Source organism: Wyeomyia smithii, chromosome 3 (assembly GCF_029784165.1).
Source record: "Wyeomyia smithii strain HCP4-BCI-WySm-NY-G18 chromosome 3, ASM2978416v1, whole genome shotgun sequence".
NCBI lineage: Eukaryota > Metazoa > Arthropoda > Insecta > Diptera > Culicidae > Wyeomyia > Wyeomyia smithii.
In genome coordinates, this window is record NC_073696.1 from 103,488,342 (window position 1) to 103,632,520 (window position 144,179).

At 38.6% G+C, this 144,179-nt stretch overlaps 6 protein-coding genes and 1 long non-coding RNA gene across 7 annotated transcripts; 3 read left to right on the plus strand and 4 right to left on the minus strand.

The window, feature by feature from the left end:
• Positions 1-6,070: 6,070 nt before the first annotated feature.
• Positions 6,071-6,757, minus strand: LOC129728461 (uncharacterized). The gene has a single exon (XM_055686909.1). It carries the CDS (start codon positions 6,755-6,757, stop codon positions 6,071-6,073), a length of 687 nt encoding a protein of 228 aa, XP_055542884.1.
• Positions 6,758-7,496: 739 nt separating this feature from the next.
• On the minus strand, positions 7,497-14,282 carry LOC129728462 (uncharacterized). Its single transcript, XM_055686910.1, has 2 exons — positions 14,034-14,282; positions 7,497-11,255 (listed from the first exon to the last, which is right to left on the minus strand). The coding sequence occupies exons 1-2, from the start codon at positions 14,280-14,282 to the stop codon at positions 7,497-7,499; spliced, it is 4,008 nt and encodes a 1,335-aa protein (XP_055542885.1).
• Positions 14,283-18,116: 3,834 nt separating this feature from the next.
• LOC129730405 (eukaryotic translation initiation factor 4E-binding protein) lies at positions 18,117-26,785 on the plus strand. The gene is made up of 2 exons (XM_055689719.1): positions 18,117-19,078; positions 25,420-26,785. The coding sequence occupies exons 1-2, from the start codon at positions 18,934-18,936 to the stop codon at positions 25,635-25,637; spliced, it is 363 nt and encodes a 120-aa protein (XP_055545694.1). The 5' UTR covers positions 18,117-18,933; the 3' UTR covers positions 25,638-26,785.
• A 5,200-nt stretch (positions 26,786-31,985) lies between these two features.
• Positions 31,986-44,531, plus strand: LOC129730219 (NADH dehydrogenase [ubiquinone] 1 beta subcomplex subunit 10). The gene is made up of 5 exons (XM_055689371.1): positions 31,986-32,142; positions 32,202-32,298; positions 32,493-32,628; positions 44,100-44,239; positions 44,298-44,531. The coding sequence occupies exons 2-5, from the start codon at positions 32,211-32,213 to the stop codon at positions 44,429-44,431; spliced, it is 498 nt and encodes a 165-aa protein (XP_055545346.1). The 5' UTR covers positions 31,986-32,142; positions 32,202-32,210; the 3' UTR covers positions 44,432-44,531.
• Positions 32,354-36,165, minus strand: LOC129730220 (uncharacterized). The gene is made up of 3 exons (XR_008728809.1): positions 35,803-36,165; positions 34,963-35,709; positions 32,354-32,841 (listed from the first exon to the last, which is right to left on the minus strand). It is a non-coding gene; the product is annotated as an uncharacterized LOC129730220 (long non-coding RNA).
• Positions 40,235-47,282, minus strand: LOC129730218 (ATP-dependent DNA helicase PIF1). The gene is made up of 3 exons (XM_055689370.1): positions 46,924-47,282; positions 46,117-46,862; positions 40,235-46,056 (listed from the first exon to the last, which is right to left on the minus strand). Exons 1-3 carry the CDS (start codon positions 47,105-47,107, stop codon positions 44,992-44,994), a joined length of 1,995 nt encoding a protein of 664 aa, XP_055545345.1. The 5' UTR covers positions 47,108-47,282; the 3' UTR covers positions 40,235-44,991.
• A 14,582-nt stretch (positions 47,283-61,864) lies between these two features.
• On the plus strand, positions 61,865-107,464 carry LOC129728463 (ski oncogene-like). Its single transcript, XM_055686911.1, has 4 exons — positions 61,865-65,335; positions 105,777-105,994; positions 106,500-106,556; positions 107,221-107,464. The coding sequence occupies exons 1-4, from the start codon at positions 64,412-64,414 to the stop codon at positions 107,462-107,464; spliced, it is 1,443 nt and encodes a 480-aa protein (XP_055542886.1). The 5' UTR covers positions 61,865-64,411.
• Positions 107,465-144,179: the final 36,715 nt, after the last annotated feature.

Genomic DNA, 144,179 nt, shown 5'->3' on the forward strand with positions numbered 1-144,179 from the left:
GAGTATTGTTCACCTGCTTGTCGAGCCGAGCAGCACACATTGAAATGGCCGAAAAATTAGATACCGACAGTTTCCTAACATGTTTCAAAAACTTTCAAAACAGAAGAGGAAAGGTGTCCCATATGTACAGCGATAACGGCACGAACTTTATAGGTGCCTGGAATGAAATAAGAGAGCTACAAGCATGGGCGAATAAGATAAACACCACGATGGAGAAAGGACAATCGGCATACAATGGTCATTTAACCCACCCGCAGCACCACATTTCGGCGGTGCATGGGAACGTTTAATAAAAATCAAAAAGACTTCCTTGAAAAATATGTTTAAGAGTTGTAAAATGCCTACACCAGAACTACTAAGATCCGGCTTCAACCAGGCAGAGTTTCTGCTAAATTCCATACCGCTTACTCATATACCGCTCGAAACGTTCGACGATGAAGTTCTAACACCGTTTCATATATTGATCGGACGAGCAGGAGAACATGTATCCCCAATTGCACCAACAGTAGATGGATTTAATAAAGAACAATGGAAGCTAGCGCAACACTACGGACAACTCTTTTGGGATCGTTGGAAAACAGAATACCTCCCAACATTAATAAAAAGAAACAAATGGACCGAGGAGATCATTCCACTTAAAGAAAACGATACCGTCATCATCACAGACGACAACGTACCAGCTGGAAGATGGTTGAAGGGGCGTATAATAAAAACATACCCCGATAAAGATGGACAAGTCAGAAAGGCTGACATACAAACGGAAAAGGGCATTATAAAAAGAGCAGCGACGAAAATAGCGGTTCTCGACGTTACACAGAAGGAGAAACCAGAAGACGCTCAACATCTCCCATCAACAAGCATGCCGGAACAACACGTCATGATCATACACAACGACGTTAGCATCAAGGACAACGTAATCAACAACAGCAATAACAGCAACAACAACTCCAATCAAACCAACGACAAGGTCATCAATACGAAACGTAAACTAGCGGACGAAAATTTCTCTAACTGGGGAAAAAGAAATAAACTGGATATTGACAAAATTAAGGAACTGAAAAACCAACATCTAAAAAAACATCCACCCCGAACTATACCAGAACGAAATAAGCGGATCAAACCATGCAGTTGGATTAAGGCACTTCTACTCAGCACCACGTTGTTATCAATCATATCTCCAGCAACATCTCTAAGAATTCAGCCGATCAACAAGGACGGTCTTATATTTCACCATGAAGGAACGTGTATTGTACAAAGGGGACTATGGACCTCAGAAATAGAAACAAACATAAAACCTCTAGAAGATATAAAACACATTGAAGACATGCAAACAAATTTAGGAAATGCATTAAGTAAAATATCAAGAATAATCAAAGACGACACCATTATCGAATCAGCGATAGCAGTAGAGCATCAATGTGTAGTTGCCATCGAAGATATACAAACAATGTTTCAAGAAAAAATGAAAAGAATGAAACGCAGCAAAGGTATTTTTGGGTTTTTGAAAGATTTAGTATTCGGAGGTGACGATTTAGAAGACCAACTACAAATAATACATCATGAAGATAACCTAAAGTTACATCAGTTATCTAATCTCATTAATACATTAGACGAAAAAACAAACACTTTGAAAACACAACTCAGCAAAAAAATTTTTAGTATTCAGGGAAGGTTAGATCATTTAACAAACCAATATAACTCAAAAAGAGCTGATATTGCAGTAAAAAAGTTGTTGGAAACCATAGTGCTCGTTCGACAAATTACCGAAAGCACTATAAATAAGTATAAATTAGTTCAACGAGATCCTATTCCAGCAACAGAGAGGCTACAAATACTTGCCAAAATAGAAGAGAAAATCCCACATGATTGTATGGTTCCAAAAGAACAATTTGCAAGCCATTATGAAATCACCTTAAAAGAAGATGCACTTCACATAATAATGAAAACAATTATTATAAATAGAGAGAAATTCGAACTATTCAGAATTATTCCAATCCCTAGAGTTTACAATAGATCCATCATAACGATAAATAATTCATTTATAGCGATCAATCACCAAGAACAATACTTTTATATTTCTAAAAATGTAACTAAACTTAATGAAAGTTATTATATGACTCATCAAAATACTTTTCTTACGGAACCAGACTGCATTGTAGCTGCCATGCTGCATAAACTACCAAAAGAAATGTGTAAAATTGAACAACTTGAAATCGATTACTTTGAAATCATAACATTGTCTGATCCTAATGTAGTATTATATTATGCCCAGAATCCACGAGAAATAATTATACATTGTGGTCAAACAACCACAACACCACCACATTACGCAGCAATAATTTACATGGAACCTGAATGCGAAATTCGTTCAAAAAACAGTGTAACATACTCAAGCAATACTAGAGAATCAAAAAGTAGGAAGATTTTTTTCAAAGTTAAAAATGAAATTCCACACGAAATAGATGAAAAACAAATAGCCGCATATACAGACATAACTTATGACATTACAACCACATCAAGTGGCAAAATCCAACCAATAAGCAATCATCATTTGCTAACTCTAATTATCATTGTACTAACAACAATACTTTTAGCTATAATTGTTACTGTTCTATATTATATATTGCAACAACAGAAAACCAGGAGACAACAAATTACACAATATCCACTACCTCAACCCAGAAAAAGGAAACCATGGCCAAAACCAATTATAAGAATAAATGAAGATGCATTATAATATTTATCACGACAGATGTTAAGGTGGCGTAACTTTTCAGTTACGGGGGCCGGAATGTTACTGCCGTGATAAAATTAAATTCCATAACCCGCGCGAGCAGCGCCAATAAACTCAAACGTAAATAAACAGAAGATCAAATTTCAATCGAATGCTCCCGCAGGTAGCATGTAGTAGCCATGCACTCACAGGTAGAACGATTGGCAACAAAATAGTAATTACGTAGGGTCAGCGTTTTGAGGCAGGTGGCTCGCGCTGCCGTACTTTAAAGACTGTATTATACATTGATTTGTAAATATTGAATTGTAAGCGTAAATTTAGTATATAAGGAAATTTTGATTGAATAAAATCGAAGTTTATGGTTAGTCTGAATTTGGTCGTTTCACTGGACGGACCGAACCTTCCTATATTAATAAGTGATTACTCTTTGATTTCTCTTCAAGAAGCATAGACCTCCACATTAGCGAGGACACTAGCTAGAAGACTTAATCAGGCCAGAGTTATCCTTACTGGTATACAGAAAATCCTATAGAACGTAACCTATTTCCCCCTTCCAGACGCATAGGCCTTCGCTGTAGTAAGGCAACTAGCAGGAAACGGGAAAGGCCAGGTAGTCGTTGCTAACAGGAGTCTTGGTCCGCCTTGATTATCGGTTCCGCTCGCGTATTTAACTGTCGTTCGGTGACAAAGCCTTGTTAACCCGTACCTTCGCCCGGGGAGGCCGCGTAACGCGAATAACATATGAATCCGACATCCTAGTTTGGTTCTCATAGCCATAGGAGAATTCTCGTCTAACATTCTTCTGTCCATAGGCATTAGTAGATGCGCGTTGTCGAGACCAATTAGTATTGATGGTCGTGCTGATAACGCGAAGGTCGTGAGTTCGTTCCTCTCTGGAGCCACCATATGTTATTCGCGTTACGCGGCCTCCCCGGGCGAAGGTACGGGTTAACAAGGCTTTGTCACCGAACGACAGTTAAATACGCGAGCGGAACCGATAATCAAGGCGGACAAGACTCCTGTTAGCAACGACTACCTGGCCTTTCCCGTTTCCTGCTAGTTGCCTTACTACAGCGAAGGCCTATGCGTCTGGAAGGGGGAAATAGGTTACGTTCTAAAGGATTTTCTGTATACCAGTAAGGATCACTCTGGCCTGATTAAGTCTTCTAGCTAGTGTCCTCGCTAAAGTGGAGGTCTATGCTTCTTGAAGAGAAATCAAAGAGTAATCACTTATTAATATAGGAAGGTTCGGTCCGTCCAGTGAAACGACCAAATTCAGACTAACCATAAACTTCGATTTTATTCAATCAAAATTTCCTTATATACTAAATTTACGCTTACAATTCAATATTTACAAATCAATGTATAATACAGTCTTTAAAGTACGGCAGCGCGAGCCACCTGCCTCAAAACGCTGACCCTACGTAATTACTATTTTGTTGCCAATCGTTCTACCTGTGAGTGCATGGCTACTACATGCTACCTGCGGGAGCATTCGATTGAAATTTGATCTTCTGTTTATTTACGTTTGAGTTTATTGGCGCTGCTCGCGCGGGTTATGGAATTTAATTTTATCGCGGCAGTAACATTCCGGCCCCCGTAACTGAAAAGTTACGCCACCTTATCATCTGTCGTGATAAATATTATAATGCATCTTCATTTATTCTTATAATTGGTTTTGGCCATGGTTTATTTTTTCTGGGTTGAGGTAGTGGATATTGCGATAAGTTAATTTGTTGTCTCCTGGTTTTCTGTTGTTGCAATATATAATATAGAACAGTAACAATTATAGCTAAAAGAATTGTTGTTAGAACAATGATAATTAAAGTTAGCAAATGATGATTGCTTATCGGTTGGATTTTGCCGCTTGATGTGGCTGTAATGTCATCGGTTATGTCTGTATATGCGGCTGTTTGTTTTTCATATATTTCGTGTGGAATTTCATTTTTAACTTTGAAAAAAATCTTCCTACTTTTTGATTCTCTAGTATTGCTTGAGTATGTTACACTGTTTTTTGAACGAATTTCGCATTCGGGTTCCATATAAATTATTGCTGCGTAATGTGGTGGTGTTGTGGTTGTTTGACCACAATGTATAATTATTTCTCGTGGATTCTGGGCATAATATAATACTACATTAGGATCAGACAATGTTATAATTTCAAAGTAATCGATTTCAAGTTGTTTAATTTTACACATTTCTCGTGGTAGTTTATGCAGCATGGCAGCTACAATGCAATCTGGTTCCGTAAGGAAAGTATTTTGATGAGTCATATAATAACTTTCATTAAGTTTAGTTACATCTTTAGAAATATAAAAGTATTGTTTTTGGTGATTGATTGCTATAAATGAATTATTTATCGTTATGATGGATCTGTTGTAAATTATAGGGATTGGAATAATTCTGAATAGTTCGAATTTCTCTCTATTTATAATGATTGTTTTCATCATTATGTGAAGTGCATCTTTTTTCAAGGTGATTTCATAATGGCTTGCAAATTGTTCTTTTGGAACCATACAATCATGTGGGATTTTCTCTTCTATTTTGACAAGTATTTGTAGCCTCTCTGTTTCTGGAATAGGATTTCGTTGAACTAATTTATACTTATTTAAAGTGCTTTCGGTAATTTGTCGAACGAGCACTATGGTTTCCAATAACTTTTTTACTGCAATATCAGCTCTTTTTGAATTATATTGGTTTGTTAAATGATCTAACTCTCCCTGAATACTAAGAATTTTTTTGCTGAGTTGTGTTTTCAAAGTGTTTGTTTTTTCGTCTAATGTATTAATGAGATTAGATAACTGATGTAACTTTAGGTTATCTTCATGACGTATTATTTGTAGTTGGTCTTCTAAATCGTCACCTCCGAATACTAAATCTTTCAAAAACCCAAACATGCCTTTGCTGCGTTTCATTCTTTTCATTTTTTCTTGAAACATTGTTTGTATTTCTTCGATGGCAACTACACATTGTTGCTCTACTGTTATTGCTGATTCGATAATGATGTCGTCTTTAATTATTCTTGATATTTTACTTAATGCATTTCCTAAATTTGTTTGCATGGCTTTAATGTGTCTCATATCTTCTAGAGGTTTAATGTTTGTTTCTATTTCTGAGGTCCATAGTCCCCTTTGTACAATACACGCTCCTTCATGGTGAAATATGAGACCGTCCTTGTTGATCGGTTGAATTCTTAGGGGTGTTGCTGGAGATATGATTGATAACAACGTGGTGCTGAGTAGAAGAGCCTTAACCCAACTGCATGGTTTGATCCGCTTACTTCGTTTTGGTGTAGTTCGGGGTGGATGTTTCTTTAGATGTTGGTCTCTTAGTTCCTTAATTTCTTTTTCCCCAGTTAGAGAAATTTTCGTCCGCTAGTTTACGTTTCGTATTGATGACCTTGTCGTTGTTTGGGTTGGAGTCGTTGCTTTGGTTGTTGTTGATTACGTTGTCCTTGATGCTAACGTCGTTGTGTATGATCATAACGTGTTCCTCCGGCATGTTCTTTGATGTGAGATGTTGAGCGCCTTCTGGTTTCTCCTTCTGTGTAACGTCGAGAACCGCTATTTTCGTCGCTGCTCTTTTTATAATGCCCTTTTCCGTTTGTATGTCAGCCTTTGTGACTTGTCCATCTTTATCGGGGTATGTTTTTATTATACGCCCCTTCAACCATCTTCCAGCTGGTACGTTGTCGTCTGTGATGATGACGATATCGTTTTCTTCAAGTGGAATGATCTCCTCGGTCCATTTGTTTCTTTTTATTAATGTTGGGAGGTATTCTGTTTTCCAACGATCCCAAAAGAGTTGTCCGTAGTGTTGCGCTAGCTTCCATTGTTCTTTATTAAATCCATCTACTGTTGGTGCAATTGGGGATACATGTTCTCCTGCTCGTCCGATCAACATGTGAAACGGTGTTAGAACTTCATCGTCGAACGTTTCGAGCGGTATATGAGTAAGCGGTCTGGAATTTAGCAAAAACTCTGCCTGGATGAAGCCGGCTCTTAGTAGTTCTGGTGTAGGCATTTTACAACTCTTAAACATATTTTTCAAGGAAGTCTTTATGATTTTTATTAAACGTTCCCATGCACCGCCGAAATGTGGTGCTGCGGGTGGGTTAAATGACCATTGTATGCCGATTGTCCTTTCTCCATCGTGGTGTTTATCTTATTCGCCCATGCTTGTAGCTCTTTTATTTCATTCCAGGCACCTATAAAGTTTGTGCCGTTATCGCTGTACATATGGGACACCTTTCCTCTTCTGTTTTGAAAGTTTTTGAAACATGTTAGGAAACTGTCGGTATCTAATTTTTCGGCCATTTCAATGTGTGCTGCTCGGCTCGACAAGCAGGTGAACAATACTCCCCAGCGCTTTTTATGGATCTATGGACTCTTACTTCGAATGGGCCGAAGTAATCCACACCTGTATGCGTGAACGCATGTAAATATGGTTTTGCTCTAAAGTCGGGTAGCGCCGCCATCAGTGGTGGATTAGGTTTCGTTCTCCAGATGATGCATTGTTGGCAGTGTGTTTTAACATTTTTCAGCACGGCGCGTACTGCTAGAATCCAATATTTGGTTTGAAGTGCCCCGATTACTGTTTCATCTCCGTGGTGAAGGTATTTTTCATGGTATGATCTCACAAGGAGATGGGTAATGTGGTGTTTTTGAGGAAGGATTATTAACTGTCTGGCCGAGTTTCTCAATGCGGATAAGTTTTCTAACCGTCCTCTGCTACGCATGACGCCATTCTCGTCCAGCACTGGTCACAGGCTTGATAAAGGACCTTGCTTGGTTAATTGTTTATTTTTAGTTAGGTCCATCATTTCGACAGGAAATGCTTCCCATTGGGCCTTTTTGTAAAGCGTATTTTCGACGATGTCTCGATCATTTCTGTTTATAGCTTTTATGAAATGTTTCCTTTCTGCGATCCAATTGACAAATTTCTGTAGTATACATAGGTGTTGAACTAGTTTCCAGTAATTTGAGTAGCGGTTTTCTCGTATGAAATCATATTGCTGTATTTCTGTTGTTATATGTAGTGCTAATATATCCTTAGATTCTTCTGAGGTTTCTTCAATTGGTTTTTGCGTAGGCCAGTTGTTTTCCTGAAAATGCAGGAATCCAGGTCCATTTATCCAAATAGATTTTCTTTTCACTTCCTTCGTTGCTTCGTCAGCTGGGTTTTGCAGCGATGGGACCCAACGCCACTGTTGTACGGTTGTTGTATCTAGAATTTCTCCTATGCGGTGGTCCACGAAAGGCTTATATTTACGATGATCAGATCGAATCCATGCTAAGACTGTTTGCGAGTCAGACCAATATATTCTTTTTGATATTGTCGGACGTATTTCATTTACTATTGTTTCTGCTAGCCGGGAGCCTAGCACAGCTGCTTGCAACTCTAATCGTGGTATTGAAAGTGTTTTAATAGGTGCTACTCTCGATTTAGCTGCCACAAGGCTAACGGTATTTCCGCATTTTATGTAAATTACTGCGGCAAACGCATTTTCACTTGCATCTACGAACGTGTGGAGTTCTAGAGGTGCTCCGATTTTTATGTGAAGACTTCTTGGGATTTTTAGATTTCCCATCAGTTTTAACGTACTGATCCAATTTCGCCATCGGGGCAGAATGCGTGACGTGATTGTGTCGTCCCATTCCATCGATTCCTTATGTAATTCTTGGAGGATTATTTTTCCTTCTATAATTTTGTGCGATATTAATCCGAGCGGGTCATAGATACTCATCACGAATGAAAGTACTTCTCTTTTTGTCGGTGTGTTTAACGTTTTTAATGCTTCTGCATTTAGTTTATCCAACCTTAGTTGGTAACTAAAATAATCGTGTTGTGTATTCCAGTGTAGCCCTAGGACCCTTTCTACGTGAGACTCTTTGTCAGTTATATCTTTCTTGTTTGAATCCATTAACCGGTTTTCGGGGAGTGAGTGAAGTAACTCGCATTTGTTTGATATGAAGTTTCTTATGAAGAAACCTCCCTTTTCGTGGATTGTTATAACATCGTTGACTGTTTGAACTGCTTGTTCTTGAGTGTGGAAGCTGTCTAGGTAATCGTCGACGTAGTGTTGTTTTACAATAGCGGTTGCTGCGGCGGGGTGAGTTTTTTCGAATTTTTTCGCATTAAAGTTTTTTACTATTTGAGCGCAGGCCGGTGAACAGGTGGCGCCAAATATCATAATCATCATGACGTATACTTCCGGTGGTTTTGATGTATCGCAATCTCTCCATAAGAAGCGTAGTACGTGCTGATCCTCCGGACGAATTCTTACTTGATGAAACATTTCCTGGATGTCACCGCTTATCACTATGTTTCTTTCTCTAAAACGTAGTAATATTCCGAAGATCGATGTTGTGGCGTCCGGCCCCGGTAAAAGGGTTGAGTTTAATGAGACACCCTTAACTTCTGCTTTGGCGTCAAACACTAATCTTGGTTTGTTCTTGTTTTGATTTATGACGATAAAGTGTGGTAGATAGTAAACTTTGTTTGTAGGTGTAAGTAATTCTGCTGGTGTTAATTTTCTGGCATATCCTTTCGCAACGTACTCTTTAAAGTTAAGTATGGCCCATTGCTTGAGTTTCTCATTTTTCGCAAGCATTTTCTCTGACAGAGTTAATCGTCTTAAGGCGTTTTGGTAAGTGTCAGGGAATTTGACATCGTCCTGTCTGAACAGCATTCCAATTTCATATCTATTCCCTAGATATTTCAGTGTGTCGTTGATTATTTCTTCAACTCTTTTGTCCTCCTTACCCTTTGGCAGACTTTCGACTGTTTTGACTCCAAAATCTTCTGTGCTGAGATACCGCTTCATCATGTTTCGCATCTCGTCGTTTTCCTGTATTGCCATGACATAGTCTTGTGCGATATTCAACTTGAGGTTACCAAAGAGAAACCATCCTAGTTTGGTTCTCATAGCCATAGGAGAATTCTCGTCTAACATTCTTCTGTCCATAGGCATTAGTAGATGCGCGTTGTCGAGACCAATTAGTATTGATGGTCGTGCTACCGTATAGCTTTCAATGGGTAAGTCTTTCAGATGATCGTATCGTTTTTTCATAGCATCCATGTCTAGAGATTGAATTGGTAGCTGGAGGTTGTCAATTGTTCTTACGCCCTTCAGGATAAATGGTTTCTTTGAAGGTCCGACGAGTGTAACTTGTACCTGCCTGCTGTTCGATTGCTTGGTGACGTTTTGCGTCCAGGTGAGTTTGAGAAGATTCGAGCGTCCCTTTAGGCCGAGATCATCAGCAATTTGTTCCTCGATTAAAGTTAGTGATGAGCCGGCGTCTAAGAAAGCAAACGTATTTACTTCCTTTCCCTTGTTTCTAAGTGTTATGGGAATAATTTGGAAATAAATATTATTTCTGAATGTTTGATGGTGATTTGTAGTTCCAGAGTTAGAAGATGAAGCGTTTTCTGTGGTTACAAGCTTTTCTACGATTTCTTCTTTCGGCGTCGTCATCATTTTGTTGGCCTTGTCTACGTTTTTCTTATTTCTCGGATGTAGCCATCTACTATGTTTTTCCTGGCATTTATCGATGTCACATGTTCTAGCACGTTCGCAATCTTTCATTAGATGGTTTGCTCCTAGACACCCAAAGCAAAGTCGTTTTTGTGTAACAATTTTTCTCCTTGCTTCCGTGTTCATTTTTTTGAATGTATCACATTCATAGACTTTGTGGTCCTTTTCGCGAAATGGACATTTGTTGTAGAACTTTTTCCGGTTATCTTGGTGAATGTTTACTCTTGACTTCCTTTCAGAGCTCTCGATCGAAGGGTTAACCATCCTCTGAATTTTGGCGAGTGGTTTTATCCATTCACTCAGTGTTTTTAAATCTGGGCAATGAATGTTTTCTTTGCTCAATTCTTCAGCCCACTTTATTTGAATATTATAGGGCAATTTCTTTACTATAGTATCGACCAAACGAGGGTCGTTCAGATATTGAGCACAATTGATTACATTTATTGTACTCACGAGATTATCCAGTGCATCTGCTATTTCTAATAATGCACTTTTATTCTCCTTACGAATTTTTATTAGTTCGTGGAGAAGTTCGTTATAAATCGCCTCTGGTCGACCGTATGTTTCTTCTAGTCTTTCGATTATTTTCTTGACATTCTCCGGGTCGATCAGCAGTTGACTCACAGTTTTTGCGGCATTTCCACGCAGAACCTTCTGCAGCCGGTTTAAGTTTTCAAGATTAGTAAAAGCTCCTGCTTTTGTGGTTTCTTCGTATGTTTTCTTAAATTTTGGCCAATCTTTTGGCGCGCCATCAAACCTAGGCAAGTCAGCCAGAGCTTGCCTTTTCAGGTAGATTGTCCAATCTTCGTTTTGATTGGGTTGGGCCAGACTGATATCTGAAGTTGGTTCGGGTTTAACTTGGAGCTGCTTAACGAGAGCCTCCATAGTTTTCTGATGAATACGCAATATTTCTTCGGTTGTTGTCGTTCTTTCCGACGATGGTGTTCGTTTGCCTTTGGCTTGGGCCACAGAACGGAAGGTCAACTTCAGGTATATGATCGAACAGAAAGTGCACACAAAAAGGACTGAAAAATGACAATTGAATTTTCTGTGCTCTCGGGCAATATATATTTGTCGTGTACGTTTATGCCGCTCTGCCAGTGGTATAATGTGGCATAATTTATTCGATGTTTTGAATTGACGGTTATTTCAACAGTTTAACCCGTTTAATACAATCTATTACGTTCGATGCAAAAACGTATTGGGAAAAATTCGCAATTATTAACATTTGTGGAGTTTGTCATATTACAATAGTGTAACGAAGGTATTGTAATCGACAAGTGTTGATTTGAAACACGAGCAACAATCAATGTTATTGAAAAATCGTGCGTTTTAAACCGTTAATGTTGCAATTCTCCCATTTACAATTGTACCATGTGTTATAGATGGTTATTTTTGAAAATTGTTAAAATATAAAATGCAGCTCGTGAGTTTTTTTTTCAACTCGAGAAAGTACTTTGAGTTTTTAAAAATCATGGCACAGATGGATTTTTTAACGCAAATTTTCCGAATATTTATAATAAATGAATCACATCTTTATTCGGAAATAAAATTTATAAACTAGTTTCATCCTCTTATTAGATTATATTAAATATTTTGCCGATTGACTCTAGTCAATTCTGGAGAATATAGATTTTCTACTCATTGATGCGACATGCGACATGCCATTCAAATAAAAATAAGCAGAATAAGGTTCAGTAAAATCAGGTTAGCTTCTAGGGCAACGAATAATGCGATTGTAAGAGGTACTGGTTCCATTGTGCAGTCTTTTTTTTGAAATCTGATAAAAATCTAATCGTGATTCGAAAAAATGCGCTCGAGCAGGCAGAAGTCTGTAAAAATCTGCACACATTTTGAGAAAGTCATAGGGAAAAAAAATGTAGTTAACCATCCCGCATAATCAATAACCATAAAACGTGCCTAACAACTAGTTCGGGATATAGTTTCCACTGTATGGGGTATCGTTAAACCATATGGATTATCATCCGTTTATGGTTATTGATTATGCGGGATGGAGATTGAAAAAAAACCGCACATACCTGCGAATCAAAACAAATCAGCGTTTTGCTGACAAATCTGGTATCCCTGCTGACAACCGAAAGTGACAACCTTACAGAACACTGAAAAAGGATCTCAAGAGGTTCGTTTCAAGAGGTTTCGAAATGCGTCGTAACCTGAGATTACTCCGAAGTAATCAATGTCATTTTTTTCGAGTAATCCAAGGTAACCATCAACAATCAATGACAAATAAACTCAAGTACGAGTAGTCAAAATTTATTTTATTATTTATTCACTTTTCGGGTTTCTTGCATGCATTTGAATGACGTTCAATTTTGACATAAGAGCGCTTTTTAGATGGATGAGGGCCCAACTAACAAACCCCCGACTAATGAGCAACCGGAAAGCGAATCACCATTGTATATCAATAGTGCCTTACTCCTAGCGTTCGTTCATATATGGAAACATTCGTATAATAGATAACGCGCTCAGGGGAGAGGTGGAAGAAAGGTATCCAGCGAAGTGTTAAACTGCATAAGACCACCATGCAAATTTGCGTTACTTAGTTGATGAGGGTTTTGAAAATTTCCGAACTTCACGTTACGTAATATACGAATATTCTTTAAGAGGACTCTAAACGAGGTGGTAATTAGAGACTTGAAACAAAAGATGCGACTCTCACTTCATGTAACTCGTGTTAATAATCTGATTATTTTCACAGTTAAAAGGAGTAGATTACTAAAAAACAATAAAGGAACAGTTCTACAATTATCTATGCCGCTATCTGAGTCAGCTGTTTTGAAGGATGCTAGGGGCAAGACACTGCGTAACCCAATAGGTGATTAGTAATCCTAACAAAAAGAAACAACCGGTGTCATCTTGCAACCTGGATAGCTCAACCCAACGCGTGAAAGTCCTTCACTAGTTGGGCTACGAATTTAGTGCAACTAGCAAAATTCGATTGTATTCATTGTTACTAAGTGTTTATCGTTGCATTTTCAGACACACCTCTAGTTACATCAAAACTCTTTGAAGTCATATTATCGTCGTTGTGATGTTGGTGTATAGAAACATAGTAAAACGGTATGCCAAAAGTACAACCGGCTATATTGCAAAAAAAAAAAAGCCAAAGACTAAAGTTGTTTATTAAAACAACCAATGACCAAAATTCATCGCATCTTATAATATACTATTTCGATGCATTCAAATTATAAATCCGGTAAAGCTACATACCTTGCTACTGATATTCATTCATTTTAGAAGCAATTCACAACTTGAAACACATGAATTTGCGATTTTCATTTGCTTAGTTAGTAAGAATCTATTAACAAGTAGAAAAAGTTATTTACTGTCGCTTGGTGATGCTTCGTCTCCAACCGTACAAAACAAAAAAACGCTTCCCCGCTCGTGCCTACTTGTTAATCAAACCGTTTCAACATGTCGCTATGGTTGGGAAGTTAATGTAAATAAATAAATAAATTAATGATAGATATTAATAAATATATTAACCAATATCGTGTAATATTACCGAAATATTTTTCATGAAATAAAGTTGTCAAGCCCCTAGAAATAATGTGTTTTCCTTCCCACAGATGCTTAGCAGGGTTAACCTGTAGTGTTTTCGCCGACAGATTTATACCAGTGTGTTTGATAGATTTCGATAAAAGTAGTATAAATTCTGTTTATTTTCCGTGTAAAAAGCGTTCTTTCCACCCCTAGGGAGCGCTGCAAAATTCACTGAGCACTTAGCAGTTTTCGTATCACAGATGACCTTCCGTTCTGTGCTTGGGCTTCCAATTTCTTAAGTTTTTCTTCCATCTTTTGCTGATTTTCTGCAATCTTGTAGCATTTTTGGCATGTCCAGTAGTCCTCACTTCTCGGCGGGTCCTTCAGTCCCACGCATGCCAAGTGGAACCAACGGTCACATTCGCAGCATTCCACAAGTACACCTTTCTCGTCGGATTCGATGCACATCCGACAGTGCCCAATCGGGTTATCCACAAACTTAACCATTTTGTAAATGTTAGGTTTTATTTCGAGTGTCCGACACGCTACCGATACCGCGCACGATCGAGTTAATAGAGTTTGAGTTCACTTGCTCCTCTCTGGAGCCACCATATGTTATTCGCGTTACGCGGCCTCCCCGGGCGAAGGTACGGGTTAACAAGGCTTTGTCACCGAACGACAGTTAAATACGCGAGCGGAACCGATAATCAAGGCGGACCAAGACTCCTGTTAGCAACGACTACCTGGCCTTTCCCGTTTCCTGCTAGTTGCCTTACTACAGCGAAGGCCTATGCGTCTGGAAGGGGGAAATAGGTTACGTTCTATAGGATTTTCTGTATACCAGTAAGGATAACTCTGGCCTGATTAAGTCTTCTAGCTAGTGTCCTCGCTAATGTGGAGGTCTATGCTTCTTGAAGAGAAATCAAAGAGTAATCACTTATTAATATAGGAAGGTTCGGTCCGTCCAGTGAAACGACCAAATTCAGACTAACCATAAACTTCGATTTTATTCAATCAAAATTTCCTTATATACTAAATTTACGCTTACAATTCAATATTTACAAATCAATGTATAATACAGTCTTTAAAGTACGGCAGCGCGAGCCACCTGCCTCAAAACGCTGACCCTACGTAATTACTAGTTTGTTGCCAATCGTTCTACCTGTGAGTGCATGGCTACTACATGCTACCTGCGGGAGCATTCGATTGAAATTTGATCTTCTGTTTATTTACGTTTGAGTTTATTGGCGCTGCTCGCGCGGGTTATGGAATTTAATTTTATCACGGCAGTAACACTTTGCATTTCAGCCCAAGAAGGTATGGCTTCTTTGATGAAGTTCCTTACCTTCGTTAGTTCAGCAGACCATATCTCTTTAGGCGTAAGGACACCTTTTCCAAGAATACGCAGTCTTCGCTGCATTGGCATAGTAAGTGTTCCGAGGTTTCTACTTCAGAATTACAGAAACGACATATGTCATCTGTCAGTTTACCTATTTTTTTAAGGTGATACCTACTCGGACAGTGTCCAGTCAGTAAGCCAGTTTACGTACTCAGATCAGCTGATTTAATTTAGAATTTGGCCGCATACAATTTCCGATTTCTCCTTGAGAAAACAACGTACAAAATTGGTAATAATATGTTTTTGCCGGGTTTTCATTACACTTCAAGAAAAAACCACAAGAAAAATTGTTTGTTTGCTGTTCTGATGAATTTTCTGCACAGTGGCAACATCAACCGTATAGACCACTTTTCCATATCAGATGATGTTCTGATTGATTTGCCACACTTCTTCAATTTACGCTTGACTATTGCCCAATATCTTTCGATGGGACGAAACTGTGGGCAGTTTAGTGGATTGGTCCTTTTTTCGATAACATCACTTTTATTCTGCTTGTACCATTGCAATACATCCCGTGTGTGGTGGCAGCTAGCTAGATCGGGACTGGATGAACAGCAAAACTATCTCCTAGAGACACTTCTCCTTGTAAACTTGTCTATTCATGGTTCTTCTTTCCACAGCTACAGATGGCTTGCCAAATCGTCAACTTGCGGGCAAATTTATCCGCGAAACAAATTTGAACTTACCTGGAGCATGCCCCTTACGGTAGCAAGGTAAAATTTCCGACCCGGATTTGTCCAAAGTCTATTCTGACGTACGTTTCATCGCTCATAAAATACAGCCGTTGTACTCTGCCAGGACTTGCTCGGATTTTGGCAACCGGGTTCTGATTCAGCGTTCTTTTGGGTTGTTTACTGGCATGTTATGAAAACATGGCATGTTTACTGTACTATGTGCTGCATTGAACCATTTCGCCAAATCACTGAGGGAGACACCAGGATTATTCCGGAATGCCCTGATGATCTTCGCTTATAGTTTCCTGTCCAATGTTCCACTTCTACGTTTGGTTTGTTTAACGCGATTCACCGTCAAAGTGTTCCGGTAAAGGTTTTGCACAGTTGATTTCGCTAGTTTCTGAGCCTTGGCGATCATTCTTCCTGACCATGTTGGGTTTCCAACGTAGGTGTGCACAAATTTTCCTCGTCTCTCGCTTTCCATCTTGGATAACTTTTCAACGCGTGTACCAATCCTGACGAAATTTTCACCACTGAGTAAACAAACCCTCCAGATCAATCATCGGCTGTCATTAGTTTCTCGGTACGACAACTAGAGACGCTGTAGTAAATTAAAGGAAATGGCCAAGTACTAAGTGAATAAACCTTAGTTGCTAAATACTGATGTATTGGCGAGCATTGCGTTTCTATTACCCGTTTTAGAATCTGAGTTTTTGTAACCGAGCTTAGCAGTTTTCGTTTAGTTTTCTACAGATTAGCATAGTAAGTGTTCGCAAGTGTTCGAATAAAAGAATAAGAACAAAAAATACTGGTCAACAAAGGGGCCACACCCCCTGTGCTCAAACTAGAAAAAATAAAAGATTATAGCTATCCCTGTGAATTTTGGTGCCCCCAACCACCAGCATTTTTTAGTGACTCGAATGAGTTTTCTCTTAAAGATGACGTTGAAGCGACGAACCCGGCGAACAATTACTATGCGACACTCTCACGTAAGATGACGCGTTTTGGTAATGGCCAGGGGCACCAAAATTCACAGGAATGGTTAGAAAGCTATAATCTTTCTAGGGAAGTCATTTGGAGCTTTAGAGCAGATTTTTTTTTCGCTTTGATCGACCAGTTTAAACAAACAAAATGGTACTGAGATCAAAATTAACCTTTTATCAATGTTAAAGTTTAACTTAGATTGAGATTGTAAAAAATGAAGATAAATCAGAAAGGATTTGGAATGCCAATATTGTTACATCCCATAATTTTCAATCATATTTTAATCCAAGTAAAATAAATATATGAAATCTCAAATTCTGATAATATTATTGCATTTTTCACAGTCTGTTTTGAGGTTTAGCTAGGCATCAGTTGTAAATCTATTCAAAATCCGATAGTTTTTCGTTTTAATGTTGCGTCTCAATGCTAGATATCAGAATGTGGACCTAATAAAAGAAACATAAAATTGATGAAAATGAAAAAGTGTAATATTTATGAATACAAACATTACGTAATTGCAAACCGGTCTAAAACTATTTTCGAAGTAGATTTCATTCACCATTTTCATCCACTGCCAACCCTTACTTTTGGTGAACACAGTATAATTCCACTGGCAGCTCTCAATCTGCTGTTCAAACCTAAGCCTGCGAAATTCTTTCCTTTTACTCGCCTTTTCTATACACTCGCTTACCCCCTTTCGGCAGCCGCAACAACCCACCACCATCCTACACCACCCAACCCAGCCATGCTACGTGCAAAACTGGCAGCACCAGCGATCGGCTCAGTCACCCTCACGATACAGCCGCATGTTTACAGACGACGGACGGCTAAACACCCATACGCTCAAGCAAAACGAATGAAAAATTACGTCGTAGGAAATGCTGTAGAAAACAATAATGTTGTGAGCCTCCTGTTCCCGGCGAGAGTCATACGATCCACCCCGTTGTTGCTTGCCACCTCTGCGATTCAACCCATTTTATGCTGTATTACTTTACAGACACGCACACACACAAAGAAAGTCTACATCGGAAGCGAAGAACGGCTGTCCGCCACTCGAAAGAAAAAAAAACACATCCACAATACAGAGTGCATTGCGGCACGTTCTATCAGACCGTACTAAACTCAGATTGTCCTTTAGTCCGGTTCAAACTTAAACTTTGCATTACAGTTTCGAGTATTTCAACAAATCTCAACTTCCTGTTTGAAAAAGTTATGCGTAATTAAACTATTCCAGTTTATTTAAATCATGCGAAAATGAACCAGTCTACGAAATATACCTAGTTTAACCAGACTTGAAAAATAAATGCCTGTGGCCTCACGCTCGGACAGCCCGTGCTTTTCCAAACACCACCGCAAAGTCAGATTCGGTTATGTTGATGATCTTGGCGTAACTAAGAACCAGCTACCAGAGAGGTGTGACAAGAACCGGTTCAGCAAAACCGGTCGCCGGGTCGACAGTCAGCTTTCTCGAAGGACACACTCGTTTACTATCAATCGAGCCTTTCCCTGTGCAGACGGACGATTCGTTCGTTTATCTCGAATTTCTACACTCCCATGTTACGCCTCGAGATAAGCGGTCGTCACACATTCACTAATACTCACCACTGTTTGCTCGCTTGTGATGAGATCGGGAGACCTGATCCGGGCGAGGGGCAACCCACCCATCTCGGATACCCGCTCTGCCTCTTTCGATCCAACCGCTGCTGGCTGTCATACGTATGCGTACAACTGGCTGTATGTTTCTTACACCGCGGACGATGTTGTTGTTTTCGTGCGGCTTTAAATTGCGACGCGAACCACGCCGATTCTTTAGTCGGTGCCAGCATTTCAGATCGTTACGACAGTGTTCTCGGAGTCCCTCCGGAAAAGGCGAAAGGAAAAGCAAGCAAGCAAGTGGCTCTTTAAAGAAAGCGTGACCGAAGCCGAACAGTTGTATAATTTTCCAAAAGTCCTAATAGTTCTTTCGATACTGCCAAGTTGTCTAGCTGGTTCCGATTGCAAAACGCACGGTTTCAGTGTCTGTATTCAAGTGTTCGCCAAAAATTAGTACAAATTAACCGATAAGTACCTGAGAGTAACGCCTCGCATCATCGTCATCATCATGTCAGCATCACCGATTGCCCGTCAAGCCTGCAGCCAGATGCAGGCCATTCCATCGAAGAGAATCCTCATCCATGACGCCTCGGAACTACCGGATCTGTACTCATCGACACCCGGTGGCACGCTGTATTCTACCACACCAGGAGGTAAGTAAGCCCCGGTGCACACAGCCGGTGTTGGGTAATCTAGATACCTACTTGCTGTGAGTGTGCGTTTTCGAAGTCGAAGTATGGCACACCCAGCAATGTGAGAAAAATATACGCGCATCAAACCGCCGGACGACGATATTCACATCACACACATTCGTCCTTGTGGGACGGGTCTGAAAGTTACGGCGCAGTTTCGCAGAATCTGTATGGGCCTGTCGCCGCGCCGCCGTCCTTAGCATATGCGAGCGCGAAGTGCCGGCCGCATCGAAAGGCGATAACGAATTTAAATTTATGTGGATAAGCGACACACAACCAGCGAACCGCGTGTTTGCTGATTTTAGGGAAAAGTTGCTTCACTATTTTCATCAGGGCCGGATTTAGAAGCTGGGGGGCCCGGGGCAAATTTGTTTGTGAGGCCCTCTTTTCTTGAAACATTTTGAGGTAACGTTCTGGAAGGCGACGAGCAAAAAAAAAAGGTTGCCCTAGGTCTAGGGGGGCCCCTTCAATCGGGAGGCCCGGGGCATTTGCCCCCTTTGCCCCCCCTCAAATCCGGGCCTGATTTTCATTCTGTTTTGCTGAAATTATGTTACGTAGCTTAAGTTGCTACGATTATTTTTTTCGTTTTTTATTTATGTGAAGCGAAAAGTTATTTTTAGATTTCTTTTACACAACACTGTGAGTTTACTCATACTCGAGCTACACATAGAATTATCTACTGAAAAACACGTGCTCGAAGGGATTTGGAATTTTTCAATTTTAATAACGACACACGAACGATGCAAGCGATTTGTCGTTTGTGCGTAGGACAGGACAAAGACCTCGCATCGTCGCAAGAAGGTCGTCTGACTTGATAGGGGGAAACAATTTATTCAAATTGCTAGCAGAGCTTGTTGTCGCAAGTGCTAATTATCATTCATCACTGCTTCATCACTGCTGGAAGGAAGTCTGATTCGACAAATTGATGCAACCAACGAATGGTTCGATGTTCGAGAAAGAAGTCGGTTGGGGTTTCGTCATCTGGCCAGCACTTATCATTGTTTGGTAAACTATTATTGCCACGTGCTTCGCAAGAGATATTGAATGCTGATCAGATGAATTGTTTACTCATTGTACAACTTTGTTGTGATTGTAGAGAGACATTAGCTACTCAAGGCTAGCGAAAATCGAGGTGAATTGTGACAAAAAAAAATCAATCAAGTGATTTTCACCCAAACTTCAAACTTCGTGATCAACATTTTTAACAATCTTACATACTAAAGCAAAGCGCCATTGATCAAAACACATCCGTGAGTTTATCAAAACAAATATCTCGTACCATACTTAAAACATTCTTGATTTTCAAAGCAATTAGTTATTATTTGGCCTGACTGATATTATTTCAATGAAAACATTTCCAGTCTGCTGCCTGATTCGATAGTTCGTCTTCAATCAGATATGCCCGATGTTTTTGAAAGATGTCTGCAGCTGCTGAAAAAAACGGAAAAATCTGAAAAAAATCACACATTTTGAGAAATTCTAGCTTTTCCCTGAAGAAAGTGTTGGCCAATGCACCTACCGCTGATGGTGCCGCTATCGTACAAAGGCAACTTTTCACTAAGGAAAGGTAACTGCGCCTACCGCTGAGGCTGTTATCACCACTACTAATACTGGTCCCCGCTGCAGCAAACGCTACTGGTACCCGAAGATCACTCTTCAATTAAGTATTTATTCCGTCCTCAAAAGGACAATTTGTTGTTTATTTAGGATATAATGCTGTTCTAATCTCTTTGTGCTTCCCGACAGCGGGATAAAGCACTCTCTGAAAATTTGACGCAAGAATGAGAGAAATGCAATGAAAACTAACCGACCTATTAGCATTAGAAATTGGACATTTTTCTTATTATTTTCGTTTCCAGATTTTCATTCTACATATAGGGATAGCCGAGCTTTCTGAGAGACATAGTTCTACGTTAAAATATTTGACTCGATTGTTTCACCATTGACTCTTTAAAATCTTTAAAAAGTCATTTTTTTTTCCAACCATTGTAAAAATGTGTTAAAAGTGCTACAGAAATGTAAAACGTCAACGTTTTACTTCTAGCGAGGGGCACGACAGCTTTGCTTTTTTATTCTAGAGTTTACAATATACACAAATCACTATGTATTGAATTGTTTACCAGCTCAACACACCAGCTAGAAGAATACTAGTTAGATTATGTTACGAGGCAATCAAGCTTAACTCACATACACATTTTCACATTCTGTATTTTAATTACTTAACTTGGTGTATGTGACACAGCCACCAGGAAGCTCTATTAACTAACGGAAAGCCGGTGATCGAATAAAAATAAAATAAAGTTTAACTCCTGTAAAAGTGAAATGTATGTACATTTACGACTTATAAAGTGTGTGACATTTAAAAAGTGTGTGGGTACAGTGATACAACTTTAAAGCATTTTTGGTATTAAGTTTAAAACTAAACAATAAAAACTTTTTTTTCTTGTAAATTTCTTTAGACACAATTAACGAAATGAATGAAATGATTTAAGGTGAATGAAATATATGTGGATAACTGGATAGTTCCAGAGCTAGATTTTATATACATTCATGTTTAGTTCTGTAAGATATACAGGGTGTCACCGTGAAAGTGATACACTTTATTTATGCCATAAAATTGAAACAGATTAATATTTCTTTTCTGGTTCTTTTTCATTATCATGTTAGAGTAGTAGAGTTAAAGTTGAATCAGTTCAAATCAAATCTTCCGCCTTTGGATTTGAATTTTGCTCATGTCTAACTCAACAATCATGCTTTGAATAGTTGTTCACAACTTTAACTCAATTGATGTCTTCAGCAAAGAATATGGTTATCACCTGACCCGTCCCTCTCACCCAGAGATTTTTCCCTAGAGAAGGAGATTTATTTTAATTCTATTTAATTCATTCCAGATTGCACACGGGCAAACCCTTATCTTCCTAAAAAAAACAATCCAATTAACTTTCTTAAGCAACATTTTTTTCTAAAAAATTCGCCTGATTTTGCTATGTACCTATCTTTTTTATTCGACAAGGCTTCACGTAGTAACTGTGTTTGATGTGGATGCGATAAAATGCTTGAATAGATAATATTTTTGCAACAAGTCTAACGATCTCATTGATATAAGAAGCTGCAAAGATTTTATTCCATTTCAAATCTGTTCGCAGATCAAGTTGCTTGATTGGTTCAATAAGTGTCGATAGCGATGCTATTTCATCGTACAGAGCATCTCCGTCAAGTTTGAGTTTGAATGCTTTAGCCGCTTTTAGGAACTTTTCATAGTCTAACACGTCGTTTTTCGAACAGTTAAGTGTTGGAATGCACTATTTTCCAAACTGTCATATTTTTCAAGTTATGAAATGGCCCGCTCTTATACTTAAATTGCTTCCAATTCGATTTTTTTACGATGGTATGAATCTAAATGTGGCAAACTTTGAATAACTCCAATACCAAAAATTCTCCTTTTCCATCTTTCAACGATGACATGATTTAATGTGATTCTGTTATCACGATTGAATCATTTTCCAAAAATTTGATACTTTTTGTCAACTAAAACATAAAGTAATGAACGAAGTTGATATAATTCGTTCCGGTTACGTTAAACTGTTACTCATCATTATTTATTTCATCTTATTGATTTTTGATAAATTTCCAAATACCCTTGATTCAGAAAATATTGTTTCACTGCTAGCCAAATTTTGAAGATTCGGTCTGTAGCCGGAAAAAGCAAAAGCCATCTCCAAACGTGCCGTAAAACGTTTTGGTGCTCGAGACTAAAATCATCGAAACAGAGTTTCAACGCTTCTACAGACTTTGTGTTGTTTGTTTTTGTGAATTATTTTGTTTGTTTTCGAACGAGGAAGTTTGTTGAATGCAGTTTAAAGATTTATCCGCGTATTTACTTGAATAATAAGTATTAGATAGTGGAATCAATATCTTTGACACAGAAAAATGAGGTTAAAAGCTTGTTTGCCTCAAAATTCTTCAGAACTTTGCGACGATTCTCACTGTTAATATGGGTCTTTACAGCTTTTTCTCCACCATGGTTGACAATAATAATTGTTTTGCATTTGGTACACGATCCACTTAAACGATCATTTTTTTCTTAACCAAAGATTATATTCGGGTTTACTAAGCCATTTGTCCTGAAAATTACAGTGATATGTTTTCGGGCATTTTAAACGAGAATTCAAATTCATTGAAATTACTAAAATAGCGACACAACAAATTTCTGACAACAGACGCGTAAATGTTGTACACACTGCAACTGAATTAGGCGATACTGCAATAATACACGCTGCCTAAAAATTGGTTCAATGCAACTTCGAGAGAACGAGTGCGACAGTCAAATATCGTACATATTGATTGTTAGATTTCGTTTACGTTTTGGACTTATACTCTTTTCCAACAAACTTCAGAATAATTTCGCAGAGCCTGAGAAAATTAGTGCATACCCGGAGACCCAGAGATTACTCTCCAAACTCGGAATCTTCGGGTCAAACGCGAAGAGGTGGCAACCCTAGCTAAGAAGTTTGATTTAAAACGAGTGGTTTCATGTCGCAATATACTAGTAAAGTTATACTATTATACGGAAATTCATTTCAATATGTCAGAGAACTTCTGAGAACTTTTATTTACATTTTCAAGACAATAAAGGCATTTTTCTTCCGCATCAATCAATTAAAAAACACTATAACGTCAAGGACAAAACACACTATTTATTATTTGAACACGCAGCGAAGTCGAATATCAGCGATCGCCGTTTGCTAAGCAACTGTGTGAATGTAAATGTCAACAAAATATGGATTTACAAAAACATCACATCGCGTTTTATGCCAATGTGAATGTTTAGTTCAAGCAATTTGTGTTAGTGAACTATAAATTTACACAAATCGCTGCAAACAAAGTCTGTATACTGAGTTGCCTTGAATAATTTCGTGTTTCGCCAACTTCAAAAATTTGTCAAATTAGGAACTTTGGTACAATCATCAGCTTCAATGAAAAACATTTGTTAACAATCTTAACTCATCAGCTCAGCCAGAGAATTGAGCTTAATTTTCGATGGCAGTAACCGTAACTCGAACCGTACAATACATTCACAAATGTTCGTATTATTAACGCAAGTGTGCATGACTGTGCGACCGAAAATCAAAAACAATGACGTAAGTTGGGTAAACCAGCTTGCTTTGTTGTAATACGTGTTCTATTGTGATAGAACAACAATGAGGTTATTAATGCTTTCGCTCTTATCTACCCGTTCTTATAATAACGACGAGGTCAAATGACGTCAAAACTTTCTAAGCCCAATTAAAAGCATCCAGTAATCAAATCAAAACTAAAAAACGTGTTGGAATGCATATATTTTCACGTTGATAGTAATTACTCGCTTTGATATTGAACATTCGATTTGTTATAATTAAAAAAAAAATTTACGGATCACTTTTTTATTATTTTTCGGCACGACTGGCCGAGCTAAAGCATAATAATTGACTCAGTTGGCATCCAATCAATTGGTACTATTATTACCGCACAGATCATTTTAATCTTCCTGCCAAACATCCCTAACATAATGCAAAATAACGCTGTAAACAAACATGGCCACCGCACCATTTTGCATTTGCGGTGTAAACACTCACCGCAATCGCAAAATGGGGTATGGACGGTGTTACCCGATCTTTTTGATGGTGATGATGTAAATGTATACAGTGAATGTTTACAACAATATAAAAGTCTAAAAATACTTACAATAAGAGCGACGTTCAACAGACCAATTGTCGTCAATCTGTGTCTAGTACGAAATGATTGGCATGAAATGATCTGACTTAGAATTTCATCCTCTCGTAAACAGCACAGCGGGACGGTAGAAATGCAATACAAATATTATTACACTATTATTGCTTGGATTTTCGGCTCATCAGACTGATGAGCCGAAAATCCAAGCAATAATAGATACACGTCACAGTCGATAGCATTCACATTATATTATTACACTAATTTTTACGTAATTGATTAAAATATTTCCCTAGTGGGTCAATGACACGACACGGTGGTTATACTTTTGTCATCGTACATCATTCTAATGGCAAGAACCATATTTTTTCAGCCCAATCTAGCTAGTCCGCTTCAAGCTTCAGCCCGGCAAGCCAGATATCAGCTGCGACCTCATTTACTCTTACACTTCTTATTCCTACGCACGCGTATATTAGCGATAAGGTTTATCAAAAAGAACAAAAGTCCGACTTAATTTCGTTCCAAAAACTTTCATTCGCCTCGCCACCTAATCTAATCAATGTACCCGCCTTATTTTTCGTTCCATTTTTCAGGTACCCGCATCGTGTACGAGCGTGCCTTCCTGATGAATCTGAAAAACTCCCCGCTCGCCCGTACTCCGCCGTCCAACTTGAGCAACCTGCCGCACAATATCTTGCGGAACAGCCCGAACAAGCCGCTGAGCAACAAACCGAAGCCGTCGCACAACCAAAGCCAGAACTCGCCGCCGAAATTCGACGATCATCAGGAACAGTTCGACATGGACCTGTAGAAGAAGGTGGCATCTCGTGCCCCGGGCGAGGAATGCTTGGTACAGGGCGGGCTCTTTGTTATATTGGATTAAGAATAAGTCTACGTTAAGTTTATTCTCGATATAAACTTTATAAGTTTATGCTATTTTATCGTTGCTAAGATTAATGTAACAAAAAACTGCTCTGCTACAAACGTACACTAGCTGGGAGAACGTGCCTAAATCAACACGTATGTTCGAGGAAAATCCCGTACGAAGACTGCTAGATACAACATCAGAGCTAAATATCTGAAAAAAGTCGAAAAAAACCCTAAATCGAAGACAGTGTGTTCTTAGATACCGTTCGGATACGTTGTGGAAGTTTCGTTTCCACTGTCCACTGTCAATCAAAGTCACCTGTCCCTTCATGTTCCCAGCGGTATTTGTTCGCGAAACGATCGCGGGACGTTTGTGATAGCGGATGGCCGATCTATGGGATCGGAACATTCATTTCTAAGTTTAATTTGGATGTAAAGTTAATTGCTACTGTTCACAGGACACCTAAACTACTAAGTATTGAACATCTAAAAGGTTGCTCCAATTTGTTCCACCAGTGGAGTCTTGAACCATTTTTCATTGTTAGAATAAAATTTGTTATGCTAAACATTTATGATTCAGATATCGTATGTATAAATAAAGTCTGCAATTGCAAAGTCAATCCAAACATCAGACGTAGGCGACAAAAAAAAGGCTGGTCACGGCTTGATATTTCTCGCCAAACATGTGAAAAGGGCCCATGTGCCATATGTAAACAAGCCAAATTTTCTCGTTTTTTGATCAATACAAGCGAAATCTGCTCTTACCAATAAGATTTATTGATAAAAGAATTCACTCTTTATCAAAAAATCTTATTTGTAAGAGTAGAATAAGCTTGTATTCATTGAAAAACGTGAAATTGTGGCTTGTTTACATATGTCACATGGGCCCTTTTCACATGTTCAGCGAGATTTTGTAATTATAACTAATGTTCTTAAGTTAATAAAAATGTATCCAATACAAAATAACCTTCACTAGCAGAGATGATGCGGATCACAGTTTGAATCTAATTTCAATTACAGTTTTTTAGAACCATGATGCAATGATATTTTATTAATGACAAATATATTTCACCTAAAGATTTGAAATCGTAACTGAACTGAGTAATGATTTTTCCGAAATTTTATCGCCAATCAAGAATTAAATCTCTCATCTGCTGTTCTCTGTTCTTTTGCCAAAAGTTGCAGTTTTAAATCTGTATCGAGTTTATTTATTTGTGAATTATGTTACAAATGATAGGTCGTTCACATACCGAATCCTACAACACAAATAACTAACTAACAACGGCCAAAAATCAATAGATCATAGAACGATGACGTCAAAAAGCAGGAGAACATAGGAGATTTAACAGTACAGAAAGGTTTGTTTACATGGACTTATAATGTTTTTGAGTCGAAATTTCCCAGCATAAAGCTTTTTACTTTCCGGTGGTAAGCAATTCTTTCATATTCAAAATAATTCATTTCTTTTCATATGGTTTTTCCCTTTAAGTAGCACAAACTCACTAAATGAAACGGTTCTTTTGCAAGAGCGGATCTGAACCGCTCACTCACCGTTCCGAACCGACTCATATGAACGGCTCATGGTCCAAAACGATCCACGAGCGTTGACAGTTCTTGTTGTCTCGGTGAACTTTGGGTTCACGCGAACCTTCAATTCTGATGCGCTCGAAGAACCGTGGTTCCTTCTCGTGAGCCTTTCGTTATTTTCTAAGAACCGGTTCATATGAACGGCTCGTGAGCCGTTCGCCCATCCCTAGTTAGGATGGAACGGAGAACATGGGAATCTAGAGAGTTGGAGTTCAACTGGACAAACACTTTCGTTGGCAAGCAGTCGAACGGAATATCGCTAAATTTTCACAGTGACGGCTGCTTTCATCACAATTATTTTCTTGAACACTGGCTGATAAGTTCTTAACTAAGCTTTTTTCTTGCCCATGCAAGACCGGTATTATCCTATTTACGCCACATGTGTTCAAATTATCGACAACAGAAAACTCTAACTCTGTGCTCTAACCTTACCTAGGCGACGATCCATTGATTATTTTGAGTTCATTTTGTTCTTGGCATTTTTCAGCGATTTCAAGCTAGATTCAAGGAAAATCTCTCTTTCGACGTTCTTTATCCTGTAAACAGATTTAACGGCTAGACTAACTTAAATTCTGTCTGTCTGTCTGTCTGTCTGTCTGTCTGTCTGTCTGTCTGTCTGTCTGTCTGTCTGTCTGTCTGTCTGTCTGTCTGTCTGTCTGTCTGTCTGTCTGTCTGTCTGTCTGTCTGTCTGTCTGTCTGTCTGTCTGTCTGTCTGTCTGTCTGTCTGTCTGTCTGTCTGTCTGTCTGTCTGTCTGTCTGTCTGTCTGTCTGTCTGTCTGTCTGTCTGTCTGTCTGTCTGTCTGTCTGTCTGTCTGTCTGTCTGTCTGTCTGTCTGTCTGTCTGTCTGTCTGTCTGTCTGTCTGTCTGTCTGTCTGTCTGTCTGTCTGTCTGTCTGTCTGTCTGTCTGTCTGTCTGTCTGTCTGTCTGTCTGTCTGTCTGTCTGTCTGTCTGTCTGTCTGTCTGTCTGTCTGTCTGTCTGTCTGTCTGTCTGTCTGTCTGTCTGTCTGTCTGTCTGTCTGTCTGTCTGTCTGTCTGTCTGTCTGTCTGTCTGTCTGTCTGTCTGTCTGTCTGTCTGTCTGTCTGTCTGTCTGTCTGTCTGTCTGTCTGTCTGTCTGTCTGTCTGTCTGTCTGTCTGTCTGTCTGTCTGTCTGTCTGTCTGTCTGTCTGTCTGTCTGTCTGTCTGTCTGTCTGTCTGTCTGTCTGTCTGTCTGTCTGTCTGTCTGTCTGTCTGTCTGTCTGTCTGTCTGTCTGTCTGTCTGTCTGTCTGTCTGTCTGTCTGTCTGTCTGTCTGTCTGTCTGTCTGTCTGTCTGTCTGTCTGTCTGTCTGTCTGTCTGTCTGTCTGTCTGTCTGTCTGTCTGTCTGTCTGTCTGTCTGTCTGTCTGTCTGTCTGTCTGTCTGTCTGTCTGTCTGTCTGTCTGTCTGTCTGTCTGTCTGTCTGTCTGTCTGTCTGTCTGTCTGTCTGTCTGTCTGTCTGTCTGTCTGTCTGTCTGTCTGTCTGTCTGTCTGTCTGTCTGTCTGTCTGTCTGTCTGTCTGTCTGTCTGTCTGTCTGTCTGTCTGTCTGTCTGTCTGTCTGTCTGTCTGTCTGTCTGTCTGTCTGTCTGTCTGTCTGTCTGTCTGTCTGTCTGTCTGTCTGTCTGTCTGTCTGTCTGTCTGTCTGTCTGTCTGTCTGTCTGTCTGTCTGTCTGTCTGTCTGTCTGTCTGTCTGTCTGTCTGTCTGTCTGTCTGTCTGTCTGTCTGTCTGTCTGTCTGTCTGTCTGTCTGTCTGTCTGTCTGTCTGTCTGTCTGTCTGTCTGTCTGTCTGTCTGTCTGTCTGTCTGTCTGTCTGTCTGTCTGTCTGTCTGTCTGTCTGTCTGTCTGTCTGTCTGTCTGTCTGTCTGTCTGTCTGTCTGTCTGTCTGTCTGTCTGTCTGTCTGTCTGTCTGTCTGTCTGTCTGTCTGTCTGTCTGTCTGTCTGTCTGTCTGTCTGTCTGTCTGTCTGTCTGTCTGTCTGTCTGTCTGTCTGTCTGTCTGTCTGTCTGTCTGTCTGTCTGTCTGTCTGTCTGTCTGTCTGTCTGTCTGTCTGTCTGTCTGTCTGTCTGTCTGTCTGTCTGTCTGTCTGTCTGTCTGTCTGTCTGTCTGTCTGTCTGTCTGTCTGTCTGTCTGTCTGTCTGTCTGTCTGTCTGTCTGTCTGTCTGTCTGTCTGTCTGTCTGTCTGTCTGTCTGTCTGTCTGTCTGTCTGTCTGTCTGTCTGTCTGTCTGTCTGTCTGTCTGTCTGTCTGTCTGTCTGTCTGTCTGTCTGTCTGTCTGTCTGTCTGTCTGTCTGTCTGTCTGTCTGTCTGTCTGTCTGTCTGTCTGTCTGTCTGTCTGTCTGTCTGTCTGTCTGTCTGTCTGTCTGTCTGTCTGTCTGTCTGTCTGTCTGTCTGTCTGTCTGTCTGTCTGTCTGTCTGTCTGTCTGTCTGTCTGTCTGTCTGTCTGTCTGTCTGTCTGTCTGTCTGTCTGTCTGTCTGTCTGTCTGTCTGTCTGTCTGTCTGTCTGTCTGTCTGTCTGTCTGTCTGTCTGTCTGTCTGTCTGTCTGTCTGTCTGTCTGTCTGTCTGTCTGTCTGTCTGTCTGTCTGTCTGTCTGTCTGTCTGTCTGTCTGTCTGTCTGTCTGTCTGTCTGTCTGTCTGTCTGTCTGTCTGTCTGTCTGTCTGTCTGTCTGTCTGTCTGTCTGTCTGTCTGTCTTGCACTGTTTTTCACCATGCCTAAGCGAATATCAGTTTTTGATATTCTTCAAAAGGTACACAGTTTTGAAAGCTTACACCGGTGATGCTTTATCAAATTTAACTGAACCAGTGTACAGGTTTAATGTTGGATTTAAAATGTGTAGTTAAAACTTCGGAAGAACACATACTCTTTATCACGCTTAATTACAACATTTTTCTACCACTCCTAACATTATCATTTTGTTTATTTACATTGCTTGATTGGTACCCTCGTTTGACACTGATTTGGTTCCTTTGGTTTCATCATTGCGCGACTCTATATTATAAACATAGACTTTGGTCAAACCGATATGAGTCGACATGATAGAATGATTGGGTTCGTTTATTGGCATTCATACACTGTAAAAAATCGACACGTTACTGCCAAGTGGATTCCACTTACATCTGTGCTAATAGATGGAACATTTCATATCCACGTGGAATAAATTTGCGTTTCAGTTCACATCACAAAATCAAGTGTCTTACACTTCGGCTTGCCATGTCATTCATACCAAAATCAATCATTTTACACTCAGATTCCAATGCTTACACGCGTCAAATGCCAAAACACGTTAAAATACCATGGATTCCAATAAAAATCGATATGAGTCGACATAATAGAATGACTAGGCTCGTGTATTGACATTCATATGTAAAGAGCATTAGGGATTAGCGTGTGATTTATTTTCAGTGTAAGTAAAGAGCATTTGGTATAAGCGTGTGATTTTTTTCAATGTATCTCTCTCTATTTACTGATAATTTTGTTGTTTTTAAACTTCATTTTTCAATATGTGGTCTATGATATTTATTATCAAAACTGCCATTTCAATCACCTAACGTTAATTCTGAAACATGTACACAAAAATTTCAAGAGCAATATATTTCTAGAAGTTCTTTAGAATTTGTTAAACTAGATATTTTCGAAACTCTTCTGAAAACCGTGTAAAACTTTAGGACCCAATTAGAAAAGTTTGAAATTATTCAAAGGGAAAAAATGTGGGCTATGAAGTTTGCCGCGTCAGTTAGTTTTTAAATTAAATTGATAGAAATTTAGTTGCACAATTTCCGTGCATATAAAAACTAATCAATGTCAGATAAATTAATTTTGGTTTTACCACGCGATGGCATCCTGTTAAATTTAATAAAAAAACTCACATTAGGGATCATTCATTAATGATGTCACGCGTTTAGGGGGGAGAGGGGGTTTCAATTATTGTGACATATGGGGGAGGGGGGTTAGCTTGAGTATGACATCACATTTCAATCAAAAAATAAATAAATGAAAAAGTCACATACCTAACCACAGAGATCAACTCAGAACTATTTATAATATTTGCATCATTTATTTATAGTTCTACGATCCCCTTTTTTGCTTAAGATTTACTTTAGATAAAATAAATGACAATTTTTTTCTCCCTAAAAAGCATAATGTTCTTTAATTCCGTTTCACCGTGAATGTTCATTTTTGAATGACAGCGCAATTTCATTAATTTTTAGTGTCTCTCAATCCAATCAATACAAAAATTTTGACAAAACGTAAATAAAAATGCTTGGTTATTGTAACATGTGGAGAAGATTTGGATTGCGAGTTGATTGAAGAAGAGGAACTAAATATTGAAGGTTTTTCAAAAATCAGCAATGATCCTGCAGTTAATGTCTCGGTTCTCTATGTCGTCGAAATGCGACTCCATCAGCAGCATCCTTGAGCTAAAAACTAAACGCCTTTTCTAGTTCTCTTCTATTATCTTCTTCTCCTTTTAGTTTCAGTTTTTCTTTCAGTAAAATCGTTCTTATTAAGAAAAAATACATTCCTAACAAATTTCTCGATTTCAATCAATTATCACCAAAGAAGGGGGAGGGGGATATAAAAACGTGTCGTAATTAAGGGGGTGGGGGTCAAGAAAGTTGAGACAAGGGGGAGGGGGGGAGTCATTGATTCGTCCCTTATTAAACATAAAGTGAAGTACCAGATTTCGACAGTGTACACCCAGCTGATTAACTCCAACGTCAAAAAAAGAAATGTCAATATTTGGTTACAATTTCTTCATCAGTTGTTTCGTTTATCGTTCGTTCGTTTAAAAATCTCGATAAGAGTAATTGGAAATAGATTTACCAATTGTTTTTGCCGAAAAGTTCAAAAGTAATTGCCAAAACTGTGCAGGTTTCTTTTCTTCTACTCTATATTAAATGTATTTTCAGCAAACAACAATGCCCGAAGCGCCAGGTCGTAACCCTTTGGAACGATTCCTAAATTCTGTGGAAGCGGTTATCGATGGACCGGTGACTTGGTTCCGCGGTAAGTTTGAAAGTTTTTTAATATCCTTTTCGAAAGATCAATAGAACAAGCCGTATTTCATGTAGGTAATTTCATTTCAAATTTAATATTTAAAATAAAAGACCTGAGCATAGCTACCTAGTTTATCATTACATAATGTTGCCTTAACCTTTGATTGGAAGAAATTGTTACTAAAACTGTTTATCGTTTTGTAGAAACTGTTGTGGAACCGAATCGTAAAACTTACCCCTGGTATCACCAGCAATTCCGCCGTGTGCCAACCATCGATCAGTGCTACACCAACGATGAAGTTTGCTTCTTCGAGGCGAACCAACAGTTCAAACGGGACAAGTGAGTATAATCTATTTTATAATACATCTTTTGAGTGCATTAAAACCACCAGCACAAGATAACTATCAGCGCAATGAAGGAATAAACCATATCCCGTATGCAGGCCTCCTGTCTCCAGCGGGTGTAACCATTGTACCGCATTTCCTCCCAAGCGTTTTAGTGGGAAATCGTGAGAATTTACGACTTTCACACCCCATGGGACGGCCAGCTGGTCTGGAATTAAATACACGTTGTTAACACGATGGTTTAAGAAACCGGAACGTAAGCAACAATCACAGTGTGGTTTTATTTTCGAACGAAATTGAATTATCCGCCAAAAACATCCAATTGGTGAAACTGCAGTAAACGCGTTCTAATGTAAATACGGGATGTTTATTGGATAAATTTCTTTAATTCGCCTGGTGTTTATTTCGTGTACTGGTGATATTGGTTAATTTTTTACAAACAATGTGATCTAAATACGAAGTTGGTCAATGCTGTAAATGTCGTGGTTTCATTGTTACGTTTTGGAACTTTTATGAAATTACTCGAAATGCGTTCGCTATACATATCGATTCCTCGATTGATTTGTCCTTCACCCTTGATGGCAATATACTAGAAGCCGCAAGGAATATGAAAAGTTGGACATAACTTTTGACGGAGCTATACAGAAAAGAACTGATAAACTGAAACGTTATGTTATGAAATCGGTTTATTAGACTTATATAGAGTATACAGAAAATTTATAGAACAATGCTTGATACGTTTGAAGATAAAAAGAACTAGGGATATCGAAGGTAATAATATACTTTACTTTTCAAAAAGGGGATCCAGATTCATGTAATTTTCAACAATATATACTTATATCTTCACGGATTCTTTATTTATTTGTAAGCAGTTACAAATATTTAAGTAACTTTCTCACATTTACCAGAATCAATCAGAAATAATCATAGGTTTTGTACAATTTTTCGCTCTGGGCCTATCCCATGTTTGTCATGAAAAATTGCAGAAACATTGTTAGAATTATGTTTTTGTTTATTGCTATATATTTCTAACTTCGACATTCAAGTCCCAAAACGGTAAATATGTTGCGGGAATAAATCAAACCCTAAGTTAAGTTTGAATTTCAATTTCAAAATTGGGATGACTTTCATCTCAAATTGAGAAAGAATACAATGTTCAATTGTAATGCAAACCTGAGTTATATCAAATCTATGAAAAACGTAATAGGGATTATATTACAATTTGATATTAATAGTCCTAAAAGTCAATGTTTCAGTAAGCTTTGCAATGTGCTGTTGACTGCTAAAAAATTAAGCACAGAGCCATAAGAGTTGATTAACCGTGCTTGAACTAAAGTAGAAGATGTAAGTGGTTCATTTGGCTGGAAAGATTAATTCTGAATATTATGTACCCTGTTTTTCTTTAACCCTAGAAAGATAGTCTGTGTCAATTTGACATTACCTTCACTTTTTTAAATAATGCAAATCTTTTCCGGTTTTTCCAAAAAATATATCCTGTAATTGTTGAATTGTTGATGTGTTAACACCGTGATGATCACTCACTATCAAATTTTGAACAAAAACATGCATTCATGCATCAATTTTACATCAGAACAAGATTATCTTTCCAGCGTTAAGAATAGCTAAACCTGATAGCTGCTAAAAATTTGCTATATCACCTTTACAATTGGCACAATGCAAATTTCTATGGACAAATGTTCTTTTTGTGAGAAGAATATCCACAAATCAAACATTTTAAATCCATTTGACAAAATTTTGACCCATGACCATATCGGTGACAAATACGACATTAAGTGATTTGTACACATTGTACATACCGTGTGCTTTTTATAGAAATGTTCAATTAATTATCTCATTATTGTTGAAATAAACCAAATAATTTACCAGGGAAATTACAGTCAAAGGTTTTCGTGTTGCGATTTTTGTTTCATAAATATTATTTGGGTTTGGGCTGATTGATCATTGAAGTATTGTGTCACACCAAACTTGCACTCCCAGCCACAGTTGATTTGATTCGATTGGTTTGATTAGGACATTCGCTTTTACGACCAATTTGACAAGTAACTTTATTTATATTTTCGTTTATGGCAAGCAGGAGTGAAAAATTGAGAGAATGATTCAAACTCTTAAACTGAACACACTATGATGATCACAAATCCTTGTGCTTCAATCTTTTTAAAACATCATATACAAAAACAATGTTATACAACACAAGACAATGGTACAATATTCTTTTAATGAAAGTGATGACGTTGATTTTCCTCTAACTTTATTAAGTATATACGTCTTCTTCTGTCATAAATCACATAAGGTTGTGGTTTGAACTTACACTAATATAACAGATATAACAGTTCAAAAAATTTTGAGTTTCCAGCGCTCTGGCTGTAGAGCAGAACGTTATCCTATTATTTTTTATTACTCTACACGATATAAAGCACTTCCTTTACTGCACCCCGCGCATGCAACTGACAGTCAATGAATGCGTCGATAAATTTCCGATTAGCCGTTCGATGTTGGTTGATTGCCAACAGCTTTAGGTTTGAAACATGTCATCAAACTGTATCAGCGGCATCGTTGTAGCCGCTAGTCACTGTGTGATGTCACATCTAAACGATACACTGTGATCAACGAATCACTTTTTTAATTTGTGCTAATGGTTCACATGTTGTTCCATACATTCAACCGGATTCAAATTTGTTTCCAAGTAAAAATAACCACCGGAGAGTAATAATCCGTTTTACAACACCAATCGGAAGGAAGCCATAATTAAGGATTCTTTCTTCATCCACTATAGTATTTTGTTCACAATATTGTTCAAAATGGTGATGATTTTAATCAGGATGAGCTTGAATAGATTTCCTGTGCCCAGGCGGAACATACTGCGCTGGACCGGCACGCACTTTCGAACTTTGCAACCGGTGGTATTTTTACTGTACTTGGTATACTGCTTGGGATTACTGACGTTACCCATTTTGGGGTGGTCGTTAAAATTTCTTTCAAACTGCTCTCGAGTTGATGGCGGCGAACTTTATTGACCACGTGCGTTTCCAAAATTATCACAACGACGGCACACTAGCTGAGAAATGGAAAACCGCGAATTAATAATTTATTACTTTTCCACCCAAGCAATCATCAGCTTGGTTGTCTCTCCAGTTATATTTTGACTTACAGCTAATAGTAGGAAGTCTTCTCCATTCGTTTGCGGCGTCGTCGACTGACGTAGGATGCACGATCGGGGAAATTTTTCGAGCGAGCGATTTTTGCGCCAACCACGATCCGTGGCCATTGAATGTCTGCCAGCGACTAGCCCATTTGGCCGTGGTTTTGTCCGATTCTATTTCGCGGATGATTGGACTTACCGCGCCGCCGTTGCGAACAGTGGTTAGGTTCATTTCGTCTGCGGATAGTATTTGTGACTGTGGGTTTTCCAGCGATTCGATTGTCAAAATGTAAACACTTCGAGGACAGCAAAGCTAAACAATTTTCCACACCCTCTACAATTATGGGTCAGTCAACGTGTTGTCTGAATGTTCAAAAATGGATATAAAATCGGAAAAATTATCAACTACGAATGTTTTACTATCTATCTCTGCGTTCTGATGTGTACTTTCGATCAACAATAAGTTTCACTGCAGTTGATGCGTGTAAATCGGTTGGGAGCAATTTATGCAAGCATGTGGGTCACTGAACCAACTTCTGGAATGTTCGTCTAGTGCAAAACCCCTTATACTATAGTTTTAAAAATCGTTGCTCTGAGAGTGATAAATATGCACTAGTTGTTAAAGAAATATACATCACTGTGCGATAGTTTGAAATTCAATTTAATTTTGTTTCAACCTTAAAGCACACAATGAAACTAAACGAATTAATGTTCAACTTTTCATTATTTTAATTTTTATAAACGACTTCTAACTATGATTTTCATGCAAGAAGGGTTATCACAGTATTTTATAACATTTTATTGGTAAAATATAAATGATGCTTCAACAAAGGAATAAACTAAATTAAGTAAGGACACTTAAAATCGCTTTTTATGCGGAGAATACGTAGCCCGAGAATTCTGGAATACTCGCGCAAAAAAAAACTAAGAACATTCTTTGTGGAAAAAACAAATTCATATAATTGTTTATTTTCTGGATAAAAGCAAATTGAACTGGAAGATTTTTATTTTTGAACTTAAAAAGAATATTCTACAGAGTGTTCCATTAGTTCGAATATAACTTTTCATCGTTGTGTAGGTGCGCACCATGTGCCATTGGCACACCATTGGTGTCTTCTCAGCCTCACATATAGGCTAACCGACTTGCTGTCACTTGTTGTTTGTTCACCGCGCACAATGAAGAAGTACCACGATGTCGTAGTAAAGTTGTTTGCGAGAGGTGAGTAATCCGACGACCTATTCTAGCGGTTGAAATCCCACGGAGTGAAGATCTGGAAGATCGCTGCTGACCTGAATGTGCAATCGGAACTACCCACATCATTATGACGAAGGATCTGTACAAGAAACGCAAGGTTCATAAGGCAACGAAGACTACAACCAAAGATAGGCTGGACAGAGCCAAACTGATATATTCGTGTCACGCAGGTCGCGAGTTCGTGTTTTCTGATAAAAAAAAAAAACTTTATGTTGCAGCAAGCGCACAATGTCTAGAAGATCGGCTGTGGGCGCCGATGTTGGTCAGCATCCTCCCGTCCTAAGAAAGACGAGCTCCCAGAATACAAACAAATCAACGAGTTACTGAAATCCAGATGACAGATTCTGGAAAAATGTGCAGGCTTCTAAACAGCATCTCCAACTCCGTAGGGTAAGCAGCACCCAACGAAAGTTATGTCACAGAAGAGCCACACCGTCGCGACAAGCGCACCTCAAACTTGCGAGAATTGCGATGGTGATCATCGAAACTGCCAATACAACGGGCTGATTCACATGACCGCCTCCCAAAAGAATGAAAAGATACGAGCCGCTAGAGTTTGCTTTAACTGCCTACGGAAAGGGCATCGTTCTAAAGAATGTCCTTCCAACATGAAATGCCATAAGGTGTCGTACACAAATTATGTAACGCTCAAAATCTAGATTTCATACCCCCTCTCCCCCTATGTAACAATAAGTAAGATTTGATATGATCCCCCCCCCTAAAATTACGTAACGCTGAACAACCTGACCCTCTTCCAAATTTTTATTTTGAACAAGCATCCTAATTACATATCTGTCTCAACCTCCCCCCCCCCCTCCTATGTTACAATAGGTAACGCAGACTCAACCCTCCTCCCTCCCCCCCCCCCTCATGCGTTACGTAATTTGTCTACGACGCCTAAGTGTCAACGACGTCACCACACGTTACTCCATGATGATGGAGTACCAAATTTGCAGAACGTTTCTCTTCCCGCGAAAGCAGTGGAAAGTACACTACCGATTCCGGTTGCTTCGAGTCAACCATCCACATCGGAGCAGAAGATTCCAGCTATCAAAGCCACCTATGCCTACAACCTGTTCATCTAATTTAGCACAAGCGACTAACACTGTGCTGCTGCTTACATGTGTTTGTCAAAAAGAACCACCCTCATCCATGCCGTGTTCTGTTGGTTAGCGGATCCCAAGTAAACTTTGTGACAGAAGATATGGCCATCCGTTTTGGTTTCCTAAAGAATCCCGCTAGCGTTCTGATCGTTGGTATCATCGCGCTGCGGTCTCACGCTCAGAATAGAATTAACTAAAAGTTCAAATGTATAACTTCCAAGCAAGGCTCGAGTGCCTACTTACACCGAAAGTAACTGGCCCGATACAAGTGTCGAAGATCAACATCACACTCTGTGCACTCTGAAGGCCGACCCCGGCTTTCATACGCCACAAAAAGTTGACCTACTGATTGGTGCTGAGCTGTTCGTCGATATCGTGAAGCCGAGCCAATTAAGCCTAAAAGATAACCTGCCACATCTGCGAGACACTCATCTTGGATGTATTGTGTCTGGTGTCATCGTTGAGCCACAACTGCCCAGCATTTCCATCCAGCATGACAACTACACTTTCCTTGAAGATGTCGAGCGAATGATGCAGCAGTTCTGGCAAATCGAAGAACTGTCTGACGTTCCGAAGTTGTCAATTGAAGAAATAGCTTGCGAAGCACACTTTCCAGATCACCTGGAGGTGGTTTCCGACTTGAACACGGATGCTTTTATCGGCCGGAGAGGAATAGTCCAGCAGCTACACTCGGATAAGGCCAGTGATTTCCGAGGTGCCCGTCACGAACTGAATTGGTTGTTTCAACAATTTCGAAATCAGCGGTCTATGGATACCTCTTTGGAAAGCTGCAATTAAATCCGCAAAGGCACATCTGAAGCGCATCGTCAGAAACGTAAGGCTAACATTCAAGGGACTGACGACTGTTATGGTTGTGATTAGGACTGTGATGAACCTTCGACCACTTTTCTTTATCTCCAATGATGAAACAGATCCATCGGTGATCACACCTGCTCACTGTTTGATTGGACGCCTTCGGACTGCCATCCCGAAACCAGCAAATCACTCACTGCTATGTTATTACTGTCGTCAACACAATCTGCTTCGATATTCATTCTAACAGAAACAGAACAACCAATCAGCCACCAAACCTCCCCAGCGCGTTACTATAAAAGCAGCAGTTCAATTTTTCAGTTTTGTTTTAGCCATCGCTTTGTGAACATCAGCAGCACAAAGCAGAAAAAATAAAGAAGTAGCTAAGAAAAGTCAACAGTGTTCAAGCCTGCCGAATAACGGTACGATACTCTAGGTTTTGACGTGGGACTACGTCTTTGTTGTCAATACTGGAGTGCATTTTGTAAAATTGGAAATGGAACTGGTAAATGTTGCGTCAGATTTCAAACGATAACAACAGCATAACTACATGATGGATAACAATAACCAATATGTTGTTGGATAGATAAAATGTTGTACAATTTTGTAATACGTTAATTTTCATTATTTTTTCACTGCCAAGTATAAAATATTGATAAAAAGTTGCGAGGACAAATATACGCGAACAATGAACCAATCACATGCGAGCATTCCTAGCACTATAATTACTATCATTACATGCGAGCATTCCTAGCCAATCATTTCCTGTGATATTCTCTGTATCAATATCGGAAAAAATTGACAGAGTCTCCCCGTCCCAATAGGTCAATTTATGTTTGCTTTCATGAACTTAGACTAATTTGATGTCTCGAAGGTAAAAGTTTTTCGAATAGCTTGAAACAACCCTTTTTCTTGAACAATTTACAAACCTGCTGGTAGAGTGTAATAAAAACTGATGTCTAGAACGAAAACATGCAACATGGTAAAAGCAACAGTACCGTACAGTGTATGTAGACCAGAGCGCCGCAGGACTCTTTATGATTGCAGCGGTACACTTCTATTCGTACATTTTAGTGGTACACTTCTATTCGTACGTTTTAGTGGTACACTTCTATTCGTACTGCAGCGGTACACTTCTATTCGTTCATTTCTATTCGTGTGCAATCGAGGAAAACGGTGACTGATGGTGATTGAAAGTTTATCCCATGAATGTGATTACCATAAATTACTCAACAAGAATTGAATATTTTTGCAACAGTTATAAGTTATGAGATATTTTTATTCGATTTTATTTTCGTTATTCACTAAATTATCGTGATCGACCGTGATGGTATTTTTTTTTATTTTTAACCTAACAAATAGTATAGTAGGTATATGAGCTGTCTTCGTAGTTATGTGAATTCAATTTTCTTGGAATTGTTGATTGCTACAATTTTTTTGCTCGAACTTGTTGATAGTTTTCTTTAACATAGCTTCTTATGTTTGCCTACTCCGGCTTTGATATTATTTTCATTATATTTCATATAAGTTGAAACAGTTACGTAACTGTAGTTTTCCTTCAAAACCGTTTTTTTTATGGGTTAAGCGTTACGTAATTTTAGGGGGGAGTCATGTTGAATAGCAATACTCAGGGAGATATATGCGAAGAGAATGTTGTGAGCCAAACGAACATGTCAAAATCCAAGCCAAACGAACAAGAAAGGTAATACATTGAGAGATATTGCAATCAGGTACAATAAAGGATATTTTACGGCGGAGGGGCTGGGCGCATTGCCTCTCGAAGACGACTGGTGCAGCATTCGCACAGCTATCGTGGAGACCGCAACGGCGACATTATGACTGAGAAGAACCGGACCTGGGCGATATACCTGGGCAGGTCAACGAGAGAGAACAAGGCCAATTAATTCTCAGACGAAAGAAGCCAGTGAAACGCGGAAATTCTATGAGAAGGTAAACCAGTCCCGCAGAGGCTATGTGCCGCAAGCCGACATGTGCAATGACGTGGATGGGAACCTTCTCACGGATGCCAGCGAGGTAGTCGACAGGTGGAAGGAGTACTTCGATGGACACCTGAATGGCGGAACAGTAAACAGAAGCGGAGCAGGAACTGACCTAGGAGCACCAGCAGCGGATGACCGAGTACCAGCCCCCGATATTCACGAAGTTCTTTGTGAGATCGGGAGGCATTGACACGAGGGGCACTATTTTCACATGGTCTGTTCAGCTTCTGGGCTTCGCGGATGACTTCGACATCATATCACGTAACTTTGCGACGGCGAAGGAAACTTACGCCCGACTGAAAGCCGAAGCTGGACGGATCGGACTGCGGATAAATGCGTCGAAAACAAAATACATGCGAGCGAGAGGCTCCAAGGAGAACAACATCAGCCTCCCAACTCATGTCTGTAGACGGTGATAAGCTTGAGGTGGTCGATGAGTTCGTGTATTTGGGGTCACTGGTGACCGCCGACAATAACACCAGCAAAGAGATCCAGAGAGGCATCCAGGCAGGAAATCGTGCCTACTTTTCACTTCGGAAGACACTTCGATCAAATCGAGTGCGACGACGCACGAAGTTGACGCTGTACAAAACCCTGATAAGACCGGTAGTCCTCTACGGGATCGAGGCAACAACGCTTCGGAGGACCTTAACGCTCTTGGAGTTTTTGAACGGAAAGTGCTACGGACTATCTATGGTGGAGTACAGACGGACGACGGAGAATGGCGACGGCGCATGAATCACGAACTGCACGCGCTGCTTGGAGAGAATCCCATTGCACACCTGGCGAAAGTTAATAGGTTGCGGTGGGCCGGTCATGTCGTAAGGATGCCGGACGGCAACCCTGCGAAATCACTTCTCTTCAGCAACCCTGCCGGCACCAGAAATAGAGGGGCGCAGCGTGCACTATGGCTCGACCAGATCGAAGGAGACTTGTGGGTGATGAGACGCCTGGGGAACTGGCGAAACATAGCCCAAAACCGAGCAACATGGCGACAAATTCTTGATACAGCACGAGCCACCACGGCTCTCGTCTGATTTACCTTAGTAAAGGATATTTTTATTTTCACATGTTTTTCGTGTTCTATTACGAAACAATGAATTTAGAATGCTCCAAAATTGCTTTATCACAGTGATTTTTGACTGGTGGCTCACAAACCTTTTGTATGGTCAACAAAATAATGATCAATTATGGTGAAAGTATATAGAATTAAACCTAAACATAAAATTTAACACCTTCACGGTTTTTGTGATGCACTTTATCATTCCCTAGGACTTCCACCGTCAAAATCAGTTATAAGAGTCGAATGAAAAAGTTAGTCAACGTTGCGCTTTGAGAAGAAAACTGACACCTCTGACATGTGAAACCTAGTTGCCAAATTAGCGGTTTTTTCATCGCTTATCTCTCTCTCTCTGAGTATCTCTAATGTTGAACGTTACTTATCGTTACATAGGGGGGGAGGGGGTCTTAAATCCGGGTTTTTTGCGTTACGTAATTTGTGTACGACGCCAAAGCATAGTTTTTGTCTATATGTTTCAATATTTGGCTATACTATATTCTGTTTTGTTATATTTTGTCTAGCCTAGCTTATTTAGAGTTATTGTATTCCCCGTATTCTCTTTTTGCACGATCTTTTTTAAAAGGATTTTTTGCACGGTTTCTCAAAATAACACGGGTTTTTATGCATGCATGGGACGCATCTCCTGTAAAAAAGAAATCCATCATAACGATATTTTACCGACTTTTATCTATATTGGGTGTAAAAGTCCAAGACACACCGCACCAGGAGATGGATCGTAAAAGATTATTTTTATTTACACAGCATATAACACTCGAATATCGCTACACGCAACATAATCCAGCTACCCACGGCTCTGCACCGGGTATAAACATGCCAAGCCAGCTACCGGTCAAGACCTTGTTTACGGTCAGTCAGGTTGTTTTATTTAGATGCACATCCTCAGGCGTTTCGACGCACACAACATACGAACACGCGAGGACCGACAGCCGAATTTATTTATTCGCTGTTGATACAACTCCGATCGTTTCGAAATAATGGCAAAAGGGCAATCTGGCGTTAGTCGAGGGCGAAAGTTTAGCAGATGATTGCACCCTGCAATTATTGGCACTACTTGTTCGCAATAAATCTTTCAGTTACTGATTCTGACCATTAGTGCATCTCAGTTGTATTTCCAAACAGTAATAAAACCGATCACTTCCCTTAAATCTGCCGAAACTTTTTATGGGGAAAAATAATCTGCAATAATAAATATATATCGAATATTTGGAATGCTACTTTATACGTTCTAAATTAAACACCTAGTGTCTGTCAACAAAAAGATTTTATTCTCAGCAGATGATTGACTTGTTATTAAAAACATTCAATTCGCATATTAAAAATTGAAAATAACACGAATCTAACCAAAACATGAATAAAGAGTGATGATTTTCACTCAACAATTTTTGGTTAGTTGTATAAACAATGAGAAAAACCGCTACCTTTCGGAATAATGTTTCAGTTTCTCTGACATTCAAATGTGGGAAATAATCTGTTCTTGTTTGCCTCTGTGGCTTCTTAGCACATCCCAAACTGGCATTTAATATTGAATCGCCAGCATAACATTATTTTTTAACTTCGAAACGATATACCAAGACCACGAGAACGGTTTACGTTTGTTCATAGGATATGGTTTACTAATCGTCTGTCCATCGAAAACGCAACTCGCAAACAAACCGACTACGTATCGCACCAAAGTTCGACCACTTCAAGTAGAAGCATGCCAGCTGTCTTTTCATCAGAAAAGCATCTGACTTAAAAATACATCCGATTCGAATGCCTGATTGCTGTTGTATCAACTATCATTTCGCCATTACATGTTTATTGAAAATTGAAACGGGCCATTATCTGTGAATAATGCTCATGCAGATACACTGGAACAGCATGGCGATCTATCGTTAGCCAGAGTTGATTTTTGAAATGACTATGAGCTGAATCAATTACGCCTATCTCTAATGGTCGAATTCAATTTTCCAATTCATTCGAATGTAGTGCGCTGCGCTCTAGACTCCACTTATACATACAGTTTAGAAATCGGAAATCGATTAACAGATTCATTTTATTATTTCCACTCACAGAATGGTAGACAACGAGATTCTCAACATCCTGCGCCTACGCTTTGAAGATTGCGTTCTGTACGAACAGCCGGATCACGAGAGAAAATGTCGTCCACTGCTGAACCAGTACGAGAAGGCAGCTGAGAATTGGTTCATCAAATGTAAGTGAATAGCAACGACGATAGAGCAGTACGTTTATTCTTGATTTGCGGTTTCCAGATGGTGACCTCGGAGGCTACGCCAATGCCAAGACATGCTACATGAAGCAAAAGCACCGCATGGTCTGGGAGAGACGTCACGGCCCGGTCGGTTCTGGAATGAAGCAAACCGACGATATTAACGTTGAACACTGAGAAGCGAAAAACCGTCGAATACGGGGATGGCAGTGAATAGTCAAAGAAAATGTAACATCGCCTGCAGTTGTGTAAATATAAGATCACAGGAAACACGTAACTCACCCTGTGTCGGATAATTGTAAAAGAAATCCATTACCAAAAGCAATCCCTGTGAAAGCCGATTTTCCTGAATTAGGGCCAACACACAATGAGGATGCTTCCCAGAATCGGAAAATCTTATACCTATTTAACTGAGATTATATACTATCGAAGCGTAACAATTCATACTTTTAAAGAAATACGTCAAAATTTGATTTTTCTGTTCTTAACGTACTCAATAAGTTTTTCTTAGCGTGTTTGTAATGTAGTTTTCACAAATAATATGGAGATTCAAGAATAGGCTCTAATCTTAATAACGTCTGAAGAAAACTGTCTGATTATTGTATTATTGATTATTGTATTGTAGTATTTTCTAGTTATATAGGATTTTTTTACATTTATAAATTGTCTATTTCAGAAAAGAATATTGCATAAGAAATCGAGAAAAAAAGTAAATTAAGGTAGATCTATCAATTGAATTAGTTGATCGTCACCAATGGTTTGCTCATGAGCGACTTGGTCAGTCCCATAGCAGAGAGCGATTTTTTCAGTCCACCTTCCTTCTTCCGTTGGCCTCCCACTGCCACTGGAGCCATAAGCTCCCTATCGCGTATCTGCCGACGAAGATCACGGTAAAACTCCAACACTTTGGGATTAGCCCAAACTTGTTTGCCATCGAAGTCTAGGACCCGCAAACTGTCTAGGCTTTGAGCCCGGCTTAACGCCACATAGGCCTGGCCCGCTTCGAACACTTTCGACAGAGACATCTCAACGCAATCCAACGTTAATCCTTGAGATTTGTGTATCGAAAAAGCCCATGCAAGCTTTAGGGGGACTTGAGTTCTACTAACGATGACGGCTCCAGCGGTTTTGATGGACCACTTTTCCGGTTTGACTAGAAATTCCCGTTTCTTAAACTTGACCAGTGGGTAACCCTGCACGTAGTCCAACACAACTCCACGAGCACCGTTCACCAGACCTTCAGCTATGTTGAGATTTTTGAGCAGCATAACCTGAGCTCCTACCTTCAGAGTTAATTTTCCGGGAGCTTGAACTTGCTGATCCAGTTGCTTGCTCATGTACGCATCACTATCGGAGGCATGATATACCTTTTCTTCACCCGGCAAATTGTTCAGCTTAGATTGATTGATCAAATCGGCGTCATTTGTATGCGAGCAAAGTTGTGTTGCCAAAATACCTTCAACCTCAATCTTCTGCTTCGAAGTAGCAGCCAGTCGGTCCCTAATCTCAGTCGTCACTCGACCGATTCTAATACTGTTCAGTATGGACACAAATTCCGCATCCTTCTGTCGGTGAACCACGGTCAGTTCATAACAGTTTTGCACACATTCCTTCCATGCTTTCGTTTGGAAACAGAATCGTAAGGCTGATTGCGAATTGGTGTCCTGAGATAGAGCACCACGGGAGAATTTATCTTGCTTGACAACAGGAGGCAACTGAAAGAAATCCCCGCATAGAATTAATTGAATACCACCGAAAGGTTTATCATTTTTGCGAACATAACGTGCAACTGCTTCAATTTTCTGTAAAATATAGAGTTTTCTGTAAAACCATTAGTTAAAAACTCGCAATTCTGACGTTACCTCAAAGTAATCTCCATCTACCATAGAAACTTCATCAATAATTAATCGTTTGCATTTCCGCCAAATCTGACTGGAGTTAGACCGTGAAGCCATCTCGTAACAGCGCTGCAAAGCAGCTTCTCCGCTCCCGATACCAGCAAACGAATGCAAAGTGGTGCCACCAATCAAGCAAGCAGCCACTCCAGTGGAAGCCGTTGCAACTGTACCATCCGGTGGAAGCTTAGAAATAATTTTCCGCAGCAGAAAACTTTTCCCCGTTCCGGCAGAACCGGTAAAGAAAACGCTTCTTCCCGACGTGCAAGCATCCATTACCGCACGTTGTTGTTCGTTCAGTATATCTGGATCAAGGCTTCCGGTTAACGGTGATGGAGTATAAAGCTTCTTCGGTGCAGGCCTGTCAGTTTCCCCGGAAACACGTTTCCGTTTCTGCGGCGGAGAAGGTGTTGTTACCGATCCCTTTCCAGTTGCTAATTTTCTAGCTCGAGCCAATTCGGCATTCGTTACCGGACTAATATCGTCAAATTGGTTTGCTTTTCCAGAAAGTAGATGGGCACGAGTTTTTTTAAGCATATCTTCTTTGGAATCCCCGGTAGATGATTTACCAGAGGTGATTTTGATGAAGATTATCTTGAGGAACTGAACCAGCAGTCCTGGTGGGGCATTCGAAAGGAATAAAGTACATTTCTCTTCACCGAAGCGAATGGAAGCTTTTCCTTCGGCCATAAATTTAGAATGTACATTTATACCTATTGCGAAAAAAAAAGATTAAATAAAAAATGCGAAGAAACGGTTACAAAAACGACTCACCTCTCAGTCTCAATTTCATAGCCTCCGCTTTATCCGTGGAAATAGAAAGAAACATTTCTTTCAACGTATTTCGAACCAAACGCAATGTAGCTTGCTTGTAAGAAATTTTTTTCATTGAAACACCTTGCGCGTTAAGCCATTCGGCGTTCACAGCACACGTTAAGCTTGCATCGTCCGGATTCATTTTCTATTATAAATATTAATACTTTTTTCGAACACTAAAATGTTAAACTAATCGCTCAACGTGGCATTAGAAGCTTCTTCAAAATCACAACCTAAATGCGAACCGAGCAACGGAATCGACGGAATCAAACTGAACCGTCAAACAGCAACAGCAGATCAACAACAGCAACTATCAAACACAAAAACGTTGTTTATTTGAATTCGCGCCAACCAATGTTGCCAGAATTTTCGTTAGCATTCCATATTCCAAAATAAGTTTTTTCACTCACAATATTGTGGCGCCAGCACTAAATTAAAGTTCGGAAGTCGGACTTCCGACTTCCGAACTTTCTTCCGACTTTACAAACACATAGAGCAACTGCGTGTTCACACAACATGAACTGCGGGAATGATTTCAATGTATTTGTTTTTGTAAGTCGGACTGGCAGCGCAGTGGCGGCTGAGATGGTTGCAGTGTTGCGAGAACAACAAAACTAAGCATCGGAAGTGTGCCTGACTGCCAGTTTATCAGCGACGTTTTGATAAGTTTTATTTAAAAGCACAGTATATGAAGTGGAATTATTGAAACTTTACAGAAAAACCTAAAGAAAAATTTGTTTAGCTGTCTTAGTTCATAAAGTAACAAGTCATAAACACTGAAAGCATTTTCAAGGTCTTCAACGAATATATGCGAAAATTATACAACCGCACAATGAGGTTGGTAACTATCTTGAATAAACAATGTATCACAGCTCTATTCAGATTACACTGAAACAAATGCACATACGAAAGAACATCATCCCCGCATAATCAACAACCACGTGTGGAGAATTTTATGTATTTAATATCCATGAACGTTATCCTTTGTTGTAAACTGAACAATAAATGCACAATGACAAATATTATAACTACAATTGAAATATGGTAATCCATAAAAGTACCATATGAGGAAAAAGAGGTTAACCGTAGGTATCATATAATGTACACTCTTAGAAAATATTGCCAAGCGAATTCGTAAGGGGCCATTCACATACCACGTGGACAGCTTTGGGCGGGGGGTTGGCTAATGTCCATGGTCCATACAATTTTTTAGAATTTATATGGGCAGTTGTCCACGGAGGGGGAGGGTGGTGGTTTTCAAAATCGATAAAAATCTGTCCACGTGGTATGTGGATAACCACAATGCAAATAATAACCACATTTCCAGCAGTTGGCAACACGGCCAACAGACATTTGACGCAACCCTACAAATTTCGCAACTCGCGTTGCATGCGAAAAAAAAGAAGGAAATATTTTTTCTATTTTCATCCCGCACATTTTAAAAATTGCATATGAGTTCGCGTTGGTGGGAGCCAACTAGCCGACATCTCTATCCTAATCCCATTGCTCTTGTTGTCTTGTATTAGCTTTGACCTGTTTTTATTTTCTTCTCTTTTCAATTACCAAAGCAAATGTCAAATCATATCAGCTAACTGTAGTGTGAACGCTCGAAGTGATATCGGATATCATCGGGCGATATCAGGTGATATCCGGCGTAGTCTTAACAAGGCATAACATAGCGTAAACACCAACATTCGCGTAAAAATCACCTGAAGTTTTTAGATCGGCGTAAAAATTTTGCGGCATAAAAAGACTGAAAACAGAGTTAACATTATATTTAACGCAATCCAAAAAACTTTCACCTGCGAATCAAAATGAAAATGCGAAAAAATGCAACGTCAAGAAAAATCAGTAAATATCGTAGGACTTGGTTTCGGAAATCGATCTAGTTCTGAGACTTTAATGGCATGTTAGAAAATCAAGATAAAAATATGAAAAAAATGAAACAGTAAATGTTGAAGAATTTGGTTTTGGAAATTTATCTTAAGCTCTGACTTGTGAAAACAAACCACGTGAAAATTGACTTTTCCTAGTGAAAAACGAGTGAATTTCGAGTTACTAGAAACGTGATGCGCAATGGCACCCATCGTTTTATTATTTTTTACTGATTAAGAAAAAACGAGGAAAACCCAGCGCACTGTTAGCAAAAACATGGGCAATATTGCCGAAAGCAAGGAGTCAAATTGACGCAGACTTTTTTCCAGGGTTAAAGCGGCCTCTGTATAACTCTTATGCCTTGTTAGGACTACGCCGGATATCACCTGATATCGCCAGATGATATCGGATATCACTTCGAGCGTTCACATCAGAGTGAGCTGATATGATTTGACATTTGCTTTGGTAATTGAAAAGAGAAGAAAACAAAAACAGGTCAAAGCTTAAACAAGACAACAAGAGCAATGGGATTGGGATAGAGATGTCGGCTAGTTGGCTCGCACCAACGCGAACTCTCATGTGCAATTGTCAACATGTGCGGGATGCAAATAGCAAAAATATTTCCTTCCTTTTTTGTCGCATGCAACGCGAGTTGCGAAATTTGTAGGGTTGCGTCAAATGTCTGTTGGCCGTGTTGCCAACTGCTGGGAATGTGGTTATTATGTGCGATAGCATGTAGCCGAGGTGATGTCCGTTGACAGCTCGATTGTATGGGATATCATGTAATATGGATGGTGATATGGCCTCGACAGCACGAATCGCCTGATATCAGGTGATATGCGGTGTAGTGTGAACGGGGTATTAGGCTAAGACAGCAGTTGTTTCTGTTTATCCATTTTCATGGCAAATTTGCGAAAATCTTAAACTATCAAACAATTTACTACAACCAGGTATTTTTGCTATACACTACATTTACAAAAAAAATCCCAACAAAAGATTCTGCTGATTTACAACTTATGAAGTTACTATTAGGTAGATTTCGATTGAACTGAAGCTTAATAAGATGTTACACAACAAAATTGTTTGTTGTGTTCCTAAACTTGTTTTGTTTCAGAGAAACGATTAATGTTTGGTTTGATGTTTGTTATAAACAGGCACTTATTTGAACTAATATATATCAGTCGAAACTTAACATTCTGATTAATATACGCAGACTTCACAGTCAACCGTTAGTGTGGCTGGCGCTACGTTCCTACTAACACTAACAGTCTTTCCTTAGCTGGGATTCGAGATTCAACGACTAGCCTACTAGACCAGCTGAGAGGCTGCTACTTTTTACACAAATAACAAAAATAAAAGAATTTTTTAAGCATTAATATTAAAGCCTTTCCGCTCATGGTAACTCTGAAGCACTAAATACTAAATACACTAAATTGTAATGACCATATTTTGACAGAAAATAGTTTGTTTTACCACTGTTTTCTACAAAATGTTGCATTTAAATACACTTTCAATCGAATAACAGCTGGATTCAATGTTTGAATTGTTATCAAAAAAATTGTAGAAGAAAGTCTGGGTTTTACGAAGAAATAAGGGAGTGTTTTTTTTACAATTACAAAAACAAATACTTTAAATTTTGCTAAAGTCCCTGGTATGCTCAGAGGTGCTCTGGAGCACCATTTCAATTTTCTTTTTTCACTTCAAAATACAATATTCCCGAGTTATTTTGATCAGTATACGAAGTATTTTGCCTAAGTTAACCCTTTATATTTTCTTAGATCTTGATAAACCTCGTGACTGGGAAAGGGGTAGTTTATCATTGTATATCGCTTATCAACAACTTTAATTATAATCTAACACCCGAGTATTTATATAACTACTCGATCAGAAGGACAAAACCAAATTGTAACAGAAGCTGTAAGTGTGTTATGAGAAAAACCTTTCAGGTTGTGTTTTTAATTTGATCCCGTTAGGTGTTAAAATAACAGAAATTGTAACAAAAATGATTCCACTAGTATCAAACCCATATCAAGCTTTGTTACTAACGTATCAGCTTTCTAACAAAATAAGATAGCATACAGAACAAAATAATAACAACCATTGTTAGAAATAACAGGTTTTGATGGAGATGAAAAATCTGTTGGACTTGATACAGAACTACTTCATTTCAGAATTTGTTATCATAACTCATTTAGATTCAATTTCGTTATCAAAAGCATATGGGAAAATACAAAATCGTATCAAAATTTATTATTTGTATCTCGTGTTGATAGAATTCTGTAACTTTTTAGTTATGCTCTTCTGATCGGGTAATCATTTCATTTCGCTCCTAGCGTCACTTTCAAATGATGGTAGTGTTATAGCGTTGTAATCCCGATCAGAAAGGCAAAACAAAATTATAACAGAGGCTGTTTGTTTGTTATGAGAAAAAAAAACTATCAGGTGTTGTTACGAATATGGTCCCGTTAGGTGTTAAAATAACAGAAATCATAACAAAAAATGCTTCAACCCATATCAAATTTGTAACAAACCCAGTTATAAATGTCACAGATCTCTAACAAAATAAGATACCGCATAGAAAGGTTTATAACAAATGTATTTGTAACAACATAAAAACCATCGATATAGTCGAAACAAAATTCTTACAATCGGAGATATTGATATGATTATGTTTCAACTAATTTAATCCTTAAAATTAACCAGTTCAGTTTTGGGATACTGTAGTCAATAATAATGCAAAAAATTCTCAAATATTGATTTGTTTTATTAATTTTCGTTTTGCGTTGAACATTAAATTACAGTTTTATGAAATTAGTATAATACATCAATCAGAGCAGCAGTTAATTCCTTAATGTCATAAACAAAAAAACCTCGAAGCAGCAACAAGTTTTAAACAGCGCCATAGTATGGAACTACACGTCCCGATCACTCAAAAATATCAGGATTATAACCAATCTTGATATATTGTTACGCACCATCATATTGTTACAACCATCATCAGTGCTTATGTGGACTGTGGACAGTCATAACCTATCAAAAATACTTACTGATTATAACAAATTATAGCAAGTTTTGTAAGGTTTTATTTTGTCAATGGAATAACAAGTTCTGTTCTATACATGCATTAGAAAAACACACTTTTGAACATTCAAGTGTACACACTTAATTTATGTCGGCTAACTTCCCAACAGCTGATGAAGCTCGGCGAAATTTATAGCAAATGTCAGCAATATATTTCGACGAACATTCAGCTAATATATCGATCTACCGTAAACCAGCAGGTATTAAATTTCGTTTGCCGAAGTTCTTGAAAATCCTGCCGAAAACTTGTAGAACATTTGCTGTTGAGTTGTAGAACATCAGCTGTTGAGTTCTCGCAATAAAATCTAAGTGTGTATGATAACAGAATTTTAAATATAATTCTGTACTTTTCATTATTCTGGCATATCAAGAATATTGCAGGCTTTATTATTTCTATCCAGTTCAGATATATTTGTGATACCCGTTTGTTATAATCGTTTGATCGGGATGAAACGAAACTCTAGTTGCACACGAACAACTGAAGCGTTGTAACGTTTCTTCAATTTTCGGGTTGAATCTAAGATCATTCTAGAAGTAGTTTTAAATGGATACTTATAAAACCCAAAAACAAAAAATATTGGTTTTTAATTATAAATGATTAACACTAGGATTATTTTTCAAAAATGGAAGGTAAAATGATGGTCATCAACCCACATCACTAATATTTTACGCTAATGTCAAGAGTAAGGAAGGAGGGAGGAAGTCGCCGCCTTCTGATTATTTGGCTACGGCTATGAATGTACAAGACCGGGCCCAAGACCATGCCCAAAACCATAATAAAAACAGATTTCTGAATAATTCGACTATAACTGATCTCGAACCATCGTTCTACGACCACGCGAAACCCTGTAGGTGTTTCTTTATTAAGGTACCAGGAACCAATATTTCCAACCAAGCAATCATTTTGACTTTATGATGAGGAGAACAGCTCTTCTAAGCAATCATCTAAACAATATTCCGTAATAACATCTTCACTCTGCAATGTCGTATCACAACATTAAATAGACATAACGATAATATCAAGTAGTACTTTTTAATGTTAAAAACATTTTCTATTGAAAACAATCATCAATACAAAGCTAACTAAATTTTGTTTTACGAAATCAATTAAGTTTATTTTTGTTCACAAAATCATTGAAATGGCTTGCAAACCTTATTGGATCCGCAATCTTGTTTTTTTTTAACGTGAACTTTATTCGAGTCATCATTTTCTTTCCAAAGAATCCAAATCCTTCGTGATACTATGAAGTATCTATATTCATTTTTGGTTCTAAGGAGTAAATGTAACGATGAAGATAGAAAATTAAATCAACTGAAAAATATGATAGTAGACCCTGCAAAAAAAACAGTTCAGCAGGTAGGACCCAAACCCCTAACTTCTAGTCTTCGGTCAGATGCGTTCCCGTTACACCACCGCAGAGCGTTGAAGACTTAGTTCTAGAATCGAGCTTTGTATCGCTTATCCAACTCTCGCACTTCGTACATTTACTCAGAAGAGACTATTATTTTCTAGCTGACTATTGTTTCAACACCCTCAATCAAAGTTGGGATGATTTCTGTGCGAGATAGATAGACTCGCGTCACACTGGCACGTTTCTATCTCTGAAAATAAACATAATAAAAAAATGATAAAATAATAATAAACGATTCATTGTTGTGTGTATTTAGTGATGAACACTTAACAACAAATTAGTGAACAAGTGGAACAGCGTTCGTTTGAAGGGATCTCTGAAAAACATAAACAATATATTCAGTGGTGGGCACCACTAACCGAAAATTTAGCGACGCTAATCGCTAAGCCGCTAACCGGAAAATTTAGCTCGATAATCGCTAAACGCTAAACGCTAAACCCACATTAGCGGAACTTTCGCTAATCGCTAATCGCTAACTTTTTAATATGTAAATAGTCATTTCGCTATACTTATTGCTCGTGTTTTGTAAGATTTAAACCACTTTGATCTGTTTTGGTTAAACAAACGAAAACAATTACTTTTTAGAGCTATTTACAGTAAGAGGTTCACGAAACGGTATCCATATTTGATTTTGTAAAAACAAGAATAACAAAAGTTATTTAGCTTGCATTGAAAATAGATACTCTTAGGAATGTTTTCATAAAAATTTAATTATTATCTGAATCGAAAAAGTAGAACCAAAGTTGTCATAATTTCAAGCGCATTGCAATTTACCAAAGTTCTTGGTGTGCCGAAAATTCAATCTAGACCTTGTGCTTGTTCTTCAAAATGCTCCTGTGGCTTGTACGATAACTGGAACTCCATTCTAGGGTAAAAAAAAACTGACAAAAGTAACTTTCGCAGTAAAGTATGTTCATCTTTCGAAGCAATTTACGTACGCCATCAGCGATTCACAGTTTTTCTAAATATTTCTATTGTCGCTTCTCTACAAAATTTAGCGAATTAGCGATTAGCGTTTCGAAGGCCAAAATTTTGGCGACGCTAACTAGCTCAAAAATTAGCGAAATCGCTAAATCGCTAACTGAATTTTAGCGTCGCTAATTAGCGAATTAGCGGAATGGTGCCCACCACTGAGTATATTGAAAACGGAAGGACCGAAGTAACATATTCGCACTTGACCGAAGATACTTGTGGTTCGAGACCTCTCTAAATAATTAGCATGACTAGTATTACAACTGGTTGGCAAATGGCTGGACACGTGTAACTTGAGACCCTAATGTGGCCATTCACCTCTGTCCAGCAACTCCTATCCCAACCTCCACGTGGTGCCGACCGGAATACGAGTAACCTTAGCGGAGATCGGGTAACCAACCCTAGGAAACTATGGTCGTATGCTGACTGGGAAGGGGGTCGTACGCGGCTGTATCCCCTTAGGGGCGGCGTACAACAGCGTCTGACCCTGAGCGGGCGGCTGAATTATGGAATGCTGTACCCCGCCAGCTACACATAATATGGCAGCCCCATCAGCAGGATGTAGGTATCGCGACCCTGGTAAGGTAGCATACCGAAACCTTTCATCAACCACGATGTAGCGGGCCGGAAAGCCACACTCTCAAATCCGCGGTTCCGCTCCCCGTATCTTCAAGCAAGTGGCTTAAGCACCACCTCAAAGAGGACCACTTGCCTGTCTTGGCTTGCACGGCCAGAAACTCCGCCTCAGGGCGGGTCAGGGTGATAAACTGAGGGAAAACGAAAAGGCAGATGCACTTCACTAAGGTACTCAGTCTCATGCGTTTTAATACCGCAGAAATTCGCGAAAATAATCCCAAAACCTCAAACACCGGACTCGTGATTCTCCTCACTGGACCAATTCTGAGCAATCAGATTGCTGCCCAGTTCAGCGTAACCAGAGTGCGGGGACTGTTTTCCCAGGCAGTCCACCTGGAGTACCAAAACAAACAAACTAGAACGAACGCGAGACGTGAGACACCTTAGAATACCTAAATCATAAAAAACATCACTTCAACAACAGGGAAACGCACTATAATACTTTTACAATTATATTTACAAGCATGCTTCGTTTCACTACTAACTAAATTCTGGCCATCTATAACTAGCTCACTAACCTATAGTGTGCGTGGGTGGAGTGTCTAATGGCTACGCCATAAAGCTTCTCTCAAGGTGGGGGTCTTGGCTTAACTTGTTTATATCAACCTGCGCAGGGATTTTCATAGTTCGTACTCACTCGATCGGCGGCTACTACCTCTCCTTTCTACTTATTCAGCATCCGACAGCAATCGGTTCAATCTGCAATCACCGCACCATCCAGGTACGGTCGTGGTTTCTGCAATGGTGTCGATAACTGCTACAGCACGCGCCGATCAGTCCGATCAGCGAATCAGCATAGGCCGCCTAAGTGTGCGGCGGCTGGTGGAACGGGCCTTGTCCTGGCTGACGGTGCGTGTCCCAGAAGTGTGCGGTAGGAGGGTGGATGTACTTTGCTGGCGGTGGGTTTATGGCTTCGCCAAGCGCTTTAATATCTAACGTAAAAAGCCGTCGAACGGCTGTTCGACGCGGTTAGGTTACACAGTTACAGCCAAACCCAGACAAACTTTACCTTTTGTTTTCACCACACTTACTGGCAAAGTCTCCACTAAATTTATAGCTACTCCTAACATGCGCTAATCCTATCAAAGAAACAACACTTAAAACAACTAGCTAATCTAAGACAACCTCACGCTAACACAAACCTCGAACAAATTCGCGAACAACTTAAAAACACACACTCTGGCTTCTTTCGCCGTTCGATTATAAATGATCGAAGCGAGATTGGTTTGCCCCTCAGATCAAACGAGACATTTGGTTTGAAACCGGAAATTTTACAACGAACTTCCACGGCAAATTCAAACCCGAGTTTATATCTCCCTTTCCCATTAGATTCATGCATCTAACCATTTCATTTCCCGAGTTTAATGAACTGCGCTGGCTGGGATTTTACCAATAAGAACAAGCAAGTAAGTCGCAGATTCGTGCTTGAGATTTTGGGTTGCGTCACCGCGAATGAGAGGCTAAAGGAAGAGTAAATATTCAAACGGCTAACTCGTACGCAAGGTGTAATTCCGCCTGGTTAGCCAACTAACCATGATCTTTATAGTAGATCAGCTATAAATTCGAAAATTGACAAAGAATAATTATGCAAATTTAATTCACCAACATGATTGCTACAACGAACAACGAATTTAGAAATACGGAACGGATCAATCGGCAAAGACCTAGGCTACGAACACGGTAAAAGATTAAGGTGAACGATTGGAAATTGGGTCCGGCGCGGGCTGGCTTGCTTGCTCAAGAACTACAGCGGCAGGGAGTCGGAATCGCAGCGATTCAGGAGGTTCGGTGGCCAAATTCCGGAGAAAGGGAATTCCATGCAGTAGACCCTATTGCACGCACTTCTTTCAAGTACCACATCTACTACAGTGGCGGCAAAGCAGCGGAACGGGGCGTCGGTTTCGTAGTGCTGCGAAATCAGAAAACAAGAGTCATCCGGTGGAGGCCCGTAGATGACCGTATATGCGTGTTGAGGATTAAGGGCAAATTCTTCAACTACAGTTTAATCAACACCTACGCACCGACAATCGACAAATCCGATGAAGTCAAAGATGAGTTTTGTGACAAGCTTGAGCGAATCTATGACGAGTGCCAAAACACGACGTAAAAGTCGTCATCGGAGACGCAAACGCACAGGTTGGGAGGGAGGAATTCTTCCGTCCGGTCATTGGAAGGCATAGCCTCCACTCGTCAACCAATGAAAACGGCCTGAGGCTGATAAACTTTGCCGCGGCCAGAGGAATGGCCATATGTAGCTCCTATTTTCCACGTTTGAATATTCGGAAACACACCTGGAGGCATCCAAATGGAGAAGCCTGCTCCCAGATCGATCACGTACTGATTGACGGTCGGCACTTTTCGGATGTTACTGATGTTAGGTCTTTTTGGGGACCAAACATTGACTCTGACCATTATCTCGTCGTTTGTAAGATCCGCGCACGGTTGTTGAGCGTGCTGAAATCTCGCACAGAGAGGACGACGCGTTTCAACATTCTGCGGTTGAAAGCTGATGGCGTGGCAGCAGAATACGTTAGAGAGCTGGATCAACGGATCGCAGAACAGCAGGAGGAAGGAGTGGAAGACATAAATGGGCTGTGGAGCAGCATTCACGGCGCCATCGAAACGACTGCGAGAGAGGTGGTAGGTACGACGCGTGGAAGACAGGCTGGTTCGATGCCGAGTGCCAGAGAGCGACAGATGAGAAGAACCGTGCCAGGAGCCGCATGCTCACTGCGGCTACGCGTCAGAACAGAGAGAGGTACAGGGTGGCAAGAGCTGCCGAAATTAGAACCCACCGTCGGAAGAAGCGCGAGTACGAGGAGCAGGTGCTCGCCAGCGCAAAGGACAGCTATACTCAAAACGACGTGTGGAGATTCTATAGAACTGTCAACAGAGTCAGAAGCAGGAATTTCCCTGTGCCGGTTATGTGTAATGACAAGGACGGCAACCTGATTACTGATAAACCGACGGTTGCAGCCAGGTGGAAGGAGCATTTTCAGGCGCTATCGAACGGTGAGGAGCCGGATGAGTAGAGCAGGAATAGAATGACGATTATGAGTGATGAACAAGCTGTGGAGCCACCAACACAGGAGGAGGTGAAAAAGGCGATTAGTGAGCTGAAAAACGGCAAGGCCGCTGGAAAGGACGGTATCCCGGCCGAACTTCTAAAAGCGGGAAGCGAACGTATGTACTATGCGATCCACCAGATAATAATAAGAATCTGGGCGGACGAACAAATGCCGAACGACTGGTTGGAAGGCCTCGTATGCCCTATCTATAAGAAGGGCCATCGATTGGATTGTGGCAACTATCGAGGGATAACGTTGCTCAACTCCGCATATAAAGGGCTCTCCCGTATCCTGTTCTCCAGATTGAGACCGTTAACGGAATCCTTTGTTGACAAATACCAGGCTGGTTTTCGACAAGGGCGTTCCACGACGGATCAAATCTTCACCCTGCGACAGATCCTCGATAAGTTCCAGGAGTACAACTTACCGACTCACCATCTGTTTGTGGACTTCAGGGCAGCATACGACTCAGTGAAAAGAAACGAGCTGTGGCAGATCATGCTGGAACACGGTCCTTACGAAACTAATAAAGCTGAGTTGTATGACACTGGAGGGATCAAAATCGTGCGTGCGGATAGCTGGCGAGACATCAGCCGCGTTCGTAACGTTGGATGGACTGAAGCAGGGGGATGCGCTCTCCAACCTACTGTTTAACATCGCTCTTGAGGGTGCAGTACGAAGAGCAAACGTCGAAAGAAACGGTACGATCATCACGAAATCTCACGTGCTTCTTGGTTTTGCGGACGACATCGATATCATCGGTATCAACCGTAGGGCCGTGGAGGAAGCCGTACCTTTTAAGAGAGAAGCAGCGAGATTGGGACTTGTCATTAACTCTGCCAAAACGAAGTACATGGTAGCTGGCAGAGAGCGTGGGAGTCCCCGTGGTGTTGGTGCTGAGGTGGAGATAGATGGGGAACGATTTGAAGTGGTTGACGAATTCGTTTATCTTGGTACGCTTGTGACATGTGACAACGATATGAGCCGTGAAGTGTAACGACGAGTTGCAGCTGCAGTTGCAGGGCTTTCTACGGACTGCGTAACCAGCTAAGGTCCCGTATTTCCCGCTGATACTCCCGGTGGCCCTTTACGGACATGAAGCATGGACGCTGAAGGAAGCTGATCGACGAGTGCTCGGAGTTTTTTAGCGTAAAGTTCTGCGATCGATACTTGGCGGTAAACTGGAAGATGGAGTGTGGCGCAGACGCATGAATCACGAGTTGTACCAGGTATACAAACATGCTGATATAGTGAAGGTAATACAGCGGGGCAGGCTTCAGTGGGCTGGACATGTAGCCAGGATGCCTGACGAGAGAGCCGCCAAAACTATCTTCAGTAGAGAACCAGGAAGAGGCCGTCGACTCCGTGGTAGGCCTCGCACGCGGTGGATGTGCGCGGTGGAAGAAAATGCACGATCTGCTGGTGAACGGAGAGACTGGAGAACGGCTGCCCAAGACAGAAGAAGCTGGACATCTCTAATTCGTTCGGCCCTAGACCGGTGAACGGTCCGTTGGCCAAATAAGTAAGTAAGTAAGTATTACAACTATGATTTCTAACAGGTAGAACTAAATTATAGAACTTCGAGCCTTTTTAGTTTAGACTTGCAACAAAGATGACTAGAACAAGATACCTGACTCTTGCAGAATTCATCGAACATGATTGTCGCAGCGCGTGAGCAAAAGTCGAACTAATTTATACACTGTTAATATGATGTATACTTAACGTCAAAATCAACTGATGACAACGCCAAGACATGACTGCTGAAAGGTGAAACAATTTTTTCAATGTCTATGTGGACGACTGCACCGTGCTGCCATCCGTAAAATGATATTTAATAATGTGTACGAATGTTTAGTTCTCAAACAAGAAACTTCCGAAAGAATCAAGAATTATCGGCACATCATTTAAAATAAAGCGTACCATCAGAACTTTCTGATAACCGCTGTGAGCACGCTCTAGAGCCAAGTTTTCCACTCTTACCGAGGTTAATAAAGCAAAAATCGGGTGCCCCGGTGAACCTGACCATATGCACAATGGTTCTGAAATCTGGCTTGCGACATATCAAACTTTAAGTTTTGGTAGAATGGGACCTGAAAATAAATATAACCCCTCAATATAAACCCCCAATCTGACAGTCAATTTCACACTTTTCTTTCGTACTGTGAAGTGCAAATAATATGGCAATAGCATTAAGTGCAAAAAAATGACAATATCATTAATCTGCAAGTTATCTTCAAGCGTGGAGCTGACCAAACTGCTATACCTTTTTCATATACAATCTTGATCAGCTCAACGATCGATGACGGACTGTGCACGATAAATCGGTTTTGTTCATAGTGACAATTTTATGAGAATTTAAGTCATCAGATGGTAGCACTACCGTCGGAAATCGGTCGTGTTCAAAATGTATGAAAAATATGGAAGTTAGGTATCTTGTTCTAGTTATCTTTGCTTGCGAGCATGCCCCCGTAGTTAACGGTCAAATTTACCAAAAGGTTCGCGGCCCCATCAGATGAGCCTCGTGGCCTCCTGAACCACTGTTCTAGATGTTGTATGTAAATGAAAACCTTTCCCACATGAGAAATGATGGGTATCGTACCGCATCGTCTTATGTATAAGGCCGATGTTATGCTGTAAACAATGCGGCGTGAACTGCGTCTTTTTTCTAGGTGAGGAATAATATCCACAATGAAAACTGACGCGCGAAATAACACATCCCGAACTGTTTCAGCGTAATTCGCGTCTTATCGCCCGGTATAATAACGGCCTAACATCCGCCTGAGGCCTCTGTCATGCCGAGTGCGGCGCGGCGCGAACTGCGGCGGAACCGAGCCATTGGCATCCCTATGCCGAGTAACAGTGAATGACAATGAACTCATGTCATGGGCTCAAATTAAATTGTGCCCGCTGTCAGCAGTAAGATAAAGATGTGTGAAAAGAGGTGTTGATATGCTATCTCGTTTACACATATGTTGAGATGTTAGCCCTTGAAACATGTCGCGAAGCCATAGGGGTGGGCGAAACAGTTCGGGATCTGTTTTGACGCGCGTGAGTTTTCATTGCTGATATTATCGATTGCGGGAGAATTCATCTCGCAAGATGCATGAAAAAAGCCGTAGAAGTGCGCGGTTACAACCAATCATGTTGTTGTCTTCTACAAAAAGTGCGCAAATTCAATTTCCGCACTTTTTGTAGAAGATATTACCGCGATTGGACGTACCCGCGCACTTCTACAAGAATTTTTCGCGAGAAAATTTATACAACAATATTATTCCTCACCGTGAAAAAAGACGCAGTTCGCGTCGCGCCGCACTCGGCATGGCAAGGGCCTCTGCCATGGTGAACGCGAACGCGAGTGATGGGGCGAGAAACTTGCCGTAGGTAAATAAACAGCTCTCTTTACGGCTGTTAATTTACCTACGGAAAGCTTCCCGCCCCATCGCTCGCGTTCGCGTTCACCATGGCAGAGGCCTGAGGCTCTGGTTATAGTGCACGCGAATAGCGGCGCGAGGCGATTCGCCTTGCCACAGGATAATGTACAGGCGTTAGGAGACGTGTACATTGAAAGTGTTTCAATGCCTGTAATCGTCTCGCACCGTTATTCGCGTCCGTTTTAACCAGAGCCAAACGCGCAACGCTCCGCTTTGTTTTACGCTACAGCATACGATCTTATATGAAATACACTTTCCTCAATCAAACTTCGATACCTTCTTCAATATGTTATCTTGCCTTGTGAGCGAGATTCCGAGTGCATGAAAGGTGAAAAAGTGAGTGAACGGTACCGCACGTACGTTCATACGAAAGCAATCCGCGAGCTCACCGTGAGAAGTTTCCGGCCGTCGTCGCATCAGAGTTGAATGAAGTGCTCCGGCAGGACGTTTTTGGCAGTGGCAGCAAATTCGATTCGTGACTGACTGCTACATGGTAGGTGTACGGAACGAACTGTCTGTCGCCGGATGGTTGTTGAGCGATGTTATTCGAAAGTGGTAAGTGAAAAACATTCGGTGCAAGTGGGATTAGTGTTTTAGTGGAATACTAAGCCTAGAAAGTGGTCCTTTTTTCGTGAATTGATAGAATTGCGCAAAATTATCGATTTGCAAAGTGGTACGGCTGCTTTGTTTGTGCTCTCTCGAGAGTGATACCCATACCAAGAAGAAGCGCACACCACGGCTCGAATGAGAATGAACCGCCGTCTGCTGGTGGTGGTCTTTGCGGCTGCCGCCGTCATCACCATCATCGCCGTCGCCGTCGCTGCACCATTCAGCAGCGCTATCGATGTGTGATTGTTTTGTCTAGCCAGTTTTCGTGTACGTACAGGGCGCGATCGGAAGCCCACCCCGTCGCGTCGTTGATTAGTCGGCTGGTGTTGGTGAGCTTCTCGCAAACGCAATGCACTGTAGCCACTGCGGCGCTTTTGTGTGCAGAATCTAGCTGTGTGCGCGCGGCCGCCGCGGTATAAGCATAATATAGCGAAAAACTCTCTTTCAAAAAGGTTCATCCGACGGTTCGGTCAGACATGTTTTGCTAGACAAACGTGAAGGTTCTGTTTTGTGTCGCGCGCGAGGTAGTTCTCACTGTGGGAGACCTATGGTGTGTAGGCAAGAAGAAGTAGAAGAACAAGCAAAAACTGTTCGAAGAGGGGCGAAATCCGCGCGGGGGTACGTGTGTATGATTGGTGTCTAGTAAGTACGATGGAAAGAAGCGGTTGGCTGGCAGCAGTGAGAGGAATCACCGTCGTCGGAATAGGACTCGGAACCGATGATGACAAGAAGTGAATCTTGTTTGCAGCTTCGGTTTGCTAGTGATGCGAAAAGTAGAAATAAAATCGCGAACAAAAAATAGATTCAGTGCACTGATTTTCGGATTCGGTCTCGGTGACGGATTTCGCCGTAAATATCGTGGGTTAGATGTGTCGTCTGTGCGTTATTGATTAATGGAATTGGCTCATCGATTAATTGGAAAGAGTGGCCAACCGCAAGGTCAACGCCAGGAAAGACGACGTCGGGCAGAAGAAAGGAAATGCAATTTGCCATAGAGAATGGCCCTGGTCTGAGTGTGTTTAGTCGAAAATGTTATAAGTCGGTGAGCCTTTCCATCCGACTGGTTCGAGCAATACGCGTATTAAAGGTTTGATTGGCTTTGTCCACAAGCACGGTGGGCAGTTACAAATATAAATAAAACGTTGCGTAAGTGCAGCTCTATCTTAACTTTTACGCCGTGCGGCTGCCGTATTTTGTCGAATTTCGGACGACGGACGAACATCGTTTGCAATTTTTTCTTTCTGCGTTCCCTCTAATGTCCGTACTTTTCGGCGACCCGTCGTACCTGAAACGGACGTGAACAGAGCGCTCTGCGAGCTCGAAAAAACCGTCGAACGGTTGGATGGGGTTGGACGGTGGAAGCAGCGCGAGATAGAGAGCCGCCTTTGCATTTGCCGCCGCGTGTGTATTTGAGCGAGCGCACAGAAAAAGTGGAGAAAGCAAAAATTGAAGTAATTTTAGTGCCAATTAAAATTAAAAGTTTGCGAGCCAGCAGCCGGGAGAAGTGCGGCACAAGGAACCGTGTAGAGTCGTACCGAAAGACGGCAACATTCTTGGCACATGGTTTCCGTCGTTTCCGCTGCCGCTGGTTCACTTGCACCGACATAGCCTGTCTGGTCGGTGATGAATTTTTCGCGAATGTATTGCACAAACTAACGAACGTGTAAACCGGGAATCAACCGGGACCAATAGAAAAGTGGTTGATGACAGCTTAGTCGCACGACACTGCATCCTCTTAGAACGACTGTCCGCATCCGGTGACAATGTGCGTCATACGGCGGATCCTGTTCCGCCGAGCCCTTGGAATGCCCTACTTCTGCGCCCCATCCTGGGTACCAGGCGACACAAAAATGTGCTACGAGTCGTAAAGTGCGGCTGGGCCGTTTGTGTGGGTGGTTTATTTGCCAGTTCAAGGGAAAAACGAAGCCTTTTCCTATTGGAAATAAAGTGATCGTTTTGATTGAGAATAAAACAAAGGAAAAGAGGAGTGTTTTGTGTGAAAATCATTTCAATACCAAACCCACCCTCACAGTGTAAAGGTGAAAATTTGAAGTTCTTTTATCGAAAGGCAGTAAAAAAAAAAGAATCTTAACGACAAGTGTGTTCTCTATCGATGAGAAATGATTGGGTTCTAGAAGAGCCGTGCTAGTCGTGTTCTATCCCACAGGAATGTTACATGAAATATTGGTTATGGCAAGTCGATGAAAAAGTGTGAATGTGTGTGATAAAATAAGGGAGTGTTTCTAGTAGAATAAAATACATAAAGCAAGTTTCTCCGTGCCTGCGAATAATATCGATCGACGCTCCCCTCGGTCGAGAACGGAGATTTCCCTCGGAATCAATTTTGATCCTGTGTAGAAAAATGACCGAGTACGTTCCACCACAGTTGATCACGGTGCTGAAAACCTACCAGGACAATGCTCCGAAAGGTTTACATGGACCCGGTCTCTCGTTGGTTCATCCCAGTAAAAGCAGTGCTGCTAGCGGTGGTGTCGGCCCTAGCGGACGAACGGAGCGGCCAGAAACTCCAGAGCATCCAGATGAACCGAGTGGTAGCTTAATAGTACAGCCCATCACTGGACCGCTGCCGATGCCGTCGCATCCGATTATGACCACCCCGGATCCAGACTGTGGTGTAGTGCAGCTTACGATGCTCGAAGGAAAGAAAATTGGATGCTTTCTGCTGGGTGGCGAAATGAGGCTTTGTTTGCCGCAAATTTTCAACAACATCCTGATGGATTTTTCAGTCGAACAGATCAATCGTAGCATCCAGGAACTGATGATCTATCTGTACAATTGTACCGATCAACAGCTGCAGGAATTCAAGCGAGCCAATATTATACCTGATACGGCTAAAACGTGCGGCTTGATAACTCGGACCAACGCTGAACGACTCTGCAGTTACATGCTGCACCAAGCCGATAGTACCAGGAATCGAAAAGGAGCAACCACATCCTTTCGTGTGTACCATCGGTGTTTCGGCAAGGCTGAAGGCATTTTCACAGCTGAACTTTACTCGTACAAGGAACCGGCCTGTATCGAGTGCTGCGAGTGCCAGGGTATGTTTTCACCCCAGAAGTTCGTCTGCCATCAGCACAACCGGCACGAGAACCGCACCTGTCACTGGGGGTTCAACTCGAGCAACTGGCGGGCCTACATTCATGTTGCTCTGGATGAGGAAAACCGTGAAGCATATGTGAAAATTTTGGAGGAAATCTGGAACCAGGAGCGGGACACCGAGATGGAGTTAGAGCTGGAACGAGATTACTGGATCGCCAAACGAAAGGTGAGTTGTTTCCCGTCTTTGTTTTGATAAAGTTGTCTGGTGTGGCCGTCTACCAGTCGTCGGCAGACAGTTTTTAGCCGGGCCATAGTCGTATAGATAAAAAAAATGCCAACCACTGATAAGATATTGCGGAAACATTGCGAAACGAACAAACTCAGTGATGGAAAGCCCATTTGTTTTGTCAAAACGGGGGAGTTAATTCAGTGAATTCGGTGCTGTGAAGTGAAGGGAAATTCACTTTAGATCCATTGTCAGATAAGATTGGTCTACATGAATACGTGCTACATGAGAGATAATGCAAGTACAGAACTCAGCTGGAGGATTGTCTGGGAATCGTACCGTTGTTTAACGAACGTTTTTTTTTTTTGGATAATAAGACCTGACATAATGTTTAGTTATTTAGTAAGACAAACAAGATTGTAAGAAACCTTTCCTATACTGATTAGTCGCTCAAGTATCGTTCAAATTCTAACTGGAATTAACAATAACTTCTAATACGCATAAGCACTTTTCAATTAAAACCTGAATTAATCCACCTAGCAGTGCAGAAACCTTTGTTATACTAAATATTACTACACATAAACTTATTATGCCAGTAAACCATAAAACGTTCAAAATTAAATTTAAAAGAAAGTTTTCCAGAGAATGAACCAAATACGATCACTGAATCAAACCTCGACGTGGTTTTCACAAATATTGTGAGTGCTATGAATTACTGGAGTATGGGTTATATTTTTTCGATTTTTTTTTAAGCTGTCTAGGATAGAAACAACTTATGAATTTTTGGCATAATCGAACGTGCAGAAACATTGCAATACTATTGATATAATTCCTCATAATCCAAGCTTAAATACCACAACGGCTTCGTTTTCAAAATTCGCAAAATCTAGAAAAGAACATAATGATTGTAGATTATGAATTAGCATTGAATATTTCCTACGAATTGCAGCAAAGTTCTATAAACTTGCTCTCACGAAATTATAGTTCAGAATTATAAAGGAACGCGTTAAATGCTTTGTTACCATATAAAAGTTACTTGAATTATACGCGTGATTATTTCAAGAAATCAACAAAAATCTTGATAAAATCTGTGAGGATCAAATGCTAAAAGATTTCGCAAGACTTAAGGATTTTGGCTTTTTAAAGTGTTTTCGAGAACCTTACTCTTTCTCGAGGCCTAGGCTGTATGGTAAAATCCAGAATAATTTCAGAACTTGCTGCGACAACAAAAAGTGGGATAACATGGATACTTTGTTTGCACTGACTTTTAAATTAGAAAGCATTATTTATAGTACACAAAAGCGTAGTGTATCGGGTGAGAGAGAAGCGGACTTGAATAAGCATTCCGGTTCCCTCTGAAATATATTGAAAACTGTTACAAAAGGTTCATTAATTTACACCAGTTAGGACGCACTACACATAGTATGAAACACAGCACAGATGTGTTTTACTCTTAGTTCCACACACACATACACACATACACACGAACAGACATTGCTTAGTTCGTCGAGCTGAGTCGAATGGTATATACGGTTCGTCCCTTCGGGCCTTGGATCTATTTTGCGTTTTTCGACCGATTTTATAACCTTTGTTTAGTATAACAAAGGTAAAACCAAGTGTGCAAACTTATTTCAAAATCTAATAATTTTTTTTAATTTTTTTCACAAAAATTTTCAAATTAAAGCAGTATATTTCATGATTTTATATAATCTCCCGTTCAAAAGTTCGTGTTTGTTGGAATTAACCCATTCCAGGACCCGATATCTGAACTCTAAAAACAGTTTCAAAATTGTGCCTGAAATTGATCAGGAATAAGAGTTTGAAGATAATTTTTCGGAAAGTAGGAATAAATGCACTTCACAAAACACTGGCAACTTTGTTATCTACAGCTTAGCCTTTGTCGTCATTTTGATTTTGATTGAATTATCAGTTCTTTAAAAATTGATGATCCATTTTTCAATAGGCGCTGCGCATTGTTGTTTTTGCTTGCTCTTTGAAGCTAATCTTTACTTAAGAAAAGTTTAACAAACCCTAATCCATATGGTTTAAAGATAATCCAGACAGTTTAAACTGTACTTCGTATAGGCTGTTAAGCATGTTGTTATGGTTATTGATTAAGCGGGAAGTAATATCGAAAACAGTATTCCCAACCTAAAACAGTCGAAATAGTCATGTGACAAATTTCCCGACTTTATTGCCGAAAATCACTTTTACTACGCAAAATTTCATCAAACGCCATGTATTGTACAGAGTGAGTCAGGCTCATCGAAGCAATGAATATTTGGTTGTATGCTATGACTAGTAAAAATTTTCCAAAATCGATTTTCTCATTATACCGCTTTTGAATGCTTTTGCACCGTTTTCTTCTTGAGCTAATCTGGCCAACCAAGTTCTGCGGGGTTTTTTGAATAGCATTTTGTTGATACTAAATTTTTTCAACAAGTTTTCCACCATTTTTGATGAATAAAACATACACCCAAAGGAGGTTTTCAGGATTTAACCCTTGTTAGTTTTTTTGACTTAGCAGATCAACTGGTTCAAAAGTTATGGATTTTTGAAAATAAATCACATCGAATATAACCGTTCTTTATAGTCACCCTAACGACCCATTGAAAAATAAATGAGTTCGTTTATTGTCGAGAAAGATCTACTCCTGCAATTTTGAGTATAATAGAGGTACTTAGGGTGACCAGTTCCGAAAAGGGTGTCATAAAAACAGCTTTATTCGATGTAATTTATTTTTCAAAATTTATAACTTTTGAACCAGTTGATCGATTTTCGTTTTTTTTAAACAAATTAAAGGTTTGAGAGATGTTATGTTTACCCCAAAAATAACAACAAACAAATGAAAAAGCCATATTTTGTAATGAAAAATATGAATAACTTTTAGTAAAATTCAGAGATTCGCGATACAGTTGTTTCGCTTAAAAATCTATAGAGTCAATCAAAGTCATTTTAGCGTGTTAATTGAAATAAAAAAGTTAAAGCGAAAAATGGGTTTTTAATCTGAATTAGTTTCTTTTGAAGATAGAGAAAAAGCTGTTTTCTACAAATTCGCTTAAAATTAAGAGAGCAATAATAATGGCAGTCGTTTCTCTTAAAAAGCTCTGGAAGTCGTTCAAAGTCACTTTTGGTGTGTTAATCGGAATATATATAGTTTGCTTGTCTTTCAGTCACGCGCACTACAAACGAAAGTTACTCAAATTGCCTTTTTCCCAAGCAAACTCTGAAGCTGAGGTACACTGAAGTTTGTTATTTTTTTTGTGGGTATCAACGCAAACACTCCTGTTCTGACTACAAGTTACCTTTGCTTTTAGTCCTTCGCTCACCTCCTCTCGCCTGGTATGAAGCCAGTCGTAAGAAAATCAAGGCTAACTCCGTCTTAACTAATATTCGGCACACGTGTTAAATTACCACATGGATATAGGTTCTGATGCAGGTGCATCGACAAAAACCGCCAAAAACGTAATAAAGGGCGGTAGGCAATTTTAAGATGTAAGAAAGACATAGTATCAAAGATATCAAGCATGTAAATGAAATCTAAAGTTAGCCAAACCACTGTCGGTTGATTATGAACGTTATTTCATAGTTACATGTCCAATAAGTTCTGTAATATCATGGCATTACCATCAAAATTAGGTTTTCAAGTGGAATAAGGCAGTGCCTGTTGTAGTTCATTGAGGATAGACTATGAAAAAGTCAAGAAAATAATGGGGATTATAAGCCTTTTTGCTCGAGAAAATAAGCAGTTTGGTTTTTTTAAAGTGTGTAGTAATTTTTATATGCATTGAAATATGTAATTTTTCAATAGTACAGTTATTCGATAGCAAAAAGTTTTTGTTTATTGAAAATATCAATTACGACCGAAGACGTTAATAACGAACATTTATAAAAAATTGAAGAAAACCGGCTGTAACTCGCCAAAGCCATTTTATGCAACACATCATATCGAGTTTCAAGTTTAGCTTATGGCGCGTGACAGCCGCACTTGAAATCTATCCAACTTTCTCCCTATTACTCAAAGCTCTAACCAAATTTACCAAAATGTTGTACTCAAACCAAAAGAAGTTGTACTCAAAGAAAAAGCAATATATTTTTTTTTCGATATTTTAAAAATAGAAAAGATATTTAACCTACACAAGACATGCTGCACATATTGTACCCCAAATTAATTCTTTAAGTATACTACGACGTTCAAGATGTACGGAGAAAGGGATAATTATTTTGCTGATACGTGAAAATTCTAGCTGTTGCAAAAAAACTTAGAGTATAAGATAAACCCATTTCCGACGAGTGACATTCAAACTTTGATTCAAGTTCAACAATTATACTTGAAAATTTTCACGATGAAATCATTCAGTAAGGTACAGATTGATCTTTGATTTTGCAATACAGTTTGTGTTAATTATGTTTATAGTTGATGAGTAATAAGAGTTTGAAGTTCATTTTTTGAGGTAAAAACTAATTTCTCTGCGCCGGGATCGGGTTAAGCTATTGGCCATCATTTTTGAACATTATGTAAAATTTTATCAAGAGTTTTGATTCAAGAAATTTTGATATATCGACATAAAATTTAAAGTTTTAAAAATCAAACATAGGTTTATCTACTATCCTGCAAATGCGCTACAGTAAACCAACTTTTTTTATTTTTCATCAAATAATATTTGTTTGCTTATGTAGAAGAAGACGAAAACAAAGAAGTAGACAAAGGTGGTGGTAATGGGATGAGGATTCTTATGTTGTTATGCAACACTATAAAAGGTTTTTGTGATGGAACGCAGATGACAGATGTTTCATGCGCGTCATTTATCATGTGTGAAATTATATCGGAGTATTAGAGAGGAATTTAAGCTACCCATCAATGATTAAAAGAGGACAGTACTTCGTTGTTCCAAGTTTTGCTATTGTTAATAACAAATTGCAGAGACAAACTTTTGCATGTGTGAATATTTTTTTGAGCTATCCAGTATTTTTTCATGAGCAATGGTTTTTGCAAATTGTTTTTTTTTCAATCACATTCATTTTTAGTTATTTTGTAAGTTTAGTTTGAATATAACATATGTAACATCAATCCACGATCTACTGAACGAAGGCTTCATCGCAGTTTAGATAATTAACTAGGTTTTAAACCAGCGCTGGCCATCTGCTCGAATTGTCGACAGTTTCATAGTTACTTCTTTAACTTCAACTCGATATTTAAAAAAAAAATTTCATTTTAAATTAAATACCAACTTTTAATACTTCAAGACGCATTTGAAAGTGGCTAGCCACTACGGGCCAACTAGTTGAAATGGAAAAGTTAAAGCGAAAAATATGTTAATCTAAATTAAAAACTTTTGAAGATAGAGAAAAACTTTTTTCTACGAATTTGCTTAAAATTAAGAGAGCAATATTCTCCTCATATTGTAGAAAAATGTCTTCTATCCAAAAAAATATAAAAATCCTAGATACTTGATTTTATCGAAAATTTGGGTGGCTCTAATGTTTGATAATATTTCAATAAGCGCTTCATTATATGTAACAACTAACAACTATTGCTATCGAGCTCTGAATCCAAATTTCCCCCTAAATCCTGGACTATTGCGCATTGGTTTCCAAATCAGAAATGTACAGTTTAGGTATTGTTTTACGCAGGTTAGTTTACTCCATTACTTGAAAACGGTACAAGATATCGATCTCATTCCAATCACGTTTTTCGTTTTCGGCCAAAAGTAATCATATATCCGTTTTCCACAAAAAAAAAATCACGGTTTCTGGTATAAATACTGAAAATTTGAAATATTGTATTCAAACGAGGCTCAAACATTTGCACAATTTTCTTCGTTATATTTTCAACTTAAAAAAGTCTTCGCGGTTCCATACAAATTTACGTGTAAAAAAAACCTGTACTTTTAAGTACTGCTCGGTCTTTGGGCTAGTGCTCTAGTACTATTTAAAAAATATCTACAAATAATGCGTAAAATTTATTGAAACTGAGTTTATTGAATTGAGTTTATAGTTCTACGGAATTCTTTGAAGAGCATATTATTGATAATAATTTCTTTTTCAATGCGTTTCTTATCGTTTTTGGTGTATAAAACATGCACCAAGAGATTTTTTTTCGAATCTTGCTTTAGTTCTCATCTATGAACGACAACACAGATTCAGGGTTGTATGCAGCACTCTCACTACCACATGTGGACTAGAAGATTAAATAATCCAAATGATTAATAACCGAAAAAACGCCGAAGTGTTATTTCTTGACCTTAAAAATAGCGTCCGAAACATAAGTCAGGAGCTTCTACTTCTCGAACTCGAGAGCATGATTTCTCTTGAAAAACTATCAATGACAAAAGTGATCTTAAAAGTATATCGTATTGCATTCCACAAAGCAGCAATCTAGGACCACTGTTGTTCATAGTATTTATGAATGATGTATCGTACGCAGAACTACATGTACGGATTAACTGGATGACAAATCTGTCCTAATCTACAGTTCAATTGAGGCTGCAGTATCTAGTCTGTGTTTGAGAAAACCATTACATGTCTAGGTTACGGGTTCTTCGAAATCGTTGCTTGAAGACCATCCTGAATGAACCGCGTCTTTATCCTACAAAACTATACAACGACTTGCAAGACTCGATTTTACGGTTTTTTAAGACTACATTTGTTGTAGCTATTTACACACTACGTAATATCATAACAAATCCTGTCAGTCATCACAACATGAGAATTCCAAAAAAAATCTTCAATAGAACAACAGGAACTTCCGAAATAATTCATTTGATCAGACAGAATACAGAGTTTGGGAAAAAACGTTCTGACTTGAAACAGAGTGGCCTAAACGTGGCAAATCAGGGAACTCCAGAGAATTTATTTTTCGATCATCGAATATTAGGAAAAACTGAAAATCAATTAGGGCAAAATTTTTAACTGAGTCGCAATATTAAAATAAATAAAAGACTAATGCGGAACTTGTACGGATTGGTTTCATATCCGATCGAGTCCTTTTTTCACTGGAATATCAGAGTTGTGCTCATCTACGCTGCATTTTTTTTGACGTAGAACTACGTCTCTCAGGAGATTCGGCTACCTAGGGGTGTAAAATGAAAATCTAAAAACGGAAAAATGAGAAACATTTTGATGCAGCATATTTGATGGTTTGATTGCCAGTTTTCTGTTGTTGCAGTTTCTCCACCTGCATTGAAATGGTAATTTCTCGAAAACTAAAGCAGATAAAAAGTTGGTGTCAAAAAACGACCTGTAGAGCGGTTTAAAACGTTTAATTTGAGCTAAAGAAAAACAATGTTCACCACGTTTTTTGTGAAAAACACCAAAACACGTTTGAAATAACACTACTTTTTACATTTATTTGGACATGTAAAAGCTGCATTTATTATTATTATTAATTTATTTATTTATTTATTTATTTATCTAATCATTTGCTACACAAATAACCTAATGATGGTTTCCAAAGCTTGTGCACACAACATTGTGAGTAACCTCTGCAGATCAGCTTAATTTATTTTTATTTAATTTAATCCAATTGAGCAGAATACAATTTGCACGATCTTTTAAATGTTGAGTAATTTATAGCTCGTTTGCACACGTCTGGCAGGCGGTTCCATAAACAGACACTACGATGGCGGAAAGCTTTTTACCAATATCGGTAGCACATCTGATTAAAAGAAGGTTTCTTGATCGGGGCAATTGAGAAAAGGTGTAAAATCTCGAGAAATACGGAGGTCCGTCGAATAATATTTTGTAGGTCTGAGTTCATAGTCTAAAATCTAAGTAGTTTTTGAATGTACACCCAACTAATGATTTCTGGTAACTAGAAATATGATCGAATTTTCTCAGCTTTTAAATGGAACAAATAGAATTGCTTTAAGTAGCGTACATTTGAAGCTAGAGCCATTTTAAGGAAGGGTGTCCAAGAAACTTAGAAGTTGAATAACTCTAAGTAGATTGAAGTTAGGGCATACGCGTAGAAAAGTTTTTCTCATCAAATGTAGCCCTCTACCAGCCCCTGAAATATTACCAACAAGGAACCATCACCCTGTATACGTAGCAGACCGGGCATGCACTAGAGCCTGGCTCTGCTCAAATCAATCATTTTACTAGTGGGTGGTCCTGACTAAGTGGTAGTGGTAGCGGCAGCATCAGCAGTAGTTACATCGGTCAGCACTTCCTTTACTGAAAAGCTGTCGTATTTTGACAACAGAAAAACTTTTTTGGATGCTGGCAATCAACATCTGTGCTGCCGATAACCGCAAATCAGTCCCATCTGTAATTTTGTCAACTTTAAGTTTTCAGATGTACCGATAAACAAAAGTGGTTTGTTAAACAAAGGTGGAAACCAATACCAAGTCGAACTGTCCCGTTATGAAAAGTAACCGTAAGTCAGTCCCAGAGCAAAAATTACCGATAGTCAGTCCCAATTGAAAAAAACATGCCTAATACAAGTAAATGGATGGGGAGTGGAGAAGAGAAGTTTGATGAAAATAAGTTATCTAGTAACAATTATCAATCATTTAGATTATTTTTAGCTCGAATTGGTGATTAATTTATGTGCAGCAATGTCCTGCTAATACGAATTTAAGTCCATTTTTTCCTTGGTTTGCTTCTTCGTGGATCTATCCGGAAAATCTGCAGTATCGAAAACACTTCCACCAGAATTCAGGGAATCGTTCCAAGATATCTCCAAAGGTGATGCTCGACCCTCAAACGGATTTTGATCATCTTGACATTTGTTGTCGGATGAACCAACTGCAGTCCCGGCTCCAGTTTCTTCATCCGAATCCCCACCTGATTAGCTTTTATCGGTTCCGAACATCATGAGATTTTTCAACGCTGACATTTTTTAAACTGTTTTCATGGACATACACTTCCGGACTGCGAAGGATTGACGGCCATTCACGGCAACGAATAACAACACGTCAACACGCACTATAGATTAACATGGCAATGTGACTGACTTGCGGTTACTTTACTCTTCGGTGTAGAATGTAACGGCAAGTCAGTCACACTCAATGTTTTTATCATTGAATCAAAGATTTCAGTAGTTTTTACAACGTAATTCGTGCAGGCTAGTATACAAACTATATTTTAGCATGAATATTGTCAAAATATTTCATCTTCAATAAGTGATAACAGAGCGTGAATAAAATATCTTCCAAAGCTGTTTTCTCGATTTCATATTTTTACAGATGGGACTGACTTGCGGTTACCGGCAGTGTGGGCCGTCAAATTTCCAGTATGAAAACAACTTTCTACTGTAATATAAAAAAATGCCTTATTCTCACTATCGGGGATATCACATAGATGCGATCAGCATCATATCCAAATTAAGGAAGAGGGAAAATTGAATATTTAACTGAAGAGTTATAATTTTTTCGTTCGGTCGTTACACTTTATTCAAAATGTTGTAAATTCGACTGCACCTCCATATCTCAGCACGAACCAAATTTTCAGCAGCGTAAAAAGAGTTGCGTAACTGACTGCAGCATCTTCTGTTATCTGCTTACATAGGACACTAAGAAGCATAATCAAGCCTTGAAAATTATCAAGCTTTAATTCAGAGAATAACTGTACCTAAAAACCTTGTTGATTCGCAAATTTCGATTGATCTGATTCGTTGCATCATGGTTACTTTGCCTAACACGGTCAACAGGATTATATATCTAATAAACCGGGAGTGTACTATTTGAGCTATATAAGAGCCCGTTTCTGCCTAAACCAACCATTTTACTAGTGGATGGCCACTAGGACGATGCTAAGTAAGTAGCAGTGGGTACCATCAGCGGTAGTGGTAGCCAACTGCACTTCTTTCTCTAGTAAAAAGCTGCTTTTGTGCGGTAGCGGCAGCATCAGCCGTAGGTGCGTTGGCCATTACTTCCTCCAGTGGAAAGCTCTGCCTTATTTTGACAACACACAAACGGGGATGATGGTAATCATAATCGGCCGGCCGTGTTAAATTGTCACTGTGCAAACAGCTTTACACTGTGTTGTCAGTGTGCCTTAATCGCCATAGCCGGGGTAGCACATAGATGTGACGCATTATGTCCAGTATTAAATTGATCAATAATTGTTCTTATAGGACAACGAGTAAATGTTTAAAAATTTAATATTTTCTCGTAAATTTAGCCTATAATTTTTAGGACCACATTGCGACAAGTGTTTTTTTTATCTTTTGTGGCATTGTCTGGACGTTTCTGCTGTATGCACGTTTTTAGTTCTTATCTTTTTGCAATGTTTCTCATTGAGAAGTAACCTGCTCCGTGTTCTAGTACTTTTGTCTTCTCCTTCAGACTTAGTAACCTACTTCCTTCCTTATCGTCCTTATCATATCCTCCTGCAAGGTATCACTCTAATAGCATATAACGTGCTATAGTCTATGATATTATCGAAGCTTTAGACCAGTGGTTATTAAGTCTGGAGGGACGTTTTGTCATTAAATTAGCAAAAATAAAACTTTCCAAGCTAACGTTCAATTATTCTGGTTTCTTTCGAAACAGAAGACTTGGCTTTCTTTCAATCAAAGTCAGATAAGACTATTCGCTTGTCTACCAGACATTTTCATGTAATTCTACTGTGAAATAGCGGAATCACAGACAAAATGAGGTTAGAACGGTTGCGAGTGTCTAGTAAAACCGACATTACAAGGACGTTACAGACAAGACTACAACCGAAATAAAAAATCGGATTTCTAAGTAAGTGAATATGCATTGCAGTCATTTTACAAATCTTTGACTAAAATTATCAGTGCGAACGACGTTTTTTTTTGCAGTAGGAAGTGACACATCGCAGCGAACGATTTGGTTAATTTTCTAGCTGTAGTTCTTCTTCACTACTCTTTATAGTTAATTAAAAAAGGTCTACCGAATAAAGCGTTTATTACAAAGCAGTCAAGCTTAACCCTTTAAACTAAACTAAATACCCTGACATCATACATCACAAACTGCCGCGTGAGTTATTCCTCAAAATGGATTCATAGTTTACTTGCCATAAAAGTGACCAAGATACCCAATCACGCTGTCGGGCATCTGCAAACAGGTTTTATTTTTTGTTTTCTATGCTGTGCTGTCGTCACAGGATAATATTTAATTACCGGCAATGTTTCGGTTCCCCATGCAACGCCGCATCTATTTAATTACTAACCTTGGAGCCCATTATCATGTTTCTGTTAGTTCTCATTTTCCGAACTCCTCCTCGATAAACATCTCGATTCACTTGTAATATCTGACATTACAGCTGGTGTGGCGTGTCGTAACGTATACACAACCGATCCTTAAAACAAAAAAGAAAAAAAACAACAAACCCTTTTTCTTCCGTTGCTTGCTGCTGTTTCGTTAGCGATAAAGTCACGGCAATTGGAGTTTGAACGTTTTGATAGTGTGCAGTCCCGATCGGACACACATCTGACAGACAGGCGCTTCGCATGATGACGGTTACCAACGCGAAGTGACGCATCACGATACAGGTATAAAATCAAGACTGCAGTCACCAGCTAGGGACGTTGCGATACCATTAAACATCGATACTTAGAATCGATACCTGTATCGAGAGCATGTATCGATATTCCGATAGTATAGAGGCTAACGTATCGATACCTAAATGTATCGTTGTGCGATACCAGTTCATACAAAAAATAAGTCATAATTTTTTTTTATTATTTATTCCTCAAGATAAAACGTTTAATTCAATTAAACCATTTATAAAGACCATTTTACGAGACGTTTCTGAACTCAATCTATGAATGAAATTTTGACAGAAAGCTCTGAACCGCTGACATAACGCACGTAGAAGCAACATCATCAACAGCAGAATACGTGACACCTGTCAGTTCGTAAAATGGTCTATAAATTTACTGAATCTAGAAACACCAGCTTCTGCAGAAACTTAGTCAAAAGTCGATTACGCTTTTCCTTAATAATTGATCCTGTTTTCGAAAAGAGCCGCTTGCATGGCTCTGTAGATTTTACCTTTGGATCTGCATGACCGTTGAAAAGGATCGTTCCCGTAGGTTAATCTACAGAAATTCCCGTTAAACTGGCATTGCCGATGAGATAGCATGCATGCATACGATGCATCAATATTGCACAGGAAACAGCAAGTTTTCTGCTTCGTTCGTTCTTCTTTACAGGGTTGTTTTGAGTCTTTTCGATACTGAGAGGTGTGTATCGATATTGATGAAGTATCGCTGGTAAAACATCGATACCGAATATCCGAGTATCGGAAGCAGAAGGATCGATTCTGTATTAGTATCGGTGGTATCGCAACGTCCCTACACCAGCAGAGTGATACAGCTGGCATAGAGCCCAAATTTGTTACACCCAAAGATCGCCTTCTTTCGTGACCTTCTAGACCCTCGATTGCAGTTGATCTCAGCGTTTGAAGTCGCCCCCGAAATAAACTGGTTGTGAGTCAATATTTTCACCGTGTATTTCAACCTCCCATTTTGACGTAGGTCTACGTATAACCGCAAGGATGCAAATAAAAACTTCTCGCTTTTAACGTTTCACGTAGAAGTTTTTGCTGCGCTAACTATACCCGAAACCTTTTCGATCAATTGAATTGAATTTAGATTTTTTTTATGGTTAATAAGAATACATCATGTATATTATTGAACTTTATGCGTCTAGTTTAGAAAACCTATTTCTAGAAACTTTAAACATGATGAACAATGAACTTAAGAGGCGTTCGATATAGTTAGAAAAAAATCATGTGGTCAAGATGCGTAATCGAGAGCAAGGAAATGAAGTGTACTAAACCGACCCGATGTCGGAAGCGGCGGCCTCATGCTGGCAAACGGTTACTCAAAATAACGAAAATAAAGTCAATAGGTTAGAAAAATCATGACATGACTTAAAACTGTATGGCATAATGTGTTTACATAAGTATGTTATTATGCACTTGCATGATAAGCGAAATAGCCTTAACTCTAATGTGGTTTGAATTACCATTTGCCAAACTTATTTTGAGTTAAACAGTACAAAAATCAACCCCGCGTTATTTTGACTGAAATGCTAAAAATATTTAATTTGCTGGCAAATAGGAAGATCGACTTGTTTGACATAGCTAATGCTCTCTCTAACTAAACCTTTTTCCTCAACGACGACTTTCAGTTGGTTTTAATATCAACTGCTGTTATTATTTTTTCATATGCTAAGTAGTAACCTAGATGTGATTGTCACAAATGCAATGCTAAATATCAGGCCAAAAAAGGCAGGATAATTCGCGCTAGTATACACAAAGCCATGCTTTCAATTAGTTGCCCGAACCCAACCCGTCGGAATTCCCCTTTCAATTCCGCCTGATAACAAACGAACAAATTATTTACCAGCACGTTTCCCGCGTGCTTTCTTTCTCCGCCGTTCTCCCTTCAGTCTAAGCCTGCCTGACTACCGCTGCTGCTGTCGTTGCTGCCAGGAGGTCTGTGCACGGAGCAGCAAATAAAAATGCATAATTTATGTGCCATGCCATATTGCGTTTGCGACGGACCCGCCGCTGCACTGTACCAACGGAGTGTCGTGTCGTGTACATGCTGCCACCGCACGCTCGCTCGCTCGCTCGCTTGCTTGCTCCTATGTTGACCGGCCAAAAGCAAGCCGAAAAGCGCGCCGTCCGAGTCCAAGTTCAACTAATTCAACCGTGTGCACGTCTCGCGGACGGTTTTGCTTCTGTGAGTATAGGTTAGACCGGTCGCAGCCGCAGCCATCGCCGGCATCATACATAATTGGCGAGCGGAGTAGTGTGATGTGGTGTGAACCTTTCTTGTCCACTTGCTATGCTGCACGCTGCCCAGCCATCCTCGATCACCGCAGTTCGCAGACTCGGTCCTCGGTCAGCCAGCAGGGTACAACACCGAGGGAAGAAACCGTTCGTTCGCCTAGAGAGTTGTTATAATATGCGATAATGGCGTTCGCACTGTTTACTATTTCATCGTCATTCTGCTGTTCCCTTACAATTGTTATACTTGAGCTGCACCGCACAGGCGAATGCAAAACCCCGTCAAACCGACCGATCACACATTTAGTGGGGTTGTTTGAGAAGATGCGCCTCTGTAGAAGTGTGTAATGTTGCATACGATGCGCGCGATATGTGCTGCGATAGTTAGGCTAATGACATACTGAGGCGTCAAATGAAGCGAAGCAAAAAGCGTCGCAAAAGCGTCAGTGCTACTTCTTCGAACGTCTATATGAAACGCTCAAACCGGTCATACTGAAGCGGCAAAGACGCGTCGATAGAGGCGGCGAAACAGAACGAGTAGTGTTTTGACGCGCGTATATGTACGCGGTAATACCATATTCAGACTAAATCTTTATCGCCAGGTGCTTTATATTTGCTTTGTTTTGGTTTGGTAATTGAAAAAAGCAAATAAAATACATTTTCGTTTAGAAAATGTTAAAATGTTTAGAAGAGGGTTGTGCAGTAAATCCATGTTCAGACTAAACCTGATAACGCCAGGTACTAAATATTTGCTTTATTTTGGTCTTAAATCTTAAAAAAGAAAAAAAGTAGGATATAAAATGCTATCGGGAAAAATTTTCAGGTTGTCGGGAAAATAGCACTGATATTATTGATTGATATTGTTGAGTTTTGATTCGAATGGTCAGAAATCTAGCATGCTGAACTTCTTTGGTCGCGAAAATGCAAGCCGCTGAGTAACTAGCTGTGCTCACATGGGTTATTCAAATCCTAACAGATATTATAAACTAGTTGAACTTTGCTCGGGGTCAACGGGTTTAAAATTAAGAATAATTTCTTATACTTTTTACTACGTCTGTAGCGCAACTCACTTTAGTAACATTATTTTATTTCATAAAAAAATAAATGTTTACTAACAACGTAATTTACCGTGCTTGAAGAAGCAAAAAAATCTTCATTGGACGAATTCATATTTCCTTCAAACAAAACCGCTACTGGAATCTAGGAATATGACAACACAACGCATTTGCGACGCTCGCTCCAGTATGTCATAGGAAGCTTCACCCAACGCTTTTGTTTATTCCGGTTCTAATACGCTCAACGCTTCGCTTCATTTGACGCCTCAGTAGCCTTAGGCTACTGACATACTGAGGCGTCAAATGAAGCGAAGCGTTGAGCGTATTAGAAGCGGAATAAACAAAAGCGTTGGGTGAAGCTTCCTATGACATACTGGAGCGAACGTCGCAAATGCGTTGTGTTGTCATATTCCTAGATTCCAGCAGCGGCTTCGTTTAAAGAAAATATGAATTCGTCCAATGAAGACTTGTTTGCTTATTCAAGCACGGTAAATCACGTTTTTAGTAAACATAGAGATTTTTTTATGAAGTAAAATAATATTTCTGAAGTCAGTTGCACTACAGACGTAGTAAAAAATATAAGAAATTATTCTAAATTTTAAACCCGCTAACCCCGAGTAACGTTTAACTAGTTTATGATATCTGTTGGACTTTGAATAACCCCTGTGAGCACAGCTAGTTACTCAGCGACTGGCGTTTCGCGACTAAAGAAGTGTCGCATGTGAGGTATGCAATATCAATCAAAAATACCAGTGTTATTTTCCTGACTACCTGAAAATTTTTCCCGATATTTTCTATATTTAAGACCAAAATAAAGCGAATATAAAGCTCCTGGCGATATCAGGATTAGTCTGAACTGCACTAACATTTTTTAAACATTTAACATTTTGTAAACGAAAATGTTTTCTATTTGCTTTTTTTTCAATTACCAAACCAAAACAAAGCAGAAATAAAGCACCTTGCGATGAAAGATTTAGTCTGAACAAGGTATTACCGCGTAAGTATACGCGCGTCAAAACACTACTCGTTCTGTTTCGCCGCCTCTACCGACGCGTCGTTGCCACTCGAGTATGACCGGTTTGAGCGTTTCATATAGACGTTCGAAAAAGTAACTCGGACGCTTTTGCGACGCTTCTTGCTTCGCTTCATTTGACGCCTCAGTATGTCAGTAGCCTTACGGGGTTCGCAATTCATTCTCATTTAGCTGAATTTGTCCTTCGGTTTTGACACTGCCTTTGCCTTCACATACGCGGGACTCCGTCAATAGCGTGCAGGAGCAATCTAAGACGATGGTTTCAGGTTAGCTGCTTGCACACTGGCAGCCTGCGATATGGAATGACGAAACCGGCAATTTCTACGGAATTTGGAGGTCATCATCGGAGAAGGGTTTCTGAAATAGGAGCAAAAGGAAGCCATGCATGAGTGCGGGTTTTTATTGTGAGGTGTTTTGGAATGGTTTTAGGTTTATACTGAAAGTAAAATATGTAGGGTACACACTCATACTATTCCTTCCATCATTGCACTTATTTCCATCATTTTCTCACGAAATTTATTTTATGTTAGATGAATAAAAGCAGTAGAACAATGAGTTCATGGTATAAAGATTGATGCTCCAATGATGCTCGTTATATGACAAAACACCGAATTAACTGCTCTGTTCCACATTACTTCGCAAACCAGTTCACCAAGTTAGCACAGTTGTTTTGTTTTGGTAGAGCTGTCCTTTTATGGCATTTGTATTTAAAAATTTAAAACGATTGGTTTTGAACAAAGTTTGTAAATGGTTGCGCATTAGAGTAAATCCATGTCAAATGGTCTGAAAATCCGCAAAAATTCAATCGACTTTTAAGTTGAATGAAACTTAACATTTTTCACAGGTGGAAGTGTTTTTAACTTCAAAAGTAATTCTCTAAAAGGGCGTATGCATTTTACAATAGACTGAATAAAGGCATTGTAGCTCAGCTCAGGTTGTACAGAAAAACTGTCTGAGAATGATTCAAAGAAAGCTGATGATGCCTTGTAAAAATATACACCAGAATTTTTTTTTGGTAAATTTTATATAATTCAAAGGAAGGAGATAACTTTTCAACTATTCAACCAAACTTTTTGCTGTCAAAGAATGAAAATAACACATTTGCAGGTTTGCTGCTAAAAAACAACGAACGACTTGCTCATTTCAAGATGGCTTGACAAAGTATTTTTTTTTATTTCTTTTAGCACCAATATTTAGTGGTTAATTTGTGGTTTCGAAATCCAATTTGTGGTAATTGTGGTTGAATAATTTCTGAGAAATTTTCAGAAAACTTAGTCAAGCCATCTCTGAAAATGATTTCGCTTCAAATGTATCGGACAACGATGATATATACATCAATCGAAAGCTCTTAATTTGTGGTTCACGAAAATGTAGTTTTTGTAGGCATACTTCGTAATAAAATAATTAAAAAACTATTATTTAAATTTTTGAACATTGTTTACCTCTTGTTGTCAACACCGACCGTACGCGGCGCTGGTAGACCATCAAGATGATTTTTTCTCAGAAAGCTTTCGTGTAGCGATGAGTATGGTGAAACTAGAGATACTCAGAGGGAGAGATATGCGGTGAGCCAAACGAACAAGAAAGGTAACACCACATTGAGAGGTATTGCAATCAGGTACAAAAAAGAACGTGTTCATTTCTATACGATTTTTTGTTCTATTGCCAATGAATGAGTGATTTTTACCCGGAGTTCAACAAACCTTGTGTACAGGTAACAAAATAAGTGAAGGTGTATAAAATTAAACATAAGCATAAAATATATCACCTTTACAGTTTTTGCGAAGCACTTCACTATTCTTAAGGACTTTCACCGTCACCACCGATTATACAAGTCGAATGTTAGTCAACATTGCGCTTTGAGAAGAGATCTGGCACCTCTGACATATGAAACCCAGTTGCCGAATTGGCGATTTTTTTTCACCGCGAATCTCTTCCTCTAAGTATTTCTAGGTGAGACAGTATGTAAACAGCAGGGATACTATATGTGCAGATTTGCTGCGCAATGCAAATGTTGATCAATTAGCAGATATTTGTAGTTGACAAGCCTCCGTGTGTTTTACGTAAATTTCCTCAAAATAAGTGAAGTTTTACGTAGACATGCGAGCGTAATATTCTCGATCTTCGGTCAAATCATTTCCGGAAATGTAGTTTTGCCGTTTACCGATTGTTTGAAAAAAAAAACCTAAATTAATACACCCAGGGGTGTGATCTGGTCTTTCTCATACAAAATCTATTATATTTTAAAATTTATTAGCACATACGTTTTAACTCTTGGAATAAATTACAGCCTGATAATAATAAAGAACAATTTTTTTGTTTCGATAAATATAATAATATTTTGGTAACCAACTACGCAACTGTATTCGACTGTTGGGTATTTTAGAAACCGGAATGATGCCTGAAGATCGGGAATGGGCCTTAATCAGGTATTAGACGACGCAAATATTTGCTTTTTTTGGTACGATTTTTATTTGCACAAAATAAAATCTGTATTGAAAAATAGCAAATATTTGCTTCGTCTAATACCTGCTTCAGAACTGTAGGGAACGGTTGAAACGCATGGTAAATGCCCAAAGGTGTGAGTCCTGACTAGAATTAAAATTCGATATTTTCTCGTCTCAGGAATATGCTACTACAACTACCCCCTGAATAATAAAACAAAAAAGCTTTCAACGGCAGCGACAACTGTATGTCGTATACAGTAAGGTCGCTTTTTACGCGGTTTTTTTTACGCGGTTTGCTTTCCTCCATTTTTCAAAAACGGTACAAGATATCGACCTCATTTCAATCACGTTTTCCGTTTTAGGCCACGGGTGATCATATATCAGTTTTTAAAAAAAATCACAATTTTTGGTGTAAATACTCAAAATTTAAAATACTGAATTTTGGTCTCTAGATTGGCCACTATCATATTCAAACGAGGTTTTAACATTTTAGGACGGTTTTCTTTGTTATATTTGCAACTCAAAAAAGTCGTTTTTTACGCGGACCCATACAAATTTGGAACGCATCCCCCGCGTAAAAAACAACCTTAGTGTATATAAACGACTGTCGATATGTTCTAGATAACCCACTAGCACTAACATCGGCAGGTGCCAGTACTTTGCTCATCCAACGCCGCGTACGGTCGGTGTAGACAACAAAGGTAAACAATATTCAAAAATTTAAATAATAGTTTTTTACTTATTTTAATATGAACTATGCCTACAAAAACTACATTTTCGTGAAACACAAATTAAGAGCTTTTGATTGATGTATATATCATCGTTGTCCGATTCATTTAATGCGAAATCATTTTCAGAGATGGCTTGACTCAGTTTTCTGAAAATTTCTCAGAAATTACTCAACCACAAATTACCACAAATTGGATTTCGAAACCACAAATTAACCACTAAATATTGGTGCTAAAAGAATTAAAAAAAAATACTTTGTCAAGCCATCTTGAAATGAGCGAACGACTTAATAAAAAGGTTAATTTTTTATAGAAAATTAAATTTCCCAATCTTGATTATGAAATATCTCTATGTAGTTCTATGACTTGAAATTATTGTTTGAATCATATTACATCTTTGGAATATGATACACTAATCAACACTGCTGCACTTCGAAAGCTCGAACCGGGAAACATGAAAGATCATAGCTATTCAACCATTCCTGTGAATTTTGGCGTTCCTTGCCATTAACTTTTTTCAGAGACTTAAATGAATTTTCTCGTAAACATAACGTTGAAGCGACGAACGCGGCGAGCAATAACTATGCGGACTCTCACGTAAGTTGACGCGTTTTGTTGATGTTTAGGGGCACCAACATTCATAGGAATGGTTGAATAGCTATAATCTTTCATTTTTTCGGTTTGAGCTTTTAGAGTGCATTTTTTTTTTCATTTTGGCGATCAGTGTTGTTCTTAATGTTGAATCGACACACTAAATAGTAACAATACCTTTTAGTTTAGTCAGATTCCAAAAGTTAATTTATTCCATATAATCTGGTATCTTATATCTAAATATGGTCCGTTAGCGATTGCTAATGTGAAACACAATATCATTGTTCCGATTCCTACCACGCATCTCTGTACATGCATATACAGCGCGCAAATCGGCTATACAATTTGTCATTCTATTGTCGAGTCCTGCCAGCTTCATTAGGGTGGCTCTCAAATATTAGGGTGGTTCAAAAAGTAATAATTATCCTAAAAGAAATTGATAATTCAACACTTAAAAATGTGTAAATTCAAAAATTTATTATATCAAGTAAAAAATTGTCTCACATTTCTCCATCCTGAAATTTTTGTCAAAAGTTTCAAAATAATGATGTGTTCTGATAGAAAACCAATTTCAACAGAATATTAAACTCTTTTTTGTTTTAGCTAAAAGTTGGTGTTTATTTTCGATTTTTTTGAAACTTAAATTCAATAAAACTTGAAAATTGATGCATTTAGAAAGGTTACGATCATGAGAATTTTGATCCCTGCGTATCATTGCATCACTGCTTATCATTGAGCTTCACTAAAATACAGGTATTTTTTGAAACGGTAAAAAATACTCGGAAATTCAACTTTTTTGTTTGTTTTAGATTTCTCCATTCCACCAAAAGTTTTGTTAAAACCTCAAGTTTTTTTAAAAAAAATAAAAAAACATTCTATTTTTCTTAAATTAAAATTTAGTGTTTATTTAGATTTTCTTAGCAAAAATGTTTTTTTCGATGTATATTTTTCTACGAGGCATTTTTAGTCACATAATATTCGTTCTCAGACAGTTTTTGTGTACAACCAAAAGGAATACACTAAGGTCGCTTTTTACGCGGGGGATACATGCCGCGTAAAAAAACCGCGTAAATTCCGGAATCCGCGTAAAAAAAACCGCGTAAATTCTGGAATCCGCGTAAAAAAACCGCGTAAATTCCGGATTCCGTGTAAAAAAAGCCGCGTAGAAAAAAACCGCGTAAAAAAACGCGTAAAAAGCGACCTTAGCGTATTTAGAAAAAAAAAAACCTATGCCAAAATGCACACACCCTTTCAAAAAAACACTTTTGAGTCTGAAAATATTTCTATCCTCAGAAGTTGCAAAAAAACAGTGGTGAAATTTACAATATCTTTCCCGAGAGATAATAGATTGAGGTGAGCTTTCTCGCACGAAAGGACATTACACACAATAACTACACAACAGAGCTCACTGCAGTGATTTTATGAAAAGTCTCTTGAGCATATATCAAATGAGGGGAGCATTTGGGTAGGAAAGTAGATTGCGTTTGCTTTGCATCTCGAAACTGGAAAAAATAAATTCAGGCGCCACTCCACATTACATTATTCTTTTACGAAAAAACTCAAATTGTCTCTGTTGTTTTATCTCTGCAGTGCGCACTGCGGTGTATTTCTGTGTACACTAAGGTCGCTTTTTTAAGAGAGCTTCGTAGCCGCAAGGTTACAGAGTCCGCTTTGATAAACGAGTGGTCGTGGGTTCGAATCTTAATAGAATCAGGCCATCTGGTTGTCAAAGGACTTGAACATGGGTTCATTCTCAGGCTCTCTACTACATACCCTTCCTTCAAGCTGAATTCTATAGTACCCTTGCTGATTTTCATTTTAACAAAAAAGTCCCTCTTATAATAAAACTGTTCTGAGTAACGTATAATAGTTCTCTTCAGAGAATTGTAATTATGACGCAGTCTTGGCTGGAGGAACGAGGTTTCGATAAGACTCCTTTCTCTTGACAAAAATATAAGTCCTACTTATAATAAACCTGACCACAGGTGTAGCATTGAGTGCCTCTTCAGGGAATTGTGATTGTGACGCGATGTTGGTAGGAGGAACGAGGTTCGATAAGACTCCTTCCTCTTGACAAAAAAAGTCCTTATAATAAAACTGATTTCAGAATTATTTGCCCTCTACAGGGAATTGTAATTGGCGATATTGGCACAAGGAACGAGGTTTCGATAAGACTCCTTCCTCTTGACATAATTAGTCCCTCTTAGAATAAACCTGGCCAGAGAGGAACGTTAGGTGTAGCCTCAGCTCAGGGAGTTGTAATTTGGCGATATTGGTAGGATAGAAAAGAAGCTCGACGGTATAGTAGAGCAGTAAGCTTGAAATGAAAGGGTAAACTCTCACACACTCTCACACACTCTCACAGGTGTTCCTTGGGGAACACCTATTTTTTTGGGTGAATTTCTATGATGTGCTTAAACCAAGGTTTACGCGTAACGCCAAGGTAAGCTATTCAAAGAATGTATGGGAGGCACCTAGTCGCGAGCTTTCACCCAGGACCGGGGAAAGGTCCAAACAATCAAAAGCTGCTTTACGATCCAACTACTGAATATCCACTGATTTGGCCTAATCTTTGTATATTTTTCTTAAATTTCAGCTCGATTCTTAGGTGGAAATAAAACTATTGATAATGAGTATTTAGTAGAAATGATTAAAACCTTTAACGAAAGAAGCTTCGCATTTTAGAATTCACGCGTTATTTTTACGCGGATTTCGGAATGTACGCGTATTTTTCGTGGAGAACTAAATGAAAATAGTATATTACGAAACTTATTTTTCACGATACAAATGCTAAGTGATTATCATGTGAGGTAGCGAAACTATTGAATTTTCGCATGACGATATTCAACTATGATTTCAAATATATTGTCTCACGGTGGCCGGATGCGCAGAGATGCTTACTCGTATAATAAAGATCGCACCACCAATATCGGTAAATCCAGATCAATATCTTTTTACTAACACTAACTTCTTCATGTGTCTTGCGAATGATGTAGAGGATTTCTCGGGTTCTAGTAGTAGCAATAATCAAAATAAGATTCCTTTACTCCCTTGTTCTGCATTGTGTGTGACCAGGCACATTGTTGATGAATAAAAAATAAAATCATCAGGAGTTACACTCTGAGAAAGATTTGCTACAACCAGGTATCATTTTGACGATTTGTTGTGCAATTTTAGCTAATAAGGAACAATATTCGAGCGATTATATATTTACATAAATTTATCATTACCTCAGAAGGTTTCGCATTGGACTGTTGTACAAAGTCCTATATATATTTTTTTTCACGAATCACCGAAAATTTAGATTCAGAGCGAAATTAATAAATTCCGAAATTCGCCTAAAACGCGTTACTGGTTATCTTAAAGCTTCTTTGTAGAAAACTATAAAATCTAGTTTTTGTTTGCAGAATGCATTGTCTGGCTTTGTCAAGACGCGAGAAACATATTCCAACTTACAGTGGTGTCTCGTTTAACTTTATTCTCACTTTCGAAAAGCAATGACGCGATCAAACTCGGCGTTGTCGAATGTGCAAAACATTTCAATCATTGGCATATAATTAAAGTGGTGCTCTATTTAAATGTTCGAGAAAATTTCTCGTATTTAACATTCAGTGTCCAAGTAAGAACCTTACGGTGTATTAACATTATTTTATTTTTTATCTCTGACGCCATCATTTATTTACCAATTATTTTACCAGAATTAGATTTTTAGAACATCTCTGGACATTTGCCTTCGATTTGTAAATCATTTTTATTCTGAGAATTAATGGGGGAGGAGATCGGTCGACATGAAATGTCGGTGGCCCTTTACGGTGTGACTTACAACACGCCAGCTGTTGTGACGTTCCCAGGTAGAAGAGACTGCTAAATATTGCATAAGTAAAATTGTTTTCGACATGGAATATGGTAAACCTCGCTTCTAGATATGATAAATATCGAATTTTCCACTTGGGCCTACTACAAAAACACTTAACATCACGTAAATTGACTAATTCACATACGCCAAACCAAACCAGTATTTTGTTTTCTCTCAACTAAATGATGTTCTACACTTTACACAATACGCAGATAGCATCAAAACAACGACGCACTGGGTGTTGCACATAAACTACCAAGTTAGACAACACACTGCAGCAAAACAACAGCAAACACAGTAAACACAATATATTGGACTGCCTAAACAGCCTGCTGCATTTTGGACGTCAAAGGGAAGCTTTGCTCGGTAGCGCACTGCCCATAACCGCATAATTGTAACATTTGCAAAATTGGTTGTTCGAACAAATGACACTTTTATATATCGACCTTAAATGCATTATTCCCAATATATTTTTGCAAAAAGACAGTTCAACTAAACTTAGTATCACGAAGAAAGCACTATTTTACACTATGTAAACGTTGAACACTACTTTTGAAGTCAAATTGGTGGAAATTTTTGCAATGATACTTTTATGCCGTTACTTTCAAGCTACTTTTGGGATTTATCACAGTGGAAATGAAGTTTTTCTTGTATTCAACAAGCATGAGCTAAACATCAGAAACGGATCACCGGTGGTTGGTTACCGGACCAGAATAACTTCCGAGTTCCAAAGGATGCAGATGTGGATTTGGATGGAAGCTCTTATGAAAAATAAGTTGAAAAGGTTAAGTAGTGTGACAATTATGCGGTTATTTACGCTATGTGACAAAACAACTTGGTATTTTTTACAATTTTTTTCAAACAAACATAAGCATATTTTTTCAGATTTGAAAAGTACATACTATTTTAAGCATTTCCCAATAAAAAGCGCAAAATCCATTAAATGTCGAATGTTACAATTATGCGATCACAGGCAGCGCAGGTCAGAACCAGAACGCGAAAGCATTAGGAAATCATCGTCTGGCACGATTGTCCCGCACCAGAGCCAGAGCCAGCCGCACGTTTAAGTTCCGCCCGAGTGGAACAACAAACATATTTAAACATGACCTTCGCGTCGTGCACATTCTGCCGCGGACCAGACCACACTAGTGTTCCGCGTCCCACTCCTGTCATCAGCGGTTAGACGGCGCTTACCGGTGATCTTCTTGCGTCTATCTTGCCACCGGCTGGGTGGCAGCAACGTAGGAATAACGTGTTTTGCCGTAACAGTCTGCTCAATTGATGAGAAGCGAAGAAGAGTAAAAAAATAATAACAAGTCCCATTGAAAAGTTATCAGTAATATGGAATTCACTGAACCTATACCGTGATGACGCAGCCGGAAAATTTAACCCTTTGTCAGTTGCTTGTGATAATTTAAATTATTTCGTGTTCACAAAACTTTTTCCCTTTTACCCGAGCGGAATATAGGTATTTTAGAATCATCCAACGAAAATGTTATCTTTGTTTGGATAACTGCAGTCTACAATGGGTTAGACAAACTAAAACACTATACGCTATCAGCTAGACTATTTAGCTTCGCCACATCAAAACAAAAACAACACGGTACTCTAGTACGACTTACGTAGCTCTTCTTATTCAGCGCAAACAAAACTCGAACGTATTGTTCGGTGCGACTGATAATATTTATTTAGCCGTGATATATATTTTCCAATACTCGACTGCTGTTTACAAGTCCATTCAAATCCCAACGACAATAAAAACGCGCGACTCTGTGAGATTCTCCGCCGTCGCCGCCGCCGTCGTCGTCATGATTTGACGTTCGCTAAGTGCAGCTGATAAGCTAATGCTAACCGGCTGGCTATTGGATGACAGTGTAAACGCATACACAGGAGTGTATGAGTGTGTTGTGCCTCCCCGCTCGGGAATGCATTCGAATTTCAGCTGCTCCCGGGGCGTTTTGTCTACGCGCCTGAATCGACCGCATCCGACACGGCAGCAGCAGTCAACAGGGCGAACGACAAACGAATCGCAAGTGCTCGTACAGATTTCCTACACATTAACTGAGGGGAAAGAAGTGACACTAGGGTGGCTTACGGGCGGCGAGCGAATTACTGGCATTAGTAGGGAGGGTCGGGGAACCAGTTGTTGTTGTTGTTGTTATTGTTTTTGCTGCTATTGTATGCTTTGTTACTGCGACCGGTTTTTTTTTCGAAACGATTTTTTCCTACAGATAAACATAAGGTACGCAGTAGCTACCTATGTGTTAGCGGTAACGATGGTTTGGCCCGTTAAGTAATATCTTCAGCATGATTTGTTTGCAGATGACATCTTTGTAAAAGTTGTTGGTGTTTTGTCGAAATTGTAAAATTAAAACGTCGAATTGACTGCAAGTTTAAATTTGTTTACTGTATAAATGTTGTTGTATGTTGTTATTTTGGAAATAAGAGTTTTTAAATTTTCAAGTGATGCTTTGTGTGAACCTGAATGGTTTTTAACCAAGTCGGGATAAACTAAATAGATTTACAAATTGAAGTCAAATGTCCGAGATGTTTCAAAATTCTCATATTTTTATCCTTTAACCTTGTTCAATAGTCAACTTAAGAAACTAAAGCGATCACTAACAATTCAACTGTAAATGCTAAATGCTGCTCACCAACAGCAAATTAGAAGAAAAATTCCCAATTCAACTTGCAAGATTTGAAAGGCCGAGAAAAAATATCTTTGGATAATCCTGAATAAAATTACTCTAAATTTTCTAGAAAGGAAACTCAAACTTTTTAAATGCACTCAAAATATACGAAATAATAAAATAAAATAAAATCCAGATTGAATTGAAATTGCTACAAATCACTCTTAAATACCAAATAGCCAAATCGTGAGTTCAGCTTCAAATAGTCGAAAATTACACTCAAAGGCCGGAAAAGGACAACCAGAATGATTAATAATGAAATGTTAAAATTGTACCGAAAACCAGAACAGACAAAAAAAGACTCAATAAATAATTACAAATTAGGTCAAAATGTTTGAGAACAACACTAGAAGGCAGGAGTTGAAAAAAGAATAATTTCAAATTTATAAAATACGAAAGATTAACAGAAACAATTCCACATTCAGCCAAAAGCCACCTTAAACAGGAAAAGTGATAAATGAAAAAAACCTTATCAAAATTTTGCCTGAAAGGGCTAAGAAACGTACCCAAAGTACACTAAAGGGCAAAGTAAAATTTGATAACAAGTTTTACTGTAAATGGTTCCAAGGTTGGAAGAGACTATAATAAATAATAATTTCAAATGTTACTGGAAATTCATATTATATAGTTACTAATATAGTTGTACACCGCTCGAAGAAGCTAAGAAAGAAACCAAAAACAAAAAGGAGTAAGCTTCGGGAAAGGTTGAAAATTTTCAGGCAAACAGGAAAATCCGAAAAATTGAACTTAAATTTACCTTACATCAGAAAAGGCTAAAAGCTACTGATAAAGACACTAAACTTCTTAACATCTCTAAAAGGTAGAAAGAAAGCATACAAAAGTTTATGCTGAAAAACATCTCTAAAATCTAGAAGCAATCAAAAAGAAAACAATGCTGAATATATTATATAATAACGCGCTTAGGGAAGTTGGGGGAGGGGAGGGGGGTTGGTTTATTTAGCGAGGTGTTATACTGCGTGAGGCCACCGTGCAATATAACCTTACGTATACCAAAGTAGAAATGGACTAAATCTAACTGAATGCGGTTTCAAAAACAGAAATAAAAGAAAAAATGGTAGACATTGCTTAAAAGTGCTCAAGAGTAGAATGGAAATTGATTCTCAAAAAATGTTACAACACTTATATAAACCAGAAAAGACATTTAGAAAGCTAGAAAACCCAGAAGCAAAATAATCAAAAATGCACTCTAAATAACTGGAAGCACTTTGAAAGCTTACAAGAACTAACCAAAAGAGAATATGATTCCTATCGTGACTTAAAAAGCATGACAAAAAAAAACAATCGAAGGAGTAGAGAAACGCCTCTATAACCAGAAAAACAGTTGAAAAATTGATCTCTGATTAGTATCTAATAATTTAAAGAAGCTACTATATATGTTAAACTCAAGAAAAAACTATATGATATATAATTTTAAATGCATAAACCAATTTCGTATGTAAATGTAAATTGTAATATCTGAAGATACTTTGAAAGACTTGAAAGAATAAAAAAGGTCAAATGCAGCTTAAAATGACCTAGAAATAGTTTACAATGAAAATAACAGTACAAATGCTTTATTTGGATATTGGATACGATCAAAAATAAATCCTTCGAAATGATTGGTTTTATCGGAATTAGAACATCCACGCCTTTCGGCTTCTGTACATGACCTCGATTCTGGAAATACTCATATTGGGTGGCACTCAGTCATTTTCAGCTGTTTTTCAGAAACCAGAAGTCGTCATTTTGGATTTCAAGGTGGCATGTGGAGTCAATTTAGATGTGGAGTCGATTGCCTTGGAGCTTCAATCTGATAACAGAAATACTCATACTAGGTGGAATTCAATCATTTTTGGCTGTTTTCCAGAAACCGGAAGTCATCATCTTTGAATTCAAGATAGCGTCCAGGGTCAATTCTTGGCTTCTACGCATCATCTCGATTACAGAAACATCTATATTGAGTGGACTTCGGTCATTTTCAGCTGTTTCCCAGAAACCAGAAGTCACCATCTTGAATTCCAAAATGGTATCTGGGGCCGATTTTTGGTTTCTGTGCATCATCACGATCCGTTACGTATTTCTAAAATCATTCGTTCGTGGTTCGTGGTTGAAGAAAGGTTTTGGTATGCTACCTTACCAGGGTCGCGATACCTACATCCTGCTGATGGGGCTGCCAGCTTAGGTGTAGCTGGCGGGATACAGCATTCCATAATTCAGCCGCCGCCCGCTCCGGCTCAGACGCTGTTGTACGCCGCTCCTATGGGGATACGGCCGCATACGACCCCCTTCCCAGTCAGCATACGACCATAGTTTCCACCGGGGGTTGGTTACCCGATCTCCGCTAAGGTTACTCGTATTCCGGTCGGCACCACGTGGAGGTTGGGATAGGAGTTACTGGACAGAGGTTAATGGCCGCATTAGGGTCTCAAGTTACACGTGTCCAGCCATTTGCCAACCACTAGCAAAGGCAGAGAGCGTGGGAGTCCCCGTGGTGTTGGTGCTGAGGTGAAGATAGATGGGGAACGATTTGAAGTGGTTGACGAATTCGTTTATCTTGGTACACTTGTGACATGTGACAACGATATGAGCCGTGAAGTGAAACGACGAGTTGCAGCTGCGAACAGGGCTTTCTACGGACTACGTAACCAGCGAAGGTCTCGTAGTTTGCAAACTCGCACAAAACTAGCGCTGTATAAGACGCTGATACTCCCGGTGGCCCTTTACGGACATGAAGCATGGTCGCTGAAGGAAGCTGATCGACGAGTGCTCGGAGTTTTTGAGCGTAAAGTTCTGCGATCGATACTTGGCGGTAAACTGGAAGATAGGCCTCGCACGCGGTGGATGTGCGCGGTGGAAGAAGATGCACGATCTGCTGGTGTACGAGGAGACTGGAGAACGGCTGCCCAAGACAAAAGAAGCTGGACATCTCTAATTCGTTCGGCCCTAGACCGGTGAACGGTCCGTTAGCCAACAAAGTATAGTAAGTAAGCATCATCACGATTAAGGAAATACTCATATGGTATTTGGCAACTTTCGGCTGTTTTCCAGAAACCGGAAGTCGTCATCTTGTATTTCAAAGTGGCTTGTGAAGTCAATTTCTGGCTCTGGGCGTCATTCTGGTTTCGGCATGATTCATATTGGATGATATTTGGTAATTTTTGGCTGTTTTACAGAAACTGAAAGTCGCCATCTTGGATTTGAACATGGGATGTAGGGTCAATTTCTGGCCTCTGAGCGGCGCTCTAGCTCCGAAAATACCCATATTGGGTGGTATTCGGTCATGTTCGGCTGTTTAACAGGACCTCTTAAATTTAAAAAATGGCGTCTGGAGTCAATTGTTTGCTCCTATTCCAAAGCATGGAGGAGTGTCAAATAACCACTGAAACATTCCTCACCCCTAAAAACTTCCACATGCCAAATTTGATTAAATTTGCTTGATTAGTTCTCGAGTCATGAGGAAATTTTGTGTTTGATTTGTATAAAAATCATTCTAGGGAGGGAAGAGTATCGATCTACCATGAAACTTTTTCTTGTTCCTTGAAACTTTCACATACACACTTAAAATAAAACACCGAATTCGGTGTTTCCGAAAACTACCGAACAGTTTGTGAAACCACCAACCGAGTGGTCGGTAATTTTTGCAGATTTTTGGTAATGTTCCAAACCGAGCAGCCAGTAAAATTTACCGAAAGAAACTGTAAGAATGAACAAAAATACCGCACCTGGTGGCAGAAAAAGTCGGTCATAAATGAGCCTGCCGGTAACGTCTAAAATCTAACTAAATTAACCAGATTACTTACGAAAAATGTTATCGACTCGTGAATCCTGTTTCAGTAATCCACCATAAACACTTTCCAAATTATAAATATCCTATGTTTACACACAACAACAATTGAAACGAATCAGCAGCACCAGTAGAAAATATTCGCGTCTTGCATGGTTGCACGTATAAGAAAAATGGCCACCACATTCACAATTTGGCTTTTTTTTAGATTGTTCGGTAAAAAATTATACAGATTTCGGTTTTTTAGGTTTAAATTAGTTTATTTGACACGGCACGATACATTTTCTGTTTTACTGAGCCAAGTACAATTCGTATTAATTCTACGTTAGCAGGGAAAAGAGGGAGGCCTTTTCTTTATTCTCGCGGCCGACTACGAGCTAGTGGGGATTTAAGGTGAGAGGAGGGGAGATACAATTTTGACTTAAAACTATTTTGGAACTTTGTTTTTCAACTGGTAGAGCAATTGTATTCTTGTTTGTTGTGGGTTCAAAATATTTGTGTAAGCATAGATGCGGGCTCTTCGTTTCCGTGTCTTCAGCATAGCATATTTGTATCCTTAATCTGACAAATAGACAAAGAAAATTTTAAATTTTAATGTCAGCGTTTTTCAGAAAGCAGTATAGCTGTGTCATGTACTGGAGATCACCGCTTCCCAGAATGTCTCTAACGGGTACGTTCGGTTGTTTTCCTCGGGCCCGAAGGGAATCTATAAGCTCGGACCTAACACCACAGTATTCGGTACACGACCAAACAACATGCTCGATGTCATGGTAGCCATCGCCACAAACGCAGTGATTACTGTCTACAAGCCCTATACGAAAGAGATGCGTGTTTAACGTGTAGTGATTGGACATAAGTCTGGACATCACGCGAATGAAGTCCCGACCTACATCCAACCCCTTGAACCATGCTTTCGTCGATACCTTAGGAAAAATGGAATGTAGCCACCGTCCCAGTTCATCTGAGTTCCATGATGATTGCCAACTGTTGAGTGTTCTTTGACGCAAAATGCTATAAAATTCATCATAAGCAATTGGTCTTTCATAAATATCGCCATCAATAGCACCCACCTTAGCAAAAGAGTCAGCCTTTTCATTACCCGGAATCGAGCAATGAGAAGGGACCCACGCTAAGGTAACCCGGTAATTTTTATCTGTTAATGCTCTTAAAAACCGCCGTATTTTCCCCAGGAAATACGGGGTGTGCTTCACAGGCTTCATCGATCGCAGAGCCTCAATGGCACTGAGACTATCTGTGAAGATGAAGTAGTGGTCTGTGGGTAGGGTTTCGATGATTCCAAGAGAGTACTGAATAGCAGCAAGTTCTGCGACGTACACGGAAGCAGGAGCATCGAGTTTGTAGGAGGCGGTAAAATTTTCGTGGAAAACACCGAAGCCAGTGGACTCATCTAGATTAGATCCGTCAGTGTAAAACCTTTTATCATAACTAACATGTTTAAACTTATTCGAAAAAATCTTAGGGATCTCTTGGGGTCGCAATTGATCCGGGATACCAGAAATGTCTTGTTTCATGGTGGTGTCGAAGAATATAGCATTATTAGAAGTATCTAAAAGTGCGACATTGGAGGAATCGTATGAAGAAGGATTAATATCTTGAGCCATATAGTCAAAATATAAAGTCATAAATCTGGATTGAGATTGAAGGTCGACCAACCTCTCGAAATTTTCAATTACTAATGGGTTCATAACTGTGCATCGAATTAGCAACCGGTAAGAGAGATTCCAAAAACGATGTTTCAACGAAAGAATACCCGCTAACACTTCAAGACTCATCGTATGGGTCGACTGCATGCAACCCAAGGCAATACGCAAACAACGATATTGTATTCTCTCTAATTTTATAATGTGCGTGTTCGCGGCGGAGCGAAAGCAGAAACAGCCGTACTCAAGAACTGACAATATCGTTGTTTGGTAAAGCCTTAGAAGGTCTCCTGGGTGGGCTCCCCACCAGGTTCCGGTAATCGTACGAAGAAAATTAATCCTCTGTTGGCATTTTCGTGTCAGATACCTAATATAACAAGCCCAGGTGCATTTAGAGTCGAACCAGACCCCGAGATATTTAGCGACTAAAACCTGAGAGATCGTTTTACCCGTTAGTAGGAGCTGCAGCTGAGCTGGGTTATGCTTCCTAGAAAAAACGAACAACTCAGTTTTCTCCGGAGAGAATTCGATACCCAGCTTAAGAGCCCATTCAGACAAATTGTCTAAGGTATCTTGCAATGGTCCTTGCAGATCGCTAGCCTCGCTACCAGTAATGGATACAACGCTATCGTCTGCAAGTTGCCTTAGCGTGCATGAATTTGCAAGACATTCATCGATGTCATTGACGTAAAAATTATATAAGAGAGGACTTAAACATGAGCCCTGGGGAAGGCCCATGTAACTAATTCGGGAAGTTGTCGAATCGCCATGTGAGAAATACATATGCTTTTCTGACAACAAATTGAGCAAAAAGTTATTCAGATTTAGTGAAAGTCCCTGCGAATGAAGTTTCGCGCTTAAAACTTCTACAGAGACAGAGTCAAAAGCCCCCTTAATATCCAAGAACGCAGAAGCCATTTGCTCTTTTCGAGCAAATGCGAGTTGAATTTCAGTAGAAAGCAACGCTAGGCAATCGTTCGTCCCTTTGCCCCGGTGAAAGCCAAATTGAGTATCTGAAAGTAAACCGTTTGTTTCGACCCATTTGTCTAACCGTAAGAGGATCATTTTCTCCATTAATTTCCGGAGGCAAGAGAGCATCGCAATCGGCCTATATGAATTGTGATCAGAGGCAGGTTTCCCGGGTTTCCGAATAGCAATGACTTTTACCTCCCTCCAGTCATGCGGAACAATATTTAGCTCAAGAAACTTGTTGAACAAGTCCAACAAGCGTCTTTTTGCAGAGTCGGGTAGATTCTTCAACAGGTTGAATTTTATTCTATCTAACCCTGGAGCCTTATTGTTGCACGACAGGAGAGCCATTGGAAATTCCAACATCGAAAATGGAGGCTCTTCCGTAGTTACTATAAACGCGTCGCGAAAGGTTTTCTGTTCCGGTACAGAATCCGGACAGACCTTTTTGGCAAAATCGAGTATCCAGCGATCTGAATACTCCTCACTCTCATTCGAAACGTCACGGTTCCGCATGCGCCTGGCGGTATCCCAAAGAGTGCTCATCGCTGTTTCCCTCGACAACGCGTTTACGAACCGCCGCCAGTACCCGCGTTTTTTCGCCTTTACTAAGCTCTTCATCTGCCTGCCCAGTGCCTCGTACTTTCGTAGTAGGTTGACAGTGCCGTACTCCCGGTAGTCCTTATACGCCGCGGACCTTCGCGCGTACAGCTCAGAGCACTCTTTGTCCCACCATTTGTTGGGAGGGCGTTGTCTAATCGTTACCCCGGGTATCGGTTTCGTCTGAGCTTGCGTCGCGGCGTCGATTATCAAGCCAGCTAAGAACGCGTATTCTTCCTCCGGAGGAAGTTCCTCGTGAGTCTCGATAGATTCCGCTGTAATAGACTCATAACGCTTCCAATCAATATTACGTGTAAGGTCGTAGGAAATATTGATTGGGTTCGGGGGAGTTGAACCATTAGCAATTGATATAACGATTGGAAGATGATCACTACCGTGGGGATCGTTGATTACTTTCCACTGGCAATCTAACGCAAGTGATGTCGAGCAGAGGGATAGGTCAAGCACGCTTTCACGTGCTGGAGGATTAGGTACACGTGTCGCTTCCCCAGTATTCAAAAGTGTCATATTGAAGTCGTCGATCAAGTTACAAATTAAAGAAGATCGGTTGTCGTCGTACAGCGACCCCCATAGCGAACAGTGAGAGTTAAAATCTCCCAAAATCAAAAAGGTGCGGGAAGCAATTCTGCTATATCAAGGAGTTGCTTCTGTTCAATCCGCGCGGATGGGGGAATATATAACGAAACAAGGCAAAGGTCTTTTCCATTCATATTCGTTTGAATGGCAACAACTTCAATATTCGAGATCGAGGGGAGGTCGATTCTGAAAAAAGAATAGCACTTTTTGATCCCTAAAAGTACCCCTCCACCGTGTGAGTCTCGATCTCGACGAATGATGTTAAAATCGTGGAAATTAAGTTGGTCATTTGAATTGAGAAAAGTTTCACAAAGCGCGAACGCATCACAATTGTATGTGTTTATCAAATGTGAAAATAAATCAAATTTGGGGATGATACTTCTGCAGTTCCACTGTAACACAGTGACAAAATTCCTAACCTCTTTCAACGTATTAGTCATCGAAAGATACGATAGCTGAAATGAGGGGCCAAGTTGCTGTGAGTTGCTTCAAAAAGGTTTTCACTGTTGGGAGAAGGGCAAGAAGAATGTTTTGAAGGGGATCTGGTATGTTGAATGTTTTAAATATCCAGTCCACAATATCAGAGAATTTTATGAACCCTGTTTCTTTTATGTCTTCTGATCGAGAAATGGGTGCACGAGGGGTTTTTGGTGCCCCAGGAAGCGGTGGGTACTCCTGGTTTGATTTGAAATTAAAACCGGGGGGTACTTGCTTCGGTTTTTCTTCACCGCTTCCTTTTTGTGTTGTCTTATTGGTCATTCCGCTAGGGGTTATCTTACGACCTTTACGAGAAAGATTAGGAGAGTTGAGCATTCTCCTCTTCCTAGATCCCTCTGGCAAGGCATAGGAACACCCTTCGACGGGATCGTCAGATGTACCCTCATCGGTTGGCAAAAAGGAAAAGATGTTTCCTGTCGAGGGTGGCTCAGCCCTCTTAAGCATTTCTGCAAAAGAGCGCTTTGATCGTTCCTTAAGGGAACGCTTAATTTTTTCCTCGCGCTGTTTGTACGCGGGACATGCCGGAAGGTCATGCCGAGTTCCCTCGCAATAAAGACACTTTTCAGTATCCCCACTGCAAGCGTTCTCAGCATGATTGCCTCCGCACTTGCTACAGCGTGCCTTGTTGCAGCAGTAGGTGGCTGTGTGACCTAACTGCTTACAGTTTTGGCAATGCATGACCCGCGGTACGAACAGGCGTACAGGTAGACGAACCCTGTCCAAGCGGACGTAGTTCGGCAGCGCGGATCCGGCGAATGTTACTCGGAAGGAATCCGAAGGGAGGAATTTCTTCGATGAATACTGAATGCAATTGCTTGCAATCCAGTATCTTTACACTTTGCATCAAGGGGTTTTTAAAACAGCCAACTCCATGACGCAAAATGTCATCGACAGTGAGATTCCCCTCGGTAACCACACCGTCGATTTCTACATCCTTGGCAGGGATGTACACGCGATACTCTCTCGTGAAGAGCTCGTAGCCAGCAATTTCGTTTGCTTGCTTCAAGCTTCTCACGACAACTCGCAGTTTGTTCGGCCTCACCTTCGTAATCTCGGTTACGGCCGAAAAATGTTTTGCCAGGTCTTTGCCAATTTGAATAATATTCAATGGCTTCTTTATGGGCCGGAAAAAAACAACGTAGGGACCGCCAGCGGCATCTGGGTAAGCTTTTACCCGTACTTCCGGTACTCTTGGTACAGGACTTGGCAAAGGGGAGGGCACAGGGGAAGGTAGGGGTGAGCTGATGGGAAAAATTTCAATTTCTTCCCCGTTTGTTTCCACCTCCAACCTCCAGGAAAAGTTGCACCTGCATGTCGTCCATTTTGCGGGAGCGTTACGCTCTACCGCACACAAACGATAAATATTCGAATATGGGGGGGGGGGTTCAAGTAGTTGATGTTAAATTTTAAAAACAATTTTTCAATCTACAATGGATCAAATAAAAAAAAGACAGTAATACTAATTCTAATAACAATAGTAATAATGATAATAATAATAATTATAGTAATAATATTAATAATAACAATAATAATATCAATAATAATATTAATAATAATATCAAAACATAGTAATAATATTGATAATAATAGTAAAAATTCTAAAGGTAATACGTCACCGAACGTCTAAGTCACGACCTCACGGCTGATAGTAGAATTAATCGAGCGTCTCCGCAGAACAAACAATGACGATCCAGCTTCGTGTTGAGACGCAGTGGCCGTGTCCTACACGCGACCTTGTAGATGCCACTTGTAGTTGACTTCCACTCGCTCGATCGTATGATGGTCCGTGCTGCTAGCGGGGTAACAGCGGTGCGGGAGAATTATTCTTGCTGATATATCAACTGCGTATCGAATCACTGGCGGGGTAGCCTGCCCCTACCAGTGTGCAGATGTTTCTGCCGATATATAACAGGCTATTGTTATCGCGCAGCACAAGAACTAATCGACAAAAAAACACCCGTACGATAACTCGTGTATTGTTATTTTGCGAACTCAAACGGAAATAAACAATTTGCGTCTAATCGAGACGAAAGCAAAACAACGAATGATACAGATTTCGGTGAATGTAAAATTAAGCAAATATTTCGGTAAAAATTAACAAAAATATGGTAAAACTTACAGATCTTACAGAACAGTCGTCAATTTGATGCTTTTTTGCAGGAATACCGGTATAGGGAACGAGCGGAAGCAGCAGAGAAAGCAGTAGTAGCAGAAAACCCTTGTCTGGAGAAAGACGCTATAGCCGGAAAACGGCCAAGAAGAAAAATACCTTTGTTTTTGTACCTACAACCGAAGAGCAAATATAATGAACTAGTTGAAACGTGTTCGTGTGTGATTTTTCGTTCCCAGCAAGAAGATTCCCTCGTTCGGTCACATTTTTATCGAAGAGATCACAATCGGTCCTTATTAGGGCCTGAAGAGTTTATTGAATTTTTGAATTGAATTTTATTGGTTGGTGCTACAGAGTTCGTGAGCGGATTGCCCACCTCTACTGGCATCACGGCTAACTAATAATACGTGCCCCGAAAGCTATCCGTTTAATTTATTAATTTATAAGTGAATTAAGTGGCCAAACTTGTTAAAAAGTGTCAAGTTGTGATCTGTGATGCTTTGTCTAAGTGAGAAAAGTGAAGGTTTTGTGAAAAACACAGTGTTCCTTGCGTGAAAGTGATAATTTTTCCTCGAATTGCAATTGAAAATTGTAAGGCCAGCTAAGTTGCGTGAGTGTGAGTGCCTACTTTGTGCGTCGCGCTAACTAGCGGTTCGTTATTAACATGCGAAAATGGAATGCATGGCGGTGTGAGCGAAGAGAACGATAATATCTGGAGAGAGAGCGAAGAGAGTAGTGTTGCGCTGTGCTTGTCGGTGTTTGTTTCGCTGGCATAGGCATAACCAAAATAAAACAGATGAGTATAAGTTTTTGTATCAAATATTTTAAGAATGCATAGGCTCTGTGTGTAGTGGTTTTTAGCGGGTTTTGGACTTTTTCAGAAGTGTAAATGTGTCATCTGTTGGGTGCACAAAGTGTGGTAGCTTTTCGGTTGCGGGTAGAGTTTTTTTTTATATTTACAAACCAGATTGTGCGATGCACTCTCACAGGTCAAAATTGACAGTTTTACAATATAGTTTCAAAATTTATCATTCGAGCATGACAATGCGGCATGCGGTTGATGCATCGTCTACAATTGTGAGTCCTGGCAGGTCGGTGACATTTTATTCAGTTCTATGTTCATGTTTTATGATTTTCCTAGCTTTTGGACATATGTTGATATACATAAGTAACTTTTATTTAATTATGTTGAAATCGTTTTGGGCGTGAAAATAGTTCACGACAACTGAATAGTTCACGACAACTGAACTTTGATTGCAATTATTTTGGCATTTTAATAATAAACTTGGAACTCTGTTTTGTTTAATATGTTTATTTGCATTTTTTTGAGTTTTTGGGCTATGAATGCATGGAACTTTGTCAGTTTTCATACTCAGTAGGTCTTTGGTGCATAACGTCGTGTCGCGTATGCGTCGGTAGGAGAAAATGGAGCGGTCGTGCATTATGCCCCGGTGAAACGCATCATCGGCCCGGGTGAGTTTTGTTTATCTAAGGGTTTCCGGAGTGTAGTGGGCACGCTATTGTTTGCTTCGGGGAGGTCAGCTCAGTTTCGCGCACGTTATTTTGACAGCGCTCAGTGTAACTATCTTAATACAGCGGTTTCGGAGTTCAATGACCATTACATCGTATAATGCTCGGGTGTGCCTTGTGGGTTTTTTTTTACTCGCTCTAACGGTTCTTTGAGCTGGTACCAGTAGTTTGTGTTCGGCGTGCGGTGCGTTTTACGAAATTCATTCGTTTCGAGGTAAATTTTAATAGTTCACGGGATGAAACGCGAAGTTTGGTGTGATACAGACTGTTAACGATTGGTTGCCGGTGATACCTAGAAACTTCGATTCTCCTATATGCCGATACAGCGATCGTGATGCGGTTCTATTTATATCGTCTTCTGATGGCCGGTTGCGCAGAGACCGAGAAATATCCATATCGGGCGCGAATTTGTGTAGAAAAGATCGCACCATCAACCTCGATGGATCCAGATCAATTCCTTTCCACTAACACTAATACCTTCCTTTGATACTTGTGGATGATGCAGAGGATTCTTCGGTCTCTAGTAGCAACAAGTATTAAACTAACACTCCCGATATCCCTTCCTCTATTGATCTGCATTGGGCGTGGCCAGCTACGTTATTGACCAGTGAAAAGAAAAATCACCAGGAATTGTACACTGAAAATGGCTTGCTACTCCTAGGCACCATTTTGACGGTTCTTTGTGCAATTTCAGCTGATTCTGGTCAATCGCGGGCAACACACGGGCGATCAAATATGCTATGCTTTTTGCAGGAATATCGGTATAATTACACTTTACCGAAGGATTATTGTAAAAAAATTACCGACTTTTTTTTTGATTAAGTGTGTACCAAATTTTGCGCTATTCGCTTGATTAGCTCTCAAATTGTGCGAAAATTTGTGTTTCATTTGTATGGGACCCCTTCTTTTCAGAAATGGGAGGGGTTTCGAACCACCTTGGAAATATTTTTTGCCTTCAAAAACCTTCACGAGCCAAATTTGGTTCCATTACCTTGATTAGTTCTCTAGAGGTGCATACATTTGAGTTTCATTTCTATGGAGCCCCTCTTTCCTAGAATAGGGAAGGGTTTCGAACTATTTTGATCACTTTTCCCAGCCTTTGAAACTCCTACATACAAAATTTTATCATAATCGGTTTCATGTTAGTTAACTATAATGGATCAGACAGACAAACAAACAAAAAAACAGAGCTGCACTTTTATATTTTTAGATTTTACCTGAAATTCTTGAAAGGTTTTCAACATGTGCTAAACATGTCTAAAAAACCTTTCCAAAAACCGAAGAGACCACAAAAGAAACGACTTCAAACCAAAAGACTTGTAGTATATTTTCTTTGTTTTGAGAAAAAGTCGTGTCCACGTAGGTACTATCATTAGGCTTTGTACACAAATTACGTAATGCATGACGGGAGGAGAGGGGGGTTGAGTCCGCGTAACTTATTGTTACATAAAGGGGAGGAGGGTAGTTGAAACGCTTACGTAACTGTGATGTTTACTCAAAAATGTTAATTTGGAGGGGGGAGTCATATCGAACGTTGCTCATTGTTATTTGGGGGAGGGGAGTCTGAAATCTAGATTTTTAGCGTTACGTATTTTATGTAGACGAAGTGTGCAGTGTACAGTACTTTATTTAGAATTCAGAAAAATCGTCAGTTTTGAAGCAGTGTTCTTAGTGATAGGATTTGAGGTGTTTTGACAACTACCCAATTGCCCCGAATTCGGCCCAATCGTAAAGTACGTGTAAGTGGGCAATAATCACGAGGAAAATTGAGAAGACTGGAGAGGTAATGCGGAATGAGCGGGGGCCTAGCGTGGTTGGTAACGTCTCCGCTAACCACGCTCGACGCCTGGGTTCGAATCCCACCGCCGACATAGGTGTCGATGGTTGTGAGGAGGCGTGATTCACTCACAACCAACCCAACTGGTCTAGATTTAATCCTAGCCGACACCGGGAGATTTTCTGAGGCGAAAAATCTCTGGGATCACGCCTTCCATCGCATGAGGAAGTAAAGCCGTTGGCGCCGGTCCGTTAATCAACGGGTCGTAAGTTAGGGTGATTGGCACAACAACAGTGGCGGAACTAGCCCGACGGAAAATAAGCGAGAATAAAAAAAAAAGGTAATGCGGAATGCTGCACAAATGAAACAAATTTCAAAGCATGTTCGCAATCTCATCCGACGACCGGCAGAATAATTTTCTTATATTTTTCTTTGAAAGTACAATAAAATACCTTTATAGTTTAGTTGAACCTAACATGTTTCCTGAGTCAAACCAAATCCGAGATAGGGGAAATTCATTTGTTTTGGATTCTTAATGAAACAAGCTCTTGAATTTCTGTTAATGACGGATATAATATATTAATTAAGAGCACTTATTTACTTTCAGCGTTCTCTTCGAAAATACTTATCTTGAATTAGTCTCAGGGTCTTACTCAGACCAACTTAAAACAACCCCATTCGTCTAGATTGTTTTGTTTGATGAAAGAATCTCGAGACTTATGACAAAATATGATCAATTTTGTTTTGAACAATTGAACATTATAATTCTATAACATTCATATAAACATACATTCTTATTTACAAGAAAAAAAATCAAACAGTTCCCGGACGAGCATACCTTCTAGTAATGGCCGTCTGCTGCGCCCGAATCTGTCGAAAAGGTAATCTATCGAACGCGCAATTCAAGTGCACCATTGACGAGCACGACCACGACGACAACGATGACGATCAGAGCTCCTGCTCCAACGTTGATCATCACCACCACCGACAGCAGCTTCTACGGCTCCATCCATCCACTGCTGCGTACGTCTATGTTCTTCCTCAGCTATACGTTCAGGTCTTGCGGATTTTTTTTTCGTCGCTACTCTTCTATTTTTTTCCACCGAAGCGTGACTTTGGCGTCGATGAAATCGCTTTTTTTTGTCTTCTATAATTTTGCACGTCTGCTCCATCTTCGATGTGCTCTCCACATACACCCAGCCCCTGGCCCCACCTGTCCTGCTTCCGTACCCAGCTTTATCACGGTCACTCAGCACCTGAAACTATCACAGCCAAACGCGGTCGACCGAATGGTGGAAGCCGAAAAACACACATTACCTCGAAAGGTTTCGCAATACTTACCAGCACAGACCGCGATCTTTAAAACGCCTTCGCCCGCTGAAGTTGTGTGTTATCATTTCTCCGTAGCAACCATGTTTTGCGGTTCGCAGAGAAGCATTGTATGAAAAAAAAATTAACCGCAGACGAAGGTAGTTGCGGAACCAGAAATTCCTTGAAACCATTACACACAACATTAAAACATCATCAGCACTAGTAGCAGCAGCAGCAACAACAGCAGCACCAACAATACATCTTCACAGTGCCGGTGTGTGCGCTTTCCGAGTTGCTGCACACAGCCGATGCGAAAGTTTGCAAAACCTGCAGCATAACAACACACTCTTCGGCGTAACCTGTCGAGTGCCGCATTGGGGTTGGCCGCTGCTGGGGTATCCTGAGTGCCGAGAGGAGAGGAAGTTTTTTTTGTGCTCGACCCTGTTCGACCGCGTTCAAATTTCATGGTTTCCAATTCTCTTGCACGGTGGTTGGACCTGCTGCGCCGCTGTTGGCCAATGATGATAATGATGAACTGGTTCCAGAAATACGCACACGACGAACGCCACCACCGTTGAAATTTGTGTACCTGGTCAGTTCCGAACGAGTTTGGGGCTGGAAAGAACGATGTGTTTTTTTTTGTATTATACTCAACCTGCATTAGTTCTGCTCCGAATTTGGTCCGGTTTTGCTAACACATGTTTGTCCTCGAAAATCAGGCAATTTAAATCCTCTTGTGTTTGATTCGACTAGAACGAGATTATCCTGAGTTTGAATGTCGCCTCCAATAACACTTCTTTTCGTAAATTTGCATTTTAATTCGATGCGTTACATGTTAGTTCGGTTTCATCTCACTGTACCCATTGCTTCATACTATTCTCGTGAAACGGATACCAATTAAAATGGACTTTTCATTAACGATATACTCGCCGCTGCAGAGGACCAGTTATTTCCAATGTTCCGGTCCAATTGCTCCGCCAAATCGATTGCACGAGCACAAGAAACATATCCTTCATTTCGATGTTCTACGTCTACTGCATGCTGCAGACATCGCCGTTCGTTCTCCCATCGTCCTACCTGTGCAATGCAACACCCAAAGCGGCGGGGACATTTTTCCGCTGTCCCGACATCATCATTCGCATGCTAAAATTAGAAACTTTCCGCCGGCAGTTGCACAGTTAGCCAGCCAGTCAGTCAGTCAACGCCGCTGCAGAAATTCACTTCATGATTTATATTTATACCTATATATTGCACACTGCACTTGTAACCCCTGCCGACTACCGCACATCTGTGTTGTGCTGTAGCGCGCGTTACTTGTCCAGTTGACTTTCGCTACGATTAGATGTGATCCATCCTTGCGTCAGAAAACTGCAAACGCATATCCGAATGTACGGTTTCAGTTCGAACTGAGAATCCACCGCCACCGCTGTTGCTGTCACCGTCGTTCATCCGTCAGTCAGTCATCGTGCCAAACGGACTCGATTCCCCTTCGTTGTTCTCGAGAAGGGCGAATAACTCTTGTATGGCGGCATCCGCCAATGTGCGCCTGGATGTGCATTCGTTATGGCCTATGTTTATTATCATTTTCGAAATGCGGTTGCAGAAATAACTGCCTTCTGGTTCGAATTTCTCCATTAGCACACGGTTTATTTGTTACTCATGTTGCTTTCCTATTATTTGACGCACTTATTGTTGGTTTATTTTTTTCTGTTTTTTTTTTTTTTTTTTGGCTGGTCTCATCAGTTGGGATGCGCTGAGACAATGTGTCTATTAATCTCGCTGTCGAGGTGATTTATTGCTTCGCTACCGTTTTACCTCGTCTGATGACAGTAGGACGAAAACAACAACCCTAACAGAACCGACGCTACGGCGCCGCATCGGGCCTTCGTCGCCGTGAAAGGTCCTACCGAGACAGGACGGGATCATTGACATTACCGCATGAAGTATGTCGAGAAAGTACAGTCGAATTACCTCCTGGATGACGTGTGGGGAAAATATTCTAGACACTGTAATTGTTGCTTTTACTTCCACCTGTTTTAAATTTCGTATGTTTCTGTGTGCTGTTATTCTGATGCAGAAAATAGAAAAGGGTAATTTGCCAAGAACTTGTAGAATATAGTTCAAGTGCAAGCTAGTTACGATTCTTCGAGATTGTTTTGCGTTACGCTAGCTCTTATGGAGGAAAGGACTGTTTTTTTCTTAATGTGTAGGTCAGGGCATTGTTTCTAAAAAAATAGTAGGTGAAGTTTATGGTTCTACACTCACATTGTGCGAGATAAACGCAACTTTGAATTGAACTCTCCTGTTCTTAACCCTAGAGAGATAGTCTGCGTCATTTTTATTCATTATTATTGGCCTTTTCTATTTCAAACGAAATAACCGATCGCATTCACCCGAGGCCTTCAGTGATATCTTGGCTCAGCGCACATACCATATGGCCACTTGAACACTAGCGAACAACAAAAACGAACCATAACCAGCAACTAGACCCCGCAGAATACCTCCAGGACCCGAGGATACAAGCCCCTGCCCCAGCTCATGACATCGGCCATTCGAAGAGCACCAGACGACCATTCAACAACAAAACACTGATTGAAAAATTCATGCTAGTTTTAAGTTAGACTTAATTTCAGCTCGTAGTCGGCAGCGAGGATAAAAAATTTGCTTTTAGTTTTTAAGTCACCAGATATAATTGGCGCCGTTAAACATTAAATTGTATTTGTGCCGTGTCAAATAAATGATATATGAGGAAAAAAAACCGATCGCATAATTTAAAAATTTAGAACGAGTAGTTTGAAAAATAAATTCTCTTTTGAAAACAGTATGGATGTTGGGGTACAACACGAAAATCATGTAACGTACGTAAAATTAAATAAAAAGATATGAAATGTTTTCATGGGAAGAACGACTCAAGGATGTGTTTACTAAGGGCATTTTTATTCAAGTTTCGAAAATCGGAAATCTTTAATTGTAATCAAAACGTATAGTGTACACATTTTGAAACTACAAAAGTCTAATGTTTCAGCGCAAAACGAAATAATATTCAATCTTCAATTCATTTATTTGACTGTCCTAAAAAGGACAGTTTTTTTGTTCAATTTATTCAAGTTTAAAAAGGTTTACGCTACCATATTAATAAACAAACAAACAATTTAAAATTAAATATGATGCTGTGGTGCACCTTAGTGTTCCACCGACAGCGGGAATTGTGGTGAATTTGCGTATGACGATGCCATCATCTGTTCAATAGGATTAGTAATGGTAGAAGTATTTCAAAATCTTGTAAACATTTCACTCAAATAATATAAAATCACAATGAGGCACTCTGGTAACAAAGTGAAAGGCTATTTTCACACTGAAAACTAGACACGACCGGTAGATTTTGATAACCAGCATCCTCAAACCGTTTGCGTGTTCCTAAAATACGGCAGAGATTTTTACTGAAGGAAGTGCCGCTGCACCAACCGCTGATGCTGCTGCCACAACTACCGCTACTGGTACCCGCTGCAACTACCTGAAAATATTAGTAACAACTAATTAATTTGTTCTCAAAAAGGCAATTTGTTGTTCATTTCACTATCAGATGTGATGCTGATCGAATCTCTGTGTTATCCTTCTGATAACACGTTGTTCACGTTGAATTGGCAACTTTTCATTGGAGGAAGTACCGGTAGAAGCTGTCGCTACCGCACAAAGGCAGCTTTTCACTAGAGGAAATGCCGCTGCACCTACCAATGACGATGTTGCCACTACCACTGCTATCCGCTGGTAGGACGACCGTCCTAGTCGCCATCTACTAGTGAAATGATTTGTTTGAGCAAAGCCAGACTGTTATATAACCTAAAAAATTCATATCCGGTTTACTAGGTACATAACTTTGTTGACCATGCTAGGAAAACAAGTATTGCAATCAAAGATAGAAATCTGCGATACAACTAATGGACGCATTTCCCGATTGTTTCCCTGATTTTTTTCAGCTTCCCGGGATTCGGGAAATAAAAATTTGGTTTCCCAAGAAATAAAAAAAATGCAAAAGGTGGCGATTTATTCAATGTGGATTTATTTGTCATATAAACATGATTCATGTCCCTTAAGCTGGAAGTACAAAGTCAGCAGAACAAAGAGGTAATAGCATGAAAATTGAGTGCTCATTTAATGCCATATCGCCGAATTTAATGCTCCATCGTTTCTTTGAAAATTGCATTTGTTTACTAGCTTAAGGAAATAGCTAGCAGACAATATACGAAAATAGCATTTTTGGTCACAAAACGGTTCTATAACGGTCAAAAACATTTAATGCTCATTTAATGCTCTTGAAAAAACCTGATTTTCATGATAATTCTATTGATTTTTTATAAATTTTTCAATAATATTATAATATGATAATACATAAATAGCTTCAATTTTTTCAAACATTTTCCTCTGAAAACAATCTGAATCCTTTTGATACGATTAGATACCAATTAAATGCTCCCATATGCGAGCAGTTTCAATAACTTAGGTGCATCTTTCATTAAATATTTTTTTATCAAAAATATTGTTCTGCTAGCTTAAGAAAAAAGTTAGCAGAACATTGGCCAGAAACAGCATTTTTAAGCAATAAACTGTTGTAGAATGGTCAAAATAATTTAATGCTCATTTAATGCTCTTGAAAAAACATGATTTTCATGATAATTTTATTGATTTTGTATAAATTTTTCAAAAATATGATAATATATGAATAGCTACTTTTTCTAACATTTCCCTCTGAAAACAATCAGAGTCCTTTTGATACGATTAGATACCAATTAAATGCTCCCATACGCGAGCAGTTTCAATAACTTATGTGCATTTTTCATTAAATATATTTTTTTAAAATATTGTTCTGCTAGCTTAAGAAAAAAGTTAGCAGAACATTGGCCAGAAACAGCATTTTCAAGCAATAAACTGTTGTAGAATGGTCAAAATAGTTTAATGCTCATTAAATGCTCTTGAAAAAACCTGATTTTCATGATAATTTTATTGATGTTGCATAAATTTTTCAATAATATTATAATAATATGATAATACATGAATAGCTTCAATTTTTTCGAACATTTTCCTCTGAAAACAATCAGAATCCCTTTGATACGATTAGATACCAATTAAATGCTCCCATATGCGAGCAGTTTCAATAACTTAGGTGCATTTTTCATTAAATATATTTTATTTTAAATATTGTTCTGCTAGTCTCAGAAAAAAGTTAGCAGAACATTGGCCAGAAACAGCATTTTCAAGCAATAAACTGTTGTAGAATGGTCAAAATAGTTTAATGCTCATTAAATGCTCTTGAAAAAACCTGATTTTTATGATAATCTCATTGATGTTGCATAAATTTTTCAATAATATTACAATAATATGATAATACATGAATAGCTTCAATTTTTTCGAACATTTTCCTCTGAAAACAATCAGAATCCTTTTGATACGATTAGATACCAATTAAATGCTCCCATATGCGTGCAGTTTCAATAACTTAGGTGCATTTTTCATTAAATATATTTTTTTCAAAAATATTGTTCTGCTAGCTTAAGAAAAAAGTTAGCAGAACATTGGCCAGAAACAGCATTTTCAAGCAATAAACTGTTGTAGAATGGTCATAATAATTTAATGCTCATTAAATTCTCTTGAAAAAACTATTTATGATAATTTCATTGATGTTGCATAAACTTTTCAACAATATTATAATAATATGATAATACATGAATAGCTTCAATTTTTCCAAACATTTCCCTCTGAAAACAATCAGAAACCTTTTGATACGATTAGATACCAATTGAATGCTTCCATATGCGAGCAGTTTCAATAACTTAGGTGCATTTTTCATTAAATGATAATTTTATTGATTTTTTTCTAAATTTTCGATAATAAGATAAAAATATGATTTCCATCCTGTTTTTTGATTTTCAGATCAATTCTGTTGACCTGAAAAAGTTAGAAAGATCGTTTATTTTTTGGTTTTTTTTCGATCTTTTAAAAAAATTATTTTTCAGCGTGTAGAACTTTTTTTTATGCAATTTTGAGTGATTGTCAGGTATCGTGTACCATTTCTAATATTGTCTTAGCGGCTTTTGAATGGTTACGTGCGATTATGACATCATCATGCCTCCATATAGTTCATTTCATTCCTGCCCGTAATGCAACTGGTGATGGACTAGCAATAATGAAATGATCGGAGTACAACCAGATCGAACCAATCTCCAAAAACATGATTTCGAGTCATCGGTGTTCAATGTTCTGGGGATTATTTGTAATTGGGGCTTATTACAGAAAACGAGGCGAGCGGCGAGTTACTCGCCTGACCAATTTTGATATTGCAGATGGCTGGATTTGGACAAGCTGGTCTGCGAAACTGTTCGACTCAGCTGTCACCAAACATGTTTCACTCGTATTCTCTAATACAACATTTTGCTCGTCCGTCAGTGACTGGAGGTGAGGCCATATCATTATGAACTATTTAAATGATTTCTGTTCTTCATGTATGATAGATTATTCATTCTCACGTAGGGGTACTGGGGGTAAGCCCGGCACTGAGGGTAAGACCGTCACCCCTAGGATTTTACTAGAAAACGCTAATTAACTGTGTTTTGGAATATGTGAAGTGTTGGTATTTAATATTTTAGATATTTTAAGACCCATCGAAGCCACCGTGAAACGTCAAACGTCAAAATAATAGACAAAACATACGCTACTGCAGCTGATGCGTAAACGGATGTAATTTTTTGTAAGTGGAACTTAAGCTTTTATTCATTTGAAAAGACTAAAATAGTTTTTTGTTGCTCTGCAATTTATTGTCTGTATTGTTAGCAATCACAGGAATTCGATCTGAGGTAAATTGAAGCGATAAATTTGTAGAAATACTCTTTTTTAAAAAAATGTGTGCTGTCGGGGTAACACCGTCACCCAGTGAGTGGGGTAAGCCCGACATGGTCTGAGGCTAGTTGGATGTTACTGACACATATTTCTCATCTATTACCGATATCTCGCTGATAAATAAATTAATTAATCGACTTAGAACCATGCACTCAAGCTCTTCTGTGATTTATGAATGATTCCAAGGGTTATTAGAGGTGCCAAATGTACTGAATCAAGTCACAAAACTGACGGCTTTTCCGGTGGTATTTGAAATATGCTCCGGTGTGGTCAATGTGATCCTGGTTTCAATAAAACTAGTTAATAATATGATTTAGAGTGCCACATGATAGGCTTGCCGAGTATCAAAATCCTTTCATTGTTTATACATAACGTTCACCGGAACTTGTTCCGGTAATCTGCCCAGAACCAGTTAACCGACAACAACCAAATTCAACAGTAACATACAGAAATGTAAGATCTCTCATTCGGGGGTTTCCGAATTAAAATTGGTTCAGTTAATTCGAGTTAATTCATGAACAAACTTAGGTGCCGGTGTTACCCCCAAGGGGTGCCAAAAAAAAATGCTTTGAAAGATCGTTTCAACAGAGATCGATCCTGCAGCTCCGATTTTTTAGATGGATCGATCTGGGACCGCTCAGCTGAATCGATCCTGAAGATTGATCTTTCCCTGTAGATCGCCCAATCCCTTATTCCGTATCCTTTTCAATAGCCATAACTTCTCTGGCTATTTTCTAACAACTGTTGGTCCCTTTTTTCGATTTGTTGGGTACTATTTGATCACTTGTTTGATCAACTGCTTATACTTATTAGCGGCGAATGCTTATTAGCTGAGTCAATTAAAGGCCATAATCGTCTTGTTCAGTATTAAACTGATAAGATATAAATATTTTTAACCTATGACATCAAGAACGCCAAGCCGGTCGAGGTTGTCTTAAAAGGTCTCACCAGCGATCAAACCGTTGATGAGATCATCATCACCGCTCAACCACCGATCATCAAACTTACCCCAACAGAATTAATTGGCATATCTAATGAAACGAAAATCATGAGGCGAGAAAAGTCAGAGAGCTGGAATTTCCCTTGTTAATTATTTAATTCATTTTAACCGGATTTATCTCCCAGATGGTCTCGTCGTACGATGAAAGCCTAACAAGCCAGTCGTCGTAAGTTTGAGTCTCGGTTTGGGAGAGACTGTTAGTGTCTGTAGGATCGTAGCGCTAGCCCCGCACCACTAAAACACTCGGCTGCGAAGTCTTTGTATAGTAAACAGAATGTCAGTTTCCGAATCGGAATGTAGCACCCAGGCTTTGCTTTACTAACCGCACTGAGGTTAAAAATTTGAATTTTTTTGACAAACCACATGCCATCAATAATGTTCAGGTAAAGTGGGAGTTATATAGAAAGTTTGGGGGAGGAGAAAAGCCCAATTGCGAATTTTCCAACGTTATGGCCATGGTTCAAAAATCTGTAACTTGGACCAAAAATGCCTCATTTGTGGAGACTCTTCTCACAAAAAGGCTATATGTCCTGTGAAAGAGAGTAAAACTTTTCGCTGTGCGAATTGTAACGGCAACCATATGTCAAATTTTTATTAATGCCCAGTCCGTCTAGCAATTGTTAAGGCACGGCAAGGTAAACAAAGTTCAATTTCACAATCAAAACAAAATTCTCCAAGCTGTACCGCTGTACCGCCCATTTTTTTACTCTTTTGCACAGATAACAGGTTCGGAATAAAATTCTGAAAATGATTTTGAAGCGTCTTGGTTTGGTACACTCGAATAACATAGACTTACTGGTGTTCGTTGCAATCCTCAATTGCTACGATGAGCTCTCTTTTTAGTCAATAAGTTTTGAATTGAGTTAGTTGTCAGTTTATATTATTTTTTTTTTTTGATAAGTAGGTTTAACTCCCTACGAATGATAAGTCCTAATTGAAACAAATCTCAATAAATTAAATTACATTTTTTAAATTTAATTTTAATTTTATTTTAATTTGATTTTTTAAGTTATTGGAACTGCTTGTAAATGGGAGCATTTTATTGGTATCTAATCGTATCAAAAGGATTCTGATTGTTTTCAGAGGAAAATGTTCGAAAAAATTGAAGCTATTCATGTATAATCATATTATTATAATATTGTTGAAAAATTTATACAAAATCAATAAAATTATCATAAAAATCAGGTTTTTTCAAAAGCATTTAATGAGCATTAAATTATTATGACCATTCTACAACAGTTTATTGCTTAAAAATGCTGTTTCTGGCCAATGTTCTGCTAACTTTTTTCTTAAGCTAGCAGAACAATATTTTTGAAAAAAATATATTTGATGAAAAATGCACCTAAGTTATTGAAACTGCTCGCATATGGGAGCATTTAATTGGTATCTAATCGTATCAAAAGGATTCTGATTGTTTTCAGAGGAAAATGTTCGAAAAAATTGAAGCTATTCATATATTAGGAAGATTGATCGTGGTTCGCGTTTGTCTCATTGTTTTTTATGGCACCCTAGGAATGAATGAAAAATTTTCCTAAAATTGCAATACTTTTCAACTAAAATTTTGATTGAATAGAAAGAGCAACTATAGACGATTAAATTAGTTGCCTTTAAAAACACCTGATGTCTAGTAAATATCATTGGTATGAGTTTTAATGCAAGCGAAATTTTGATCCTGGTTTGTGCCATGTTGATCGTGGTTCGCGTCATTTATGATCTTGGTTCGTTCTTATAAAAAATAGAAGTTCTGCATTGGAAATTGACGGAATACACGTAATATAAACGTACTTTTGTGTCAAATACAGTTATATTCTCAATATATCTACTTATCAGTGTGGAAGAAACTTGAACATAATTAGTATTCAGATTATTTCGAACAATATGAATTCAGAAATTTTTTTCAAACGGAAATTTACTTTGAGAGTTTCACACTTTTTTCTATACGGACTTCCTCACTGCGCCGAATCCTTGATCTATCGTGAGATATGCCCGGGTGTCTGCTTTACCCGCGTTTCTATTATTAGCAATACCGCTATTAAGAAGTGGGATGCTTTTAATTATTTTATTCATGGTGGTGTTTAATATGATTTTATTCTTCCTTTTTCACATTTAGTTTTGTTCCCCCTGCCAAATATCCCCACCAATAATTTTCTGGAGAAGTTTCGTAGGACGACTTTCTGGCCAGTTTCATTATTAGAAGGACTTATTTATTTTAATGGCCAGAAAATCAATGTTAACTTGCCTTGTTAGTTAAATTATTTTTTTTTATCCAATTCCTGTGTTTTATAGAAAAGTCCGTCTGTTTGTTTAGATTTTTCGCGATGTTTTTCCAGAGCAGTTGACTGAAACTCTCAGGTTAAAAATAAATAATACGCATTGCCCCTAGCGGTGATTTGGTGAAACTATTAGGACGAACCACGAACATTTGCAGCGCGAATCAGGATCAAAAAACTAATATTGTATTATTAAAGAAAACACACAATCGGAGACTTTTTTCTATAATAAAAGTTTCAGTACTGGTAAAATATAGATGGATCGACTTTTTAAACTTGATTTGAAGTTTTACATCACGAGCTAAAATACTGTAGAGAACTTTAAACAGACTGCTTCGGTGAAGACATTGGCAGCCTAATTTACATCTTTCATTAGCTCGGCTGTCAGGGTTAGTTGAAGTAGTTTCCTTTAGGAAAAAATCAAAGGTATGTATTGTTAACAAATAGCAGCAGCTTTAAAAAATTTTTTAATTAAAAATCTTTGACTGTTCAATGGTTTATCGATGATTTAGTTAATAGCACGAACCAGGATCAGGTTTTGCATAGTGCGAACCACGATCAATCACCCTATCATATTTTTGAAAAATTTATACAAAATCAATAAAATTATCATGAAAATCATGTTTTTTCAAGAGCATTAAATGAGCATTAAATTATTATGACCATTCTACAACAGTTTATTGCTTAAAAATGCTGTTTCTGGCCAATGTTCTGCTAACTTTTTTCTTAAGCTAGCAGAACAATATTTTTGAAAAAAATATATTTGATGAAAAATGCACCTAAGTTATTGAAACTGCTCGCATATGGGAGCATTTAATTGGTATCTAATCGTATCAAAAGGATTCTGATTGTTTTCAGAGGAAAATGTTCGAAAAAATTGAAGCTATTCATGTATTATCATATTATTATAATATTATTGAAAAATTTATGCAACATCAATGAAATTATCATAAAAATCAGTTTTTTTCAAGAGCATTTAATGAGCATTAAATTATTTTGAGCATTCTACAACAGTTTATTGCTTGAAAATGCTGTTTCTGGCCAATGTTCTGCTAACTTTTTTCTTAAGCTAGCAGAACAATATTTAAAAAAAATATATTTAATGAAAAATGCACCTAAGTTATTGAAACTGCTCGCATATGGGAGCATTTAATTGGTATCTAATCGTATCAAAAGGATTCTGATTGTTTTCAGAAGAAAATGTTTGAAAAAATTGAAGCTATTCATATAATGTCATATTTTTGAAAATTTTATACAAAATCTATAAAATTATCATGAAAATCAGGTTTTTATAAGAGCATTGAATAAGCATTAAATGTTTTTGACCGTTATAGAACCGTTTTGTGACTAAAAATGCTATTTTCGTATAGTGTCTGCTAGCTATTTTCGTAAGCTAGCAAACAAATACATTTTTCAAAGAAATGATGGAGCATTAAATTCGGCGGTATGGCATTAAATGAGCATCGAATAAGCACTAAATTTTCACGCTATTAAATCTTTGTTCTGCTGACTTTGTACTTCCAGCTTAAGGGACATACATGATTCAATGATTCGAATTCATAAAAAGCATTGATACAATAAAGAAGATTGATCAGTTTTTGAAAAGAAATTGATAACTATGTCAAGTAACGGGAGCGATGACGGATAGTAGTTCACGAACAGGAGCATTAGGGTGCCAATGAAAATCTACTCAAAAGTTTTGTCTTCTCGGAAAAAGTTTTCATGTCAAATTAAAAAAAAATGCTAAATATCTTATAAATGCGTGAAACGTTGAGATCTAGTTTAACTCAAAAAAAAATTTTTTTTTTGGAAAAGTACCTGCGACTAAGGACTGGAAGACTCTCCCAGTTCGATTTTTCTGGTCTTAGAAAGCCGATTTGAAAAAAATGAGAGAATTCCTGATTTAGGCGTTCTATGTATTTCTAAGACAATTGCCATCAAAAAACATGGTTTCGATTTCGAAAATTTCGTTTACTACCGGTGCTTATTACGGGAGTCACTTCACGGTGAAATTTATTTCACTCTCACGCTCACTTCACTTTTTAGACCTATTCCCGATTCCACCTCAAGTGAGGTGACAAAAATCACCTGCGTGGAGTGAGATTGTCGGTGAAGTGAAATTGAGAATAGGACAAGTGAAATGAGATTGTTTCCCAGCTCAAAAATCTCTAAGTCCCAGAAAGTCTTTTTTTCTGTTTTTTCAGATAACACCAGATGTTGACGTGTTCTGCATTTCTAAGACATTCGGCATTAAAAAAATGTTTTTTCCGGTATCGAATATTTCCTGAACTAGTTGCATTTTTTTCATCGGGCAAAAAATGAAAATTTTACCGCTTTAAGGCACGGATCAAATTCTGATTCGTTTCGTTACTGAAGAATAAATCCAATATTCACCATTAGATCACAAAATTAATCAACTTTAAGACTTATGGCATCTTCGTGGAATCATTTCACCGTTCAAAATGGTCGTGAAATAATTCCACGCGAAACGTCGCTTTTTCCGTTTCCACTTCACTCATATGACACTCATAATAACCCAGATTTCACGGCAGATGTCACCTTGCGACGTTTTTCTCACTTACGTGAGTCCCGTAATAGGACTTCATTCACTTCACTCTGATTTTACCGTGAAGAGAATCCGTGCAAAAAAACGTGTTATTTCATGAAACCGGCAAAAAAGGCGTAAGAAATTTTTTCGTGACTGTGCAAAAAAAGAATCGGATGTAATTTTTTTGCACAAGAGGTGCTTCCCGTGCAAAAACAAGCATGTTTAGAAAACCGGTTGATCCCGAGCGACCGTGCAAAAAAGCGTGTACAAACAGTCCGTGTAAAAAAAAGACCTACAAAAAGAAAATCCTGTGTACATTCCATTAGCACTCTAATGATCATAGACAAAGAGTAAAAAAGATGATTTATACTGTTTAGGGCCGGGTTTGCAAATTGTTATGCAATCTTACTCAAAATTGACCTAAAGTGTGCACAATTTCAAATTTGAATAAAAAAAATCCAAAATTAGCATTTGAAATTGGTCATATTTTTTCCCTTTTCCGTTTTTATTTTTTCATTTTATACCGCTATGTAGCCGAGCTTCCTAAGAAACGTAGTTCTACGTCAAAAAATCAAAATTCATTTTTCCTCTATCTTGTAAAAAGTATTAAAACTTCCTAAATGATATCAATTTTGCATGTTTAAATTTTTAGGGTTTTCTTAGTGTTGTTTTAAGTCAAGAAATATTTTTTTTCAACTCATTCATAACACACACTGAAAGAAATGGACACGACATTATAAAATGTTTTGCACTTGAACTCGCCCTATTGGTCAAAACAACACAAATCAACCGAAAGTGTTTCGCACATGATAATTACTATGATGAAACAGTGAGGCAGATTCAAGTGCAATTCACTTGAAAGGGATGTTGGAATCATACGTAAATGAACTGCGGCTCAGAAATGTAAGTTGATGTGTGCGACAACTTGAAACGAAAGGAAAAATGATTGAATTCGATCTTCAAATAACAATGCAAAATCATTTTCATATCCATTTGATGAAACACTTGGATGGAACGTGCACAGTTTTTTCAGTGTAACATTATAATAGATATCAAAGTTTAGATCAGAACGGTCTGAATATCTGTAAAAAAAGATGATACAGAGTTTCATCATAAACGAAAATTTCCAAAAAAAAAATTAAATTTGATTATTCGAATTTTTGTTCTATTGAAAATTATCAGGTCTTGTTGAAACGCAGACTTCATCCTTTGATTGGTCGCTCAACACTTGCTTTCCCTAACATGATTGACAGAATAATATGCCTAGTAACGCGGGAATACACTTTTTGGGCTATATGAGAGCTTGTTTCTGCTAAAATCTATCATTTTCTTATTGGATGGTGAGAAGAATGGTTCCAACTTAGTAGCAGGTGGTAGCAATAGCGGCAGCGGGTATCAACAGCGTAGTGGTAGCGGTAGCAGCAGCCTTGTCAAGTCGCTTAATCAAATCGTTATACTAGCAGATGATGGTACACAGACACAGAAGCTTCCTGAATCCTGGCAATCGAAATATGCCAGCCGTCCAATTTTCGGTGTGGAAACAGCTTTCCACTGTGTTGTCAGATCGCCTTAATTCCTACTGTCGAGATAGCGCAGAGATTCGAACCTTTTGAGAACAAAAACAAATATGTGCTCGAAGATGTAATGTTTGCTTGTTTTACGCTAGAATTGAGGATGAAATGTTATTTTAATTTGCATTTAGTATATACTCTGACTGTTAAAACTTGTTTGCGCCACATAGCGTTTGTTACATTCCAAGAGCCGTAGCTACTCCGTTTTGCGTGAGAGAGTAGGCAAAGAAATTTCGAACTCCGTCCTCATGTCCATCAGCACAACAAAAATTTGTTCTCCTCCAGCCGCATAGCTGCAAAATGCAACACGCGACACCGTTAACAAACTGTTGCGTAACTTAGAGTATGCTGCATTTTCTGCTTCTATCCGGTAGCAAAAGAAAAATAACAGAGGGGTTGTGTGCAAAGCCACAAAGGTTAACTTAGAACTACATGGAGCTGTTCGTTACATCTGTTGCATTGTTGCATTCGAGAGTGATCGCGAATTCTTTTAATGGTAGATCGTGCAGAATTTACATCAGCCCATGACAGTGTGGATTCTTCCTAAAGCGATCAGTTGAAGGCAATTTATGCGAATTCACAACGACTTGTATTGGAGCTCATGGTGCGCAGATTGTTGCTGTGTGCACTGGCTTCAAGGTCGCATTCGACACTGTGAATTATCATATACTTTTGTAACTGTCTAGACTAGAAGTTTCTAATAGGATGGCCAACTGGCTTCGTTCATATTTGAACGATAGGTTTCTATGCGTAAAAACTGGCCCAAAGAAATCGGGTCCTTTTTAGCCATGTTCTGGTGTGCCTCAAGGAAGCAACTTAGGTCCCCTGTTGTTTACAATCTTATTTAAAGACGCAGTAAGGGGCCATCCACATACCACGTTGTCAGATTTTTAACGATTTTGAAGCCCCCCCCTTCCCCCTCCGTGGACAACTGCCCATATAAATTCTAAAAAAAAATATTTAAGGACCGTGGACATTAGCCAACCCCCCCCCCAAAGCTGTCCACGTAGTATGTGGATGGCCCCTAATTCATCTACAAAATGGTGGTATACTCATTTATGCCAGTGATTTAATGATGTATCTTGTGGTACGAAGTGAAGCTGGTTGTAGAGAATTACAGAAACTAATAGATCGTTGCATTTTAAACTTTTTAAAATTGAGTGTTGCAAAATGTTCAGTGATAATATTTCGAAGGAGTAAACAACCCATTACATTAAACTATACGATCCAAGGTGAACAGTTGAACCGAGTTTGAAAAATCAAGGATTCGGGTGTATTCAAGAGAGAGGAAGCAAGCCATGACCGAAATCGGACACACAAATTTTTCGCTCGCATGTTATATCCGAAGAAAAATAGTTTAATTTAGTTGTGCATGTGCGTTATAGATGTTATCGCGGAGTGAGTTTATTTTCTAAATTTACAGTTGTTTTAATTTTTGGAAAAGTTCGCGGATGGTTGAGCGAGGCCGTGATCCAGATTGGCCAGTGGCCAAGATTGGCGGGGTTCCTGCTTTGAAATCATCACATTATTTGGTGGTTTTCGGTTATTTTACACTTAAAGAATTGTTAAACATATATACAGGTGTTTTATTGCAATGTGCTGAGTGCAAAAAGTGTGAAGTTCCACAAAAAAAGTGAATTTAATTGTGAAAATTGAATATTAATGCGTTGCTTTTTAGATTCACCAAAGTGTTTATTTTTTCTTGTTTTTTTTTTCTATCGCTGTCTTGGCGACGGTTTGAAAGTGTGGAGTGTGTGGTGTTATTGCATACAATGAGGAGTGTTTTTCGAGCAGCTGCTCCACATAGTTTTATAGTGATTGAATCATTAGGAATTTATTCGTTGGCATAGTGCAAATTATATTTGGCTTGTATCTAATTAAACTTGAAGTGAAAATTTGCCAATAAGATCAAAACCATGCATCGCCGTTTACAGTGTTTATGTGCTATCTCTTTTCAATGAATGAAATGTTCTATTGATTAAACGAGTGTGTGAAGGCAAAAGAAAAGTCTAAAAATGATGAAAACAACTGGAAAATGAAGAGATGAAAGCTAAGCATACGTTTTGTCTTGTCTGTATTGTAAAGTGGTATTTTGGTGCTTGTTTCTAGTTTTACTTTTTGTGAGAAAGTAGATACAGGGAGATTTTGATTTCATTATTGAAATTTTGTGCGTGGTATTTTTTTCCGCAGGGTTTCAGTAACAAGTTTTGTTTTTGTCCACAAAGTGTTAGTGTGGTTTGTGGAGTTTGGAGTATGTGTTTCCCAGGAATCATATGCTTTGATTTTTTGATTGTTCTAGCTTTTTTTTGACTAGTTGTTTTACATAAAATGTTATATTTATGACTAGTTCGGCACTTTGTCAACAAATTTAAAAATATATTCTGGCTAATATGTATATTTGCATTTTTTAAATTGTTGAGGCTTTGGATGCATGGAACATTGCCAATTTTCATATTTATTAGGCGTATTAGGCGTACATCGTTAAGAGATAATCGACGTAAACGCCGAGTTCCTGCGCGTATGTGTCGGCCGGGGGGATTAAAGCGGTTGTTCGTAACGCTTCGGTGTAAACGCGTATTCAGCCCGGAAGAGTTTTGCTGATATATGGACTTCCGGCGTGTGGTGATTTCGCGAAGTGAACCCAGATATTTCATCATATCTTTCTCATCTTCATCAACGTCTAGCCGGAGACTGCTCGCGCGTTGCATCTAAATTAATACATCGCAAATCGAAGTAGATTTCGTTCAGTCGATAAATATCATTTCAACCTCCGCGTCGATACCTTCCATGAGGTCGTATTATCTACAGATAGATCAACAACGCGCAATAGTTTTAGGTATAAAGAGCATCACCTTACGAGGAGATATACGGTAGTTTTAAGTTGTCTCGGTTTAGTCAAAGGTCCTGTATCCTCGCGTACGTTTTATTGTTGCGGTATTACATTATCAAACTAAATAAGTTCGAATCACATTATGAATATCGTGGCGGATGTAGTAAACTTGTAGGCGCGACACTTGTTCTGAAGAACCCGACATTCGAAATTAGCGCATCGTTTACCAAAACGAACCCTGCTGTATACCTTTCCCTTTCTCCAACATCCCAGTGATTTCTCGTGCAAGTGCAGAGGTGTTCTCGGCTTCCAATAAAGCGAGTATCACGTCAACATATTCCTATACAAACTCCTTTGACCTGCATTCGGATGCGGCCGGCGCTGGTATTGCCTAATATAAAGATTTAGGTCACCTGTTTTTACACATTGAGGATGCATGTTGGTCCCAAACATCATCTGTTGGTTCTTTGTGTAATTACAGCTGATCTGGCAATAACGGAGTAGCAACCGCGGGCGGTCAATCATGCTCATGCTCATGCTCATCAAGGATTCGGGTGTATTCAAGTCGACAATAATTGACGAAGCTAATCGGCAGTTGGGATTCATTACGAAAGTTGACAAAGATTTTAACGATTCCACATGCTTTCGAGCTTTATTTTACTCTTTAGCGAGACCAATCCTGGAATAGGCAGCTGTTTTTTTTTTGGTGTCGCTACGAAAAGGTTTGGAATACGCGGATTGAGTTGGTGCGACGTAAATTCGTTAGGCGTGTTCTTCGTAACCTGTACTGGCGTGATCCACCACTAAATCTCCCACTATATGAAAGCCGGTGTGCATTGCTCGGCATCGAACCACTTCATAGCAGACGTGTAATCAGTCAAGCAGTTTTTGGAGCGAAAATACTCAAGGCTGAAATCGACAGTATTGAGTTGTTGAGTTGTATGCGACTTCAATAGTAAGACCTACACAACTACGAAGTTTCATTGAATCCTGAGAGGATGTTGCCAGCCCCTCTGGCAAGTTGGCGCAAAATCCTTCTATTATAACCTGTAATTTAGAAAACTAAATTTAATTTAGAAAAAAATATTTTAGAATTTCGAACCCAGGTAATTTTCGATAATTTCCATTTTAAACAAGTTTATCTTTGATATGCTTCTTTAAAAAAGAGTTCAGTTCAATAATAGAAATAGTCAAGCAAAAATTGGCATTTTTCGAGATTACAGGAAGTGCTAAAAATTACTATTGAGGCTATCAACGTTTTTCAAACTGTTAGATTCTCGTGAGGGGTACGCCCTGTTTTAGAAGGATTTTGGTGATTTTTAAATTCACTTCTAAGCAGCGAAGTTATCGCTAACTACTACAATTAGTGAAATCATCAATTATCTGGGAAATTTTTCTGACTATATAGGTAAATCCATCAAGGTTTATTTCACTTATTTTTCGTCGATCGAACTTCATCACTGTTGCCCGGAATTAAACGAGCTGTCCAAACATGCACATTTATTGAATTTGAAAACTATATTAATTATAGTTGTATGAAAATCGGTTCCAATAGGTCCTAATTCACGGTTGTCTGTGTTTGTGCATCAATCTTACTACCCTCGATTCCTGGTAAATTTCAGCACATGACAACGAAACGTGTACCACAGAAATGAAAACCTGTGAAGTAGAGTAAAACTCAAAAAACTGACAAAAAAAAAGCTGTCGTACCACCGCTGGCCAACCTCCTCCCAATCGTACTCCCGTGGGCCGCAAAGTCAATCTCGCAAAAAGCGCGACAAACTCCAACGAAAGCGTGTCGATCCTCACGATCGACGGCGGAGCCCTCTCCTCTCCATGGGCACAGCAGCAGCAGCAGCACCCATCGGAGTTCGTTATGTATAACCCCGTGCTGGTTAAGTCACCAGTAAAAAGAAGAATGAAACAAAAACAATATACACAAGCCCGAAGCGGTCAAAGACTCCTCTGGCGACGTCGACGACCGACGCCGCCGGCGCGCAGCATAGCACAAAACTTATGAACCTTAAAAAATTGCCAATGCCGCGGCCGGTCGTTTGCGTTGTCTCGCGTTCTATGTTACATATTTACTAGGGTGGTCGGTATTACCAACTTTTCGGAAAACCGGTATTTCGGTATTCATAGAAAAAAAAACCCGGTAAAACCGGTAAAAAACCGGTATTTTTATTTTTTTCTGACCAATACAAACCAGGTGCTACTCGTGGTCTTTAAACCTACTTGTTCAACTTCAAAATTCTGAAAATCATCGTTAGGGGAAGTGATGACAATCATGTCTGCGGAAAAACGCAAGTCATTCTCTCTGTACTATTTGAAAAAAAAACTCAAAAATAATTAAATATATACAGAAATTTGAATTTGAAATTTATTTTTTGCCTAGCATCTATGGACGTGTCGCTGCATGATTATGTTTTTGCTTTTATGAGTACCTATGCTTTATTACGACCCATTTTTTTCTGTAAGATTTGGACCACTTGTTTTGATCTCTTGTGGTGTTATACGATTCAGATACAACACTGGATAAATTTAATAGTGTATGGAAAACTTTAATGAATGAATCCAGTAATATGATTACGAAGAACATAATTTCGAAACTCATGTTAATAAAAAAACATGCAGATATTTATTTCAAATTTCTTTCACATCGCAAAACTTAGTGTTAAATTAATGAATGATTTTAAAATTCATAGAGGTACAAATATTGAAACTGTTGAGTAGAGTAAATGAATGAAGAAGAAAATGAGATGACGATCAGACAAAAATTTACATTCTACGAATCCGAAAGAATTGAAGGTAAATACTTTTGTGTTCTGTTTGATGCTCTTTAAACAGTTCTTCCAAATTCAGTTGAAACTGAGAAAGCATTTTTCTTAGCTAGAATTATTGCTAATAGAATTCGCTGCGGTTTTGGCGACGAAGCTTTGACCATGCTATTCAAATTTCACACCATGCTATTTAAATTTCACTTTCTCAAGAATGAGGAGCAGTAATTTTTAGGACGAAATTCTTCATTGATTGATTATTTCATCATGTAAATGCTTTGTATCAGGAGCAACTTGTTCATAACTAGGTGCAACCTGTGCAATGCACACGGAGACGCCAAACAAAAAATAAATCCCTAATCCAAATATATATTTATATACTAGTTTTTTAGTTTTACTTTTGAATAGCACAAAACGAATAATGACTTACGTTTTTTCGCGGACAAGATTGTGATTACTGCCCCAAATATGATTTTCAGAATTTGTGGTTGAATTCGTAGGTTCAAAATCCACGGGTTGCCTCTGAAGTATGAGTGTGTAAAGATATTAGCTGTTCTACTTAAAAAATAAATGTCTTTTTTATTGATATGAAGTTTTTTGACATATTATCGATCCACACAAATACATCATACGAATCCAAGTAGAACAAACAAGAAGGAAACAAAAATTGATAAATAGGTTAGAGTAAATCAATATCCAATGTTCCTTCTGTCGAAATATATTTATTATATACACCGTCATGTGATTTGTAACGCCTACCTAAGTGGGTAGCATTCATTAACCTTACAATGATTTATGAATATTGTGACAATAAATTTTTTAATTTTAAGAAAAATATCGGAAATACCGGTTTTTTCGCCTCTCCAATACCGGTATTTCGGTATTGGAAAAAATATCGGTTTTACCGGTTTTTGTTTTACCGGTAAACCACCCTAATATTTACGTATGTGTGATGGTGATTTTTTTATGTACCACTTAATGCGTGTATGCATGTGTAGTTTTTTGGTTCACACGTCTCTGTATGTGTTCGATGGCTTCTTTCGTGGTTTTGAATGATGGTTGTATTTGGACAATAACTGCTGTTTCTCCGAAACTCACTTTGATTACATATTCTGCTGCCGATGTCTGTCTTAACCCGGTCAGGTTTTGCCTTTCGCCCTCATGAAGCCGCTCTGTTCATCGTCTCTATTATACAATCCAGTCTACACTGGAAGGGCGACTTATGTTTGGCTGGGGTATACTGTACGACTTATTTTTCTGAATGAATGCAGACTTTAAAAGCGATCACATACTTACTGATTAGAAATGAGCCGAACAATTAAATTTAATTTACCATTTTCAATTTCCATTTCGTGACGACCGTCGTTCTGATAGGCCGGGGAAGAAGCCAAGCATGACGTGAAGTCGCCAGACAGTGGATCAGTTCCAGACGTGAGCCGCGCACGTTTCATTTTTATTTCCCACGCGCTAGACAGACCAGCAGCAGCTCACGCGATTGCGTCTGCTGTTTCGTCTCTCGATCGTGACATGTCTGGATTAACTGCGATTTGAAACTGACATTTGTGTGCAGCGCCGGTAGCGCACTCTAGCTTTGGATAGAGAGATTCACCTGATCGCGGTACGACCGTGTCGTCGTTGTGTTTGTTGCTAGTGCTCGTGATTTACTTTATCGATGTGTGGTTGCCAAACAGTCGTCGTCGGATGACGTCTCCAATTTCGACACTCCATATGTGCCGCCTTTATTGCATCGAAATTGCACATTGAACGAAGCCATACGGCTCCGCCGGAGTATCATGCCATGGCAGGGCCATTATTTTTGTTGGATACAGTAGAAATTGTTTTTGCTTTCGGTGCGACTTCGGCGTTCTGCTTAGCTGTTTACAAACATATGCACAGACACGCATCGGCTGAACTAGTTTTTCCGGCGTCATTAAAGCTTAATTGGTTGTTTTGATGGATACGTTTATTGAGTTTCGGGTTAAGCTCTTTTGTCAACATTTTTGCGATTCTGTTCGTATTTAATTGAGCTTGGCCCTCTGATGCGAAGCGTCCGATTTAGCAGTACTGGCATTTTGCATCTGAGTAGAAGTATATTTTATTACTCAACAATTTATACGTCGCGCGAATCGAGCGATAATGCAGTTTGCTATATGGTAGTTTTGTTTGTTTCGTGTCACTGACTAACATCTTAACTATTTGTGAAAAAATGCAGAAACCCGAGAGGGTTCAGATTCCTTGAGTCGTAGCCTCTTTTATAACTGTAATTGAGCTCAACTTCTAATTGAGCTCAACTTTTCAACGTTCTGGATGTTTCTTTTCTTTTTTTGTTGTTATTAATCTAAGCTTTCATGCATGATTACTATTCATGAAAAAGAGAAGACGCGAGAGTTATTCTAGTCCATTGCAAATTAAATCTTTTGGCGCATGTCTTATTCATATACTGTTTTGAATTTGCATCAAATTAGCCCTAGTTCTTTATTATTTTATTTTATCTTAATAACTAGCAAGTCATATAGCATTCCGCTTTTGATACTAATAACAAACCTCATAAAAAAATTCTGACTTCTCTGAAAAAAAAATTCTGGCAAGTTCATCTTTTTGGAATCTTCCTCTTCATTATAGCCATTTCCATAAACGCATCACAAGTTAGCGAGTTTTGATTCTGAGCAAAAGATGTTGTGTATAACGTACATCATAAGTATTTTGAGGTGAGAATGATATTCGTAGAAATTGCATTTTTGAAAAATGAAGTATACAAAGTTGCTTAGTTTAGTAAGGCTTACACACCCACAAATTAAAAAAAAAAATGAAAAAATATTGATAAAAACTTCATGAAAACATGTTTTTTGCAAAAGCATTTAATGAGCATCAAATTATTTTGATCATTTTACAGCAGTTTATTGGTGGTAAAAGCTGTTTTTGACCATTGCTTTGATCGTTTTCAGAGGAAAAATTTTCAAAACGAAAAAGTAATGAATCTTTGCAAGGATATAATTTTCAAATAAAAAAAATCAATTACATTATCATGCAATTCAGTTTATAAGAGCAGTCAATGAGCATTAAATTATGTTGATCGTTTTTAATTGTTTGTTGGTTCAACACCTATATTTATCTAATTGCTCCTATTTGTCCAATTTACTGTAAAATTTTTTTTTTTTTTCAAAGTAAAAGTAATTTTAATTTCACCTCTCGATTCAGTTCAGCAAGTTAAGAGCGATGAGAAGAGCGAAATGAAATCGATAAGAAGAATATAGGTGCTAGGATGAATATCGGAGTGGTTCCCTCACTTGTTCTCCATCGAAAAACTTTAGACTCGTATTTTTTGTTTAGTTCTTAGGGTACTCCTTTATGAATTAGTAGTCCAAAATCGACATATTTGAATTTACTTTTTCTGAATAATTTGTAGCTGTTAAGCCATTTGACCAACTCAAGATCTTTCCACGACAGATTAAAGGTCTTTGAGGGAAAAATATGAGATCGTACGGTATTTTATTTTAGCATCATTGGAAATATAAAAGACGGTATATTTTTTTCTCATGAATTGAATTTTTCTCACTTCATACATCTTGTAGTACTGAGAACGGTTTACAAGTTTATATACAAATGCTTGAGACTACTGAAATAAAAACTTCATGTATACAGTCAATCATTTTGTATAAATAAACGAAACTGAACATTGTACAACTGACCACCAAACGTCTCCACAGTTTTTATTTTTTTAAATATCTCCCTATGAGCAACGATGTGCAAAACATGACCCGAAAATCTGAAAAGTACAGTAAATTTCCCATTGGCTGTGGGTTATCCGATCGTTCCGAACCGTTTCACAAGATTGTACGGTAGAATTGAAATTAGAAATACATGTTATTTTTGGCTTCCCTGCAATATTGAGATATAGATTGAGAAATTGGTTGCATTTTTGGCAAGTCTTGAAAATCTACCAAAAAGTACGTGAATTTCCCTTCAAAATGAAACTGGTTGTATCAAAATCGGATCAAGACTATGGGAGTTACTGGTATTCGCAGTTAGGCTAAAAGCTGTGATTTTCGAACATGAAAATCATCGAACTTGCCTTATATAGCAGCATTCAAAGTGCGCCCAAAAATCGATATCTCAACCGATTGTCATAAAACTTTGGGAAAAGATCATTCATAGTTTGAGAACCTTCAAAAAAATGCAAAAGCAGGCTTTCATATAGCCCAAATATTGCATTCTCGGTAAACTAGGTATGATATTCTTCCGATTACAAGCATTTAAGTGACCAGTCAGAGGTCAAAATCGGTGTGTCAACAAGGCTTGACAATTTTCAATAGTACAATTGTTCAAATAATCAAACTACAATTTTCTGCATCTAGCTGGGTGCATAGATAATTACAATCAATTGCTGTAAGAATGGAGGAAATCAGTTGAAAACCGACTAAGTTTTAAATATTTGAAGTGGAGAGTTTTCGTTACGCTCTCGATGCTTTTGTTTTTCAATTTGTACCCTTATATACGTTGCCGTAAGGCGTAATTCTACGCAAAAGAAGAGATTTTAGTGCATACAGCAATTTTACGAAATCCAGAAAAAGAAAAATCTTTTTTAACAAAAAAGCTAATTCAAACTAATTCTATTCAATTATAAGAACTAATTTTTCTCTTATTGTTTATGAAATCTTCCAAGTGAAATCAGAAAGTTTTTTTCATTTCCCCTTTTCAGAGATATCCACATTGAAAATGGTGTATTTCCAAAATTAAAACGGTAATATCTCTTCACTCGTAAAGATATCGTTCAAGTTAAGTAACAAAAAGTTCGGTTGAGAAAAAGATGAACTTTGAAAGTCATTCAAACACATTTCTACTTGGAAATTTGAATAAAAAAAGAGCGAAAAACAATTGTTCAGAGCTCTTCCATGCAAAAATACTCTTGTTCAGCTAATTCAAGAGCTATAAAAAAAGCTGTTTTCTATAAAGTTGCTTAAAATCAATTTCACCGATAATAATATAATATTTCTACGCAAATAAAAACATTGGTCCTGATCTTAGAACCATCCAGATTTTCACTTTAATTTAAATGTATGTAGACCTACTCATTAGAAGCAACTTCTCTTTAGGGAGAAAAAATCACAAAATTTTATCGAAAACTTCAACACAAATCGTAAAACCCCTCAATACATCATGATGCTCGTATCTCGAAAGTATACAGACTCAATGATAAATTATAAAATATTTCAACTATTTCTTGCTTTTATAGAGACTTGTTCTAAGACTGAATAGTGTCATATATTACATTGTAGAAATGACAGTAACACTTTCTCGAAGTGACTACATTGTGAAATATATTAGGGTGAATATCGTTGGAATGCAAAAATAATTATATTTTTTATTGCTTTAACAAGGTGGCTTTCAGCCATCAGGCAGAATAACAATACATATGCTGCGCTGCTTTACGCGATTTGAGTTTAGGTTGATGTTAGTATAACCTGACTACATTTACGTTATAATAAAATAATTATAATGAATCAAAATGGGGTTCTCAGTTGAGTCATGAAAGAAGAAATTTTGGTATCTTCATTCGTTACATGGTATGAGATTTTACCTTCAAGCTTGCAGCAGAGTTATTAGGAAATATCTTTTTTCAAAGTCGTAGAATATAATGACCCGATTTCCACGACGGCTTTTGGAATCTAGAATCTTTCTATTGAATTTGAACCCGATGATATTACATAAAAATATTTAAAGTGGTTGCATAAGATTTACCACACCTCCCCCCTTTAAGTGGAATAATGTAGCAGCACGAATTATTCTAAAATAAATATTTTCAATACTTGTACTTAAGCTACTTTAAATAATACATTCAGTATGTGCAATGCTAAATTGCTGAATATCAGTAAACTGCAATGCTTAATTTGCATTGGAGAGTTTCAAAGTGTTGTAACCTTTCATTGATTATTAATTTTACCATTCATTCTTTGCTTATCAAATGACGTGTTTTACTGCGTGAAACCTTTTACCTAATTGATTTTTTATGAATATTAACTTACTTTTTACTTTTATAAATATTTAATTGAATTTTTTTATAAATATTCAACTAGATCCCATTTTTCAATTTTTTTCAATATGGATTTGATTTTTCTTATTGTTCAAATACTATCGATAGTTCAATCTTTAATCAAAAAATTATTTGATTACTTTGTTTCGTGTTAGAAATAGTTCTTTATGGGTTTTGCTTTCGAAATGCTGCACTAAATAAAAACGCACTGAAGTAACCTTTGAAAAGTATATATTTTTTGGATATTTTTTCGTCAGTTTTCTATTTTTTTAAAATCAATAATCTTAACTAGAAAGACTATCAAAAAAAACTACAATTACCTTCACTTCTTTTTATTTATTGGTCATTTCTACTGCACATTTTTCTATGTGAGTATCAGCATGCTTTGTGGGCCTTTGCAAATATCCAACTTTAGTTAAAACGCCGTAAGAGATTGGGAGCAATTCCACAAAAATTGTTCCAGTTTTAGTATTTTCATTTTTGATTTGATTTCTTTTTTGATTTGCATATACAGGTATGTTCCGTTTTTGGCAACACGCTCCTCGATTTTCAGTTGCCAAAAATGGAACAGTGCCAAAAACGGAACATTTTTTTTGAGAATTTTTTGATTTTTTATCATTTTGAATATTGGTAAACAACATTTAATTATTAGTTGGACATTAAATTCACCCTAAAGTGTCTTTAATTTTGTCTCACGAGTGAAAATACAACTGATCACTTAAGGCGCAACGAAGGATTAGTCCCATATTCTTCTTCTTCTTGTCCTATTGCTGAGGAGTCATTGGGTATTATTGAGTGAAGTGCTCAATTACGTTTGAGCGAGGTAGCTTTGTGAAAAAGTTTTTTTTTATTATTTAATCTCTTCAAGTAATTTATAACCAAATGAATTAAACAGAATGTTTCTCGGAACAGCGTCCAAAATATGTAGAAAGACAACTACGTGAAAAAACAGTTCTGTTTGTTCTTGTAGCATTTTTATCTTCACAAAATAAAAATCGCTCAAAAAGCCATCATTGATAATTTGTTATAAAATTTTGAGTAACGCTAGCCGATTATCTTTATCTTAAGAAATATTATTCACCAAATAAAATGTGAAGAATTTTTTTTTTTGTATTTTCGTGAATATACGCTCCATTTTGCATCAATATTGATTTTTTTTCGAAATTGTGGAAATTTGGTTGTAACAAATATTTAATAGCTAACTTTTTCAATGAAAAATATTTCGAAAAACAGTACTTTCTTTGTCTTGTTTTGCATTTTGTTGAGTAAATTATGTTTCGACAATTGGAGACAAAACTTTCATTATTCATATAAACAAGAAGGAAACATGGGAATTATTTTTTATTTACAAAAAATTGCATGCGTTTTTTGAACATTTTCTCCTTAAGAGTATGAATTGTCTATCTAAAAAACTAATGTCTTAAAAAATCTGAGATGACCTTTTTTCAAATCATTTTTTGTTTTTTTTTTATTATTTAGATATTACGATATATGGAAAAGAGGTTCAAACTTCAGACCTTTTCAAATGATAGTCTGGATGAATTTTCAATAAAAAAAGTATGCAAAGTTTTCTAGTGTAGTAAGGCCTACACACTTACAAATGTTCATTAAATTCTAAGAGAACCTTGCCAGCCTCTCAATCGATTAGTCAAAAATGTGTCATATATTGTATGTATTTACACTGGTAGAGAACTATGAGGATTAGTTTTGAGCCGTCAATCAGTAAAAGATTAGGAAGAATTAGAATAAAATTGTGTTGCCAAAATCGGAACATGCCAAAAACGGAACATGACAAAAATGGAACTTACCTGTACAATTCTATGGGCAAAAGATGTCATTTTGTGCTATTATTTTTTTTCTAATCACGACTTATTTTTAGAAGCTATGGAAAAATACAAACAAACCGTTTAGATGGTTAAAATGTTTTTTATCATTAATAGGCACTCGACGTGGGAATAATCCCAAAACTTTATGTCCCGGATTTTGTGCTGACATAAATCAACGGTCTGTTTGATCGGCACAGTGTCTTTGGCAAAGTTGTAGATAATAATGTTGCCCTTCCAAAAAACATATACTCTGTAAAAAATAGAAAAAAAAAATTTGTTTTTAACATTTTTTTTCATTTTTTATTTCTCCAACTTCAGTAAACTATATTTGGTCAGCTTTTGTAGAAAAATATACCTATATATTTATATTTTTGTGTTTTTTTGTCTACAACTTTGCTGAAGACGTTATACCAATCAAACCAAACGTTCTGGCTTTAAATTGTTTTTTTTTTCTTTCGGGAAAATATCATTTTTTCTGTTTTCCCATTTCTCCATGTTCGGACAGCCATTAATGTTTAGCCAATCTTTTGCAATTTTTATGAAAAACAAAAAAAAACAAAATAAAATTTCAAATAATAAGTTTCATTTTGGATAATTAGTTTTGAATTTTTTTTTTCTTAAAGAATTTGGTTTTTAGAAGTGTATATTTTTTCAGAATGACAAAATTATAACTACAACTTTGCTGAAAACGCAGACCAACCAAACAAACCGTTTTGACTCTAATATTTTTGTAATCATCAATACTATTTTCTACATAGCATTTTTATCGTTTCCATACGCAGTTAATTGTAATAAGGTTCATTTTCCCTAAAAGATATTTTTTCAATAGTAATATTTTGCTAGCTTAAGAAATAGGGGCGACTCGTCCATAGGTGCAACCTGTGCATTGCACATGGGGGCGTTAGGCAAAAATAGTATGAAGTATTGTAAAGACTAATTGAAAGCTGGATGTTTCAACTTTTATTTCACAATAGCAATAAGGAGAATGGATTGCGTTTTTTGCGGACATTATTGTCCATACTTCCTCGAACAGTGATTTTCTGAATTTTTAATTGAACATGTAGATTTTAAAGCCATGAGTAGCCCCTGTTAAGAAAAAAAAGTCACCATAACAATAGTCAAAAATAGCATTTTTACCCATAAATTGCTGTGGAATGGTGAGCATTGAATTGTTTTGACCATTCCACAGTAGTTGCTGTTTTTGGACATTCTACTGCTGATATTTTTCTTAGAATAGCAGAACAATACTTTTGAAAATATATATTTCATGGAAAATACTCTTAACTGGCATCTGATACGAGTACACTAAAGTCTCTTTTTACGCGGGGGATACGTGCCGCGGATTTTTATTTTTTTTAATTCTTTTAGCACCAATATTTAGTGGTTAATTTGTGGTTTCGAAATCCAATTTGTGGTAATTTGTGGTTGAGTAAGTTCTGAGAAATTTTCAGAAAACTGAGTCAAGCCATCTCTGAAAATAATTTCGCTTCAAATGAATCGGACAACGATGATGTATACATCAATCGAAAGCTCTCAATTTGTGGTTCACGAAAATGTAGTTTTTGTAGGCATCAGAGTCTGTATAGCATCAAAAATAAAATTTAACGACTTTTTCGTTCGTTTTAATTCTGTTTTCTGAGTTGTTTTTTCATGATAAATAACAGTACTTTGCTACTTCAAATAAGGACACAGTACTTTAAATAAGGAATGAAGATTCAGTTTCATTGCTTTCGAGAAGCTCCGCATCCGAAGGATGTTTTTCTGTAAGTTATGTAAGTGTAAGTGCAACACATTGACTTGTAATAAATTCGAAAGCTGCAATAAGGGTTCATTACGAGGAACGGGGAATTCGGAGTGAGAAATCTCTTCTTGTTTTCTTCTCGAAAGTCCACAACTTCTGCTCGTATATTTTACTTCTAATTTGTTATAAAAGTTCTATATAAAAATGCAGATGCTGCAATTGTTATACGCAGGTTGGTAATTAATTTAATATATATTATTAAAAGGAGCTAAAAGTAAAATATTCTGTCCAATAACAGACTAGAAGCCGCTAAGCTTAACTGCAAAGCAAGCATGTTAGGGCAACAATGTAACATATGAGCCGTTGAGAGCAAAAGTGGTACATGTGCCATTAAGTAAATTTTTCAGGAGACGCGATATGCCAACATAACTGCACTAAATCATTGCTGGAAAGGTGTCAAAAGACGGTATATGAAAGGGATAACGAGTTCTGGTTGAGAAACTTACACAAACTTCAATGGAAAACATATACCACTTATGTTCTATGGGAAAAATAATGACAACCAGAAAACGTTGAGAGCAAAAGTGGTACATGTCCAGTGTGAGCATAAAGGATGCATTTGCTCGCTAATCTTAAAACATAGAACATTCATGTCTTCAGCAGAGTTGTTCAAGTGATTGAGTACTATAGAATGATGATCTGTTTGTTAAGGAATTCTGTCACTTTGTGGCGCTAGTGTATCTGTAACAGATGACATTTTGAATCATCTAGATCGACTGGGGCCAATTCAAAGGAAAATACCCTGGTATCTTTAGAATTGCTATTTGGTCGATAATAACTACACGATGGACCCAGGTTCAACTTCCGGTAGACTACCGGTTGCCCTCCGGATCCAGAAATACCGTAGAAGAGGACAACTGAAAATTATTTTGGCTATAACTCTGTTATAAGTTATCAGATCTCGGTTTTTCTTTGATATTATGGTATATTTTTGCATGTGATAGTTTCGAAAAAAAAAACACGGAAAATACTAGGACCTTTTCATTAAAGCAGACAGTGTATGTAGTTATAGGAGCGACAAATGAGTGAACTGAAAATAAGATACAGCCTTGGAAAAATATACACCGTATCCAGATGGGACTGGGACCTGTTTTTCAAAATTAATCTCGTTTACGGTAATTCCGGATCTTTCGGAGGGCTATCTAATGGTAAATTTGAGTAACATTCTGTCATGAGATCATTTATTTTCGTCTGGGAGTGGTTTAAAAAAAAGTTGGGACTGTTCTTAAAAATTATTCTCTTTTATGGTAGTACCGGTGGTTCACGTGGTGGCCATCTTGGAGCATATTTCGTTAAAAGATCATTTTCCTTCTAGAATTGGTCTCGAAAAAAACAGGAAGCTTTAGGAACACTTTTGAAAATTGACATTTTACGCTAGTTCCCGATTTTTCGATGAAATCATTTCGTTTCTAGTCAATCCCACAAAAGCAGTTTCGAAAAAATTAGGAAGCTCTAGAATCACTTTAGAAAATTGACCTCAATTACGGTATTTCTGGAACATCCGGGAGGCTATCGGCGGCCTTCCTAGAGCCAAACCTGGGTCCAGTGTGTAAATATATATCTATATCACAGACCTCAGAGAGTTATCTTCTAAATTGGACACAGCATACGAGTTGATACTGAAATAGATAAAACTCTTTCTGTTACAAAATAGTCACAGGTACAATAGCGCCACGTAGTGAGAAAATTACAAAACAGATAGATCTTCATCTGAAAGTACTCAATGACTTGACCAACTTTGCTTAAGACATGATTGTTCTATATCTTAAGATCTTCGACTTACAATTCATCTAATATGCACAGACTGGACATGTACCATTTTTGCTCTCAACGAAATGGTGATTATGTTAATTACCAAAAATTGTTCTGGCTATAACTTTGGTTTAGGTTATCAGATCGCGGTTTTTCTTGGATATTCTAGTACGTTATTGCGTTCTGCATCAATTTATGCAAAAAACCCAAAAAGTGTAAAAATGGCACATGTACCACTTTTGCTCTCAACGGCTCATATGTGGAACATGTACAGGTACACCGCTAAGGATGGACGCGTTATAAACCAATCAAACGAACGTGTTGTTATACTTTTTACTTCTATTCTACGGAAAGCGAAACAAAGTAAATCATTGAAAAACGAATAAAATATATACTACTTCTGGGTGAACACTTGTTCCACTTTGCCGGTGAGTAAATCAAAGTGCAGCGTCTAGCAGATTGTCAGCGCCTTGGCTAACATACAGCACAAACCATACCGCTCGATTAATATTAAAACGTGGGGCGGCTTTAGAAATGGTTCAAAAGCAATAACCATTTTCCTTCGCAAACCTACTCCGGCACGCGGAACCTTGATTTGGCTTTCCTACATGGTTGGAGTCCAATCACCAGCCAGCAGCGGCCTCGCGCTGTTGTACAAATATGCAACACGCCCGATCCATTTGTACGAAGGGCGGCCCCGGGTGCCCCGATACCGCATGTCGCTAGATTAGAGAGCCAAGGTACAATTGGAGGCCCGGACAAAACCCCAGCCCAGCGAACCAATCGACCAACCGTGTACAATGGACATTGTGTTAAACATTATGTTTAAAATGCATAAAACGTATCACTGCGAAGTTTGCAAGCGAAAAAAAAAAGAGTTGCACAGCTGCTGCTGCCATCACAGTGCCGGAATATGGTCATAGGCAAATTATGCGCGCGCGGAAGGTGTACTGAACTTGGAACGCGCCCGAACGCGGAGGTCCGCGGAAAAGTGCTTTGAACTGCTTGCTGTGCTGACTGACTGCAGATGGTGTGAGTCATGATTTGCGATGGCTGCGAGCAGAGATTTGTTGAGTTGTATGTTGCTGATGCTGATCCGAAGCTGTTGACAAGTGCCCATGCTGTTGTACGGTGTTCTGAACCGGAGCGAGTTTAGCACGAATTGCTTGTTTGCTGTTGCTGCGCGGCGCTATGCATCGGTTGATCTAATCTTTACCCGCCCTTCCCTGCCCGGTTACCGGCTAACGGAATCGCACTTGTCGGTGGGAAGTCGGTGGGAAGTCGGAGTGAATCGGTGTTTTGGAGAATGTGCATCTGCTGCTAGCTTTAAATTGCGCTGTAAAATGCAAAGAAAATAGAGCTGTAAATTTTTCCTTTATTATAGTTTTGTTCCCTTGTTTGCTACTTTCACAAAGAACTATATATTTATTTTTACTCACATGCCATTTTTACATATCCAAGAGCGCCGTTTACAATTTGATTTCAGTTTTATGGTACTTACTAGAATTCAGTATTCACTGTATTCCACATTCCGGATAGACGCATAATAGTAATTGTGCTTTTTTTCTCTTCTAGTTTCAGGTAATCAATCAGCCACCGTTTCCACAGTGCGATGTACTTGATCCGGTAATATATCATTTCACATGAAAGGTAATCTCATCACAAGACTTAGCAGAAGAGCTCGATTCGAGCGCCAAGTCTGTATAATGATAATATATTAAGATGTAGTAGATCCATGCGTCTACACAAGCAACGTCGGACGCAGTGCTTCAGGCAAAACGTGTTAAGCCTCACTAGATCTGATAGGTTTTTCACAAGCCAAACTGTCAGAACGAAGTCGCTCTAACGAGCCACAGGAAACTGCATTGAAATTGCATTCAAATTAACATTGCACGTGAGCTAGTTTGATACCGGTTCAGTCCTCGGTTGAAGTGGAGTCCATCAAGAGTATCACCATTTGATTGGTCTCGTGTACCGGACCTGGAGGGACTTTGTGTCATTATTTTACGTTCGTCTTGCAGGTTTTGATGACCAGCGCCGTTTTAATGAGAACAAATTATGCAATTTTTCATAATTACATGCTCCCTAAACTGCCTCGACGACTGCTCATCTTGGACCGCCTAAAGATGCAAGCGGGGCGCACAAAAGCGCAACCCAGATACTGCGCAAACATTGCGTTCAGGGCTGTGGGGTCCATCTGATGGCAATTCTTCCGGAAAGGCAGCGATTCAATGGATCGACAGTTGACTAATCAGATGGCAGATAGTAAATTTTGTCTTTACTATTTTTTTCTGTATATATAAATATATATACAGGGAACAGGGAATATACCGGGCGTGGAAGTGATATTCTTCAGTTACGCCATAGAATTAAAACAGATGGATATTTCTTCTCTGGTTCTTTTTTATCATCATGGTAGAGTATTAAAGTTAAAGTTAAATCAGTTAAATCCAAATCTTTCACCTCTGCATTTGATTACGGCTCACAAACGCTCCTCAAAATTAACACAAGCTGCAGCTTTTCGCCAATGTGTCCGTTCCTAAAAGTGTCCATAGTCATATTTTTCTCTGTACCCAGCTTTCTTATCCTGTACCCAGTTAAATCATTCTACACAACTTAGCAGAAGAAGCTATTTGTCTAGCAAGTCACGTTCAAAAGTTAGGTATGGTGCCCTCGATATGGGTAAAATTGTATAACTAACTCCATTTAATCATTAAAAGAACAGTATTAAACGAAACAACTTCCTAGAAGATATGGATAGCATAGGACGTAAACAAATAATTTCGCCTTCTGTTTTTTTATCTGCCCCAGTGTGCGCCCGTTCAACTGCGGCTTGCGGAGGATCGATGAGCAGCCGCGTGCCTTTCCAGCACATGCATAACATAATATTATCTTTTTTGTTCACACAACATTTATTTGACACGGCACAAACGGGGGTTATATCTAGTGTCTTACTTTAACGTAATGTGATAGATTCCGATTCAACACAGCTGTGGCGCTGTGCTAATTTTAATTGACATGCTGAAGGAAATGAAAGAGTTAGAATTTGCGTCAGTCTCTCCGTCAATTAAACAATCATCAGTTTCATTTGGAATGAACCAATGAACACCAAACGAGAAAGAAACTTGCTACGTTAGAAATACTTGAATAAATTTCCACTTCAAACAACTTTCAGAGACGCCTGTTACGCTCCTCAATATATGGAAAGAGCGGAGTTAAAATTCATCGCGCACTTCTGCGGCATGAGCGCTGTGTGTAGCAATATTTTGCACTACACTTCCTTTTTCTGCTTTGTGCTGTGCTTCTGCCGCTCACAGGAAAAATTAAACCACTTGCTGCTTACATCACAACCGAGCGAAACAAGAGATGTGAATCACTTTAGTGAGAATTAACTCTCTGCTGAGATGATACAACACAGAAGAATGTGCACCACTCCGTGCTAGGTTTTTTTTTTCAGTTTCGAGATGCAAAGCAAATTCGACAAAAACGCAATCTACTTTCCTACCCAGATGCTCCCTTTATTTGATATATGCTCAAGAAACTCACTGTAAACACACTGCAGTGAGCTCTGTTGTGTAGTAAATGTGCGTAATGTCCAGTTGTTTCCGCAGAGAAAAATATTCTCTTACACGATAGTGATTCTCTGAGGAGAAAAGATAATCTTGCTTTTTCCTCTGCTTTTCATATTGTTAGTGTCCTTGTTACCAGCACCAGCAAAAAACTTTTGTCGCGGCAAAAATCGCGTGAACTTCTTCATATTTGAGTTTATGACAAGTAAGGTCATTGTTTGATGTTAATTAAATTGCAAAAAAAAATTTTTTTCATATGTCTACGCAAAAATACCACGTACCACCGATATAATTTGATCATTTTTATATAATAGCGCATTACCATTGATGCTCTACATGCTTCGAACAAACATCGAAAATTTTCGATTTCTCAAAAAATTTAAATAGCGCCATTGTTGTCCCTTAAGTTGAACCATATTTTCGGTGAAATCAAATCTCTAACTTTTTTACCTTTGTAGATTAAAGAAAAAGTCTGGAGCTGCTCACCCTAACGACCCAACGAAAATATTAGAGTTTCATTATTTTCGATAAAGATCCATCCCTGCAATTTTGAGCTCTATTGAAGCACGTTGCGTGACCAGTTCCGAAAAAGAGTGACATCAAATACAGATTTAATCCATAATTCTTTTCCAAAAATTCAATACTTTCGAACCGGTTGATCGGTTTTCGATTTTTTTGAGTCAAATTAAAGGTAGTTATTTCTAATTTCAAAAAAAAAAATACCAGAAACTCAATCTTATACATGCAAAATATAAAAAAATTATTACAATTTTTGTCATGTTTGCCTATCAAATTTACTCAAATATAGAAAATAACATAATTTTAAAGATTTCTCCATGTATAGAGTCACATGTGCCCTTCGAATTGAGACCAAGAGATATTTTTTATGTTTGCCTCAAAAAGATCGACAAACAAATGAAAAAGGTAATTTTTTGATGGAAAATTTTAATCACTCTGAGTAGAATGGAGATATTTACGATGTCAGTAATTCAGCATTGCAAATTGTTTCTCTTATGAAGCCCTAAAAGTCATTCAAAGACATTTTTAATGTGGAAATAAAAAAGTTAGAGCGAAAAATGTGTTTTTTTTTTTCAATTCAAATCGATTATTTTCAAACATAGAGAAACACTTTTTTACAAAGTTGTTTAAAATTAACAGAACTATTAACTTTTAATTAATAGCATTGTAGAACAACTTTCTCTTCTATCTACAAAGGTAAAAAATAGATATTTGATTTGTTCCCGAAAATTTTTTTGTTCACTGTGTATTCATTTATCTTTGGAAGGACAACATTATTATCATCTAACTATACCGATCAAACAAACTGTTTTGACTTCAGAAATATTTTCATCCTTATTAGACAGTTGGCTCAAGGAAAACTCCTAAAAAGTTGGATTCCCCTTTAGCAGAAAGAACTTTGATTCATTAAAAGAATGAGCCGAATGCCTAAAACACTAAAGTCGCTTTTTACGCGGGGGATACGTGCCGCGTAAAAAAAACGCGTAAATTCCGGAATCCGCGTAAAAAAAAACCGCGTGAAAAAAACCGCTTAAATTCCGAAATCCGCGTAAAAAAACCGCGTAAATTCCGAAATCCACGTAAAAAACCGCGTAAATTCCGGAACCCGCGTAAAAAAACTGTGTTATTTCTGCGATCCGAGTGAAGAGAAACCAAAATCCGCGTGAAAAAGTTGAAGAAGTTGTTAATAAGATACGACTGTTAGGTTAACGTAGAATTACGACAGCCTGTCTTATGTCAATAAATTTTTTGCAATAGCTTTGGAAATACACTCGATTAGAATTAATTTGATTAATGGTGTGAAGCGGTATATTTGTCTATATACTTTTCGTATATTATTACATGAATTTGAAGGTCGAAATTCTGCTGTGATGTCAAACTATAATCGTCTTCCTCAAGATCCTTGTTGATGAAAAGTTGTGAATTTTCTAAAACAGACTCGGCATCGTGAGCAGAACGTGCCGAACTTTTCTGTTTGAAATCGGATTTGTTTCGTATATACTGCTTGTTATGCACAGTATCAACAAACATAACACTGCTGTGCATTTGCAGCAGCATCAAACCTCAGTTGCAGTTTATTAATAACCATTCATTAAGCTTTCCCAAATAGATTTAGTAGCCTTGAAAAAGGCCGATTGTTGCAATTGCAATTTTCATTCAATTATCGCATAAATGCTTCATGGTCAGATAGCGTGCGATATCCGCTCTGACATAACAAATTTTTCGAACGTTGTGGCATGGTATAACTGGAAAAAAAGGTGTGACCTAATTATTTCCAGTTATACCATTCTACAACGTTCGAAAAATTTTATTCCGTGTGTCGTAATACTAATGTACGAAAAATACATCTAATTCATTTTGGCTCAGAGCGATTTTTTGATAAGCCCCGCCTTTATTTTCAGTTTCTACAGATTTTCTCAGTTTTGTAACACGGATGTACAAAAATGATTTCTTGTGGACATTCTGTCGAGCCGGACCGATAGAGCTCTCATAAAGGGAACGAAATAACATGTATTGTGTCGTGTTGCGTGGCTTGGAAGAAGAAAATATTCCCGTCCCCGTGTCGCATGGAAGCAGATTGTTGCGTGTTTGATATTGCCGATGGTAGACATGAGTATGAGGGTGGAAATTCAGCTGTGATGTCAAACTATAACCGTTTTGTTTTCAGACGCAATAGCGTAAGTGCTGCATTTCTGTTATCTGCTACCATCCAGCACGAGAACAAGTATAAATTACAAACAGCCCTTTGCAGGGCCACCAACACGTTTTTAAGGTAATGTTGAATTTTTCTTGGCATGCAAATGCTGAAATTTGCGGTTTTCCGTCTGGTACACATGATGAAAAATCTTAACTACTTCAATCAGGGTTGATATTTGTTGACACTCTTGAGTGAATGTGAAAAAAGCATCCATAAACGTTATTTTTTTACAATCCTTTCAGAGTTCTTCCTTCCCGCTTTTTGCATGGAAGTGAACTGTCAAAACACCTCATTGTATTTCATGCGATGAAAGCA

Coding starts and splice junctions, on each gene's coding strand:
- LOC129730219 (XM_055689371.1), top strand. CDS start 32,211: ATGCCCGAAGCGCCAGGTCGTAACCCTTTGGAACGATTCCTAAATTCT. Junction 32,629..44,099: donor CAACAGTTCAAACGGGACAA/GTGAGTATAATC, acceptor TTCCACTCACAG/AATGGTAGACAACGAGATTC. Junction 44,240..44,297: donor TGAGAATTGGTTCATCAAAT/GTAAGTGAATAG, acceptor TGCGGTTTCCAG/ATGGTGACCTCGGAGGCTAC.
- LOC129728461 (XM_055686909.1), bottom strand. CDS start 6,757: ATGCCTACACCAGAACTACTAAGAGCCGGCTTCATCCAGGCAGAGTTT.
- LOC129730405 (XM_055689719.1), top strand. CDS start 18,934: ATGTCAGCATCACCGATTGCCCGTCAAGCCTGCAGCCAGATGCAGGCC. Junction 19,079..25,419: donor GTATTCTACCACACCAGGAG/GTAAGTAAGCCC, acceptor TCCATTTTTCAG/GTACCCGCATCGTGTACGAG.
- LOC129730218 (XM_055689370.1), bottom strand. CDS start 47,107: ATGAATCCGGACGATGCAAGCTTAACGTGTGCTGTGAACGCCGAATGG. Junction 46,863..46,923: donor TATGAAATTGAGACTGAGAG/GTGAGTCGTTTT, acceptor TTTTCGCAATAG/GTATAAATGTACATTCTAAA. Junction 46,057..46,116: donor TAGATGGAGATTACTTTGAG/GTAACGTCAGAA, acceptor TATATTTTACAG/AAAATTGAAGCAGTTGCACG.
- LOC129728463 (XM_055686911.1), top strand. CDS start 64,412: ATGACCGAGTACGTTCCACCACAGTTGATCACGGTGCTGAAAACCTAC. Junction 65,336..105,776: donor ACTGGATCGCCAAACGAAAG/GTGAGTTGTTTC, acceptor CTTATTTACAAG/AAAAAAAATCAAACAGTTCC. Junction 105,995..106,499: donor CTCCATCCATCCACTGCTGC/GTACGTCTATGT, acceptor AAACATCATCAG/CACTAGTAGCAGCAGCAGCA.
- LOC129728462 (XM_055686910.1), bottom strand. CDS start 14,282: ATGGTTAAGTTTGTGGATAACCCGATTGGGCACTGTCGGATGTGCATC. Junction 11,256..14,033: donor CACAGAACGGAAGGTCATCT/GTGATACGAAAA, acceptor ATATACCTGAAG/TTGACCTTCCGTTCTGTGGC.